The sequence below is a fragment of the Scomber scombrus genome, chromosome 17 (genome assembly GCF_963691925.1).
Source record: "Scomber scombrus chromosome 17, fScoSco1.1, whole genome shotgun sequence".
Classification (NCBI taxonomy): Eukaryota; Metazoa; Chordata; class Actinopteri; order Scombriformes; family Scombridae; genus Scomber; species Scomber scombrus.
The window spans coordinates 8392161-8514056 of NC_084986.1; the positions used below are offsets into that span (position 1 = coordinate 8392161).

Here is a 121896-nt window from a genome sequence, read left to right on the forward strand (position 1 = left end):
AAAAAAGATTTGCTAAATATTGTAGTAATTTTGCTTTCTTGTCTTGTAAATAATTTAGCAGAAAAACAGCAACATGTTTACCAGAAATAGTGTTCCTTACGAGTTTTATAGGGATTATATTTTATGTAGAAAATAGATACGAACCATAGACCTCACTGTTCATAGTGCACAGGGACATGCTACTGTTGTTTATTTATTTATAGGGGGGGTGAAGCAGTAAGGTGTGGTTTTCCCATCTACTTTTAATACAAAATTCACCTCGATTTTTAGAATTTGTCTCCAATTAATGCTCACAAGCGCCGCTCTGGCACATCTGACGTTTCCCTACTAATAGATTCCTTGCAGTATTTGCAAAAATCTGAAGCCTGCAGCCATGACATCTCCCCTCCCCATAGCCTGTACCTGTATCATATCACAGAGCACTACAAAGTGAGCAGAACACGAGGCAGGACGGCTTTAATTTTATATTTACTTTGTGCTCCATCTCTCTCTCTCTCTCTCTCTCTCTCTCTCTCCCTTTCTCTCTCTCTCTCTCTCTCTCTCTCTCTCTCTCTCACTCGTCTCTGCCATACACAAACTCCAGATTTTGCCACACTCAGATGACAAGGCAGATGAAAGCGTGGTGAAGGCTGGAAGAGAGAGAAAGAGAGACAGGGAGTGTATTTTCATGGCGGCCCATCTGAGATGCCCCCCCCCCCCATAATCTATAGGCTGGTTTCACTCAGATTGGGAGCCGACAGCTTCATTAGGTGAGGGGAGGAAGCTGCTTTGATCTAAAAATACACACCATCATCGCCTCTGGAGTGGAAAAAGTTAAAGAGTTTCCCTGTGTCTTAATCAGAAAAAGCTTCATGTTTTTTTCCGAGGAGAGGCGGAATGGAAAATATTGAGCGAGGTGGCATTGAGGATGTATTAATTCTCATTCCTCCGAGTGTTATCTGCCTTGGGAATATGGGAATGTTTGTGCGGCTGATGTTTTTTTTTTTTTTTTTTTTTTTTTTTTTGGGGGGGGGGGAGAGAGAAGGGAGGCAGCAATCTATCAGTGTTTGAGCCAGCACATGCACAGAATGTGGTTTTTCTCAAGGTCTTTCTCTCAGTTGGAATGCAGCATTGCTATGTGTACAGGTGGTTTGGTAAATAAGAATCCAGCACAGGGTCTGGACTTTGAGCTTGTGTTTGGGCTTTGGACTTGTTGGCTCAGGTCAGTGTGCTGTGCTGTGTTTGTGATGTGATTAAAAGGGGCCCAATAGTGCTTCCAATAACATCTTTATCCCCTCCCTCCTTCTTCCTCTCCCTCCTTTCTTACTCTCTATCTCTTTCTTTCTTGCTTTCTATTTTTCAGAGCATAGGCAAAGGCTCTCTGTGGTCTATAGACCCTGAGTATAGGCACAACCTGATCCAGGCCCTGAAGAAGACGCCGTACCATCCCTACTCACCCGGCCTGGCCACACCCTCCACCTCCCCACCCACTCTGCCTCAGACATTTCATCACAGGTAAGGCTGTTTGCTTGATCAATTTTGTAATAGTTCAGTTTTAAAGCACAAACCGGAATTTAAAGTAATGGGCAAAAATTCTGATGATTGGTTAATCGTTCAGTTATAGAGCAAAAATGCCGACCAGTTCTGGCTTCTCTTTTCTCTCATTGGGACTGAGAGAAAAAGAGATTCCTATTGAATGCAGTTTTCACTAAAGTTCATTCTTATCATTCAAAGATCGATCTTTGCATCAAAAATGTGCAAATATGTGTAGTGTCCTGAATTTGGGCTGAATGTCGTGTGTAGGCGCTGGTTATTTCTTATGTATGGGATCATTTTATATACTTGCCTGTTTTGGTCTGCATTTTATAACAGGGAAACAAGTTCACAACTTAGACTATAATTTGCCTTTCAAGCTGTTTTATGCTCAAAAGAAGACAAAAGTGTTGCTAATGTATGTAATAAAAGGAAAGTGAAGTTCCCAGGCTGAATTCTGAGATGCACTTTTAGATTCATGCCATTTTGTTATTAATCTGATTCTCTAATTGGGACTTTGTTCATTGAGTTTTAATCAAAAAAGGATATCAATGCCAATATCCAACCTTTGTTTTGAACCCTGTATTTAGAGGTTTTGCACAGTTGGTCACACAAAAAAATATTTTTCATATCACTTTGTGTTCTACGAGATTGTGTCAAGCATTTTTTGCCATTTTCTGTAATGTTATAGAATCAATTATTAATCAAAAATAATTGATAAATGAATCAATAAAAAAAAGAAATTTTTAGGTGCAGCACTGAGACGTGTACAGTCCTCCACCCCTTTTATTCTCTCTATCCTCTCTCCATCTGTCGCTTCCTCTCCACCCACCTGGCCCCAGGCGTTATATAGCTGACCTGCCTCATCCTTTCCTTAAATCTTCTTTATGCAACAACACTCATGTCCCTCCTCCTATCTTCCTCTCCCTCAGGCACATCACAGGTATAAGCGGTGGTTGCCTTTTTTTTCCTTCTCTCTCTCCACATGTTCACATGTTCACCCTCTACCCGCTTCCTTCTTCCCTTCAGGGCTCTGTCGTCTTTCCTGCTCTCTTTCTCTCGCTCCCCATCTTGCTTTCGAACATTTTTTTTGTGCGCTCCTGATCTCCTAATTCCTCCTCTTGCCCAGATGTCCCCGTTTTGCCTCTCCTCCGGCACCTAACACTCTTTCGTTCCGTTCCGCTCTTCTCACTCTCTTGTCTCCTCTTTTAATATCCCACACACCCTCCTGCTTGTCCTCAGGCATACATTACAACTAGTGGGGCACCCAGTACTTCGTCTTCTTTATTTATCCGCGCTGTGATTTATTCCTTCTCTCTCTGCACTCTTTTCACTGTCTCTCCACCACTTTATCATTCAATTAAATCCTCCTTTGTCTACATTCACTTCATTCTCCGACCCCTCACAGCGCCCTCACACACACAAACACAGACATACACACACATCTCCACAGCGCAGCACATCTACCTGTGCCGTTTCCCCCATATTCCTTTCCTCTCCTCTCCTGACCTCTCGTCTACCTTCAATCCTCACCCTAACTTCTCAGTTTCCGGCTCCTCTGCCCATCCCTGTGGATATGTCAGCGAGAGGTACTATTAGTCGTCTTTTTTCCCTTCCTCTGCTTGTTCTCTCTCTCTCTCTCTCTCTCTCTCTCTCTCTCTCTCTCTCTCTCTCTCTCTCTCTCTCTCTCTCTCTCTCTCTCTCTCTCTCTCTCCCTGTATAAAACCCCACCATAGCCCCCCTCCCGCCCCGCTCCCCAGTTGATCTGTGCAGGTTGGCTTGCAGAGCCAGCGGACTGTGTAAGACAGAATAATTGGTTCACCATAAAATGTAAAAGTGTCATTTTGAACAATGAGGTATGGGGAAGTGGAACAAATTGGAGGCCGGATTCGGAACAAGGAGGGAGGGGGGTGGGGGGAGTGTAGTGAGGAGAGGTCGGAGTATTGGGGGGGGAGTAGTGGGAGAGAGGGGAGGTTGTTCATTTGCATTGTGACACAGAGGGAAATGAGGGAGTAAGTGAGGAGAGTTCATTTGGTGGTTACAGGGGAGCTGGAGGTCCCCAGTGATGCAGCACCTAAAGGGCACGCAGTGTGTGTTTGTGTGTGTGTGTGTGTGTGTGTGTTTGTGTGTGTGTGTGTGTGTGTGTGTGTGTGTGTGTGTGTGTGTGTGTGTGTGTGTGTGTGTGTGTGTGTGTGTGTGTGTGTGTGTGTGTGTGTGTGTGTGTGTGTGTGTGTGTGTGTGTGTGTGTGCATGATCCTTCGAGCACTTTTTGTATTAAGGTTAGAGGAACTATATCAGTGGTTTTGCATGTTTTAGTCATGACCTACAAATTGTGTATATTTTACATAACTGATCATTTTCCAAGGCATTTTTAGATTTTGTTTGTTTCAATTAAAGCTGGAACTAACTATTTTATATTCATCTTTTCTCAATTAGTTGTCTATAAATTGTCATAACATTGTGAAAAATGTACATCACTGTTTGCCTGTCTCGAAGGCAACTTCTTTGAATGTCTTTTCTTCTACAACAAGCAATTTAAAACTCAAGATATTCAGTTCACAAGGGTATAAAACAAAGAAAACAGACACTTTTGGTTAAAACCAAAACAATTAATCAATCATCAAAAAGTTGCACGCTGCCAATTGATCGACTAATCGTTGCAGCATTTCTATTCATTTCTTCACAATATGACAATCAACAGACATGCAGAGAGAGTAATTATGTCTTTCTTGCTTTTATGCCAAAGTTATATCACAATTGTTTTCATTTAATGTTTAAATTAATCATTCTTTAAGCAGAAAAGGTGCATTGAAGCACACTCCAACATCAGACATCTGAGAGACACATCCTGAATAACACATTTTTTAATGCAAGAAATGACCCAATTTACACAAGCCTTTTAATAAACTCCATTTTTACTCTTTATTTGCCTTTCATTCAGACAAAAGCAGTGCGTTTTAACTATCAAACATCCTAAAATCCTTGAAAACTAGAGCTTTCAATACATCACTACTGCAACTATAAGTGAAGGAAAACACATTATAGGCTTCTACATGTTACCTGTGATTAAATAACCATTACAAGCAAGTCGCTGGACATTTTCTTTATATCGTGTCTAGATTAATGAAAACCAGTAGCTGCATGGAAGGTAGGAAATCAATCTAAGAATTTATGGTGTTCTTTATAAATTGGCCAGCACCAATGTAAAGCCCATGCACAGCATGTACAATATGCACAATTTGTTGCTAATGGGCTAAAACATGAAAACCACTTGTACAGTTCTTCAGCCTCTCCAGTTAACATTGTGCTGCTGGGCCATGTTAACGCTGCTTATTCCACATGTCAAAGTTTCCAAAGATAACAAACATGTCAGACTGAATTAGTAAAATATAGAAGATTATGCACAAGACAGCCATGTAATATTTCCATTTGAGCTAATAATGCAGCCATAAAAAACATTCATCTTGAGTTTATTATAGCCTTTGTAATACTATCTTGGGATTTTAATACTTCACTTAATGTGAGTGGTGTGGAAGGAATGTACAGTGTTTTCTAACTTTACAGCCACTTAGTGGAGAATTAAAGGGTAAAAACTGGGTTCATGAGGTTATGGCTAATTAATATTACCCTTAGAGCTCCATGTGATAACTTGGCACAATAGGGGCACTCTGGGCAGAAGGTCAGAGTCTGCAACTGCACTGTGTCACACTTTTTATGACATTAGACAATAAACAAGCAAATGCTGGCTGGAGCTTGCAGATCACAGTGAATCAACGTGGTGCAAAAGTTCATTCTTGACTTTAGACGAAAACAGTCCTAACTCAAGATCCACATACTTGTTTTTTCTGGAGCTCTCAAATATGTTACACAGTCTATCATCAGCAGCTGGAGTGATTTGTATCTTATTTGTATGGAGATGGATGTTGTGACTTCTTCCAAATTTTTATGAATGAAAAAAGGAAAACTCCATTGGCTGATGATGATCAAGTGAAATAGTTGAAAGCTTCAGGTTATGCGTGTAGTAGTGAGTCTTGGGTTTGTATTAGAGGATTTGGGAATACATCTAGTCAGAGGATTGTCTAAAACAGATTTACAGTCTATGTTAGAACATGGAAAAGGTTTCTCTTTATATGCATCTTCAAACTCAGTAGGTCTAATCAATATAACACTATCTTTCTCAAGAGCTCTCACTCTCAAGAATATTATATTATGAAGTGTAATGACTGTGAATAGTTGCACATCATGTCTAAAATGTTAAGGTCAAGGACTGTCTCAAGCAGTTTGACACAACCCAGAAGTGGAAAATGAACAGAGGAGAGAATAAGATAGAGAAAGAGATAGCAAGGAAGTGGCGGAGTGAAGACATAAAAAAAGAGGGACTAGCTGAGAAAAAAGGAGGAGGGAGGGTGAAAGATGGAGAGCGCTGATGCTTCTTTGTCCTCTACTCTTTGTCGCTCACACCTCTCTCGGTTTTTCATGGACCATAATAACTCACGCCGCACCAGTCACCCCCCACCTGCAGTGTGCTCCAGTGTGTGTGTGTGTGTGTGTATTTGCTTGTGTGTGTGAGTGTGCATGTGCAATTATTTATTTAAGTTTAGTGTATGTATCTTGTGCATGCATTTCCTAATGGGTGTATGTAGATGTGTCACACATATGCACATATGAGTGTGTGTGTGTGTGTGTGTGTGTGTGTGTGTGTGTGTGTGTGTGTGTGTGTGTGTGTGTGTGTGTGTGTGTGTGTGTGTGTGTGTGTGTGTGTGTGTGTGTGTGTGTGTGTGTGTGTGTTAAAGGAAAGGAGAGTGAGAGAGCATGCTGGGTAGGAGGTCAGCTCCATGGTGCATTCCTTCACACCCCATCAGCATCTGGATGAGAGAGGAGGAGGGGAGGGAAGAATGGATGGAAGGGTGTCTCAAGGGGGTTGGAGAGGAGCTCTCTTCTCTCTCTCTCTCTCTCTCTCTCTCTCTCTCTCTCTCTCTCTCTCTCTCTCTCTCTCTCTCTCTTTCTTTCTCTCCCTCCCTCTTCCTTCCCTCGGAGGAAAAAGATGAGGGGAGATGTTGGGTGGAAGAGGGAGGGGGGGCGTTGCAGAAGGAGCCACGAGTTTAGCCCCTCGCCCACTACATTAAATGCACAGGGTCGCCTTGGCAACGGGAACGCCGCCATGGCAACACATGTAGTATAAGGCAGGTGCTGTCGCACTGTGAAGCCATTTGTTGAGAGAGGGAGAGACAGACAGCGCAGGGATGGGAGGAGAGACGGAAAGAAGGAGTGAGAGAGCGGGGTAGAGAGGGGGGGGGGGGGGTGAGATGGGCGGGGGGTGGTCGGGAAAACAGACAGGCTGTTAGCGCAGGAAAAATATGTTATCGCCGTGGCAACGCAATGTGGCAACTCTCCATGGCAACAGCAGGTGGCTCAGGGCTGAAATTTGCGTTCGCTGCTTTTGCTTTTTGTATTACTGTGTGTGTGTGTGTGTGTGTGTGTGTGTGTGTGTGTGTGTGTGTGTGTGTGTGTGTGTGTGTGTGTGTGTGTGTGTGTGTGTGTGTGTGTGTGTGTGTGTGTGTGTGTGTGTGTGTGTGTAGTACACGTGTGTGCGTGCATGCGTGCAAGCGTGTGTGTGCCTGCCTCCAGTCCATCTTTCCCCTACATCTGGTGAGGTGAGAGCCACATCACAAGTGCAGACGTCCAAATCCTCTCATTCAGCAGCTTAGCAGAACATAAAACAGGACTCATATTACAAAGGAAACTCTCCTGATGAGTGGAAACGAGTGGGTTGTTTTTTCTGAGTTCACAGTATCTCCAGGTGTTTTCTGTCTGTACTGTCCTGTTTTTGTGTGTGTGTATGTGTGTGTATGTGTGTGTGTTTGTGTGTGTTTGTGTGTGTTTGTTGTTTGTGTGTGTGTGTGTGTGTGTGTGTGTGTGTGTGTGTGTGTGTGTGTGTGTGTGTGTGTGTGTGTGTGTGTGTGTGTGTGTGTGTGTGTGTGTGTGTGTGTGTGTGTGTGTGTACATATGACCAAATCTATGCTGTCAGGCACACACTGACTGTGTTTGGTCTGTGAAACGGTAGAGAAACAGCCCAGAGAAAAAAGAAAGGAGCAGTCAGACGTGTTGCCAAATGGGGAGCTAAAGACCACTCAACCTGGAAAAGCTCTTACAGCCTCCCTCTCTCTCTCATTCTCTTTCTCTCTCTCTCTCTCTCTCTCTCTCTTTCTCTTCCTCTATGCCTATCCCTCTATCCCTCTCCTTTTGTCTTAAAATTATAGATTTACCAGCAGAACTGTACCTTTTGTCTTCTTGTGTGTATATGTGTGAGTGAAGATGTCTCCGTCTATGTGAGAAATGCCGTCATTACCTTCTTCATTAGTGGTGCAATGATCACCTTAACCGAGTCGCCGGCTTTGTGTGTGTGTGTGTGTGTGTGTGTGTGTGTGCAGCAAGTACATGACTGTAAGCCTGTGTTTCAATGTGTCATACTGTACACACGTCTGTTTTAAACATGCCTGTGTGACATGAGCTTGTGTTAAATGTGTGTGCGTTGATAGTTTTTTTTTTTTTTTTTTGAATGTGTGTGAATGGACCAGTGGCGGGCGGTGGGGGGTTGTCATGAGAAATTACCCCCATGGACTACAGCGGCGAGGCTGTAATTCTCCGAGGTAATCACAGGGAATAATGGCAACAGTGGGACACCCGGGAATCTAATCACTATAATCAGAAGCACTGGCTTATGGGCTCAAATTCCTGCCTTGCTATCTGCCTCGTGATGAAGCCTGCTGGGCTGGTTGGCTGCTGCAACATGATCAAATGATTGACCAGTTTTCTCTTTCTCTTTCTCTCTCTCTCTCCCTCACCCCATCCCTTCTTCTTCTTTTTCTTCTTCTTCTTCTTTTTTATTTTGGCAATCTCTCCATTTGTAGTCCTCCATTGTGGTCGGGGAGTCCCCTCTTCAGAAAGAACGGAGGAGTTCTCCTACAAGGTACCGTCTCACCTCCGCAAGTCTTGTACTGTATGTGTGTGTGTGATCTCCTGCTTCTTTCCTTCTGTCTTTCTTTATTTCTTTCTCTCTTTCTCTCTGTCTCACTCTCTCTCTTCCCACCCCCCCAACCCTCTACGGATGTGCCAACTCCAATCATCTCAATTCCAAATCCTTCTTTTTAGAAGCGCACCTTGAGAAAACCGAGTGCTGAGTTCTGACACTTGGCTCGGCGCCAAAGGAGGAATGCTTTTCTACAGAGGCGTATTTGAAAGTTAAAAAAAAAAAAAAGAAAAGAGGAAGAAGTGATAGAGACACAGCAAGTGAGGGAGGGAAAGAAAGAGAAGGGAGAGAGAAAATCTCAGCTTCCAATCAGAGACTCGGAGACAGGGGAGCAATCCCCTGGCCTCCTTTCCTCATTCCAAGCACACAACATGCACTCTTTTACTCTTATACACCTCCTTTTCCCTGTATTTCCCATTATTCCTCTCCTCTCCTCCATCCCCTCCCATCCCTCCCTGGTGGCTGGACGGCAGTTTAAATGGACATTCAATCCCAATCAGGGAGCACTCCGGGAGCTCGCTGGGCTGCCGAGTCCTAAATGGAGGGGGAAATGGATACATTAGGCGTCTGCGGCGCGCCCTCCATCGCCGCTGATAATGGAGTAGTAATGGTCAAGGAGCCGAGGTTGGAGAGAGTGTCTGAAAACCTGGACTCCCTCTAGACACACACACACAATCACAGAGTGATGTGTCTGAGGGGCTGGTCGATTGGACAGATGGACAGATAGACGGTCGGATAGAGAGGAAGACTTTATGTGACAGGGAGAAATGGGAAAAGGAAACTTTGTAAATGTGTAATGTGTTTTTGAAGGGAGACGATGCAGAATGGTCGAGCGTGATATTTGGAGGCAGCACAGAGTAAGAAAGTTGTGACAGACAGCCAGAGGCAAAGACAAGGAAAAAAGAGATGGGGGTGGAGGGGGGGTGGGTGGAGAGGTGGACTGCCAGAGAGTGAGTTTGGGGCTATTAGTGCCCTCTGTTATTACTTCCATCTCCCATTCCCAGAGCTTTCAGACCTTCTCCACTCTGAGCTGATGTGGGTTGAAATCTGCCTCTCCCTGTGACTCAGGATGAACGCAAGGACAATGCCTGGCAGCCGTGTCCTTAACCCAACCCATCACCCCACCTCTGCAACCCTCAAAATTCATCATTCAATAGCTCTAAATTATAGAGGATCTACTCTAGTCTTCCTATTTTATTTAAGTACTTGTGTTAAGAAGGAACCTTATTTCAGTTGCTTTAATTTGGAACCAGTTCTACGGCTTTATTAACCTGCCAGATGTGAAGATGGTGTATCTGACCAACTGTTAGGTGTTTAATTACAACATAACAGCACAACACAATCATTGTGAAGGTTCAAAAAATGTATAGGGTTTATATCTGCTAGATTGTATGTATTCACCCCACAACTCATTTCACTAATTGCTTGTTTTCGACCAGCAGTCCAAAACTCAAAGATCAAGTTTACTGAGACATTCATACACACACAAGCAAATCCTCACATTTAAGAAGCTGAAAACAAACATTTTTGCTTAAAAAATATCTAAAACAATTTGTCAATTTACTGGAGATCAACTAATCCAGTTAGTAACTAATTATTGCAGCTGTATAGTACACCATTATAAATAAAAGTGTTGTATTCAGTAAAAGTACAAAAGTTTTATCAACAAAATGTACTCAAAGTATCAAAAGCAAAATGACTCGATATGCAGACTGGAGTGAAACTTTTAATGATGGTAAATATTATATAAAAATATGTCATATCCTCTAATCATACTTGACAATATGTGTTTAATCTTTACCTGCAGTAAAGTTCAGTAACTATATATACTTTAATATTTCCATTTGAAATGTTGTGGAAGAGAAGTGAAATGTAGAAGTAAATAATAAATAAAGTACAAGTACCAAAAATGTGCACTGAATACAGTACTTAGGTAAATTAGATATAATATGATATAATATAAATTCCCACATCTTTCAAACTCCACACTCACAGTTTTCAAAGTCTTCAAGCCCAAATTGATAACGCTCATGACATCATCAGGGATATTTTACAGGCTGTTTTTACAGGCTGTGTAGTTTTCCTAATGACAAATAAAGTGAATTTTATGTGTAAAATTGATGGAGCGCTCCTTTAAGTTTCCAAAAGAAAAACAAACTTGAGAATCATAAAAAACTTTGCAAAAACAGAGAAGATGTAAAAGTTACCCAGTTAACCCGATGAATGTGTTCCATACAGATTATATTCTGCTGATTAGCATTCAGCCTAATATGACTCATGCTCTTTGCTGTTTAAATGGGTTATTAAGTTACTCGTAATTAAGTGTTGCCATTATTTTGTCTACCCCCCCTGTAAGTCATAGCACATGTCAGTCAGCCAACCACTTAGACACTCAGCTGGAGTGTCAGATAGACAAGCCAGTTAGCCAACCAGTTAAATTGCCAGCATTTTCAGCCCACCAGCGATCCAGTCAGTCAGTCAGTCAGTCAGACAACATTAGTATGCATCCTGCCCTCAGACTCTGTACTCAGTTTAACACACGGCAGCCAAGCAGGCAGATAGACAGGAGGGGGGGGGAGTGTTTTGACTGAGCGAGAGGCCACTTTCAAACAGTTGCGTTCTCAAGGTCTGCTGTGAGTGACCTTTGAACCTTCGGACTGTGTGTGTGTGTGTGTGTGTTCAGTGAGCGTGTGCGTCTCCACTCCTCTGCTGGCCGTGCAGAGACTGCAGCCTGCAGGGCCATGTGGAACTCATTTAACAGGAGAGCAGAGGAGGCTGAGTGCGTATACGGCACATGAGAGCGGAGAGGGGAGGGAGCTGAGGGCTTTGCTTGCCCTGGAAAACAGGCAGGCAGGCAGGGAGACAGGCGGCAGGCGAAGACGTAGGAAGCAGACAGAAAGCCAAAGCAGCTGACCAGACATAGGAAAAAAGACAGACTAGAGGATATTTTCTCTCCAGGAAAAAGGCAGAGATGCAGACAGACACCTCTTCTCTTCTGTATTTACATTTTTTTTTCTTCAGTGTGACCTGCTTTCTCCTACCAAGCAGAGTGGGGTTTTTTTATGCTTTGAGCTTGTAAAATATATTGCTCAATCTCAGTGAATGAGGACAGGCTTTAGGAGCGCTGCCTGCTCTTTTTCCCAGCTTAGTTTGTCACCTCATCTCCTCAGCATATGTCCCAGGCTTTTTACCTGCAGAGACGGCGTGCACGCTCAGTCAGAGATATGAGTCACCACTATACATAGAATGGCAGCAAGATCGATGGAGAGAGAAAGAAATCAACAAGAGAGGACAGAATTAGAAAGACAAAGAGAAAAGGGTTTGCTGAGAAATTCAAACAGCAAAAGCGAGGAGGTGGAGAAACCAGGACACACACATATAAGTGGAGGAGAACTGTCTATGTCTGTGCTGTAGAGGTGTGTGTGTGTGTGTATCTAGGGTAAACAGTGGTGGTCAGGAGTGTGTCGCTGAGCTATGAGAGGCCATGTCAAACAGCTTGGTTTTTCCTTTCCCCCGTTTCTCTCTCTCTCTCTCTCTCTCTCTCTCTCTCTCTCTCTCTCTCTCTCTCTCTCTCTCTCTCTCTCTCTCTCTCTCTCCAGCGCGCTCTCCTTCCCTCTATCACTTTCTCTGCTGATGCATGATCTACCACTCTGTGGCATGTGGAAGGGGAGCCGTTGCTATGGTAACCCAAAGCCTTACTGGAGCGAGAGGTGGGGAGTTTGAAAAGGGAGGGTGGGGGCCAGGAGGGGTGGGGGGGGTGGGTGTGCATGTCAACCCGGGGAGACCTAATGCACTGCCCACACACACAACCACGCAGTGAGTGATCAAGATTACAAAAGAGACTCTGTGCAGGGACTTACTTATAAGGTTATGGAGAGCAGAGCTGGAGATATCAGGGGCAGAGCCACACTAACTGGAGTCAATAAGATTACTGTGGACATAGCCAGCAAAAGGGAAAGGCTACAAAAACACTCCAACAATGACAAACAGACTATAATTCATCTTTGCATGTTACAACATGATTCAGAACCAAATAAACCATCGTTTTCTGGGAGGCCTCATCAAGCATACATTTAACTTGTATGCTTTAATGAGCTCATAGTTCCTGGGTTGAGTCAGATTTCTCATCATAAAATAGATCATAAATTTACGGTATGGGCAAAGATTGGAGAAAAAAAAGCTGAGATGATGCTGTGGTAAAACATTTTTAGAATCTGTGCCTTATGAATACTTCTCTAACAGACAGAGCAAACAGCAGGTCATCATTTGTGAAATGCAAACTGACCCCAGAGATGAAAATGACAGCTGTTTTAGTGAACTGGGATGTCTGTGGTGAGCAGCCAGCCTTGAGTAATGAGAGTTTTTGGCTCAGATGTACATATGCACTGTTCTTCTCATCTTATCTCTTGTCTTCATTCATATTAATAAAAATATAAATTTACATATGGTATTTCACAGCTGTTTCAGTGTTGAAAGCCTTAAGACCACCTCACAGCACGTTCAGTACTGTATGTGGAAATGTTCAGATCTCTCCACCGTAAGTAGGAAACCAGAGTTAAAAACTGGGACCTTGGTGGAAAAACTGAAGCTCCATCAAAAACAAATAATTACTTACAAGTCCTGCATGTTTGTTTTCGTCCCAGAGTGACTCTTATACTGAGACACTGTTGGTTCTGAACCAAAAAAGTATCTCCAGAATCTCCCAGTGTACACTGAACCGTCTTTTTAAATGAATTCCCTGTCATGTAGGTTAATTGCTTGACAGAAGTTTAACTCTCAAGGTTCTCTCTTAGTTTACAACCTCATTTTAATTGGAAAGTGAAAACAAATTCAGAACTTTTAAAGAAACTGTTTGGCATTTTGGGTATTACGTTTATGCACTTTTTTGCTGAGAGTTTATCTTTTTTTTGTCCATTAAGTATGAAGCAAAGCAAATTAACTTAGCATAATCAGTTTTTACACTCAGGTTTTTGTACAGAACCCGATATAGTGAGCCAGAAAGTAAGCTTTAAAGGTGCTGGTAGTCAGATTACCTTGATGCTAAATTAAGCTAACCGGCTGCTGGCACTACCTTCAAATGCAATCTACAGACATTAAAACAGGTATCGATCTTCTCAAACTATTCCTTTAGTGCAAGAAAACTTTAATTTAAATATGACCACAATAAACAGAGGCAGAGGATGCAATGACAGCGACAACAGCTCTAAGTCTTCAGTTGTCAGATTGGATCAGGAGCGTTGGTAAACTGTGATCTGCTCTCAAATGGTTTGGCGTCCACTTGGTGGGCCACTTGAGGACATTCAAGGGATTTGTTCCAAAGCCAATCTATTATCCTTGCTGAGTGTTTCAGGGTGTTGTATGGCTGGAAAGTGGTGTGCGCTGTGGAGAGGACCTGTCTGTATTTGATTCCATTCGTTTGATGGTGTCAACTCAGTCTTTTCGGTGTAGGGACGACATTAACCAGGTGATAAGCAGCACCTGGTTTTTGCTAGTTGTAAATTCTTGGCTTTCAGGCTCGAGCATTCCATTTCTGTCTCATTAGATCAGATGAAGCACTATTTGGTAAACTCCAGGTGGGCTTGCCATATGCCTGTTTATTCAGTAGAGCAAAATGGCACTTAGATGGAGTGCTGTGGAGATGGTTGTCCTTCTGGTAGGTTCTCCTGTTTCATTGAGACTTGGTTAGCATTGCCATTGGGTTTCTCATCTCCATTCTGACTAATGTCCTCTCTGCCTGGTTACTGACTTTGACCTGATGGACAGTACATGGAAGATAAGTAGTACTTCCAAACTTTTTCAATGAATCAACTGGGAACTTTGGACCCTTCTGCAATGTTTCTGCCCTCTTCCCCAAATCTAAATCTCAGCACAGTCCTATCTCGGAGGTCCACCAAGGGTTCCTTGAATTTGGCACACTGGAGTGTCACTTTCAGAGATTCATGACAGAATTAAAACCCTGTAAGAAGAAGTAAAAGGAAATTATGCATTTAAAAATGTCAGTCTGGTTTTTAAGTTTTAAAGGGGCATTCCACTGATTTTACACATGCAATTTAGTTTGATCATTACAAGTAGTACCATGCAAAGTATTTAAACTGTTGCATGATGTCTTCTATGGCTGTGGAAGCAGTTCTCCCAAGGATCATGTCATCCTGGTTATCTCACTTTGGCTTGAGGTTTAAAAGTTTTAACAGAAAGCCTGCATTACAAACCTGATGTATGGGGTTTGATAGAAGTTGGCATTTAGGAGACAGGAGTGTGGTGTAATGAATGGTGCTCTTGAGTCGCATTATGGAAAATGTAAGATCCAGACTATTTGGAGCTTAAAGACTAAAAGTCTATAGGATATCTCTGCCTTCTCTGCACCAACTTTCACCATTCTTTCTTATCTTTCTGTTCTGAGGCCCCCAACCTACTCAATTGCTGGAGTACCCCTTTAATACATGTATAACAAACTTCTAAAACCTTGTTCATGTTGTCAGTTTGGAGTATTTTGTATAAATACATTTAATTAATTTTAAAGTTCCCCTCCAAACATATTTTAAGATGTATAAACACTCTACTTTTGGATATTGTTCATTTCAGAGGTTTAACTGGTGGGCACAAGATGTCTCCTCACTGTAAAGTAAATTCTCAGGGTAAGTGCACCGGAGGCTTTAAGTTTCCACATCACACTTTTGTAAGTTGAAAATTGGACCAGAATTGGCTTCCAAACTAGTTGTGATGTCATAAATCATGCTCGTAGAAATAAAATTGGATTTTTATTGAGCTGAAAGAAACTTTCCACTTTCAGCCGATGAATATGTAAACAGCCTTCTAGTGTCAAACTCTGCACAGTGAAGCTCTAACATTCAAACTGTAGGAAAAACATTTTTGAGTTTAGGGGGAACTCAAACTTTAAAACCCAAAAGAAGTAAACAAATAGGTAAATAAAAGTATTATTCTTGAATTTTAAAAGCAGTCTCCCTTTAACTTCCCACTGCCTACTGTTCAGCCACAGCTTTAGACAGGCTGGATGTAGCCGAGCCCAGCGGTCGTTGGTAATTGAATGATTCGCAGCGGCCTTAACTCATTTATGACGCTTTCCCGCTCAATTTAACCTTGCCTTGCTCATCAATATTGCCCTGTTGGCCTCCTCAGACGGTCAGTGAATGCTCATCGAGCTGCTCCCGGGTCTTATCGAGGTCCGATCATGTTTGGAGAAGCTTCCTCTGTGTCTCCTTCCATCCACAGGATTAACTTTGAAACGCATTTGAGTGTTGCGTGTGTAGTTGTATCTGTGTGTGTTTCCTCAGGTGTTTGTGTGTATTGTGAGCTAATGTGGCACGGACTTGTGTGTATATCTTGTTTAAATCTGTGTGTTTTCTGCTCTCTCTCTCTTCAGTTCCTCGTGGTGTGATCCAAAATGGCGCCCGTGTCAGGAGCCAGGCACTCTTCCCTGTGATAAGACCCCTACCTGTAAGCCCCGTGGGGAGCAGAACCTCGGCCATAAGGTTGGTAAACTTTACTCCTGTCACTCTCAACCATGTAATTAATGTCAATCAGGGCTTTCCCAGCACAAACACATTCCTTCACAGACGTACACAGACACACCCACATGCGCACATACAGTAGCCTTCAAACAAACACAAAAGCACACATATACAAAACAAACGGCGTACTACCTCGCAACAAAATTTTCCACTGATAGTTTACATAACTACATCTTTATTGTGTTCAGAATTCAGAGGCATTCACACGCTCCTCACCGCTCAGAACATTTTATCCAGGTGTGTTTGTATAACGGTCATGCACACACAAACAGGTTTATTAGAGGGAGAGGCCTCATGATTCAAAGAACATTCGGAGCATGCATGGACATGCACATCCATCATAGGAGCATAAGAGTGTGATGGCCCACACTGCATAATGAATTAAACATACCCAAAGGCTCACTAAAGGTATGCAGTGAATATTTGATCACTGTAAGGGGTGCATGTTTTTCTTATAAGATATTAATATGCTAACCCTCTCATTCTGAAGGGAGAAAATGTCCGGGGGACAGGGCACACTGCTGAAGCATTATTTGATTTATTGGTTGTCAGAATACACCCCTGTCCTTTAATGTCTCACAGAGAAAAGTGTCTTTGTATTAATAGAGCAAAATATGTTTAGCGGTTGTAATGTATAAGCTGGTGGACAGTGGTTAAACAGCTTCGCTGCAGAATTGTCATTCTGTGGTGTTCTGCCTTTAAAGCTTGCAAGGTCCTTTATGTGCTGAGCAAGTTCCTCAACCTTAGGGACCATGAAAGCTGCTCAAAATGCACGGTGTCATTTGAAAAATGCATAGGTGGCAATCTGGAAATGAGTCTGCTCATTTCCTAAAAGGCTACCTCTTTTTGGAGATACAAGGTTTTAATCTGACCTGAGAAATATGCACATTAGTCCTTAGGGGGCTATTTGAGCGTGATAGATTATCACCTGAACATTTTTGCTTTCTAGCCAAATGCAAGGCAAATGGAACAGTCTTCAGTGGAGTGAAGCGTATAGAGGCAGGCCACCTGGCTTGTAGTGTGACAGCAGGAGTAACATTATTCTCTCCCACTCTGTGTCCTTGCTTCATACAGATCATCCCTGGGAGATTATCTAAACCGAGGACAGGACAGCCCATCCCGCTACTCTCCTCCACCCTGCAGTGAGGACCTCCAGGACGACCACACTTACAGCACCGCCAAATCCCCCAGCAGGCTGTGCTCTTCCCAGGACGACGACCCTTCCTGTCCCCTGGACGACGACGACATCATCGCTGTGGAGATCCAGTCAGACGTCAAACCCGAGCCACGGGAGATCCCGCTAGATTCTCACGTCACAACTGCCGGCGCTACCTACATTTCTCAGCAGCCCCTGCGCGGACAGAGACGTAGTTCAGGGGCAGGAGCTGGGACTCTGGCAGGAAGCAGTTTGCCCTGGACCAAAAACCGAGCAAGGGGCATTAGCGACACGCTGCCGCTGAAGAAGCGGCGCGCGGCGGCGGTGGAGAAGCCACCGGAGAGCGACGACGAGGAGATGAAGGAGGCGGCGGGGTCGCTTCTCCACCTGGCGGGTGTCAGAGCCTGCCTCAACAACATCACAAACCGCACCGCCAAGGGCCAGAAGGAGCAGAAAGAGGCCCTGAGAAACTAAGAGACACACATAAAACAAGTACATAGTCATGCAAACACATACAGACGTTATACAAGTCAAAGCACGCACACACACATTAGCACACAGACAAATATACAATACACAAATAGGTCAACAGGTAACTTACTACAGCATTAGTCTCTACGGACACTTCTCATCTCCCTCTATCTATCTGCAGGGCATTAGGTGAATCCTACTTATTTGTGGCAATATCAAAAATCTATGTTTTCCTACATGTTCAGCAACACTAACATCAATGGGTATTTCTCATGTGTCTTTGTTGTTTTTGTTGTTTTGTTGGGGATGAAAGCCATAAAAAAAAGCATGTTTTGTCACTAATTTGGACAAGTTGTACACGACAAAACCGAATCACATTGAGGAGCGTACAGTACATGAACAGAAGATGGCTGTTTGTCTTACCTGTTTGTTTCTATGTGAATCTGTAGCAATCTTGCAGTGATGCCAGCAAAGACGGCGGAGCCGACGAGACAAGCCTATTATAACAAGACTTAGAGCTCTCTTGGCCGCTCACTAGCATCACTCTCCTACATCCACGAGCACAAATGTGAGACTGTGCCAAAGATAAGCGACCAGGTTGCTTCATGTAGCCGATACGACAGCTGACAAAAAAAAAGAGCAGAAACAGAAGGCATAGTAGTAAAGTCGAAGAGCAAGAGAGAAATGACCTTAAGTGTCAAAATAATTGTAAAACCCAATGTGATATGTATTCATGCACTTAAGATTATTTTACGCCACTTATAATAAAAGCATCATGGGTAAAGACATGGTTTATTTCAAGAGCACTCATAGTATTTAAGAATAAAATATATTAAAATAAAAAAAGCTCATGTTTATCACCATAGAGATGGATAGTGTGCCGGGTCTGAGGCAATATCTCCTTCATTTTGTTGTTGTTGTTGCATAATGTAAACGTCCCTAAAACTTCCCCCAGTACTTCTGTCCATAGACGTAGATACCTGGTATAGATATCGTAGCTACCAGTAGCTACCACACCTTCCTATTCATTTTACAATGTCAAAGAACTATATACATAAACTGTGGGTTTAGATTTCTGTTTGTGTCTGTTTACCCTCACTCTACCCTCATGAAGATATAAGCAATTTGTCCCATGTGGACAACTCTGTAAAAAGGTTAGAAAATATTTTATTTTTTTCCTTTCTTAATTGAAGCAATTTGACCTGCAGGACTTTCTCAGTTATATTGCATGGGTGCTTGTAAATAAGATAAAAAGCAAATCTTTTTTATTCAAAGATCATGTAAGATAAACAATGTATTTAGCATGAAGCATGACTTATTTTCATATAAACCTTGATCCTAGAGGAAAGGAAAAAAAAGTTTTGCCGCCAATTCTTATACCCGTGATTATATTGGATTTTTTTTTCTTTTGAATCCTTTGGGTTCTTTTACTGAGCGGGTTTTCAAAGACACGTCTTCAGGGAGGAAACGTGGGAGATCACTCTGCAATTAGAGGCCCGAGGGTGCCACCTCCGGGCTTCGGTTCAGGCTATGTAGGCCAGCTGCATCACCTCTTAGGGGTGGGCTTCCGTCTTCTTCTGCCTGTACAGTGATTTAGGTGTTCAATGTTAACCCCGGTGTTATTTCAGAACACGTCTGTAGAGTGTGTGAGGTTATGTGCCCAGGAACACACACCCTTTAACATTGTGCCTGCCTGCCTGCCTGCCCTCAGTACTTCTGTTGTCATGTCTCTGACATGTTTTGACAGAACGTTACCTGTCTTTATTTATAACAGTATTGTTTTTATTTTCTCCTGTGTGTATATGTACATGTGTCCTTATTTTCCATCGGCATTGTTCAGTGTAAATGTATCGAACAGACGGGAATGGGAAACTTTGTTGGTGTCCTGACAGAACCTCATATCTCCAAAAAAAAAAGGCTACTTGGGAGGAACTGAAAAGAAAGAGGAATGTAGTAGATGGCATGAATCAAAAAAAAGTTTGTTTTCTAATTTACATACAGTATTGTTAATGAACTCTTTTATTAAAGGTATTACATGCCATTGTGGATGTCAAGCTGCCATACAGTCTCACATATTTTTCTCAGTAGCCCATTCTGGAGATCAGAGGCTGTTTTTAAAAAATATATTTTGCTATGAGACCCATTTTACAAGGTGTATCTCACTTTAATGAAAAAACTGACTTGATTGAAATTCACAAGGGCAGTAGTAAGCTTTGCCATTCTTTGCATCAAAAGTGATATAGATATCGCGTTGCCGCTATTTGGCATGCATTTGCTGAAACAGGAATTGCATTAAAGTATTAATTTTCCCTCCCTTAAGGTACTGTGCATATAAAATGCAGCTGGATTTGGTTGAAGCTATGTGCATCGGCGTAGCAGAAGAGTCAGACAAGGTTTTGTTCAAGCTGAATGGATGTTGAGTGACTGTCAGTGAGCCAAGCGTTCAAACAAATGCATGTCCCATCCACTGGTACAGTCTTTTGCCACCTGTAGCATGCATCACTGGCTTTGCATTTTGTATGGTATCCATGCTGACGTATAAAAAAGGCTAAAAGGAGACAGTCAGTCAGTGTCGGTGTTCTTGTTGTGTGCCATCCGTCTCTTGTCTGATATCTGTCTGAGTGCTCCCGCAGCCCAGGTCAAGCATTCTGCTGTATTTGCAGTAACAATCCACTGTTGTGGAGACTAATAACGTGTTCAGTTGGCAAGAGGCATGTCAAGGGGAGGATGTGTTGCTTTAGCAACCACCTTTTTTCCTCTGACTCACTCAGTGACATGCAGCAAGGATGAACTCCTGACCTACGCGTCGTGGAAAAACAGTAACACATATACCCGGGACATTTTAAAGCAAAGCAAATATATTTCACTGCCTGAACAGCCCCCTAAAACAAGTGTTTCTTTCAAACCTGCCAAACACACAGAGTGACGCTCTGAAAAAAAAAAGTAGTTGCCATTTTTTATTTGTTGATGTTTTTATGCGCATTTTTATTTTCTGTTTTGTTTTCTCTCTGACAAAATAATCTACAATACTGCCATTCTTTTTTGGTGACTGTCTGAACTGAATATTGGAAAGCCATAGGTTAGAGATGTCAAAATGCAAAACTGTTATTGATCTGTGAGATGTGATCCAGAGTACACCCAGGTGTTGATTTTTCAGTAAATGTTCAATTCTCTCCTTATTGTGCAATCATATTGCCAAAGAATGATTTCAAGACCTATTTCATCACTACATGTAAATATCAACGTTGTCCAATACCGTGGCAAAAAATATATAAATGTTGTTTTATTTTGTTTTCCATTTTCTGAGAAACTACAATGATGTTTATGTGATGTATTGTCTTCCAGTTGGTTGCAATAATAAAAAATACAAGTTGCAGAAGATTAGTTTGGCTGTTCTTTTGGACTTGAATCAAACCAGGAAAAAAAATCGAAGATACTATTGAAGTCGTTGGCATATACTGTTTTGTGTTAATTGCTGTGATACTTTCAATTACAGCATTACTGGTTAGCAGCTGATTTCTTCAAATTTCACCATTTTCCCCTGAAAATTCCAAGTTAAATATAGCAACGACTTTCAAGAAAGCGTATCACCCTTCTTCATCCCTCTTTCATTTCCCCATGCAACACACACTAACCCCCATTTACTGGTAGAGTGCTAGCTTTGTGAGACTGGAGACTCTTTAATTTGCTCTCAAGACTGACCCCAATCATTAACCTCACATATTCCCATCAACAAGGGTCTTATCATAACCATGCCTCTTCCGCCAGTTAATTATTCATTTACTTCCTCTAATCATTTAAGTTCAATACTTCTGATTAAAGTCAAACTCAGCATTCCCCTTAGGGAAGGAAGTAAAGGAGTTAAGTGTACCCAAAGAGTTTCTCAATGCCTTATCAATCTGAGTGGTGCCATTTTGGAGGCGTGTGGCAGTGGAAACCCATTCATAATTGAAGCCGAGACAGGCTTATTCTCGAGCCAGTGCCTCTCTGTGCAGCGCGCTCCCACCACTAACACAACTGGAGCTAGCAGCTCCTCTGTTGCTATGCAACTACAGCAAAGAAAGAGGGAGGGGGGGGGCAAAAAGTGTGCATTGTCTAGATCTTTAGAGGGCATCATACTACTCAGTTACCAAGAGTGAGACTCAAAGGTGGCGACGACATTTCTCAGATAATCCAGCTTTATGTCTGATTGTTTGATCACATCTCATAGTTTGAGAAGCACCTTCTAGACATACGCTTTCAATCATCTTTTCCACATCACTTCTTTATTTTTTCTTCAAAGAAATAGGTTTGAAGTGAATTCAAAAGCATATTCAGCATAGATGTCAAGCAGGCCTTTAATTCCTCCACAGAGATAAATTAAATGAATTGAGTTGTTGTGACACTGACGAACCGTCTTAAGAGAAGGCAGTAGTGTTAAGTGGATTGATGCACAGAGAGCTACGTGTTCCCCGGTCTATATCATCCATACCCACCGAATGACCAGCGAGGCAAGTTTCCATGGAGACAGAAGTGGAGGTAACGTTCTCTTGTCAGCTCTCATTTATTGCACAGCTTTATTGTTTTTGGAAATCTGCCCCCTAGTAGTCAGGGTAGGTGTGTTTTTGATTAAACAAACAATACCTACAGACAGGGTTCATCCAAAAACTTCACTCATACCCCATTGTATTGAATTACATGGAAAATAGTTGCATGCTATACAAACTGGATTATGTGTGTGTGTGTGTGTGTGTGTTTATGTGTGTGTCATGCAATTGGAAAACCAGACTGTGTATGCTGAGGTTCTGCTATGTAGTGTGATCACACTCTTGTGGCAGCATGGTGTTACTACATGAAAAGGGCTCTTCAAAAGTAAACAAAAGTGCCGAATTATCCGACATAACACAATGTAACATATTTAATTTGAATAGTAATGAATGTAATGGCATTAAAAATATACATGGTGTACTCATGACAACTTCTTCATAAGGCAGGCACCTCCAGCCGGAATCTCATCCCTCCAAGTTTCATCCAAATCAAACCACGCAGCTATTAGATGTTCTCAATGTTTGAAATAAACTTTTAATTAAAGGTGTTTACATCAGGCCAATGAATGCATCATACATCATTTTTTTGTCAAAGTCAGCACTATAGACTATATAGCTTTACCATAATTTAGTTTAATCACCGACATTAATTATAGGCCAGACATTGCTTAAATATTTGACCAGCGATGACATTAAGAAGTAGCAATAACTGTGGTGTTGACAAAAGCAATAAGATTAATTTCATTGAACTGTAAAACAGAATAAAGAAGGTTACATTAATGTATTACTTAAAAATTTGGCACATGCCATGGTCTCATTTGGGTACAGATCACGAGCCATATGCTGACAGCTTCAAGTAAAAGATATCAGGAACAGACACACACACAAGGCCAAAGCTGTATTTCCACCTTGAAGTGCAGTGAGATATATTCCTAATGGAGATCAATGGGATTTCCAACCTGTACTGCAGTGCCCCCTTTCTTTTTTTCTGTCCTCAGACGTGGCATCAATTTGCACTTTTCAAATCAACTGGCTCCCACTGAACACAACCTGAAGTAAAGCTTATGCTGGAATTTGGTTTTACCTTTACATTATATTTTTATCATATATTACTGCATTACTATGGAAGCCCATTTCCGCCATGTGATGAAAAGATCACAAGTTATTATAATGAAAAACGTTCTCAAAATAATGGCTTCATATTTCAAAATGATGAGAAACTCTCAAAATAAAAACTTAGAAGATATCTAAATAATGAGTTAGTGGCATAATGTCTGTAGATGGTGTTGTTCAATGAATGAACTGAAATTCATAACAAATCAGAGCAAGATGAAATTAGAAATGAATCATAGAATGAAATGGTCTTCAATTGATTTAAAATCCAACATTTTGACAATTTTAACTGTACCACTTCCCTTGAAATACTGAGTCATTATTTTGAGAAAGTTTCTCATAATTTTGAGATACTAAGTCATTGTTTTGAGAAGTTTTCTAATTATTTTGAGATAGTAAGCCATTATTTTTAGATGGTTTCTCATTATTTTAGATACTAAGCCATTATTTTTGAAAACTTTTCTCATCATTTCGAGATACTAAGTCATTATTTAGATACACTTTCTTATTGTAATTACTTACAGGATCTTTTTTTCCCATCACATTGGCGGAAATGGGCTTCCATACAATATTATCTCTTTACATAGGCTATTATTATTTACTACTAGGCTATATTATATACTACTGTCTGCAGACATTTTGGCTCATTTAGTATTATAATTTAATCCCCTCTATGCGTCGGCACATTCACAGCAGAGATAATTCAGTAAGCAAGGTCACAGCGCATTACAAAGATAATGCGATCTGTACATCTTTATTTACCACGTTGAATCCATACTACAATTCCCAGCAGCCCCCGCGATGTTTAGTAATCGGTACGAACTCTCGCGAGATCTGTGATATGACCCTGCCCTATGTCTCGCGCACTCGCAGCTCCATCGCTCAGTATATAAAGCAGGACAACGACGGAAGGAGGACGGCTGGGGAGTCGCAGCCCGGGATTGTAAATAAGACCGCAAAAACTGTGTTTTATTTACAAAAGTGATGCCGGCTGTTTTAAAATATCGTTCCCAGTTGTTTTAAACCGTTTTTCGTAAATTTTTGGCTCTATTTCTCGCCTATTTCCGTGTGGTTTTTACACTACGCGTATAATGGCGAGCTCGGCTAACTCGAACCCAGTGGTAAGGATCAATCTCTAAGGATTGTCAGCGGGGGAAAATGTGGGTAAAGTTAATGGAAAGCTGTGGACGAGCTGGTTTTAACTTATGCAGTAAAAAAAAGTCTGCTTTTTTTCCTTCTTTTTTTTACCAACACTTCACTGTTTTATATATATATATATATATATCCAAATAAAAATGCAAACCTAACTTTCATTCAATCGGCCATTTTAATCAGTTTTCGAAACTAACCTAGTTCTTCCAGATGAATCCATCTGGCATGAGCAAATGCTTTTAAAGCTACGTTAAATTAGAGGAGCTGTATTGCCTTTAAAAAATATATATAAATAAGAAGAAAAAAAGGGGAAACTTGTGCATAGGTTAATATTTAGTGATGATAATGCAGGTTTTTCTTATGGGGCTGTTGAAGCTTTTGTGTTGGACTTATTTTTAGTGTCTTGAAAGGCTTCTGACCTGATGTGTGAAGCTTTATTAATTTAACATATTGATTATGCATTTGTGGTGTATTATTTAAGATTGAGTGAGTGGTTGCTTGTGTAACGTTAAGAGACGAGAGGGAGAAATGGTAGCCTTGAAAAAGAAGTAGAATTAATGGCTATTTTTTTGCATACTTTTAAAATACAAAAATGTACGCAAAGCACCTTGCCATCATCCACTGCGAATTAATTTTATAGATGTATATTTATCTTGAAAAATGAAGTTAGTCCGTAGCCAAAAAAAATCGTCTTTCAATTCAAGCCAGCTGCCTCATCATTGTCCACCATTTCCACGCACAGAAAGCAGGATAGCCATCTCTCCCCCCTTAAAAAAAACACCACTTTTTTTTTTTACCCATCTCATTACAGTTATATCCAGCTTTCCTCCCCTCCACCATCGATAAGGCTAAGCTATTTAGTCAACTGTGTGCGATATTAGACCCGAAAAATATCCTCCACATGCGGCCACTAGCTTGCAAAGAGCGAGGCTCGTCCGTAAAATGGCTTCCACGTCTCCTCTCTCTCCGCTTCTGGCCCTCCTCCTTTGCTCTGCCCGGGTTTTATACAGCCATATTGGCTCTCTAATATAGACTGCCCGGGATGGGAAGGTGCTACTCGACGCTACGTCACCGGCTCTACATATAAACACCAGACTGTGCTTTAAATAGTGGAGGAGCAGTGGAGGGGGTAGGGAGGGAAGAAGGAAGGAGAGAGAGAGGCAGAGGTCCGTCCTGTCCTGTCCTGCAGACATTGCGGGGTGGAAGTGCAGTTAGCTACAGCCCCCGCAAGTGTGTGTTTGCGTTTTTTGCTGTTGTTCAAATGTTGTTGTTATTGTTGTTGACCTTTTAAAACATTTTAAAAAAGCAAGGTATGCATTTGGTGTTTGTGTACGTCATGCGTGCCACCATATCCCGAAGAGCATACAGCTTTGTTGGTCGTGATAGGCAATTGTGGGTCAGTGATAAATAAAAGGGTTGGCAACATGAGCAATTCAAAAAATATCTTTAAAAAATAGTTTTTAAAAAGCATGCATCAGGTTTGTTAAACTATACATGTTGTATTCTTGTTGGTTTTTTATGACATTTGCACAATTTTTACCCAATGCTCCTGAAAATGTCAAATGGTGTAACCACAAAATAATGATAAATATTAAATGGTTTTAGCCGCTGCAGTGTATTTAAGTGTACTTGCACAAATAATTACTTGAAATGATTCCTGATTTACATGATTCCCTGATTTAAATTTAATATTAGAACAATTGTATTCCATTACTTTTATTATTTATAAAGTTGTTATAATGTAAACTCAAGCCAAACTAGTTGATATGGTGTTTTATTGAGACTTTAGGATTTTTTAAGCAAGTTTAATTATTTGGTACAACGTTTTAATGGTTACACCACTTTGACATTTTTGCCATAATCCTCTAATATATTCTATCAAAATGGATTAAAAGCAGAAATTGTATGCAGGGTCCACAAAAAAGAATGTGTGCAAGTTGTTCATATGTTGCGCCTGCAGCCCCAAAAGCCACTCCCTAACTCCACCCATGTTATATAGACATAAGGATTAGCATGACAAGTCACACAATGCAGCTCTTACATTGTAGCTAAATCATAGGGATTTTAAAAAAATGCATTGAGCAGTTAGTGTAGCTTGCTATATGTTACAACTATTCGCCAGATGTTACCATAACATTACAATTTATGCTGATTTGGCATGGAAAAATGTAGTATTGTAACATCTGATATGTTTTGTTATAAATGTTGTGTTGCAACTTTGACAGCAGATGTCTAAAGCACTCTATGGAAAAGTAAATACCAGTGGGGAAAAATACTTAACATGCCAGAGATGTGTTTTATATTTATCTACTAAATTTAAGGCTCCTCTGCAGTGCATGCTTACATATTTAAAAATGTATTTCCTTTTTTTGTGCTTGCTTCCTCCCTAGCCTAAACTATACAAGTCTGTGATTGAGGATGTGATCAGTGAGGTGCGAGAGCTGTTCCTGGACGAGGGAGTGGATGAGCAAGTGCTCCTGGAGCTGAAAACGGTAACTGACCTCAGCGGTGTTGTGTGTGTGTGTGTGTGTGTGTGTGTGTGTGTGTGTGTGTGTGTGTGTGTGTGTGTGTGTGTGTGTGTGTGTGTGTGTGTGTGTGTGTGTGTGTGTGTGTGTGTGTGTGTGTGTGTGTGTGTGTGTGTGTGTTGGGCGGGGGAATGTGCGGAAGAGTGTTGACGTGTACTTTATCCACGTCTTGTAGTGGTAGCTGGTTTAAAGCTTTTGTTTGGATTTCCTCACTGTCAGCTACTCATGTGAGAATTTCTTCTTTGTAATAATGAAGTAGAGTATCCTGGGCGGATTTATTGTCTTATTTAAAAATATTATATTATTGAAATGGACAAAAACCATGTAGGAACAATAATAACAATCCAATTCCAGACATACCTAACCAATGGTGTCTTTCTACCCAATGCTTCAGCTATGGGAGAACAAACTGTTGCAGTCCAAGGCAGTGGAGGGCTTCCACACTGAGGAGCAGGCAGCCCTGCAGGCCGCTCAGCAGCAGCAGCAGCAACAGCAGCAGCAGGTTCAGCCAATCCAACAAGTCCAGCAAGTTACCCAGCAAGCGCAGGCCCAGCAAGTCATCCTGCCCCCCCAACAGCAGCAAGGTTGGTTTAATAAAGAACAATTAGGCATAAATACACTAAAAAAAAACATTAAACGTCTGTGAATGCCACAATTACACATCACGGAAATACTCCAAAACAATTTATGTACAGCCTTGAATATGTGTGTCTTAAATAGTTTAATGACAGAAGTTAATATTCAACATTTTTAGAGTCCAGTTTGAGATTAAATCACCCACCAACTCAGTGTTAACAGATCTATTTGCACTGTTAATGTCACATAATTTTCCACTGAGGATATTTGAAGTAAGACTGGAGCATATTATAATATAACCTGAACATGTTTCTCTCCGCAGCTCCCCAGCAGCAAGTCATTGTTCAAGATTCAAAGATTCTGCAGCACATGAGTGCGACGGGGATGGTGAGTGGATACATAACGCACAGCATGAACAGAAGTAGTACAATATTAGTCTGGGATTTTGCAACCTCCACTGTATAAAGACAAGCGCATACAGGCTCCTGTCATTCATTTAAATTACTTTGTGACTTTAGGTACTGATTTACTAAAGTCAGTGACTCCTCTCCCTTAATGAGGTTGGCAGTGTGCTCCAGACTACATCAAATTAGCTGTATGTTCATTTAATGTTCATTATCTCTCATATGTTCATTAAAACAAGTAAAGTAGCACAGTAGCAGTTTTTAAAAAGTAGTATAAATCTACATATGTAAACCTAAAACAGTGGCCCACCACCGGTCATATGACCTATCTTCTTTATATCTTTACCACCAAAGGTTAATAATGAACTGGACACGAGGGAAGTTGCAGTACATGAATTGCCATTTGTTTATTTCACATTATTTGAGCTCGTAGTTAAAGGAATATCTAATCTTTTTTTATCTATTTTTGGTTGAATTTTGAATTGCAAGATATTCAAAACTTACACCCCAGTCCTTCTAAAAACAAAAGAAGAACTTAAAAGATGGATTGTGTTACCTCTATTATTATGGGGTCAAATAGAGGTGATAAAAATGAACATACTAACTAGAATATCTTTCTTATTCTCACTATACGCATTAAGTTAACACCACAGTGGTTTAAAGAGCTCTTAAGTATAATGACATGCTTTATATGTAGGGACAAAAAAATCAAGAATAGATCCCAAAAAGCTAGCTTTGTCTATAAATAAGGGTGGTTTTGGTGTCCCACATATGTTGCAGTACTACAGGACACAGAAGAGTAGAGAGTGGAGGAGCATTAGGACCTTCAGGGAGTTGTTGTAACGGCCTGGATTACAGTGTAGATAAAACCGGGGACATTACATCCTCTTACAAGCTCCCGCTGAGTCTCGTACACGCTGACAAACACACTTTCTCTTTCATCATTTGTGACACATTGGAGTGTCACGTTTTCCTTCCTTTTGTACTACTTCCCCCTCTGAGCGACACTTCTTGTTCAGTAATGTGTTAATATCAAAGCTTGAATCTGTGCTGTTGTAGTAAATCTTCCTCTAACACCTTTTCTTTTTCTTTTTTAAAGCCTAACTTGAAGATTTCTATCCTTTCACTGTCAAATCTGGCAGATAAAATGACGCAATGCAAATACATTAATAATAAATACTGCTACTACAGGAATATGACTATTAAAGCTTTAAATACTAAGAGCTTGTGCCATATTTCATAAACATTGAAATCTCTCTAGAGAAACGCACTTAACGCTGCAGTCTTAAATAGTCATGTATATGTGTTTACTTGAGTTGATGTGTATTTTTAACACTTTTAGAGAGTATTTACACTTTGACAACTATTAAACCTGTTTTCCACATTCTTGAAACCTTACATTTCCTACTTTAGGCTATAATCAGATTCATTATCTTGCCTTAGGACTGTTTGTGTGTTTGCTTATGCGAGTGCACGTCCTTCTCCCCCTTCAATCACTCTTGTCTGTATTATCTCTTTTTCCTCCACTAGAGTGCAGCAGCTACCGCAGCAACCCTCGCTTTGCCTACAGGGGTCTCCCCATACCAACAGCTCATCACCAGCCAAGGTAAAACACAAACACACTCATTTTCTGCACATTTCTGCACAATGAGTTTTATATCTCCATGCCAAAATGCTGCTGAGTAGCCTCATTAAGCTGCAGCTACAGGAAATGCATGCTCGTTAATAACACTCCCCGCCGCCTTCTGTTTTGTGCTCTCTCAGGTCAAATCCTGCAGGTTGTTCGTGCACCCAACGGGGCTCAGTACATCATCCAGCAGCCTCAGCAGCAGATTCTCCTGCAGCAGCAAATGCAGCCTGGTGGCGTTCAGGCCCCGGTCATACAGCAGGTATGTAGGTCAGCCCAGGACACCTAGCTTGGATTAAGGAGTAACAATGTGTTCACTCTGTGTATTTTGGTTTGGAAGATGGACACATTACAACTCATCCTGTATTTGGTCAGTCCATAATCTGTTCTTGATTTATTTAGTTAAATCAAGCTGTTTGGCTGCATAGCTGTTGGTCCTTTGGCATTGAAGCAGTGGAAGAACCACATTTTTGGAAAAATTAGCTTGAAAGATAGGAAATAATATGCCTTGACAAACATGAAGTAATTCTTAAAAGGAGGACACTGACTGCTTGTCTCCAGTGTCACCTTTTCAACTCAAAATCTGTGATAATGACCCTTGTTATCATTGACCTCCTTACACAGGCCCGTAACAATAAAATACAGAGAAATGCATCAATACTACACCAGTTTTCATCTTTCCCTGCTTTTCAACAATATGGCAATACTGCATGAAAGGTGGTCTGAAAGGCAACTGAGTTAATAAAAAACTTTTTGGCATTTTAAGATGTAAATCCATAAAAACCTCCCAACAAAAGACTGTTTACTGCCGTTAATCCCAGAGCTTCTATAAACTGAGTTCCTCTGTTGACTGTGTGTGTGCAGGTCCTGGCTCCTATGCAGGGAGGTCTGCCTCAGCAAACAGGAGTCATCATCCAGCCGCAGCAGATCGTCTTAGCAGGAAACAAAGTCCAAGGCGGTACACAGGTCAGCACTTATGATATTTGTTTTTGCTCTTTTCCTGGAAGTTGGCTGTTAAAGTTTTGAGTTGTATTTAATATATTGTGTGTAGCTAAACAATTGGCAACTAGTTTAAATTATGCCTTTCAGTTATTGTTGGTATTTCTAGGACCTCCAACACTGAACTCCTGAATAAGAGATTCAGTTTTGAGTTTTCTGTACCTTCAAGTTTAAAAGCGGCCTTAATCCATCACCATATTAAACATCATCTTCTCTTTTCTTGTGCTCCTTTTCCTGTTAGGTGATGCAGGCAGCTATGGCGCAGCAGCCCGGTCAGGCAGCGACAGCAGCTCAGGTCCAGCAGGTTCAGCAGGCCCAGGTTGCAGCTGCACCACAGGTCCAACAGCAGGCCCAGGCTCAGGCCCAGCCTCAGGCACAGCAGCCTCCCATGATGCTGCAGGTGGACGGAGCCGGAGACACCTCCTCAGAAGAAGACGAGGATGAGGAGGAGGAGTATGATGATGAAGAGGAGGAAGAGAAAGACAAGGACGGGGGAGAGGACGGTCAGGTGGAGGAGGTGAGACATGGGAGGAGGTCAGACAGAAACAGAACAGTGTTTTATAGCAGCTGTTGTGCAAATAAAGAATTAGAAATGGCCTTCATGGATAAATGTGTTCTCCTTGGATAATAATTAAATATCCTTCTCTCGTGTATTTCCCTGAGTCAAGAGGATGGGTCAACTCTGCACAGACAGCCATTGTGTGTCCATCATGTCATAAAAACCAGATTTCAGAACATTTATTAATTGTTTAATTGCTCAACTTTCATGTGTTTCCTTGCCAGGAGCCTCTGAACAGCGGAGATGATGTCAGCGATGAGGAGGACCAGGAGCTGTTTGATACAGAGAATGTAGTGGTGTGTCAGTATGACAAGGTAGGAAATGATCGACTCTTGTGAGATAATACACAGAAACTGAACTTAATCAGCCTGCATGTATAAATATTCAAGTGCCAAATTTCTAATTCCCTTCTATCTGTTGATCAAGAGTTTTCCTTTAAAGCATGTTGGCTTTTTTATACATCTAACTCATTTATTATATAACATCAGCTGGGCAGTTTGGACTAGCAGAGAATTAGAGATGCACTGATCAGACTTTTTCTCTCCCAGTGCTGATACCTGGGCTTTGGGTATCAACCAATACCGAGTACAGATCTGATCATGCACAGAATCATGCTTGACTGAAACATTGCTTCCCTTACTTTGTAAAACAAAATAACAAATGAATATAGAAAAATGTACTTGTCATTTCTTAAAATTATTTCTTAAAATTATAGTATCCTATCATCACTAGTACCTGATCCAGCTTTTTGGATCAATATTGGTCCATTTCTACCAAAAATTAGTTGTTTTATTCAAAATCATCATCATCATAAAGTAACACTTAAGTATTTGTGGGGAAAACCAGGGAGAAAATGTGACTATAAAAGCAGACTTACTATAGAAGAGTTAAATAAAACATTACTGTGATTTCAGCTTAGCTTCAACTTCACTTTAAGTACTTATTTCATTGCTGTTACATCTCTTCTTTTTTCTTCTTATTTTTGCAAAAGCAGCAAAAAAAAAAGCAAAAGCCTTTTACTATCAGATTAGCACTGTTACTCGCTCTGAGTGCAGTGTTTGATGATTAATGTATTACAACTCTGTTTGATGCTAATTCAGTGCTAATAAAGGACTGTAGGTCGACACTGCTTTGATACTGCAGCGCTTTACAGTGTGTGTGTGTGTGTGCGTGTGCGTGTGTGCATGGGCTAAAGACATTAGTGACTGTGTCCACAGTAAGCTGAAACAGTGTCCATCTGTCCTTGACGCCCACAGCACACTCATTTCCTTCTCTCTTACTCCTCAGATTCACAGAAGTAAGAACAAATGGAAATTCCACCTGAAGGACGGGATCATGAATCTGAACGGGAGAGACTATGTCTTCTCCAAAGCCATTGGGGATGCCGAATGGTGAAGTAGAAAAAAAACAAACAAACAAAGCAACAGGAGCAGGAACTCTGTAACTCCTTCTATCCAGTTAACAGACTGTTCAATATCCTTCCATATCCTGTGACTGGATTCATTTCAGGAAACTTCTTCTGAGTCTTTGAGAACTCTTGACAAAACCCAAAGGACTGTGAGGTACCGTACAAACCTGGGGTGTCGTCAAAAACACTCGACTAGCCTTGCACGATGAGAAACCTACAGGGGAAGGGAAAGCCTGCGAGTAGAGCGCTCTCTCTGTTTTTTGTTTCTCTGCCTATTTCCTGAGAGAATTCACACACATTGGAAAGTAAGCATTTCACATCGTACAGGTGTAGTGGACCAGGGTGACCTGACCTGCCCCGCCACAGGAGGTCCGAGGTCATTCATTATACCCCCACCCTTTTAGATGAAAAAACACCTTCAAAATGCACTGTAGTCGGTTGACTGGATTGACTCGTGTCTACATTGAAGTCCAAACTTAGTGCCACCAGTCAAGATTGCTGCCTTTAGAACGGCCATAATCAACTTTTGGCTTCTAATTTTTGTTCTTGGATCCTGTCTCAATTCATGTTTATGAAAAATGGTGCTCCAGAGTGTTTTATGTAGTTAACCTGTTATTATTTTAAACATTTTTTTTAAGAATGTGTTTGATGAAGGGTTTAAACAAAGAAGGCAAAATTGCATTAATCTTAAGATAACTAATAATTGTGTAAAGGCATTTTTTTAATCTTCTGAGTGCTGAATCCAAAAAAATATTATTCTTTTTCCCCCTCAATCAGCTTCTCTGGAGCTTCATTCCAACAAAAAAAAAAAAGAAAAAAGAAAGAAAAGGAGATCCAACACTGAATTCATTTAAGAACTGTACAAAATGTCTGAAAGTTTGTCCTGTCGGTGTTGCTCTTAATTTTTAGTTTTCTGCAGCCGTCTAAAAATTTGCACTGTCAGTTTATCGGTGTGTCGTGAAAAACAGTCAAGTTAATCAGTTTAACTCAGTTTGTGTGTGTGTGTGTGTGTGTGTGTGTGTGTGTGTGTGTGTGTGTGTGTGTGTGTGTGTGTGTGTGTGTGTGTGTGTGTGTGTGTGTGTGTGTGTGTGTGTGTGTGTGTGTGTGTGTGTGTGTGTGTGTGTGTGTGTGTGTGTGTGTGTCTCTCTCTCTCTACAGGCGTGTGGTGAGTGTTCACGTGTGCTTATGCTGATTCATGTGTGTGTCGTCACCATTTTTCTCTGGAAATCTATTTGTTGTTTTTTTTCTTTTCTTGCACACCCCATAATCTCAAAATGTCACAGTTGAAACTGTATAATAGAGATTTTAATGTTGTTTTTTCTCTTTTTTAAACACTTTTTTTTTTGTTATTTGGTGAGGGCAGGGCGGTGTCCTTTTTTTTTTCTTTCTTATTTATTCCTGAAAGTTCATGAAATGTTCTATTTTTTGAAAGGTTGGAAAGCCGCACCAAACTGTGCTCTTATAATCTAATAAGTGTTCCTTTTTTCTCTCTGTTGGCTGGAAAAAGCTACATAACGTTGTGTTCCAAAAAAAAAAAAAATCATTTCGTCCACCGTAAGTTCTTTTTGTGCTTTCATTTTATTCATGACTTTTAAATGAGAATATTTTCTATCGAATGAGTTCAACTCCGGGGGAGGGCGGGATGGGGCGGGGCGGGGCGGGGCGGGGCGGGGCGGGCGGGATGTGTGTTTCTCTGCAGATTGTTTTTAGTGCCCCTGTTGCAGCAATTTGAAATAAAGTACTCATTTTTTTTGGCTGTTGTGTCAATTTGGTTGTTGGTTTGCTCTGTAGAGTAGTAGGCTTTTAAAGATGCATCATACACCAAGGAAGCACTGAAACGATGCCCAACATAGAAGCAAGAATTGATAAAAGCATCACATAAATATTATTGGAATAAGAAGCTTTTTCCCTGACTAATTAAAATAATATTTTTCTGCTTATCTTTTGTTTCATGGACATTTAAAACAAAAGTGTTCAAAGGCTGTCACTTTAAATGAATCCTATTAATAAACAGCCCCTCACCATCCTCATAAAACAGATAAAAATAAGTAATGGGTTTCCAACCCAACTAGAGCGTTAAGAAAAAAGAGAAAACCTTTTTATAATCTCTTGATCTGTAGACACAGCATCCAGTAGCTCTCCGTGGATATTAGTCACTGAAATCAAACTGGTCGCTTCTTTTATGTTCATCTCCATGTTGTCGGATGTTGTGTGTGCCTTTTGAGTTTTATTTCAGTTTTCTGGTATTCACAAAAGATAGGTGAAGCTACAGTATGAAGAGGATGTCTATCAGAAATCTGTTCTCTGCTTTCTAATTATACTGTTGTGTGTTCTGACTGCTGTTCAGATGATTAAGGAAATGTGTTGTTCATTTAACTTTTTTAAAAATTAAATCAAGTTTGGAAAAAATCTGAGGCTTTTGCTGTGAATGTGTTAAGTTTTCTTCTGCAAAAGAAAACGCTCACCTTTGCTTTAATTTAAAAGGTGAATAAATGAAATTGGCTTTAGTCTTTTCTTTTACATTTAAAGTGTTAAAACAGTATGTGTTACCCTACTACAGTTATTCCCAACATTTTTTTTGTGGTGTACTCATCTTACTAACGATTGGAATGGATTTGAAGATGAATGTTATGAAATAATGTTAATTCAGTGATTATTGTTACTATCATATTTTCACACACTTGAACATCCACTGTTTAAGTTGGTATGGTCGAGTTTACATGGTCCTATTACTTATACATCAAACATTTATCCCTTACTTGAGCTATGTAATGTATAATGTATTTCAACCTTTTATCCATTATTACTTTTATCTATCATTTTCATTTATCCATGACGGGTATCTCAACTGTTTATGCATTACTTTTACCTATTTATCCCTATCTTAATCCTACCAACTGGCGCACCCTCAGACCCCAGACATATGCATTGTGCTATATCTCACAGGTGCTTTATTCTATAGTTCAATTTTTTAATGACTGGATCAATGTGTTCCTAATGAGTTCATATCACTTTTTTCTGTTTATATTTTAATGAGTGCCTTTTAAAAATATTGGGGTCCTGGGGGACCCCAGTCAAAAGCACCCAATTCTGCCTGTGTAGTTTTAATAGATGGAATTATTTATTGAGGTCATGTTTGCTCTGGGTCTTAATTTAAAGTATCACACACTATCAGGGGAGGATACCGTGTGGAGGGAGACTGACACATATTTCCATGTGTTCTGTCGCCAACCCTAAATTTTCATTTGAAACAATATGCAAGTCAACTTACTTTCCTATTATTATAATAATAATCATTTTTTCATATGACATTAATTACATACCAAATAATATTTTGATAAGAAATCAAATTTGAATTTAATTTTGCTATGTCAACTTTTTCTTACAGTAGTTTATTATTGGGATCCCTAGAGACCTCAATCGGAAGTCCTTGTATATTAAATGTGTTGGCAGGATGAGGGTGAAGCTATTTATTCAATCTCAATTGCATAGTGGTGTATGTTATTTTAATCAAACTGCCAATTTGTCAAACTAAATGAGTTACTCTATGATCTGCATAACTCATGATAACTGCAGAAGTACAAGTAACCCTGATTGGGAATCACTGCTTTACTACATCTGATGCAACATGACCCAGACCCAGAATCTGCCCCAGCCTGTCTTCAATTCCACTTTCTGGCTGCATAATCCAGCATCTGGATGGCTGTCAGGATCTGCACAGTTTGGGCGTTCTCCCTGCCTTTCCCCTAATTCCTACCCAAACTGATACAATCCCTGTGTATTTCCTTTTGGGTAATTATGAGATGAAGGTGTGGTGCTGTCTGGGATTAAAGCCGAATCAGAAACTATAGGGAGAGTTTTGCCCTTCATTGTAAATGGATTTGAGGCAGGCTGTCATTATTACAGTATATCATGCTTCACAAAGACGTATTCAGTCCTGCACAGACCTGGCGGAGGAAGAATGTATCGCTGGCTGGCTCTGATGAAGTGGGCCCTCTTGCTACTCCTGGGCACTCAGACATGAGAGTCTGAGCTGCTGGCGAATGAGGCTTATAATGAGGCCCTGGAGATGTCAAGCTTAGACTCTAAAGCTTTCTCTGCTTACCAACTAACTGGCGGTGACTGCCAATCAGCTGCATGGCAAAGTAGAGTTTGTAGGCTTCTGTTGAATGTAGTAGGCAGGTCTGTCTGCTGTGGCACATCAGGTTTTTCTTTAGCCTGACAAGATTACTTTGGGACAAAGGGCCTCTATCCATTTTTAATGGAGATTCCTCCTTTCCTGATTTCCCTCCATCCTCTTATGCCTTTGAAGTGTCCCATACTAATGTATCCAGTAGGCAGAGGTGGGACAAACTTGTTTTTCAAGTCTCAAAAGTCTTGAGTCCAGTCCCAAGTCACTTCTGGTATTGCTCAATGGATGCCAGTGATGGTCGGTCAATCCACAACCTCGGTCCACATTGAAAACGTCTGTTGGATGGGGGACATTTTGTACAGACATTCGTGGTTCCCAGAAGACAAATCCCACTAACTTTCTTGAGCCCCTGACTTTACTTCTATAGCAATGAGGTTGACATTTTTGGTTTTGGAACTATTGGATGGATTGCCATAAAATTTGGTACAGATAAAAATGGTGTCTGGAGGATTAACCACCCTGACTTTGGTGATCCCCTGACTTTTCATCTAGCATCACCAGCAAATCGAAAATGTTTATTTATTTTGTAATAATCTCAAGATGTGGAGGCTGGATCGACACAAAATCTAATACAACCAATCATGATTCCCAGAGGATGTGTCCTACTGATCCGCACGCATGAGGTTGACATTCATGGTTTTCAGTGAAAGGTGGTACTAACTATTCCCTTGATTGCCATGAACTTTGGTACACATGTTCATGTCCCCATCAAATTAATGGCAATAACTTTTGCTCATACCCAATCTAGCACCACCATCATGTTGAATTTAATTTATTCATTTTGGTTTATAATCATAAACTTGCCATACTAATGACATTCCTCTTGGCCTCAGCTGTACTTTGTGTTTTGAGATAAGTGACAAATGTTATAATGCTATTGTGCTAAACATCAGCATGTTAACATTGTCATTGTGCTTGTTATCATGTTGGTGTTGGCAAATTTGCATTCTTAGTACAACTCAGGCCCCACAGGTTTTTGTCTATTAGAAAATCTTTTTAAAAATGAATTTGTGCCACAAGCAGTTCCTTGCAAGGATCATTGCACAAGCAATTAGTGCCATTAACCACTTTAGCTGGCACACCCAGTAATAAAAATGCTGATTTTTTTTTTTTTTTTTTTTACAAAGACCAGGATTAACCGGGATTTCCTCCAGTGCACATTTAGTGAGCAATAACACTCTGATTTTAGTGGCAAACCATTCACTGCACCTGTCCAATCTGGGCCTGAGTTTATTATGTCACACTTTCATAGATAAAATACATATTGGGAGTCTTTGTACTGCAAGGATGTGTATGGTTAATGGATCAACTGTATCATTATGGTGAGATGTAGGGTGAGTTCAGTAAACATAAAACTGTTGTCATGGGTGAATGAAGACACAACGCAAGAAAAAATGTTTTCACTGACGTCCACTTTGTAACTCGCTGTAGTGGTCCCTCTTTTCTGAGAGAGGTACTTGACCCTTTAAGAGTACCGTCCATGCCTGCTTGCCTGTTGAATAACTGACAATGACGTCATAAATACAGGGATTTTATGTTCCCAAGAACAAGAGCTGGATGGATACTTGAAGACTTTGACCTCATCAAAGCGACCAAGGCTATTTCTAAATCTCCTGACAGATTTTTAAAACAGTTTCAGACACCTCAGTCTCTCTATTCAGTTCTTCTCATGACTCTTTTCCCACTGTATTTGAGTTTAGCAACCTAATCTGGTTGTAGAGAGGTGCATTGCCGGGTCCTGCCCTGATTATTTGAGGAACGGCTTGGAGATGGGTTTATTTGAAATACTGAGAGAGGAATGATCAGGCAGTCTTGAGAACCAGCTAGAGGAAGAATGTCAAAATAAATTCAATCCAAGTCCGGATCGGTTTATTCAGCCTCGTCTGTCTATTGGATGATTTTGTGAATCATAAGTGGAGGAATAAAGTTGTCAGAGGTCTGAATGTACAGTCAGTCACTCACACTTTGATTTTTATCAACCTCGACATGCACACACTCATGAAACAAGTATGAACTGTGAGTTAACATTAACTGGCAGTGAAGGGGGAGGAGGCCCTCGCAAACGCAGCCAGGCACATCACGGTCCAGCTCTGTGTACTTAGCATTTGAAGGGTCACGTTGGATTGTTGTTAATGGGTGATTGGAAGAGATGGACATAAAGCTGGGGAAAACATTGAGCTGAAAATGATGTCCTGTTGGTCTGTAAGGAATTTACAGTCTGGAACATCGTGGGCAGATGCCACTCTTAATTTTTTCAACTTTAAAAGTCCTTCCACTTCTGTGGTTTTAACCAACTCAATTCACTGATGCTTTGAGAGTAAATTAGAGTGATATACAGTTGGGAGTGTTGCACTTTATTTTCCACACTGAAACCAACTGCCCAGCAGTCTGGTCAAATATCCTCAAGACGTCTTCGCAAGCAAAATTAAAAAAGGTCTGAAATTATCCTTCTTTCCAGGAAAGCTCCCCCTGTTCATCTGAATATTTCCTTGAAAAAAATGTCACCCAGCAGATGAAATGCTAACCAGATGTTAAACTGCCACTGGCAGAGGGTGTCCTTTAACTCATAATAGCTCAATATCACACAAGTTTCAGCGGTGCAGCACACACGTGTCTCAGCTGTATTTGTTTTAAGCGCTCCCAGTGAAGGCAAAACTATCTTCACTGATTGTATAAGTCACTTGTTTCCATAAGAGGATGGAAAAATATCAAGATCACGCTAAAAAAACAACCATGACATTCCAACGGAGAGAGACAAGGCTTTAACAGTAGATATTTGTGATTATCATACCTGTCTGTAATTTGTAGAAAATTGCTAGTAATCAAATTATGCCTGGTGTTTACTTTTGTAATTGGATCACATGCTCTCGAGAGATGAAGACTTACCTCTTCTTACCTCTGTGTTTTTTCTGGATCAATGTGCAATAAGTGAGAGTAACAATATTTGGTAACATTAACAAAAGTGATGATAACATGACAACCAAAAGTAGACAAATATGAATCTAAAAAAGTGATACATTATTTTTGGTGCAGGTATAAGTCACATAAAAAGTACAATTTCAAATATTCTGTTTTCAATTTAATTATATGTACTTTACAAAAATCAAAGAAAGTCAAATGTGACCTTTCTAATCCACAAATCACTCAAACACTATCATGTATTTACATTATATACAGAGGTATTGATAAGACAATAGGATAGTAATTGTTATTAAAGTTTAATAAACTGCATACAGTTTTTACTGTGAACGGCACTGAGCCAGCAGGCTGTTCTACAATAACCAAGTATAAATAGAACGTTGGCTTCTTATCACTGGAAAAAAGAAGTGCTTGGGAAAACCTGTTATATTTCCTTGTATCTCGATGCCAGACTGTAAAATAACTCCAATAGAATTATAATTAATATACTGAAAAAATAGATTTATTTATAGGGTTATATATGTTTATATCTTTACATTTTCCCCTCAAAATAATCTCTGTTCGACACTAGCCACAATCCCACTGAATACAAAGGACTAAAAGTGAGATGAAGTCAAGCTCATATTTCGGTGACACTTGATATTCTCAAACAACTGGAACCATAAAATCATCACAGCCGAAATTGTGAAAACAGCTGAACTTGGCCTGAAAATTGAAGCAGATACAGAATATTGGAGCTTTCTGTTAAATATCCAAACAGATCTGTCCACAAACACTTCAAGGCCTCTTCTTTCCCACCTGAATCTGTCTTGCTTTAACACCTCGAGCTTGTGGCTCACGTGTCCAGATTCTGGTTCTCTTCAGGGCTTGTCTGCTGGCTGACTGGCTGTTGGTAGGTATGTCCAGAGCATTTCTTCAGGTGGATGGGCACCTCCTCCTGGCCTGCACCTCCTCCTTTTCTAATCTTATCCTTGTCTTTACGGATCTGGGATGTCCCACTGCTGCATTTTGACGAAACTGTCTGGCCTCTGAACAGTTGTGCTCGCTGCTGACATAGGCCCACCTTACTGAGGAGGATGAATACGTCCCCTCTGAAAGCCTTGGTGAAGATGGCGTAAAGGAACGGGTTAGCACAGGAATTGAGTGGGTAGAAGAGCACCAATAAAATTTTGGAGTTGGAGACGGTGATGAGCGGCCGATCCAGCACGGCTGACATGGCGTAGAAGGAGATTGGTGCCATGCACAAGAAGTCAGTAAAGATCAGGACAGCCATGCGCTTGGCAATGTTGGTATCCTTGGATCCAGAATGGTAGTGAGGGTTGTGCACTGCACAGTAGATCTTGACGTAGCAGGCACAGATAACCAGAAAGGCCAGGATGTTGAGGACCAGCACTGAGATGACATAGACCTGTGCCATTTTGGACTGGGTGTCCATTGGGAGACAGATGCTGACCTTTTGGTAACTGCTTACCCCAACCAGTGGGAGCAGCGCCAGGATGAGGCAGAAGATCCAGCCACCTAGCATCACCACTGCTGCATGGTGCAGGTGCAGTTTACGATCCAGCCTCATAGCGAAAGTGATTGCGTACCACCTCTCGAGAGTGATCACTGTCAAGGTGTACACAGACAGCTCGCTGGCAAAGACTGTAAAAAACCCTGCAAGTCCACAGCCGGGGCCCGTCTGCCAGTCTATGGCATGGTTAAAGTACTCGGCTCTAGTGTGGAGGTCTACAGAAGCAATAAGCAGCAGATAAATCCCCATGCAAAGATCTGCAAATGCCAGGTGGCACATGAGGAAGCGGGAGACAGAGAGCTTGTAGTGGCTGGTAAGCAGCACCAGGAGTACCACCACATTTCCCAGAACAGCCAGCAGACTCACAAACCACACAGACACTCGCAGGAATCCAAAACCCATTATGTCCTCACAAGGATTGAACTCATCAGGCACTGGTGCACACGCCACCTCCTCTCCCTCCTCGCACACCACATAGTCATAACGACTGTCAAAGTCTTGGCTTGTGTCTTCCTGGGGGTTCTTGAGGGTCTCGCCGAAACCCACATCCTCATCTGGCTGGCCCCCAAAGTAGGCGTGGTAGTGCAGGCTACCATGGAAGTCACCTCTCCTCCAGTCTTGTTGGGATTCTCTTTGGCCTCCGTCGTTCAGCTCCTCGTCTGGGACTGTCTCCACCTCGCTCTCCTCTTGGAGGGAAGGTATGCGAAGAGGCCCCACAGAGCGCTTGTGATGCTGGTCGTAGAAAGCAGTCAGGTTACAGATGATGTACTCCAAAAAGCTGAAAACATACACAAATAGACTTAAGATTGAGTCTACAGAATAATACACTAGCACCAAATTAGACACAAAAAAAACCAGACAGACCTGGCTGGAATCTTCTCTAGGACTAAGTGATTCCTGTTTTGAGAGTTTTGAGAGCCATTACTTGTCTGGCTCAACCTTCTTCCTACAATAACAGCATTGAGTGACACTAATTATGGCAGCAGTGTAAGAGGTTATAGGTAAACACGTCAGAGAGTTGATTTAATTCCTGCCAAGATCCACACAATACAAGTGCAGCTGCCCTACACACTGCCTCATGCGGTAAATCATCCAAACACAAAAAAAATATACAGACTACAAGTAACAGCTTTCTGTTGGACGCTAATTGTCTTTTATCCACACTTGCTGTGATGCCTCAGCTTGACTTTTCTGATTCCCTTAAGTACATGTGACGAATACACTCAAGAACTGATGAGGCTCACCCTCGTTTCTTCTTGAGGTTTTTGAAACCGCAGCAGTGACTGGGGTAGGTAAGGTTGGCATTAGTGAGGTGCTTGAAGGTTTTGATGGGTGGCAGTTTCTTGAGGGCAAAGGCATTACGCGCCTTCAGCTCACGGACAGAATCCATACCTGCTGTAGGCAGGGAGGTGATCCCCGTCTGGGATACGTCTCTGAAAGACAGGGAGGGAAAGAAAGAGCTCAAGAAAATATATCACATATCTTAACCTTTGTTAAAGAGGCACCCAGATACCTCTAATGCATAGGCCCAATTATTCTTAGCTATGTCTTGTCCCCCATTTTTGAACTTAACATTCAATCATATTGCATTCCCTGTGTAAACCTTAGGGACCAAGTCAAATCATTATTTATTTTCCTGTTGAGTTGTGTCTTTAAAGGAATTTCATTAATCTCACAAACACATTGCCTGCTAAATTTTACCTTTGCAACATCTTGGCCCAAAGTGAAACCATTGCTCATATTTAATATTTTCACAGATGAAGCTGGTCTTCTTTGGTTTGTGTTTTGACTTTTCCCTCAAGGCTTATCTAGGAAATGGTACGTGGCCAGATTACAGAGCCCTGAGGTCACAAATGGGGTCACAAATGACTAAATGAAAGAGCAGCAAGCAGTCACCAGAACTTTTGCAAGTGCAGACTTTAGAACAAATGTAGTATTGGCAAATCTACAGAGGAGCTAGACACGATGTGTTGTTTAATCCATCTATGGAGCTCTCTGGAGCTCCATAGATGGATTAAACAACACCCTCCATCTGTTTCCTTGAACGAGCTCCTCAACTCCTTCATCATCTTTAAGCAATTACATGTGGTATTTCTTGCACTCGGCCATCATGCCAAAGCCAGCTCAACCTCATTGGGACAAAGACATGCAGGGGATTGACAATCTCACCAACATCCTGTGCGATCCTATTATCAGGACATTCCACCGTACAGCACCGGACACTCCCCCCTTCCAGGGGCCAACTAGAGGCCAACTTCTCTTTTGCTTTCTTTAGTTTCCTAAACTGTTCTATCTCCAAGTCATTGTATCTGCTGATTAATCTGATTAAGTAAAAGAAACACAACCCACACAATTAAATATTTGCTAAGAGCTCCGTTTTTTTGTTTTAGTCCCATTTGCTCTCCCCACTTCTCTGTCCTCTGCTCTCTTTTCCTCTCATGGGGAACATTGTGTAAGCCTGTAAAAAAAAGCAGCACAGACCCTGTGAGTGTCGGTCTGATTTTGTCATTCCCAGATGTTTAGCTCATGACCTCATGGAGGTGACCTCACTCAGGACATGTTCCTCAGTGGAACAGAGGAAGAAGACCTGCGCACGGACCCCATTTATCTAACCAGACATTTAAGGGCTAGATCAGAGCCACAACGGCAACTAGATAGCTGTGGTAACGGGTGTTGGCATCAAACTCCTCAAAAACGAAGACTCTGCTTTAAGAGAACTTGAGAACTGCAAAAAGACAACAGTATCAGAGAAATGGCCTTGCACACAATGTGTGTCAGATTTCCTGGTCAAAGACACAGCTGTGGAGGAATGATTTTTACGCTTTGATGATATGCTATCCCATTTCGTAGACATGTCTCATCCAGTCTGCACTTTATAAATGTGGAAATTTCTGAAATCTAACTTGACATGGTGTGGATAATTTAATTACCACACTCGGCCTATTATTTGTTGATATATACACTCCCGAAAGGGTTTTCTTGTATGCACATTTGGCATCATTGAATAATATCCTGGAATAATATAATTAGCACATTATATCTTGTGTATTTATCGATCCTGGTATTGAGCTCATCATCTAACTTTAGTCAAAAAAGCTAATATCTATCTATTCCCTTAAAGCAAAGCTGTGTAACAAGGGGCCACAGTAGCCACAAGTGTAAATGCTAAAACATAGTGTAACAGTAGCAGAAAAGTAGAGCAGAGTTGTATTATCAGTGAAAACACTCTGCAATTTAAACTAATGGAACAATATCTATCTAAAGTTTGCTGACATCAACTCACATTGGCCACCATTAAGCTATTGGTCAAACTAGACCAAGTGATGCTGTAACAGCAAGACCCCCGAGTGCATTGACTTGATCTTTCAAAATCTGCTTAAAAACTGGCTTCAGGTTGCAAACTACAAGTGTTGTAAGGCATTAACCAAGTCCAAAAATAAGAAATTCTTAACTTTATCAAGTTTATTTAGGCATCAGAACTAGCTTTGTGAAACTCAGGACCATTTTGATACATATGTTTTCATGTAGTAGTAATAATAGAACAGATTTTCAAGAAAAGCATCACACAAATAGATATAATCAAATTTAAAGCACAGTGACTCAACTTTTTTGATATGTCTAAGTTCAAGATTTGAAATTACTGTATGTGTGGTAAGAATTGTGTGTGATTAGTCAAAAAAAAGTGTCTCAAATCATCATCCTGTCAGATACTTACAGAAGCATGGGGCCGCTGATGGTTCCCACAAAAGCCCTTTCATCCATCTTGGTCAAATACTTGTTCCTGTGAAGGTCGCTGGACAGGTAAGCACAAATTTAAGTTTATTAAGGGAAAAGTGATCCTTCACATTTCAATCAGACTGACATAGACGAGGCATGGCATAATATTTTCCCAAACCTCATCACTGCACATTCCTGTATTTATTTTCTCTCATTTCAGGGGTGAAACATAAAAGTAAAAGGTCTCACTCATGTTACTAAATCAAATAAGACAGTATAACATGGGACGGCGTACTCCTTAAACATACTGCACCCTCACTACACATTTCCCTGAATCCCTCAAATCTAATAAGGATAATAGACCTGTGAGGGGCGTGTTTATCTTGGTCGGGCTATGCAGGGATCAGTTCTCCCCTCTGAGCAGATCAGGCGCCAACACAAACATCCATGTGGTAAGACTCACTAGTCACTCAGCAATGGCTTAATTAGGCTCTTATACGGTGTGTGTAGGTGTTGTAAAAGAGGATAGGGGGCTTGAATTAATATCATTAATACCTCATATCCTGAATATGCAGGATTCTGGACCAGGAGGTGACAAAAAGAGAGGAAAACATGTTGCGGCAAAAGAAGAGAAGGAAGTGATGCTTACCTGTTCTCCTTTCACTGCCACATCATTTATCCAAGTGAAACTATTGAATATACAAGTGTGAAATTGATTTCTACAAGTCTGACACAACTCGAGGCTTCAGTGTCACTGAGTGTATGGGAGAGGGGAACTCTTTAATGCAGACTTCCTGATACCCACTTTTGGAAACATATTTCCCATGAGAACTTCAGCTTGCTAATCAAGCGCTGGGCTTAGGCCCTTTTGGAGTACATATGAGAAGGCCCGCAGAGACCCGACTGTGAGCCCGCTTCTTTTGTAGTTTAACGTTGGGTAAGGAAATACACATGCCAGATGTCAGAAAAGGTTTAATCCAGGCAAAATCCTGAGTAACCTAATTTTTGGAGAAACTTAAGACCTCTAAATCGACAGTGTTTCAGTGACAGATAGTGCTTAGCTGTTAAAGCGGCGAAAACTCATCAAGAGAATAAAAAAATAACCCTTAAAGCTATTATAAAACTCACTTAACTATCAATTGTTAAAGGAATAGTTTGACATTTTAGGACATATATCTGTTCACTCTCCTGTTGAGAGACGGATGCCACTAAAATATTTTAATATTCTCATTTAACTCTCAGCAATAAAGTGAATAGGCACATTTCCCAGGATGTCAAAACGTTTCCTTTAACTTCTATCAAATTGATTAAACAAGGTTGGCATAACAGAAATAATATTAACCTACACTTGATCTAGTTTGGTCCCATTAAAGGCGTGATGCTGGATTACTCTGAAGCCGTTTCCATACAGCATCCTGGAAAAGGAGAATGATACATTTATACAATGATACCAAGAATGCAGCATTAATTACAATTCCTTTTTTTAGCTTTAATATTCAATCTGAAAGAAAATATGTTCCATGTGTTGATTCATCATCTGTGTTTGTGCAGCAGTGGCAGACATATGTGGGATCTACTTATTTCATATTTTATGGTGAGGTTTTGTCTGTCTGTGCAATTTTGTGGTTTTAACCCACGATTTTTTTTTTTGAATCACACTGTTCTGTGTGATAAAATTGCAATCCCTCTTCCCGTTCTCCCGAACCTAACCACATGTACATACGACTGCCTTTTGTGTGTGAGTGTCGTGTACTTGTTTTCTGTTATCTTTGTTAGATTCAAAGGGAGTTCAGAGGGAGGACATGTTTTCAAAGTGAGGTCATTTTGGCCAGTCCCCACTTTTTCTGGTGGCTATTTTAGTCTTTGGATCACATTTAGGAATAGGGGGCAAAACCAGAGTTGTAGCACTTTTTTTTTCTACTACAGACCTCATTACATTTTCCTTATTCATTTTATGAAGGATGCCTTATGTAATTACATTTTAAGCTACCCTAGCAGCATGGCTCTTACAATGGTGACGTTGGTCAGCTAGTCCACCACTTTGGTCCAGACTTAAATATCTCAACAATTATTGGATGTATTGAGATGAAATTGGATTAAGACATTCATGGTCACCACAGGATTAATTCTAATAACTTTAGTGATCCCTTATCTTCTTCTCTGGTGTTGTTTTGTTTTTGCATGTCTGTGTGTGTGTGGGTATGCGAGTGTTATATCTCACACTGTAAGCACTTCACTGGTAATGCCACAGAATGAGTTGGCCGGGATCTCGGTCATGTAGGGATGATCAACGATTTCCCTGCAAAGGAAAATCGGGAGGAAATGAAGTGGTATTGCAAACATAGACCTTGACTGAAAAGTGGCATCGAGAGGAATGTAGTGTTGATGTATTCTCAAGTATTATGTCTGGGTAGGAAAATTGAATTAAATAGAGCAGCAGATGTGTGAAGATGTGACCATGGAGCTCATTTCGTGTGAATATGCAGAGGGTATAGATGGAGAAGCAGACATTTATAGCAAATACATACACACATGCACATATACAGCTCAATTAAATATACTTACATATTAAAGTGCTTATGCAGTATAATATCACATTCATGAGGGAAGTCTACTGTATGTCCTGCTAGTGGCATTGATAGTGTTAACATTTCTCAAAATCAAGACCACATTGCCTGCAATTCCTTCTGTTTGCTGCAAACAAACAACTATATAAGGATGATAAACATGTTTGATTGGGGCTTTTTCATTGTTTTTTCATTCCCTCTGATTTCTCTCCTTGCAAAAAAAAAAAAAAAAACCTAAGTGGAATTTTTTTTAAAGGAAAACAGAAAACCAACTTGCAGTAGAAGAAAATCATCAAAATCCTTCAAGTAACATAAAATACCAAGCAGGAAAAGGCAGCTAATGGTTAATCTTCTCATTGTTTGATTAAGGCAAAGCAGCTTTATTTGTAGAGCACATTTAATTACAAAGACTCAATGTGCTTTACATTTAAAATGAAGCAAAAGCATATGCAACATGGTGGTATAACAATAATAATAATAATGATTATGACAATAATAAAGAAGCAACATGCCCATAATACCTACAAATACACACATGCCTGAACACCTTTACCAGCTCCTGTTTGATTAAGGTAGTTACTAATGATAAAATGAATGTGCCAAAGTCTTGCTGAATTTAAAAATACTAGAAGAAGCATACATATTAATTAGTAGTATAATTGGAGTATATAATTGGTGGCTTAAAAGTTGTGAAGTTACAACAACTTACAGTATGAAGTTCATGTCATTAGAGTGGATGTTGCTCAAGTCAGGGAAGAAAGTAAGGCCAGTATTGAAAATCCCCCTGAATGGCATAAAGAGAGGAAAAAGTCAGGGTACAGTAAACACACAGACAACACAGGTTCCTTTAAAGATGCTTGTTGTCTTATTGTTAATAATCTGGAGTTATATGGGATATATGTGATGTAATAATATAACAAGCATTGCTGAAAACAGACCCAAAGATTTGGTATTTTTATCACACCGGCTGTTCAGAGTAGACGCATCATCATTAATAATAACTAGTCGAATTCATTTTAATTAGTAAGTTGAAGAGTCACTGCTACATTCTGGTTTGTGACATGCTGTAACTTCTATAAAAAGAGCTGAAATAAAGGTGACCTCATGCTAAACTACTCAGTTTTGACCTACTAGATGGAAACAACAGCCTTTTCCTATGAGTTAATAATTTATATAAGATGTTGGATTTGTCTTTTCCACCCTGACACACACACACACACACACACACACAAAAACTATGAATAGAAGTTTAAATAATTGCCAGACTCAAGTATTTTAAAATGCATATGAATCATCTTTTGGGTTACAATGATGTTGTCAATATGTATAATTTAATGTCAAAACTGTATGAGTTCATAAAAAGAACATGCAATGAAAAATACTCACAGGTATTTGAGGTTTGGGAGATTCTTAAAGGCTTCTGGGTCAATGTAGGTCAGACTCTTTGCATTTCGTATCTCTCTGAAGGAACAGACATACAAGAAATAGTTAGAAATACATATTGACTGGCAGATACACAACCTTGAATCACCTTTTATGTTTGTTAAAGGAAACAAGTGTGACATAAGCAAGTTGTATGTGATTGATAGACTATAAAAAAGGGTTAGGACTAAAAAATTCCTTCATTTTTTCCTGCGCTCTTTTCCAACATTGAATGATTATTATTTATGTTGTATAACTAGAGTTTGCAGTTATTTCTATTTGTTTTGTTTCATTGCCTATGTATTTTAGTTTGTTATTTTAACATGTTCGAAATAAATAAATAAAACTAAACTAAAGTGTGTGTTGTGGCCCCTATGACAGATATTTGCACACACATTTATAAACACAAACTGAGCTGTCTTATAACCTGCTGACAAAGCAGGACGAGGAGCTTGTCGGTACAAGAGAAGGGAAACTTGGTGCAGACAGCCAGGGGCGGAAGTGGAGTCCAATTAGTGTTTCATTAGTGTGTTTACTCTGGTCCACCCTGGGCTGGATCCAACACCTCTCTCTGGTGTCTGAGGCCATGTGGTACTCTGGAACGTGTGTCCTGGCCTTTCTTCACACACCTGGCAAAACTCAGTGCACCCAGCAGACAGACATGCTCAGACCAATGGAAGTCATTAAGTGGGAGAGATTTGTCTTCCTAATGCTGCTGTGTATAAACTGAAACCAGAACAATATATTGGAGGGCAGTTTTATCAGTTAATATAACCACTGCTTAGTCTGTCCAGCAGACTATAAAAAGAGTGGTAGCATCCAAGTTGGTAAAGCCATACAGATGGTGGGGAATGGTTTGATGACCAAATTTGTAGGCTATGACATGTTTGCGCTGGAAGATAAGCAAATCTTTGGATGCAAAAGCAAGTTTATTTCATATTCAAAAGGTGATACAGTGTCACAAAAGTGTGAAAACTGCTGACAACAGTCCAAAGAGTTCATGTTTATTTTGCGTTTCAAAGCCACTCTATTAAAAGAATGGCAATGCTGGTTTGTAGATTCTCATTTTGGCAGGTAATTTTGGTCCACACTGAATTATCTCAGCAACTACTGGATGGATTACCATGAATTTGAAATGTATGGTCCCCAGAAGATGAATCTGTGACTTTAACAATCCCTGACTTTTCTTCTAGCATCATATACAGAGACATTGGCATTTGTGGCTTTGAGTGAAATGCCTCAGCATCTATTGAATGGCCTCTTAGGATAAACTGTGACAATTTTGGTGATCCTTAACTTTTTACCTAGTGCCATCATCACATCAACATTTAAATTTCTTTAATGCTTTAATTTATGTACTTTTTGTACTTTTGTTTAGTGCTAATTAGCAAATGTTAGTGTGCTAATGTATTAAGTAAGATGGTACATATGGATAACCTCATACCTACTACCTGGTAGCTTTAACTCAGCACTGCACCTAGAATCAGCTTCACAGAGCTGCTAGCAGCTGTAGACTTCAGTTTTATTAGCCATGCCAGCTCTGTGTCTCTAGGGACAGCAATGTTGGTCTGTCCACCACTTTGGTCCAGAGTGAGACAGAAATATTAAAACGTTTAATGGATTGCCATGTACTTTATATGATCCCCTGAGGATGAATCCTAATGACTTGAGTGAAACATTCACTTTTCATCTCACAGCACCAGCAGGTCAAAGTTTTAATTGGCACAAAATGTGGTACAGACATTCATTTCACACACATGACGTATTTTAATGAGTTTTTGTGATGGAGTTTCATCTCACGCCACCTTACAGTTGACAGTTTGAGTTCAGAGTAAAACCACTGGATGGATTGGCTTGAAATGTTACATATTGGTCTAATCTACACTCCCAGGGGTCTTGCATGTTAATGTGTGAAATAAAATAACTGTGTTAAACATGAACTGATAAATATAAACTTTTTCATTGTGAGCATGTTAATATTCTGATGTTTTATTCATGTTTTTCACTATAAATATATGAAATAAATTGAGTCTTTATTTGAGGAGACACCTTTAGTTATTTGTCACTGTGGAGGCCTGTTTTCTATTTGGCCATGTTAACTACCCAATTTATTTGTCACACATTGTTATATAGTTTTTTCCCTCCACAATAAACAAAGGTTGAAATATTTATGGCATCATTTGCCAAAAGAGTACCAAAACAGAGACTTTTATTTAGGAGAAAACCTTCCAGTAAAAATTGAAGAAGTTTGTAAATTGGTGGTTTCTCTTGATGGGGGCATGATACGACCAATTCTGAATTCTCAGCTCCGACTGCAGCCCTAGATCCACAGCTGCTGTCGGCCTCAAGCAGCCAACAGGAAGCAGAGCATTAATTTGTGTCTGACCCTGAAGGAAACCTGAGATAGATGCCATTATCTGATGTATGGCACTACACTGCACCAATCAGTGGCAAATAGGCCCCGGAGATCCAAAATACACCCCCAACAAAAAAGATACAAACCTCAGCTAGTCATTTGAATGATTGTTTCTGTATGTACTTTGATATCTGGAATTAAGCAGCTAATAAGGACAGACAATAAAAGGAAGAATAATTAAGATAAAACTGACAGTCAAATGGTACCTTCACACACATTAAGTCATAGCTGTTAATCATAGTTACTGTCTCGAACGATGACACATGCCCACATTTTATACAGTAATTGGACAGTGGAAACAAATTGTGTACACACAAAACGCTGTGTTGCAAGATGCTGTAACTTGGAACAAATCATTCACATAGCCAGGAAGTTTTGCAGTAATACATGAAGTGCTAGGAGGTGTTCTGCTGGAAAGTGTGTGGTCCGCCCAGAGACTCCAGCCATAAATCTCTATCCCATAATTGAGAATAGAGTGCACCTTGCTAGAGTTTTTCCCCTGAGCTGCTTCAGCAAGAGCTGGAGCATGAGGAAGACGAGGAGAGAAGCCAAATGCTGGCTGCTGTTTAGCCTCTGCTCTAACACTTTTATTCCGACTGTCTGTTTAAACTAGACACTGTAATAATGTGCCAAATCCATATAATAAGTTATTTCATTCAATTTAAGTGCCTTTATCTAATCTGCATGTAGTGATCCCATCATAAGGTTATTTTAATCTCATAAATTGCTAGAGAGCACTCTGTACCTCTTTGATGAGGAGCAGTAAGTGGAGCAGGAGAGTTTCTAATGTCTTTCTTTCTTACCTCCATTTGCCGCCGGCAAGGTTCAGAATTAAGCATTTTGTCTCTCCAGAGAGCAAATGCAGCAGCTTAATCAATACAAATCAATAAAGAGCGTGCCCTTCTCTTTAGTTACTCACATGTGGGTGATTTTCCTCAGGCTGTAGAATGAGTGCCTCTCCAGCCTCTGCAGCGTCACATCCACTGATATATATCTAAAGAGAAATGAACAAAGCTCATGTACAATGTGTAAGCTGTCTTTATTATATCAAAATACAGACTTTTCTTAACTCTATGTCTGACTTGCACTGTGTCAGTTTGAAAGGGAAATATAAGACCTGTTTTCATAAACGAGTTTAAGTGTATGGGTCTAAAACTCTCTTTCCTGAATTTATCGGCCCACCTTGTCTAGAGCCTCCAAAGTCACGGGTAATTTTACAGGCATGCACCTCACATATACATTGACTAATCATCAGTCACTCTGCTCCCATTTGTTATTACTTGGTAACAAGTATGCTCTTTAAATAAACCATGAACTTTGCAGTGGATCAGAGTTGAAAATGAGCTTCTTATTGGAGAGAAAAAAAAAACATAACACATTCTGTTTACTTACAGTTATTACAAGCCACTAAATAAAACACACCATCATGTTCTCAATCTGACTGACATTTTATTGGTTTTCTATCTTGTTATGCAGCGCTGTATCATTTCATCTGGATGGAGAACAAGGAGACAATAGAAATGTGCGACTGTGTGCACTTGTGACTGTTTGAGGCTCGCATAAAGCTTCTCATCCACCTCTGTCTCTCTTCATGCATGACTTGGACGTAGGGGCTCGAGTGTATATTTTACCTCTACAGAAACTCCACCTCGAATGGGAGTCTAAAATCACCACACGCCCAAAACGCTCTGCTGAAATACCTAGCCAATGTCCAAACCCTGCTGCGGTAGAAGGACCAACATTCCTATTGAAGGAACGCATTAGCGCTTCCAGCTGTGATTAGGAGCCAGTGGTGATACTAAACAGAGAGCATATCATCTGCTTGGGTGGGAGACAAAAAGGAAAGGGGGTGGGCTGTTTGGAGCTAAGATAGATTCACATTTTTTAGGTAAAACAGTTGAAAGACAACAGGTGGATGAGAACAGCTTTGGAGGGTTTGTGTTTGAATAGCCGTTAATGGAAAGTGTACAAGGCTCGAATGGAATAATCCCACTGAATAAATTGCCACTCACATCCTAGAGATGTTGACCATGTTGGCAAAAGCATCTGCTGGCACGGATGAAAGACGGGTCTCAAAAAGCCATCTGCTTAAAAAAAAGAGACATTATAGTTATTACAAACACATTTTACTGCCTGCATTTTCTATTTGTGGTAGGTGTTCTACCACATTATTAGAAGAATAATTGAACATTTTGGGAAATAACATCATGCAAGAAAACAAATAAGTGCTTTTATAACAAACAGTGAATCACAACTAATTCTTGGCAAGAAAGTGAATAAGCGTATTTCCCAAAATGTCAAACTATTTCTTTAATTGATGAGTTTAAAACCTTGAATGTGGGGATTATCTGAGGATATTCTGTATTTCCTAAAGTAAATTGCACATATCAATAATTTTAAACAAAGGGAGCTCTGAAGGGGAAGAGAGTCTGTGCAGGTAAGAGAGGAGAACAAGTCAAACAGATGAAACATTGATAAATTCTTGAATCAGATGAAAGGTTTCTTTGAAGTAAATGGTGAAATACCCCACTCCCCCATTCTAGAAACATTGGGGGGGGGGGGGGGGGGGGGGGGGGGACAAAGACTTGGATCTGACTTGACCTGAGCTGGCCGCCAAATCAAACAATGTCTGGGTCTGTTTAGGACAATGTTTCAAAAAGTTAGGTCGAAGTTGGACATTCATGATGTTCTGGAGAAATTGGTACCCAATGTTACAGATGCAGTGTTAAACTGAGTGTTAAATCAGATATTTAACCTACAACACAAACCATAGTTTGCTGTAGGTTTTTGAATAAAAAAGAAGATAAATTGTTCGTGTGTTAAAAGTATTAATGTAAATGTTAATGTACCAGGTTAATGTTGAATGTTAAAATCAATTATATTAAGTTGAAAGATGCAAAATGCAATTTTGATTTAAGTAAACAACCCAGAATTAAAGAAATTGTATGAGAATTTTTCATTTTTTGACATAAGATAAGAAGTTCAATACCAGTTTAATGACTATATAGGTCAAATATGATGCTATACAGAGAGCTTAGCTTAATATTAAGACTAATACAGGGTAACAGCTGGCCTGGCTCTGTGCAAAGGTAACAAAATCCACATACCGGCATGTCTTCTAAGCTCATGTATTAGCATGCTATATCTTTTTTGCTCAATCCGTTCAAAACTGGCTTCATGGTGGGTCATGTGTTGTACTATTTTTTGGCAGGATGCAGCAGCTGCATATACAGATTTAATGTGTTAATTACTAAGCTTCAGAGGTGCTGGTATGGATTTTGTTATGAACAGAGCCAGGCTAGCTGTTTCTGTTGTTTCTGTAGTGTAAAATGGTTTAGCGAATGTCAAACTATACCCTTAAGAGTACATTGTGGGCACTTTTACTTCTACTTTGCAAGTGAAAATGTGTTGTTTCTTTCGTGTGAATTTGCTGCAGACTTTGTTGTGGTGGATTTGGGAATACCAACACAGTAATAGAGGAGAGGGATTACGATGGTACCCATATGTGTTGATGACATGTTGTACTCAAAGCCCACCCTGAAATAGGATGCACATTCAGAATTTGTTCGACCGCATCCTGTGTCCACTGGCAGCTTTGCGTGTGCCTATTTTAGAGACTTTGAAGTTTTGAAAAAGGTATGAAAAAAATGAGTCATGCAAAGCCGCCATCTTTGTTCACCTTTGGCTCATTAAGAGAACAATAGACTAATTCAGAAGCTGAGATCTGGCTTGCGAGTCTGAATCACACATTACATGGGGGGGTTAGTCAGTCAGTAGACACGGGAGCACGGTACCCTGCAAACGCTTTGACAAACCCAAACAAACAGTGGGACACAGAGCAGACCCTGACACCAAACACCCCCGTCAGAACCTCGCTGTTTCGCCACGCTCAAAACCCAAATAACCAGCATGCATTTTCCCCCAGGAGCGCGGTGGGAACACCAACGAACCCATCTCGCTGGTTTAAGGAGAAAATGACTCCCTCAATTTGTCTTTTTGGATAGAAACCCGAGAAAACAAACAGGTTGGGAACTGAGTTTGAAGTGGGGAGTAGCCACATAATTTATAATAGTGTCAGCATTGGATTGACAACATAGCTGTGTTTACGAAAGGCTCTGTTTCATTTTGATGTGCGGCCTGAGGTGACTGCAGGGTGGGTCAGTTACATATGCTGTTGTTAGATTTCAACCTGCACTTTCTCCAGTGTGATTCAGTGTAAGCTCCTCTCATGTAGAAGCGCTGTCTCCCTTAAAATCTCCACTGCCCTCTCGGTCAGAGCACTTGGATGCCAACTACAGTTACTCTATATTTCACTTTAAAAAAGAAGATCTCTATTCCCATGAGTGAGGTAATGACTGGTGTTGGTGCGCTATGATTTTCAAAAAAGTATTTTTTTTTTAAAAATATTTGTTTTATCATAAACACATGAAGTTGTTACTGTAAAAGTTATAGTAACAATTTCCATGACATTATCCATCTGTACAAATTAATAGCTGGGAAACTGTCAGTATTTCCAGTAATCACAGCTCATATATCCCACTTCTTACTTTAAAATTAATCCCTGTACTCATCTGTTATCATTCAAGAACTAGCATTAGGATTTCACTCATCTGTCCATTTTATTAGATGAATAGGATAACAAATATCACGAGTTATCACATGTTTAAACTCCAATCCAAAAATCCTGAGGTTTTTGAAAGACTGGAACTGCCGTGTTTTTCCCCCCTTTCCCTTGAAGTCTTTTTTTCCCTCCTAATTATTCTCAAATGGAACTCTCTGGGTGTTTGAGAAATGTGCTGTAAAAGGTAAATATTGTATTTGAATGCATCGTCCAGACGCAGTCAGGAGTCACGCTACGCAGGCTTTTAAGAGTGTCTGTGCTTTCCTTTCCACCTCTCTGACTCCTAGTGACACATGGAGTAACCTCCACAAGTGCACACACAAAGGACTCCAAACTCTAAGTATCCACATATGCTGACTCTCTCTCTCTCTCTCTCTCTATCTCTCTCTCTCTCTCTCTCTCTCTCTCTCTCTCTCTCTCTCTCTCTCTCTCTCTCTCTCTCACACACACACACACACACACACACGCACACACACACACACACACACACACACACACACACACACACACACACACACACACACACACACACACACACACACACACACACATATGTCTGCTTTGCATTCACATTTTTATTTTTTGTGAAGAGCAACTTTTATATATTATCCTCCACATTAGAGTTTTTAACCAAACTCTTGTGACAAAATCAGTGCATAAAGTTTCATATCATAAAATTATAATAAAAGGAACTTTGAAGCACACATCTCTAATGATACCGAGGAGATTTAAGCATACTATTTAGCCCCCATATCAATGTACACTACAGGGTACATTTTGAAATCATATTTGATATGTGTTTTCTTAGTCCAATAATTCAAAATATATAATGAAGTTGTAGACATACTTTGTTGTGACTGTCTACAAGATGCATGGCCAATAGCATGAATAACTGACAAACCCCAATGGCAGCAGGGTCATCCATCCATCGTGTGTGTGTACAACAAAATCAACCTTCCTTAAGCCTCATCTGCTAGAACATCCCGCTCAATACACAATCTATTTCTGGCTTATTTGGCAGATATTTTTATCAGGATGGGGTGACAGTCCAGACAGTTGGTGGCATGCTTTCATGTCTTTCTATCTTTCTGGAAGGCTCTGGATAAACTTTGGACAGGAATGTGAGGAAATCGTAGGGGACATCGAGGCACATGGGCATGTGAATTGGAGCAGTGATCGGGAGATAATTTCATGTGATGGGTGCTGTTGGAGGCGATGCAAAGTGAGGGTGGGGATTGAATAATGGAGAGATGTTCCAATAAACTGTAAGAAAGGAATGAGGATTATCACAACATAGCACAGAACCTTTTACTTAGCCTAAATGATCATTTGTGAGCCCCACATTAGTGCTTTTGAGGTATTTTGTGTAAAAGCAACACATTAAAGTGTCTGAATCATTATGCTTGTGTTAATCTGGGAATCTCGCCTGTTTGTTTACACACATTTGAAGCGTGTATCTTCCATGTTTATATATCTTAAAACAAGACAAAGTGTCTACAGATGTGCAAGTGTCTCTCAGGCAATACAGTGGTGCTTTTAGCTGAAGTTAAAGGCTAAATTTGGGGCTGATGTGATCCGTTTGATTGGTTTTTGGTAATAAACCAAGGTCTTCAACAAATTACATTTTTTTGATCTGATGATGGAAAGGTTAAAGGAGCACCAAAGGTATTCAAATTCATCCTGAGGGGAACGATTAATGTTTGTACAAAGTTTTATGGCAGTCACTGCTGTTGGCACATTTCATTTAGAAGTACAAATGTCAACCTCTTGGAGGAGCTAGAGGAAAAGTCAGGGGGTCACTGAGTTCAGCAATCTTCATCCTCTGGGGGCCATGAATAAAACTGAATAGGAATCCATCCAATAGTTAAGATATTTCCATTTTGGACATAATTGGTGGATCCTGTTGTAAACTAGGAGGAACAAAAAGGACACCATCAAGAATTTGATGGATCAGTTTGTACAAGATGTCACCCCTCACTCATTTTGTATAGGTGCTTTTCACTTATCACATATCTATCAGCACAGAGTGCATTTATCAGTATTGTTTCTCAATTGAACTTAACCTGTAGGACCTATAAGCCCCAACTCTTCTTCTATATAATTTATTTCAATTCAAAGCTACGAAACTTATCATTATACATATTTCAAATAGTGCTTGAAATATTACGAAATGTCCCACCTTGGTTATTTACACTACACCTTAACCAAAAGTCCAGTTTGTACAATGTAATGCTGCCGTGTAATTTATCTTTCAAAAAGGCTGATTTAAATGGAAGTAGCCTTTCTAACTCTTCCCACATCTGCCAGAGAGTCTCTCTGAAGGGCATGTGTTTCCATCATTCAAGGCCATGGCAAACTGGTCGCTCTCTCTTGCATAATTTTTGCCCAGTACTTGAGCAATTTAGAAAGCGTAAAAGCCCCGCTACATTTTTCAGGGGTGACCCTGACATATTACATCATGTCGGCTCTCAGCATTCTTGACAGACTCTTTGGGGTCTTGTTTAAAGAGAAAACAGATCAACCACATATCAGATCTTGGTTGGGTCAATTTTTTGGGTCATGGACACCACAACCTTTGCTACTCCAAGAGGTAACATATTATATATAGAAAACATTTCTTTTTTATTCTTTATATGTAGTAATTGCTGAAAATAGCTGTTAAGCCTTGCATATGACCAACAGCGTAGGACTAATTATTCTCTTTGATTTATGTTGCTGGCAATACTGTTTGCTGTTGGATATAATGCAGTGGGATCACATTACATACAATGTATTGATACTGGCTGGCAGTTTAGATGAATCCATCATCTAAATAGTGGTCATGTTATTGGTGCATGTTGTTTAATTTGCACCAGATAAACATTTGTGTGTGTGTGTGTGTGTGTGTGTGTGTGTGTGTGTGTGTGTGTGTGTGTGTGTGTGTGTGTGTGTGTGTGTGTGTGTGTGTGTGTGTGTGTGTGTGTGTGTGTGTGTAACAAAGGAAAACATTGAAATTAAATGAATAAATATGAGCAGGTAGTCTTGTTCTAACATTTCCTTATGTGCATGGAGGGTGTGTTAAACATGAAGTTTTAATTATGGACCAAAGAGAATTCCCATTTGTTTTCCAGACTGTCTAGAGTACACTTCTGCAAAATACCCAGCAGCCCTCTGATACTTTTAGGTGCAGGTAGTATAAAATTGTCATGGTAATTTAAAAGGTGAATAAAAATAACCCTAATGCAGTTGGTAACTAGTGTTCACAATCAAGCATAAATATTAAGAAAGTGAACAATATATGCTGGAAATGTATGAGGTCTTCTTCACTTGTTCAATTACATTAGTGCTTAATTGTTAACAATTTCAGGTTATAAAGGTGGTTCAATAAATAGTTTAAATAGAACCTGATGCAGATTTATTAGCCATTAGTAATCCCAAACATATTATTCTAATATTCAACAATTTATAAATAAATCCTGATTTAGTGTGTTAAGATTTATTGTCTATTTCACAGCAAATCAAAAGCAGAAGTAAGATGGATAACATTGGAGCACACAGGTTGTTAGTAATAATAGCTACAATAGACAAAAATAATACTTTAAAGTGGAAAAAAACGACTTGAAATCACAGACAGCCTTAAAGTACCTGTGGGAACGCTTTGAGGGAATATTCATGACAATAATGATTTTTCCGTGGGGTTATAAGAGCACTTTACATGCAAAATGCATGAAAAAAAAAAAAGCATCGGGAATACTTTCACAGATGCGTCTTTTTTTTGCACGCCTACTTACAGTGTCTCCGTGCTCGCAGGAAACCTGGGGAGAATATCAATGTCAAAGCAGGAGATGGTGTGAGTCTTCCACTCTGAGCACTCGCAGACAGCAGGGCAGGAGTCCTCTTCCGACGCAGCGCTGACAGGCAGAGCAACCAGCGTAAACAAGGCGCATGCTATCACCTGCATGCTGGAGAGCTGCTCGCTTCAACCAAAAAATATCCCCAAGTTGACTTCAGTTTTCCCCCTGTATAGTCCTCTTGATGTCCACAACAACTAATAGTTAGAACAATATAAGTAAACTAGTCTTTCGTGGCATATGGTGTCTGGTTAATTAATGGTGTAATCCTCAGGTAGACACAGTGGAGCTGTACATGAATAGTTCTCAGTTTTTCTCGTTACAGGGCCTCAAGAGTTTCTGAGAGGTTGTGAAGGTGGAGATGCTGTAGGACGGACAGCTGCAGCTCTCTGGTGGGATTTGGAGGTGGTCTGCAACTTGAGGGGAGGGTGGACTTCTGAGGCACTCTTGTGTTAGACTGGAGAATAGTCTTTCCTTTCTTCTTTTTCTCCCCCCCTCTTGTTTTAGTTGCATGCTGTTCTTTTAATACTTTGGTCGTTGACTGTTTGTTCCAGCAGGCTATATTATTTCCAAAGTGTCTTAAAATGTGTGTTCAATATTAACCTGTTGATTTATTTTATGTTTTTGAGCGATGTGTTTTATTCTAGTCGATTATTCTATTTAGGAGGTATGGTCATATTCAGTGGGTTGACATAAAACTGCCCTTTCCAATATTTCATAAACAGAAACGGTATGTTTCTGGATATTTCGAGAAGTCTATTATATGCCCAATATTGATTTGATCTCTCTTCTATTATAGTCATTGAAATACATTCTTTAGTTTTCTTCTCTTTTTAAAATTGCACACATACAGACTATACAGCTCAAAAGTCAGTTACACATATGAGGAAATAAAAAATATGGCACAACAAATTACATATAGATATAATAAAAGTTTTAAAAAATAAAATAAAATTAAAAAAAACCCCTCATAAATAAGTTTGGGGTTCATATATATATATTTAGTCAGAGGTTTCAGGGAATAGTTTTTCGTAGTGGCTTATTAATTTATTGGTTTATTTGCACATTTGTAAAATAGGCTAAAAGTCAGAGGAAAATAGTACCCACTGTGTGTTTACCTTAAAACTTCACCTATAAGAGATAAAACACAATAACAATGCAAAGTAAAATATTAAAATATAATAAATGTACCTAATTAATATTAAATACAGACATTGCTAAATAACATAAAGCAAAAGAGCAGAAATCATAAGAAACAAAAAGTTTAAGCTGGATTTTGTACTATTATTAGTATCATTACAACTTGTTTTTAATTATTTACTAGCTTGAGTGATTACAAAATAAAGAGTTCAATTCAGGGAGGAAAGGTGCTTTTCTTTCTTTCTTTCTTTCTTTTTTCTTTTTTTCTTTTATTATTTCTTTTTTTCGCCTTTCTTTTCTTTTGAGGAGAGCGGCAGCACTGGCGCAAACGGACACATTTGGACAATGTAGTTCACACATCATAAATTCCCACTCTACGCCAATTGTTGGCAGACTACATTTCCCGGCGTGCTTTGCGACCGCGGTACTCTGTTGTTGTTCCTGCTCAGACGCGGCTAGTTCAAGTTGCCATAGCAGGGTGAAGCGGTGGGTTGCTCTTCTGTTAGCTTTTCACCTGCAAAGCGACAAACCAACAGCTCTCATTGTAACGCACTTACAGCGGTGGCATGTTTTTCCGTTGTTGCTACCGGACTTATGCGGTGTTTAGTAGTTTTTACGGTATTATCACTCAAAATTAGTTAGCTAGCGTCGGGTTAGCCACCTGTTGCTAACCTGGAGGATCATCACCCAGGACGGTGATTTATTGGGAAGAGGACACTTTGATTTGTAGTGTTTTACTAGTCGGATAGCTTTCTTTCTCCACCGGTTGTCAGGGCAACGATGACCAAACTCATTCATGTGGTTGCTATGACAAAATTATCCATTTATTTGTTCGTTAATCTGATTACCTCCACAGTTTATAGTTAGCGTTTTCCCCACCAGACGAAGCTAGTGCTTGTCACTAATCATAAGATTTGCTTCGTCAGTCAGTTTTAGTAGTTTTGTAGCCCCCCCTCGCCCCCCTACCCAATGTCACTAAGTATGGACACATCCAGTGAGTCGGATTCTTACGACAGGGTGCGGGGTCATAGGCCTAGGGGGGGTCGTGAAGCCCACCGTAGACCTGGACGGGACAGGGGCAGAGGAGGCAGTGGAGGAGGTGATGGCCGAGCAGCAGCAGCAGGAGGAGCAGACATGTCCGAGAAGATCAGCACACTGGCGAGCACTTTGCAGGTACTTTACTCTGCTATACCTCCCACTCCAAGTAAAACAAATTATGCTGTCCTAACTATGGAAATACATTGCACTAATTTATTAGTTTGGAATTAGGTGAATGTTTTGGAAAAGTTTGGAATTAGGGATGACCTGATCTGATATCAAAGATAACAGATATAAGACAGGCTGAATGAACTTGGACCCCCCACTTTTACCATGTCAAAAATCAGTAGATTCATTTGATATGAATATACAAATTTCTATACTTTTAGCTTTTTAATATCTTCTAATATGTGATCTGGGGCCAAACGCTTCCTCTGGATGTAATTATGTAATGTACCCATCATTTAGTGAGTTCAAAGTGTCAAAACACCTGTTAAAAGGCACCAGAATACAGGAAATGACCTATACTCTGTTAAAAAATTTCTGGGGGAGGACCCTTTGTAAAACTACTTAAATTAAGTAATGGAAATGAGGAAAAATATTATGCAATAGTTATGGAAAAGTTTTGAAAATTAATTGGTAAAAATGTGTGGGAACCCTGGCTATCAGACTGCACAACACCACAGCTCCCAGTCCCATTAAAAAAGAAAGATGCTGTCCGTACTATGGGTAAACATTGCACTCATGTATGTCATCTCAGGAACTTCTGCATATTGTACATGTATATATTGTAGATTTATTTACACAGATTTTTTTTTACTGTATATAGTATTTTATTTTATATTTTATTTTATCATTTTCAGCCTTATGCTGCTACTTTTTCCCCCCACTGTACTGCTGTGTCAATTTGAGTTTCTCCCAAAGGGGATCAATAACAAATGCTTCTTATCTTATCTGCATGTTCAGATGTCCTCCAGCTGTCATTACTAAATGTGTTGTTGTATATACTTACTAGAGTCAGATAATCCAGACATTGGCTTATCCCAGATATCGGTATCTGCATATATGTTGTCCGATATGCACCAATATTTAAAAAAAAAAAAGAAGATATATAGGCAGCATTATGTATTTGATCCTTAATTCCAGTTTAATATATACTTTATAAAAAAGTGTGAAAAGTGAAATGAACACTGAAGTTTACAGTTTTAGTACACTGTGTTTATAGTTAAACTGTAAAATATCATGCCTGCATTATATATCTTTATCACAAGGGTTTGATAACCACGTTGCAAAACATTTGCGTTTTACATACGTATTCTGTAAGATAATTGGCTGATATATCGATATCCACATTTTTAAAATTCCCTAATATCGGCATCAGCATCGGCCCCAAAAATCCAGTATCGGTCAGGCACTAATACTTACTTCATATTCAAGTGTTCAGTGAGCTCAGAGTCCTTTATTTATTATCTACTACAATTATAAAGGTGTGTTTCTTTCTGAAGATATTTTATTAACTTGTCTTTGGCAGGACACCAGTAAGAACTTGACCAAAGTGGACCGGATGCTGGGTCAGTACAGGGATCATACAGATGATCAGGCTGATGCCATGGCGTTGGTGAGACACCTGTTCAATTAATTATCATTGAATTAGATTAGATCTTAAAGGTTCGTATGGTTTGAGATTTGTTTCATGTGTATGTCATTGACCCAAACTCTAACCGTGTATTGATTCCTGATATTGAGCAGTATAGACTGAAATCAGATCAGTAAGAGCTTTAAATTGCAGGAAAAATGAGGCAAATAATGCCACTCCTGCTAATATTCATTGTTGTAATTCTGTGTTGACACTCCAGAGGGAATAGATGGAAAAATTCTTGTCAATTTTGTCAATCCCACGTGTGCTTTTTCCTTTACCAGCTTAGAGATAACCTGGAGCAGTCGATCAGTCAGCTGCAGTCGCACAGGCTGGGCAGAGTCAATGGCGCTCGAAGTGCCTCAGCCTCCACCCTTCACACCAGTGACCTGGAAGGCGGCTCGGGATCAGGTACGGAGAAAAAGAAAGGATTTTGTTGACAGCTGAATTCTAATGGCAGTTTTAGTTTTGGAGAATTTGCAAAGAGATAAAACGTACAGGCTGATAACACAGAGATGAAATAAGTAGATGTAAATAAATACAAAGAAGTGCACCATAAGTAGTCATGTTTATGCTGCTAACTTTAATTTAATCATTCATTTTGAGGCAAAATTATCTTTTTGGCACTTTTAGCAATGCACTTGTCTTTTGATCTATGTTAGTAACCAATTTTCTAAAGCTGTGTCTCCTGCTTCATCATTTGGGCATTAACACTTAATCAGTATTTACAATATGTGTACACCTGTGATTTCAGATGGCCAGCGTTTCTACCCTACTTCTCCACTGAGGGACTATGCAGACACTCCAGCAAGGCGAAGAAGGTCACAGTCTGCCGGGGTTCGCTTCAAGGATGCCAGCCTGACAGGAGAGGAAGTAAGGAAAGCAGAAATATCAACCACATATCTGTGCAGCGTTCATTGTCATGTAGTTTCACAAAGTTGCCACAAGAGGGCACACTGAATCAGCAACAGATATTTGGCATTTGTTATGTTTATTTTTTAAGGGTCTTTTTTCATTTCATTCAAATCAGATATTTTTTATGTTAGTAGAGAGGCTTACAGTATGTTCATGAAGTGCAGTTGATTTTTTATTCATGCTTTCCACAGTCAGTGTTTACAACAACTGTACATCTCTGTAAAGGCAGTGATAGCCAGCTCTTTGCTTTTCTTGTGTCTAATGATTTGTATTCAGTATCTGTCTGTGGCCGTTCCATGTAGATTCACACTATGCACCGGTCCTTGAGGGATCTGCATTGTGACCAGCAGAGACTTTCAGGTGACCTGGATAGAGAAATCCTCAGGAGGAACAGGTATATTGATGAGAAGGGCAAAGTGTAAACCAATTTTTTGTTTTGTTTTCACACAACTGAATAGGAGCTTCAACCCTCAAATGATGTTTTTCTGTGTATCATAGTAGCAAATATTATAACCAGTCTCCTTACCCACAGCAAAAGAAGACCAATTAGACAGGTGTCAGGTAGTGTCAGTCTGTTACTACCTGTGGGGTTTGAAATGGTAGTAAAAAGATACAAAATTTAAATGCTGGAATCTGAGTTGGAGGTTACAGACACTCACACACAGTAAAACATTTTTTACCTAAACATTGTAGTTTAATTGACTTGAAATCTCAAATGAAAATTCATTAAAACTGACAAAAAAAGTTGCTTTATAACCAGATAAATCAGTGTTTAATGGCTACTCCTTTCTTACCGTGTATTAAAGTGGAAAATAAATTTAACTTGGTCTCCAAAGTGTAGATGTCATTAATTTAATATTAGAAGTGTGATTTGCTTGAATAACAGTTTGTATTTTTGGATAAGGCTTTACTAATTTAGTCTTCAGTAATCCAAACAAACCGCAGGGGGCTCTTGTGCCATCTCTTCTTCAGGTCTGCCCGCTGTTTTTTTTCTATTACACTATTTTCTACACTAACTGATGTCTAGGCCAGTGCAGATATTGATGTTTTACTCATATCCACTGTGTATAAAAAGTTTTGATCCATTCTGAAAAGCTTTGAAAATGAATACCAGTTTTCAAGTCTTTGAAATCTCCTTGATGGGAAAGTGATATTGTCCTCCTGGGAAACTTTTCGAGACATTACTGGAAAGTCAAAAAGCAGCAGATCCTTTTCTCGACACGCATTAAAATTTGACATTTTGAAGTTGATAAAAAAAAAAAAATCCCTCGTCTCTGTTGCTGCTGATCAGACTAAATTGATCCACCACCATATTTCAGCATTTGAAGCTGTATAATTGTTTAAGTGGTCAATGTACCTTACATTATGCATTCACATTTTGATATTCTGGAATAGGATTTTTCAAATCTGAGAACTCTGCTGTATAAATATTTTCAGGCTGCTGAATTTGTCTTTTTTTCCCTTTATTTTATAGGTCGGATATTGACACCAGGAAAGCGATGGAGAGCCTCACTGAGCACATGACAACTTTCCCGAGACAGGACCCAGTGAGTTGCGGCAGTGCATTTCACTCTCAATACATCAAATATGCTTTCTGACTCTGTGAATTTCAGAAGAAAAATGAAGGCATTGTGAATTTAGGGGACATCACATCACAGTTACTGATGGATGAAAGCTGCTGTATAAAGCATGCAAATAATTTTTGTTGTCTGAATAGAAATCAGCTATGGACGAATGGTTTCCTCTTTGTAAAATGTAACTTCAGTGAAGTATAACTTTAGCAAATATTTCTGTGTCATTTCCAGACGCAGGGCTCCTCACTGCACCGTCAATACTGTCAAAAATATGCTGCTTCAAATGACAGCCAACATGTGTAATATTTTTTATCTTGTCATGTCTGTTGACGTGACAAGATAAAGGTATTAACTGTCTTACGCACATGGATGTGATGCTTCCTGATTAAACGGGGAACTCTTGCATCTTGAACACGAGATATTTTCGTCACCCACGCTTTTAATTTCCTGTTTTCTCATTTATCATATCCGCACGCCACTCCTACGTCTGTGATGTCTGCGTGACCTGAGGCGTCCTCTTGTTTTGCCGTCTTGCAGGTGTCATCTCGTGTGGAGCGGCGTCTGCAGGAGCTGGAGAGAGAGATGCACACTGAGGAAAGGAGCACGGAGAGAGAGAGAAGGCCTGATCAGCGGGTGGCCATGTCTGACGAGCTGCAGGAGGTGACACTCCTCCCCACCACTCATCTGCTGTGATCCCTCCATCCCACACCTCCCTGTTGACACTCTTATGTTCTTTCACATTCAAAGAGAACTCCAAGAAAGATGCAACATGAAGGCACACAAACTCACTGAGAGGATTTGGACAGGGAAACATGAAACATTACTCCAACTTAGTTTTACTTTATTCATTTATTTGTCAGGGACTAGGATGTAAATGTGTCAAATTTAGCCAGATTTAGCTAATTTTGTGTCAGATTTAGCTAATTTCCTTCTGCAATCCCTGAGCAGTTTAAAGTCATGCATTTAAAAGACAGACAAAACAACATCAAACCAGATACAGGAGGACACAGAATAAATGAAATGAAACAGCAAAAAACATCACAGAGCAGACACTTATGACAACTATCAGACATTACAGATGGCATACAGACTTCAATACACTAGATAGACAGTGATGGACAGATCACGATGAAATTCAGCTCTCTAACAAAGCCACCATAGATTATCTAGCCTCTCAAACAGCTGGATGTGCATCACTATAAAAGAAGTGTAGTTGGTATGATGCTGTCATCTCCGTGACGTCTTCTTGTAGTTTTCTTCATGAATTCAGTCAAATGCAAAAAGCAAGACAGATGAGTATTGACGTCTGTGTATTTTTAAAACCTAGGATATCATCTGAATATTGATCTAAACTGTACCAGCTTAAAAGTTCAAATTTCAGTTGGATGTAACAATGATAGTGACAAGAGCATGAAATGAGTACTAGCCACCAGCCAAATACTGGTAAAATATGCAAGTGCTTGGTGAAATTGCTTCATTTACCAGCCAAAAAAATAATCATTGTCTATTGAGGGGCTGGTAAAGCCTCAACATTCACTCTCCCTTTGGCCAGTGGACAAAAAGTGAATGTTGCACCTGCCAGTGGTGACCATTCAATGCCTGATTTTAATATATTCATATTTTATATATCTTAATTGACTTTAGCGTTGTTTGACATGTCAGCAGTAGAGAATCATCACATTCATTAATAATCTTAATTACACTTCCTACTATGAAAGTGTTCATTTAAATAGGATTTATTTTAAACATAAGAAAAAAATTGTCTAATGCGATAAAGAAAAAAACATCTGCAGTAGTTTCTTCCCACATAGGACGTGTGGCAGGAAAAATGCTTATTGGTTATTCCTGAGTAATCATACGAACCAGTGACATGAACACAATTTACCAGTGCTCAGTTTTTTAAAAAGAAGAAAAAGAAAAGTCATAAGCCATGCTAGCTGCCATCTCTGGTACAAGAAGACTAAAATACAAGTTTGATGGCGTCAAAAAATGAATGCTGAAAAAATGTTAAGTGATCTGTGATGAGTCATTATTCCTCACCTATTAAAAGAGACGTCACAAAAGATGACAGCCAAAACCACTACCTATAATTGATGAGACCAATAAGCCTCTTCACAATTAGATACAGAAAATGATTTGTATTTATTTTTCTCTGCAGTGACAGGTGTATTAAAAAAAAACCTCACTTGCGTGCAATCACTGAACATGCTAATAAATCACCATGCCTCGGTAACCGTTATTCCTCCTATTGTCAATCAAGTTTATTTGTCACATGTAATCATATAAGGTACAATCACAGTGAAATGTAATTCTACCACTTCCTTCTATCTGTGGATTAAGAAGAACATCCAGTCTTGGTTGTTAAAGCAGCTTTCCCACTCTGTCACGCAGCCCTCTTGCTCTGCTTTATGAGACTATAAAGCACACCTCAGCAATTACTTTGATGCAGTGCAAATGGTCGCTAAGCAAGCAATTGCTACTTTCCCGTATTTCATGCTAATGATTAAAAAAACATCTTTTATTTTTTATTTTTTTTGGGGGGCACGCATTTGTCTAAAAGCATTAATAGCTGTGAGAGCTATGTCATTAGGATGCTTTTAGTGATGTAGATTTTATTCATAGCCAGATACATTCAATAGATGCTCACAGTCACAGTAAAGAACACATTATTTTGTGGTATTGCTCTGTTACCTTGCTACTTTACATTTAGACGTACAAATCATTCACATTATATAGTCGTCAGCGTGATGTTTGTTCATTTTTAAAATAGCTGAACCATTTCTTTCTCGGTTTCTGGTTTGGAGGACAGTGTTTTGTGTGAGCTAATCAGAATCTTGGCATCGATCCTTTTTTTTTTTTTTTCTCCTGCCTTATTGCAGTTAAGTAGTTGACCACAGAGGGGCGCTGTGTTGCTATATCCGGACTGATAGCCTTCACCAGCAAGAGTTTTCAACACACTGTGTAATGATAGCAACTACCAATTCATTTGCATCCCTCTCCACCGTAGTGCCCTAATGGGACACCAGCAGGGCCCGGGGCGATACAAAATAATGCATTTGTCCAAAAATTAAGGGTAAATAAACAAGCATGATGAAATGAAGAGGAAAATAATCTCTTTTACTACTAAAGAGCAGGAGAGGAGGAAGAGCAGAGGGCACATTTATTCCCCACCGATGGGCCCGCTGTGATGTGAATCAAATAGATGATGAGTCACTTGGGTAGATGTTATTGCTTGCAGCTGGTAATTCATCACCACAGCCTGCTCCGAATGAGTGGGATCTAAGCTCTTGTACAAATCCACCATGATGCCAGTATCTTGTTCCAAGGAGACGATATGGGGGGATGCTGTGATGCAATGGCACCACTGTTGTTGCGTTCTTATTCTATAGTACTCTTATATGTATGTGTACTCCTATTATTGTGGGTGAACATGTGCGTGACTGTGTTTGTGTCTCTTAGACTTCAGGGAGACGCAGAGTCCAACACCATGAGACAGAGGAGGCCACAACTACCAGACTACTGAAAGCAGACAGAGAGAAGTCCAAGGTGAGTGAATTTATCTTCTTGTTGTGACATGTTTTAATAAAACAAGTGTTGTGCAATATGTGTGTTATGGAAGTTTTTATATATTCTTGTCTCATTTTTCCTGCAATATTTTATTAAAATTGTCTGCAGAGGTAGTCAGCTTTCCAATTTTTACCAAGTCGGATGGTAAATCAAAGAGCACTAACACTTTCCTCATTGTGCCTCAACCCAAATAAAATACTTTCCAATGTTAGATGCTGCAAACTTTAAGTGATAATCTTGAACACATACATTTCCAAACCACCTGTTCACCATATATTGTCCCGACATTGTTATTGCTGTGCAGATGGAGCAGGAGCTGGAAAGAGCTAGGAGACTACTAGAACAGTCAGAGGACAACAGACAAGCCCTCTTTCATCAGGTTTGTTTGGGTTTGGGCTGCACTTCATCTTATTGTACATACAGGACATCTCGAGAGGCAAAACCGTAAACAGTGTGAAGTCATTTATGGAAACTCCAGTGTTTTCGTGCCAACTGTCAAGACAGTCGAATGTCTTTTTTCTTCCACGGGTGACGATCCGCAGGTGGAGGACATGCGCGATGAGCTGCTGAGGATGAGGAAGGAGAAGACTGAGCTTCAGAGGGCCCGGCTGGAGACTTCGCAGCCCGCTGCTCAGCCACATGGCAACCACACCGACAGGGAGGAGAGAAGAAATGGACTGCGAGGGCCAGGTACTGAATATAGTTTTGGACTATAGTGGTGAAGGAAAAGAGAGTTAACTGGATGACTGAGAGGATTTTAATGCAGCTTAAACGGACAGAAAGATTACTATACCAGATCTGTTACCATAGATACTGTTGGCAATATGTTATGTGTTTCTTTTATTTTTATGTATCAGTATCTCTCTTCAGACACATGCATTGCCAACTTTATTTGATCAAAATACTCTTGAGGGTGATAGGATATATGAATAATGGTCTGTGAAAAGGCACAGGTCTGAGATCAGATGCAGGAGCAGCGAGAGGGAAGGCACTGAAAGGGCAAGTGGAGTGTTCGCGAGAGAGCAGAGAATTGATTGAATAGCACAAAAAGAGAGAAGAGAAAAATAATGTCAAAGATACAATCTTATACAGAAAGACAATGAAGAGTAGATTAGAGGAAAGTATTGACAATCTTGACCTTCAGTTTGACTTCTGTCTTTTTTTATGGTATTGATTTTAGGGCATCAAACAGCTTTTAAAGGCAGCAAAAGCTTGAAAATAATACAAGAATGAGTATAAGAGTTTTTCACATTCAGTGGAAGTTCAATATGCAGCTGATTTAGATTTTTTTTTGCTTAAATTTGAATTTAATTTAGACTGATTAACAGATGGTGCAGTAGGTTATGATGACGTAATCAAATCAACATCAACTATTTGTTTTTATAACAGCATCTTTGTGTATAGATATCATTCATGAGCAATCCTGCTTCAATCACCCCGTCAATTCATTTATATTCTGTTCACGTCTATCAACACTCGGTCTGCCTCAAGTGGCCAAGTGAAGTGATTGACAGTGAGCCAAGCAGCCAGAATAGTAGGTAAAGAGATTAACATTTTCCACAGTCAGGTTAGAAAATATTTATCTCACTTATCTCACTTACAAAATGTTGTCTAGGCTTGTTTGCTTTTCTTTAGAAGGCACCATTTATTTTTCATCAGTCTCCTGTAGTACCTCGTCACTGTTTTAGTTTTCTTGTCTCGCCTTGCAGTAATCAATTCTAACCACAGTTTGATTATGTGCCTGCACGTGTGTCTGTCTGCATCCATGTGCACAGATCGTTCAGACCTGGAAAGAGAGGTGGCGGAGCTGCGAGTTCAGCTGTGTAAGGCCTCAGTCCAAAGTGAGGTGGAAGAACTGAAGAGCACTCTGGACCGCAAGGAGAAGGAGAGAGTCCAACTCAGCTTACAGGTGGAGGTGTGTGTGTTTATCAGATCGGGTATAAGTATAAAAACTGCACATGAACATGGTGAGCAGCACACTGTAGTTCACAACAAGAGCTAATAGCACCGTGGATTCAGATTTATCCAGGCTGGCTGTCTGTGTAGTGCACTCTAAAGAAAATGGGAAACACTGAGGATTACTCAGCTGGAGTGCAAACGAACACAACACACGGATGCTTTTGACTTTGCCCATGCCGGCGCCTCCACCCTGAGCGGGGTTATTTCAGTTTGTCGGGTGCCTCTCATCCATGGTCGTATCCTCCGACAACTCCATGCCACTTGATCCTCTTAAAATCGTCAGATGAAGTGACAGTTGGAATAGGAGATCAGAAGTCAACCAGCAGTCATTCATCCTTCTCAGACTGGTGCGATATGTCACTTCCATCACTGTAACAAGACACCAAATAATAAAAAATCTAGAGAAGAAAACACATCCTTTTTCCAAGCAGAGGTATTCAAGGCTATGGTTGATTTCAATAAAATGTCAGTAGAAATAGCTGCACTTTAAACATTTCCCCCCTTATCTCAGATGTTTCTTTCACTGTGTTAAAACTCCCATGCTTCCCTCTTTGCAGAGTATTTGTTAAAAAGATGAAGTGGGTGTTAGCATGTATCACCTAGGGCATCTCTTATGGTTTTTATATCTAGATCAAAATAGTCGTACAAAATGTTTCGTTTTAAAAGGTAAATGAGCAAAAATGAGGAATAATGAAGAGAAAAGGGTGGAAGAGTCAGTTTCTCAGTGACTGAATTTATATACGGGCTAATAGGTGTATGAATAATCAGTCTGACTAATTACACCTGACAGTCGTGTTCTGGAAAATACCTAAACTGTACCAGGGTAACCTTTCTTGCCCTTACTTTAGACTTCAATCAAACTTGAATCTTCAAAGTGATTGCAATGTTTTTACTACGTTACAGACCAGCCTTGCAGATAATCCAATTGTAAGCCTCATGTAAACACATTCTCAACCTTCGCTGACCTTTCTGTGGTTGTCTTCAGTCCTCTTCTTTTACTCTTTATAACCCCCTTTACTGCTTATCCTTTCTTACAGTATCATCCCTCCTTCTCCTATCTTTTTTTTTTTCATTTTCTTTTTTCATTTTTTTTTCTTCACACCTCCGGTGTTCTTTTTTTTCTCCCTTTTCCTTTCTCTCATTCCTACGCCACACTGAGTTTCCTCCCCTGCTTTCTGTCTTTTTCCACCCACTGGCACACACACACACACACACACACACATATATACAATCCTTTACCCTTTATTTTTTCTTCAAACCGCAGGAATTGTCATCAGATCTGGCACGGCGGGAGCAGCAGCAGCTACGAATGCTGGAACAGTTGAGGGAGATACAGGTATTTTGATCGGTTACTGCTTCACGCTGTAATTCATAATAGGATAACTAATTCAGCTTAAGGACTCTAAACAAGGGGGTGCTTTTTTACTGGTAATTAACATTAGAAACATACTGTGTTTAGTTCTTGCTCTTTTCTTCACGTTCATAAAATTATCAATCAAACATTTTTTAGATTGAAGTTGCAGTAACAAGATCCTTCAGATTTTATCCACCCTTTATTTAAAACAAGAGTAGGAGTTTACAGCCATGCTTAGGCACAGCCATGCTTTGAGTAAAATGCTAACTTTACCCTGCTAACATGTTCACATTGCCAACTCCCTGAAAAATAAATAAGGGACTCCTAGTTGGCAGTGCTGGCCGATGCAATTGCGTTCACCCCTCCCGGCTTGGGGAAATGTTTTGCCTTTTTTTGTGTGTGTGAGAAACGATTTTTAAATGATTTGACTCAAACCTGAATTTAATTCGATGCATGTTTTACCCTGTAACCCTAACCCTACGAATACATGGAAAACAAATTATTATTCAACAATTTATTTTTTAGTGCAAAATAACAAATCTTTTTAACAGAAATCTGTCCTGCTTAACTTAACATAATAAAATAAATATCTTTCTTCTAACAGAACTCAGTCCTGCTTAACTTAACAGAATAAAATAAATCTTTCTTCTAACAGAACTCAGTCCTGCTTAACTTAACAGAATAAAATAAATCTTTCTTTAACAGAACAAAAATTCCCACAAATATGAACCTCATGGTGGCCCCAGAGGAAAAGTCATTAAGATTCATTGTCAGGAAAACCATGATTCTGCCATGAAACTTAGTGGCAAGCCATCAAGTAGATGTTGAGATATTTCACAGTATAAGTGAAAACTCTGACCTGCTGCTGGTGCTGGAACCAGACTGGGAATTATCAAAGTCAGTAGGATTCATCGTCTGGGGACCATGAATATCTAAACCAGATTTCATGGAAATCAATTGAATAGTTGATGAGGTGTGTCACTCTGGACCAAAGTAGTGCACAGGCTGACATTATCCTCCTTGGCTAAAACACTGATTTAGATGATAAAGAACGAAAATACACTGTTACACTATTCATAAATTCATACATCCTTTCAGAGCCGAGGGCAGGCAGAGAGGAGAGAGACGGAGGCGTTACTCCAAGAGAGCAAGAGGAGCAGAGATGAATTGAAGACCAGGGCCCAGGAGGCTGTGCGCCAGTGGAGGGCAAAGTGCAAGAGACTGCAGAAGGAGCTGGAGGAAGAGAGAGCCCAGGCTCACTTCCATACTGACAAGGCCTCGCAGGTCGGTTGAGGCAGATGCATCCATTACATGACTTTTGACACCACAGCCATTATTAGCAGCTGCGCCTAAGTAACTGCTGATCTTTATAATTTCAGCCATCTTTCTACAGTGAAAAAAAAAAAAAATCCATTTTAAAAAGTAATTGAGTCTCTTATTAAGACAGTATATTTTTATCATATTCTTTGCCTTACTGGGAAATAACACATAAATTGTCTTGAATCATCAAGTCACTTAATGTTAGTGGAGAGATCTGCCTCATCTCAAGATAATTGCCAGTAGAGGGAGTGAAATTGTGAAACTACGTTGGAGATGTGCGAAATTATCTCACCTCATTTGCTTTAATGGAGCATTCCACTAATTTTACTCCTCTTACTAAGCTCAACTTACTCGTCATAATGAGTACTAGTCAGTCTGTATTACGTCTTTGGCAGCTCTGGATGAAGCTTTCTAAAGATTGGAAAAATAATGTCATCAGGGTTTTCTCAGCTTAGGCTTGGGACTTAAAATTGAAACTTTAATAGTGACATGATGAACTGGTAGTGTGGGGTTCAAAAGGAGTGGGCATTTGGAATGCAGGGCATTGATTTAAGGAAAGATATTGTTGGTGGTGTTGTAGGAAATGTGGGATCCAGTGTTTTTGGAGCTTGACTCATACTAGATACTAGAGTACTTGAGTACTACTATAGTATTTTGGCTTCTGCTGCTTTGACTTTAACTTTATTTTTTTTTTTAAATCTTCTATTGTCAGTCTTTTAACTTCATGGAAATGCAGTACTAAGTCACTGGAGTGCCCCTTTTAAAGCAACATTTTTCTTCTAATTCTTTGGATGTTCAGTCTGTTTATAAGTAAGCATAGTCCATTTAAACTAAAACCACTTTGGCACCAATCAAATTGACTAAAAATGGCATTTTCCTGCTTATGGTGTCTGTCAGACGGTGCCTGAAAGTTCCAGTATTTAGTGAATTTTCTGTGAGCTTCTGAGCAGGTTGCATGAAAAATGTACAAACACAATATACACTGGACATTCCACTGAGGTCAAGATACCAACCAGAAACGCTTTATAGTCAATTGCTGTTGCTTCCCGTTGAACTTTTCCTTTCAGTTTTTTAAAAATGAAATAAAGGCTCTTATTTGTTACAAACACTGGCAGCACAATCCAGCAAAACATACCACAGTAGATCTCACAGCAGCACATTGACCACAAATACCAGTAAACTCTACCAATCCATTTATGGCAGTTCAGTCTCTAATCCTCCAGCTAGTGCTGCTGCTGTTGGCTGGACTAGCGGCTAGCCAGCTGGCAGTATTGTTACCAACAACTGTTTGTCTTTGCTGCATTTTGTTTGCAGCGAACTCTGGCCCGTGCATACCTGCTTTGACTTTGACAGCATGTTCAAAAAAAAAAGTGAAGCAATCAATAACGTCTGCACTGAAATGTATTTCTCAACTCCAGTAGTAGATTGATTTGTAGGGACGCCCGAGGCGACGAGGAGAAAACTTATCTCAGCCAAACTCTCCCTGTAGTTTTGCAAACCTCCAACGCCAGAATGCATCAGTGGATGATGACGGAAAACTGGGTTGCAACACCTACTTACAGTGATGCACAACATACTGGCAAGCTTTGTGGACATTACAGGCACAGCACAACAGACACATCTAACCTGTTACTCCGATGACATACTTTGTTTCTAAGCAACAGTCGTCCCTCCTTTATTTCATTTACAGTTTGGAGGATATTGAAGTTCAGATCTTGATGTTCCAGAGAAAATGCATCAACTCCCTCCCATTACTGGTACAATACAGATGTTGAAATATTTATGAGTTTTTCTGGTCCAATTCCCCCGTGGCCTTTCACAGTAGAAATGCACTGGAAAAACCGACCAAACAACACCATCTGTACCCTTAAGTATAGTGATTGGAAAGGGGAGATATAAATGAATAGCTGCTGCAATCCGTATTGTCACATACATTTTTCTCTTATGAAGAAGAAGGGGGGAAAACATCTCAGCTTTACAGAAAAGAATAAAAGAAATGCTAAGAAAAATGCTACTAGAAAAAAAAACAATGCAGCTAATTAGAGCCACTTAAAATTCACCAATACAAGTAATACGTGATAGAAAATGATCCGGAGGTTTTTATTAATATTGCTATTCAACACAAACAAAGCAAGATAGTTGAATACTTATTAAAGCCCCTATTTATATTCATTTTAATTCATACTTTGTTTTATCGTTATCAAATAAAGGGCTTTGTGTCAAAGTCAGATAAAATCTTCTGAATTATATATTTTGAATGAACTTAATAATAATATAACTAAATATGCATTAGCGTGGTATGTTACAGTGATTGTGCTTAGTTGTAAAATGAACAGCTGACTATTATTATTAGATGTAAAGTCACCTCCCAATGATTTCGGTTCCATTTGAACTGAGTGAGTCACCTCCAAACTCATAGTCAGCAGCCCTGCGCCTCACAGACAGACAGACTCCCACCTGGCATGCTCGACGTGACGCGAATTAATTACAAAATCATTTCTGCCCCCTTAATGAATTAGGGGAGAGAATCAAGTGCTCAATTAAATGATTAGGTTCTGAGCCACAGCAAAGTCTTTGCAAATTCCAGTCAAAGCCAGAGTATTAGAGGCAATCTGCCTTGAACAGACCTGACCATTGTCCCTTATCAGGGAGCTGAGTGCTAGCATTTTCCTATCAGTGCAATAGCTGGTACTGCATATGTTTCTCTCCCCCTTTCTCTCTGTCACTCTTTCTCCCGCTCTCATCATTATTGTTAGAGCTCCTCTTTGTACACCATCTTCCTCCTCCTCTTCATGTGTCATTCTTCATTTCCTTTTTCCTCTCCCTCTCATACCCCCTCCCTCCCGCTCACTCACTCACTCACTCTCTCTCTCTCTCGTTCTCCCTCGTTCTCTCTCCAGGCAGCCAGGGAAAAAGAGAGCTCTCAGGCCCAGCTGAAGGCGCTGAGCCAGCAGACTGAGGCAGCCCGCAGGGAGCTCGCTGAAATCCTAGCCCGTTTTGCCCAGCGCGAAGAAGAGCTCCACCGCAAGGACGTGGAGCTGTCCGAGACCCGCCAACGCCAGTTGTCACTGGAGCAGGAAATCCGGGAGGTGTGGGACAGGGTTTAACATTGATAAATAGACTTTAATTCAAATCACAAGGAACACAAAAAAAAAGTATTAATAATTTAAGAATAAGTAATACGACCTAACAACCGTAGACAATGGATCTGCTTTTCATTTTAACAATCTGAATCTAGAAATCTTTGAAGTCTTTATTATTATTCATTAAATTTGAGCCCTTTAGGCTATCTGCAAGTAAACTGATTCAAAACATGTTTATTTAATCCACCTTTCAAAAGCGACAGCAGTCAGCGCTGAGGTTGAATCAAACACTGTCACGTAGCCACCATGATTATTTGGGTGTCATGTAAAGATGACAGCATTTTTTAAAATGTTTTTTTGAAAGTAGTCAGGCAGCACTGAAGTTTTGCCAAAGTACATATATCAATTATCTTTTCTCAAATGCTTGTTTAGTGGTTAAGCACATTAGCATTCTTCCCAGTTTAACCACAGGCATGGTTGAATTTTTGATTTAGCTCTGTTGGCAGATCAATTTGTCTTTTTCAATTTGAAGTGTGGTTAAACTTAAATATTAATGTGTAACAAAGTCCTTCTCTAAAGAATCATTAAAAAAGCTTTGATCAGATCCTAACGCCGGTCCTGAACCTAGGTGAGGGAGGCCTCAGCTACCCTGGAGGAGGAAAATCGACGTCAGGTAGCCATCAAGGCAAGACTGAAGGAAGACAATCAGAGGCTGGAGGAACAAGCTGACACCCAAGCCCGTCGCTGTCAGAGAGAGCAGAACACGCAGACTGAGGTTCAAGCCACCCTGAAGCAGATGACCTCAGCCCACGCCCAGCTAACCCAGCAGTTGGCTGAGGAGGAGAAGTCTAAAAAGGAGCTCAAGAGGAGCTCCTCTGAACTACAGACCAAGCTTACAGTGGTTCAGGAGGAGCGGGCCTCGCTGGGGAAACAGCTGCAGCTCGAGAGAGAGGTGCATCAGAAGGAACTGGTCAACATGAAGGCAATGATGGAGGACAGTAGGACTAAGAAGGACCGCGAAATGCAGGGCATGCTCAAGCTCTGCTGTCAGGAACGGGATGAAATCCAGGCACACCTGAAGCAGGTTAAAGTAAGTCCTTTTTATAAATAGTGTACACTCCCGAAAATATTTGTTATTCCCCCCCCCCCCCCCCCCCCAAAAAAAAAAAACAACAACACAAAATCAAAATTTTGTATCAGATGTGACACACTTTACTAATTTCTCAAATCTGCCACACTAATTGACATTTAGAATATCATTGGCATGCACTTCAAATCCAGCGCTAGGGTAAAATTCCTCAGCCACTAAACATCTGGCATATTTCCGACTCAGTGAGACAGACAAAACTCTCATTTGGAGTAATTTTCCTCGTTGGCCACAGTTCTTGTCCTCTTGAGTGTGGGTGAGTCGAGGATAGCTGAGCTCTTAATGGTGTGTGGTGCCCCATGGATCCTCATGGCCATTCCGTGAATATTTAACAACCCTGATATCAGACCTCAGAAGTCTCATCAAGGCAGTGCCGGAGATAGGGGACTCCACTCGATTTGCTCCCCGGAGCACCTACACCTCCCTCCCCTCCTCCTCCGCCCCCCTCAGTATCTCCAATGATGAGCCCTCATGGGTATGTGGTTTCTTAAGGGGCATGGTCCTCCCTGATATGGTTGAGTTTAGCCCATTAGCTGTGCTGAATGGCATTAATATCTGACATAGCTCATTGTAATGGTGTCATTTCAGAGTGCGGTGAGGACAAGGGCGTTTGCTGAAATGTTTTTAAGTACTCGCCTAAGGGTGCTGCAGATATCCCTAAGAAGCCCACCCAATATTCATATAGCATAGCCAGAAGCCTATATTACGATTTTGATACAGTCAACCATCAGAAATAGCTTAATATATTCCTTATTACCTTGTCCTTGTCCTCTCACTCTTGATTTCTCCTCCACTCTATCTTCCCGCTCGCTGTCTCTCTCTCTGTCTTAATCCTTCTCTTACAGCCTCCCTCCAGTTCTAATTTTGCATTTTCCATCTGTTTTTCTCTCCCTCCCACCTCCTGTTTTTTCCATTTTTTTCTTTGTTTGTGTCGTTCTCATCACTCCCAGTCCTCAGTCATTGTTGTTCATTCCACTTTATATACTTCAGCTGTGGGTGATGATGTGATCACTCTATATACAGAAACCCTAATGTCTAAGGCCGCCTTTGACTTTGCAAGCTCGATCTGGACTTAGATACGCATTAGGGGCTCAGACCGTGATTTTCAGAGTCTTGGTGGTGACATTTAGCCGTTCTCTTGACCCATTTCATGATGTTCTCTGTTTATGCTGTAGAGATTATTGTGTCAGTTCACTCTGTTACTACCAAATAGGCCTTTTAGAAATGATTAGGGTCCACTGGTACATTTCACATATGGGTCAATGACGTGATGTAACCCAGTAATTATTTGTATAAGTGCGCTTAAATACACTGTAGGTGGATAAAATATTTAATATTTATCATTCTTTTGTGGTTATACCATTTGACATTTTCAGTAGTATTCAGTCTTACTTTTGGTAAAAGATGGTGCAAATGTCATTTCAAATGACATAAAACCAACAAAAATACATTAACATATTTTTGAATTGGTCATCTTGCCAACCTTTATTTGTCACTGACCCTTACATATTATCCACCAGGCACCCTTTATGTAAATGAAGCTGTAACTCCAAGAACCAAGACACATTTTTATACTCAAAATTCAGTGCATTTCATGGCTAGATGTAAACCACCATTCTTTTTTAAAATCTTAAATTATTGCTTGTGTATCATGTCTTCTCTCTACCAGGCAGATGCAGCGTCAGACAAGGAGCTGTGTGGGGCTCTGCGCATCAAGTTGGACAGAATGAAAGATGAGTGTGATAAGCTAGCAGCACAGCTGAGCACAAAAGAGGAGGCACATGCAGTTCTCCACAGAAAGTACCAGCTACTCAAACAGGAACTGGATGACAAAGTAAGCCCTGCCTACTTCGCCATGCTTTTCAAACAAAGTGACTAATATTAAATAAAGGGAAACCTTCATTAAATGCAGCACATCCATTGTCATTAGAGAACTACGTCTGTCCTCAGCAGATGTATTTTGCTGATATTTGAGCTGATTCTAATTAATTTTGTTAGATCCAAGGACATTAAAGGACTTTTTAAATGGTAAGACGAACTGTACATGCAAGAAGTTTACAAAAGCGCGCACATATGAACGATTATTAATAGGTGCTGCACAAAAAGACATGTAAAAAACCGAAAAATCTGGTCTGCACACTAGATAATGCTCCCATGAATATGTATTGGTGTACCAGCACCAATAAATGTTCATGGGAGCATTATCTAGTTTTTGGACTTAAAACCAACCATGAGATCCATCCGTACTTTACTTATTGTGCAGGTTTCACATTTTAAAATTGAAAGCTTTTATGTAGAACATGGAAATGCAACAGAAATGTACATATAATCATCATCCATATCAATCAATCAATCAATCAATCAATCAAACTTTATTTATATAGCACCTTTCATAGTTGATTGACGAGCTGATAATGAGACAGAACAAGTTACAACTTAAAGAAAATAATATAAAAAAACAACAAATTAAAAGACAAAAATTAAGACTAATGCATGCAAGAGAAAACAAGGATAAAATGTTTAGAACATTTAAATAAAAGAACTAAAAAATACGTAAAGTAAAATAATTAAGAGAGAAAAGTTTTGTTTTTTTAAGTTACAGTAAAAATGGTTAAAATAGATTACAAATAAAAAAAATAAAAGATTAAGTTTAATAAAAGCTGAACTAAAACTAGGTTAAAAAAGACAAAAGAAACAGAAAAGTAAAATAAGATAAGATAAAACTATAGAATGATAATAATAGAATAATGTAAAAAATGTAAAACTTACAATAAAATAGAATAGAAACCCTTTAAAACAATTCAGTTCTTAATCAAAAGCCAGGCTGAACAGGTAGGTTTTGTGTTTCCTTTTAAAAGAGGACTGCCTTGATACAGTATTTGCATCTGGAAGCTTACCTACTTTAGATATTTGTTCAAACATTTCGACAAATCATGAGAACAGTATCTTCTTCCGCTGGATCCAAGTGTCTGCAAATGTGAGTAAACAATTATGAAAACGTTAACCTACAAGCACGTCACTTTTCCTTTCTTCCTTCCAGCACAGATCTAGGACATCTGGTAAGGTCATGTGATCATGCAAACCTAACAACGTTTCGAAAGGTTAAGTGGTGCCAAATCAGCACTATTTTAAAAGTGGCTCCATCAATATGTCCGTAGGTGTTTTACAACAGCAGATGAAGTATTGAACCTCCACATTCACCTCTATGACAGACCCCCTGATAAGTAGTAGGGGCTCTTTGGGTGGCGATCCATGTATTGATTTGCAATTGGGGGTGCATGGAGAAAAAGGTGCTCTTATTAATGTAACATGGGTGGTTTATTATCCCAGGGACATTGATAATGATCCACAGTCCCTGGGCTGCACTGATCATTTGGTTCCTGTGCCTTGGACTTATTGATTAACTCTGTCCTGGTAGAGACCCTGAAACTATTGACAGTGCAGGCCAGAGAAGGAAACTTAACTAGGTCTGTTTGTGTGAGAGGAAACTGAATGTCTGTCTGATGCCCAAGGCTGTCTGTCTGTCTTTCTGTTTTTGTTATTGAGTAAGCAACTATAACAACTACTGGAATTGATCTTGTAATAAGCAAACTTGGCTCTCAGAAAAAAAAATCTTGTTTCTCTTGTCACCCAAAAAAAAAAAAAAAAACTGCTTTAATTAATGCATTTGTACTGTCTTGTAAGGTCGAAATGACACAACTGAGATAGCTCTACTCTCTACTCTGCCATCCTCCACAGGTCAGGTCAGGTGAGCGGAGACGTGCTTCGGAGTCAGAGCTCGTTAAGCTGGAGGACAAGGTGTTGCGGATGGAGGCAGAACAAGAGGCAGTTCTTACCTCCATGGGTGAGGAACTCGATGCAGCCTGCCGCAGCTTGGCTAGGAACGGTGAAGACAAATTACAGGTATATTATTTAATTAAATTATATTTTAAACATATTTAGTTATATTATACATGATATCTTTTTTTAAGCCGTTTATTGTGTGTTTTTAAAGGTATATGAAGCTATTTTGACCCTAATGAGGTGACGAGTCTACAAAACAAACTCACAGAAACATAGTGCTGATACACCAACTGTTTATTTAATGACTAACATTTCCTATTTAACCCCCTTCGAGTGTCACATAGGAGTTATCCGATGTTGACTTGCCATTTAGTTCTGATGGTTCAGAAACGCCTGTGCAAAATATTTCATTCTTTAGTTTCCTAGTTTCTACACTTTCTTAACTAGTTCCTTGTTGATTTCGGCTCTGTGATGGTACATGTAAGACAGGTACTGTCTGGTGAGAACATTAAGATTTAGTATATGTGTGGACCAAAGAACCAAATGAGTGAGCTAAAAGCTGCTCGGAGCTGCAGTTTGGTGTTAAATCTAAGTAGGTTTCTAATTCTTTGAAACTGGAGTGTTTATCAGACCTTATGACAAGTAATTTAAAAATTAATTAAATAACACTTTGCATATATATGATTTTTATTTTGTATCATATTTGATACACCTCAAGTTTTTACAGTTTATTTTTCAAAGCATGTTTTTTTTTTTTTGAAGATACAAAAACATGAATGTTTCTGGTCCTGCATAAAGCTCATATCACCACCTACAAAACCTAATGTAGGATGACGATCCATAATGTAAAAAAAAAAGACAATTGACAGATGGACAAATAAATGAGCTTCTATACCTGCTATATCTCATTTGACACAACATTTTCAATGAATATAATACAATAAACTACAAAATATTTAGTTATTCAACACTGCATTAGTTTATCTGTGCACTATGTATCTGATCTTATACATCAGGTTTCTCAGGAAAAAAATGATCACACTGATGATTTAGAGCTATCTAAAACTCATGTATCAAATATGATTCACTTGGCATTATAGGGTTAAATCTCAGCGGGTTTGGCAGTACTAACAACTCTCTCACATTAAGCAGTCATTTGATTGCCAAGCGTGTAGGAAGCTCACGTAATCCCCCCAACCAGTCTTGGTTAAAGTGCTGAAAGGTAAAACATTACCCCTAAGAAGAACATAACATACTTTCTGTCTATGCACCTTTCATCAAAGCGCATACATGCACCCTCATCAAAGCCTGTTTATGACCCGTGCTGTGATGAAGGCTCCATCGACTGGATACTTGTACAAAAATCTTTTTTTGATCTTAGATGGTGAAAGACTTTTAATCTTCTAATACAATATTGGATACGTTAGAAAACAGGTAGATACGATCGCCTCCCACACTACAGAAACATGTTCTTGTAGTAAGATATGATTATGTGTGTGTTTTGTAGCTTTCTGTGTACAAAAAGGTGAAATTACAGAGAGCATGTTTGCATACAGTGAAAGTTGTGAGTTATGAGAATGTTAAACTATTCTGTGGTGTTAAAAAAAATCCTGTAAATGTAAATCCTATTAGAGTTTATTCACTCACAGCGTTTACAGAATATTTTAAAAACCATGTTCTGGGCGAGTTGAGATAATCACATTTTGTTCTTTTTGCTGTTTGACATGATGACAAAATGTCCCACAGAACGTTTCACATCATTTGCTGCTCTTCCTCCTCCTGTCCTCCGCAGTGGCTTCTGAATGGGACAAAGTTTTCTGTTAATGCATTCAACTCACACAAACAAAAAAAGACAAATAATGACAGATAATACACAGTACAATACTACAAAAAATAATATGACTACATAGAACGAAGCAAATTATTACAAATATATATAATAACAATACAAAATTAAAACAGGAAAAATGAGAGTAAGTGTGTGTGTGAGGGGGACATTGGCCTCAGCATCTGTACATCGAACATCATGTGGCATCATTTCAGTATTTAGTAATTTTGTTAAGGTAGAAAAACTCTGCATGTACCTACATACTATATAATCACTCACACAGGTCTAGTGGGTGTCAGATTAAATACACTATACAATCATTTAATACCTGTTATGCACAGCGTGTTTCTACAGTACTACTGACAAATGCTAATGTTTTATACATATTACATTCCTTCTGATATTACCGGCAACCTTATACACTAATCAACATATAGCACAACTCCCACACACATGCTTGAAGTTGGTTTTCCCTCTGCTGCTTAAAGGTTAATGAACCCAGCCGGCTCTTATCTGCTCATATAGATTTCCCAATCTGGTCTAGCTGTGCTGCAGCCAGACATGCGAGCCAACGCTTCGCCTCATCTGTAATCTGTCATGTTGAAAAGAAGTCAAATTCGCTAGTGATTGGCTTAATGAAGGGAATCATTAACAGTTAAGGGGTGTATTAGTTTCCAGTTACCTCATGATACCCTTCTTCCGTACTTCTCTTTAGAGGCGCTAATGCAAGAAGTTGTAAGACAGTGTAACGCTACACTGAAAGTTAAAGAAAAACTTAACAGGTGCAGGCTAAACTACTTCGATAGGAACAAAATGCTACTTCAGGGTAACTGCACATTTTCTAAGTACAAATTGAATGACTTTTAAGACCTTTTTAAAACCTTTTTAAGGAAAAAATAAAACCGTTGCTTCTTGTATTAAAATTGCTCAGCAAACAGTGGTGGAGGAAGCATTTAGATCCTTTACTCGTGTGAAAAATACTAATGTCACTTCAGTAAAAGTATGCATTAATCAAGTAAGTACTCAATGCAGAAAAGTGTCACATGTGACTGTTTTACTCATACGTAATATATTATGAAACGTATAATAATGCAAAAGCAGGATTTTACTGTTGTAGTGGGTTGAAATGGAGCTCATTTTGACTAATGATTAGTTTCATTATAGTTCCAACTGCTGATTATGTTTTACTTTAATTGATAAGTTGATTGGTTGGTTTAGTAAAATAATGATAATAGATTAAAAAATAACATGAATTTAACAAATATAATTACGCTCAGATCAAATTTAATCCATAATTCCAGACATTTTAAGAGATTTTAGACCTTATATATCAAAAACTAAATTTAAGACATTTTAAGACTTTTTAGGGATCCGTGGGGACCCTGCTTCTTGTTAGTAGACAAGTGTTCTAATATACATTACATACATTTTAAGACCTCACATGATGCCACAACTTTTTATACATGCATTGTTTCGACTTTGTAATCTAAACCTTGTGGGATACTCTTAGGTTACTCTTCTTTACCCCTCTGTCTTCTCTCACTTGATACCAATCTACATCCTTCCTCTCTCCTGGGCTCAGCTGGCTCAAGTGCAAAGTTCTGCGTTTAAATCCAGCCTGAAACATTTGTCATATTTTTCCCCAATCTTTTCAGGTCTCGTTTCACTTTGAAGAGAAATGCCACAGCGGTAATCTCCATGAAAACATCTACCTGTGTCCTTTCCACTTGCTGTTAGTCTCAACATCAATCCCCTTTTGCTTCTCTCTAAACTTTGCCACCTTTTTACAATTTTCTCACTGGGAGGTGAAACAAAAAAAGAAAAACTGTGACCAAAGGCACACAGTCACACATTTACTCGCATACTGAAAGAGATGTATAAACCACGCAGTCACATTTAAATTAGCGCTGGCAGACACTCGGATTCGCTGGCAGTGCTGCTGAGAAAATAGTGGCATTTCTTTCACTTCAACCCCACAGACAGCACTTTCAACTCCCAGCCTACTAGTTCGGTTTTTCAACAGTTTCACCTCCTTTTTGTCTGCCACTGTGCAGCGCTGCCTTTGATGGTTCGGGAAAGAGTAAAGAGAGCAAGAGAGAGGCATAGAAGCATGTTTTATCCTCCCACGCAGTCGTACGCTCTGCCATGTGGTTGTACACTCCCTGAGACGGGGACCTCTGCACAGCGGTACTCCATTGCCGTACTTTGAGCTGCCGTGGCAACAACTTGGGGAAATTCATTTGACTTGGATCTGGTTTTGAGTGACAGCTATAAAAAGTTGTCTGACACCTGTGCAGTGATGATGATGTTTGCCAAGGCACGGGACATTAAAGGTCCCCAAAAAAATCCTGCTGTGTGCTTTCAACGTCTGTTGATCATGTGTAAACACCTTGCCACAAGGGGGTACTAGAAAAAAAACGGTTGCACCTTTTTGTCGACTTTGTTCACGTGGGTGTACATATGTGTGTGTGTACATGCGAATTCACGTTTGTTATGTATTTTGGCTTTACTGTTCAGGGTCAAATTTGACCCATTTTTACATTTGAAAGCAGTAAATACACTATAAATACTTCTTAATTTTAGCCTAAAACCTGATGACTTCTTAAAACATTTGAGTGCAGCTAATAAAAAACATATTTTTGGACCCATATTTATTCAAAAATTCAAAAAAAATACTTTTGCATTCTTCACATGTAATATAGTTCAAATAATTTCTCCATAAATGAGAATAATTAACTCTCAACTCTCATAAAGCTTCATCAAGGATTAATTTTGCGTATTATCTTTGACTGATGACGTATTAATGAATCATTTGTTGTGCAGGAATTTGGTAGAGACTAATTATGAGCTGTGAAGAGTCTGAATATGAACAGTATGTAAGGGTTAACTTATAGCATTACCTTTGCTTAAGGGACTAGTGTGTATGATTTAGTGGCCTGTAGTGGCAAAGTTGCAGATTGCAACCAACTGAATACCCCTCCTCTAAAACCCTCCCTTCAAAGGGTGTAGGAGAACCTACTGTGGCTGCGAAACCTGCGCAAAACACAAAAGGACTTTTCTAGAGGCAGTATTTGGTTTGTACATTCTGGGCTACTGTAGTAACATGGCAGTACAACATGGCGGCCTCCATAAAAGAGGATCCGCTCCCTATTTAGATATAAAGGGCTTACTCTAAAGTAACAAAAACACAGCCATTCTTATTTTCAGGTGATTATACACTTATGAAAACATACTTGAATGAAATAATTTTATATTCCATTTCCACCAATAGACCCCTCTAAATCTCACACACTCATCATTTAAGTGCAGTCTTACATGCATATGCATATATATAATGCAACTAGCATTGCTGTAGACTCGTAGTACCTTGGTAAGACATCATTAAACATAAAAAAAAGACAAATCCTCCCTTATTGGCCAAAGCAGAGAAGTACAGTAACCTGGGAAAACTTTTTTCCAGCTAAACCTGCTACCTCGCTGTGTCCTGGATGCCTAGTTGTTTATCTGTAACGCCGTTTGTTAGATGATATACAGTTTGTTTGTTTTTTTCACCATGTTTCCTATCTGTATGTACTTTGTCAGTATCTAATAAAAGCAGAAAAAAAGATAACCTGCCACACCAGTTTTTCTAACTGTGGAGATACGGTGGCTAAAGTGCAACCCTAATGGACACTGAACAGATAGACACCTTATTGGCTACATGAGGTAACAATAATCAACTAAAACACAACTAAACGTGGCTCGGAGTAGAACAAGCATATATCTGATGTTCCATTTCAGGTGCTGGCATGCACATGTGTTCATCTCCTCGTCTGAATCAAGCAGGTAATTAAGCATAAAAGGGACTATTAACCTTTGCTGAAAATTCCAGATGTGGAACCGATACATCTCAACAGTTGCGTAGCATTTGCGGAGGTGTGCGCTCAACCGAGTGCCATCTAGTTATGTGACTGTTTATCTGTTTATCTGAGTGTCTGTTTGTTTTGGGAGTGTGTGCGTGTGTGCGTGTGTGCGTGTGTGCGTGTGTGCGTGTGTGTGTGTGTGTGTGTCAGCAATCATTAAAAGCTGGCAGGCAGTCAGTTTGTATTGCTGATGCTGACAAGCTTGTCTGGGAAGGATAGAGCATACTCCCAGAGCTCATTTTTATGACACAACCTCTGTGCTGGTGTGTGTGTGTGCATGCAGAAGTGTGTGTAGTGTCTTAGGCTGTTTAACAAACACACACACAATGGCAGAAGCCATTCTTCACAAAAGTTAAGGGTTTGACACAATGCTGTGCTTCTGATTTTTATCCCACTGTTTGTCATTTTCTATTGCTGTTACTGTTTTTTCCTTTTTATATTCTATAACTCCTACGATGCCTCTTCATATATTTATAGACAACTGGCACCCACAAAATCCCAATTATAAAATCTCTTGCATTTTCATTCTTTTTCATTTTAGACTTTTTATTAACAGAATTTTTGTAATGTATGCCAGCAAAGGCGAGAAAGCTCACATTTGCATTCCTCTATGGTTTGTTTTTAACAGGCGATCTCCCAGAAACCCGGATTAGTAAAAGACCCCCACCGCTGGCTAGCTGAGACAAAGGTATGATTACTGCATGCAGAAGTGCTGCCATCCTTACAGGGATTTTACTGAATAATCAATTATATAACACAAGATTAAGCATTATAGCAGGAACATGGTGCTTCATCCTGGGCCTATACCTCCTAAAATTAATGAAAGATAATAGCACAGAATAGACAGTATGCAGTAAATGATTTGGTCTTTGCAAACTTGAAATTATTTTACTGACTACATATCACTGTGTGTTTTCTCTTGTTTAAAACAAACATGCTACTGAGGAGTCACCTCTCAGAAAAACATAATTTATTATTTAAGAAACCACGTTCCACAGCTGAGCACTGATGTGTGGTGAGAGTAAACAGTGATCATGATGAAACTGTGGTTCAGGGTTGGGGTTAGTCTACACAATGTGTTTCCATAGTAATTATTATGGCAATGACACATATTACACTATTCTCAGAAGTTCGCTATGCTTTAGTGAGGTTATTTGAATTGATAAAATTATGAGATGCAGTTTTGTTTTTTTTTTTAATTTTATTTAATGAAATGTTTCCTTGACATCCTTTTCCTCTCTTTTGCAATTATAGTTTTCACCTGGCTTCTTTCCAAAACCTATCAGTTCCCAATTAATACTGCAGTGATGTACTGTACAAAAGAATGTGCATTATGTCTCCGGCGTTGATGCATGATACTGTGTTAAAATGTATTTGCACAATTCAGTATTTATCACCATAATGTATATCTCCTGTCAGAAATGCTTATGCAGTGCTGTGCATTTACAAGAATAACACACTGGAGAACAAGAGAGATAATTAGCTCCCTAGTTAGCAGTTTTTATGTTTGTAAAACCGAAGTATGATTTACAAGCTTATAGAGAGCATGGTTAGAATACCTATTTAACTATTTGTTTTTCTAGGCTGTATAACCCTGTTTCTACAAAATACTGTACATTAATTTACATTCCCTGTTGCATTGACCTGTCCATTGTATTTCCTCTGAACTACTCTCACACTCATTTAGTCTGTACTCTGCTCTTAAGTGAGAAATGCCAGCTGAAAGTCTAAATGACGTTATAATTTGTTAGGTATTTTTTGGTTTTTTTACAGAGACATACACTTTCAGCCTTGATGGTGCTAGAGCAGAAAGAGGAGACCACTTTGCATATGATTCCCTTGTGATATTCTTTTATCAGGCGTTTTAGAGACTTATAAGATTCATATTTGATCTCCTTGGCATCGATCAGTGTGCAGACAGAAACCTAATGAGAGCTCTATATGTAAGGTGGTTAAGATTAGAACTGAAATGTTTAATATAAAAACCCTACTAGCTCTTCCTCCACTACTATCAAAATACAGCATCTGTGTGTTTATGTGTTAATTTTTTAACCAATCAGACCAAACTACGCTGGCTGTGCGAGGAGGTGCGGGAGCGCGACACGAGAGAACAGAGCCTGAGGAAGCAACATCAGCAGACCAGAGATCAGTTGAAGGCCCTCAGGCAGAGCCGGGACACAGAACAGGCGGCTCTCCTGCGGCGCCTGGACCAACAGGAGAAGCTGCTGCACTCCCTCAGCACTGAAAAGAAAGGTACACAAAGAATATTCAAGTGTGAAGAAGAAGAAAAGAAAAAAAATTGATGTTGCTCACACTCACACTTGTGAGGCAAGTGAGATTACAGGAAGCTAGTGGGGGTGTGGATGCACATAAACAGTCACACAACACACCGTTGGATACATAAAGCAGCACATAATACCATTTGTTACGAACAGGATACATAAAAAGGAAATCACACATGATAAAGTGTCTAAAATAATAATAATTATGAACTTAACCCAGACAGGAGTGGAAATTGAGATGTGAATTTTTTTTTAAATTTGATGTTACTAGTTGTCTCATTTGCACCTAAGTAAACATTTCCACAAATCATTTTAAGAATATTTTGTATATTTTGGATTTTATGAGTTTATGAGTCCACCAGGATACGTTGCTCCTATTAAGGTGTAAAACATGTATATACATGTATCCCCTGGTGCACGTTGCCTGTTTTCCCTCACATAAACAGTCGCACTATTGTCGTCAGAGTTTGCCAGTGAGAATATTCAAGTGTGAAGAAGAAGGAAAAAAAAAACTGATGTTGCTCACAGTCACACTTGTGAGGCAAGAGAGAGTACAGGAAGCATTTTGGGGGTGTGGATGCACATAAACAGTCACACACCCTTGATACATAAAGCAGCACATAATACCATTTGTTACGAACCAGCTCAGAGTCCGCAACAAAAAAGGGAATAACGCATGATAAAGAGTCTTAATAATATTTATTATGAACTTAAGTTAAAATAAAATAATGTTAGTCAGTTAAATCAGTAATGAATGCAATGTGTGGATAATTGAAATGTGTGGTCTAAACTCCAAAAAATACAGATATTAGTCATATTAACCATTTTACATACATCTATAATGTCATTTTACCATTAATTGCATTTCTAGCTTCATTTCCATCATCAATATGTGCACATATGTAAACAAAACCAACTCAACCAAGTACTATTGACATCTTCCATGCACCAACCTGTCACCTGGTCCCACCTCAGCAGCCTTATATCCCTAGGAGCAAATTAATAGGCAGATTGAATGGAAAAAGCAAAAGGGAAGTGAGGACAATAATAATATCCCTTCAGTCACAAGTTTGCCAGTGAGTCACATTTCCTCGACACATAAAGCAGCACAACATAACGTTGGACTAATCAGGTTCTGTGTTCTTTATTAGGCAGCTAACACCTAATAATAAGAGCATCGGATAAGAAATCCTTCAGTTGTCCACGTCTTGTTGAATTCACGATGACAGAGCGCTCTTAATGAAATCGTTGTTTGCTATTCATACTATTGATTGATACTGACAAGACGCTGACTCTCTGTTTTCTCTTTCTCTCATTTACATTTAATCACACCGAGAGTAATAACTAATTCAATGCCTTCATATCACTGAAGAGTTTCTGTGTGGTTGTATCGTAATGAACGCTTGTGGATATAGCCACGTGTGTGTGTGTGTGTGTGTGTGTGTCAGTGCCAGTATCTTGATGCGTTGTTGTAGTTGTTTTTTCAGATTTTTTTGTGCACGGGTCTGTCTGTTTATGATAACAAATATTTGAGGATGAACATTGAGACTTGTATGGAAAATAAGACTTGTTTTTCCATGTCCGCAGTCCCGTTTTTGACTGAATTCCTACTAATGAGCTGTAACTGCCCGAGGAAGAACAACTTGTTTTCAGCGATTCTTCTTAACAATACAGGGGAAATGGGTCTAATTTGTGCCCCATTAAAAAGGACCAAAAAATAGTTAAAATACGCAGAGACAGCGAGCAGAAAGGGAAGGTGGAGGACCTGTATTAAGACAATCAACTCTGTGTCATTTATTGTGTGTTTCTTGGTTATGCTGGTAGTCGCACTATTCAGATAAGCAGTCCGATGATACAGGCTCATCTCCAGACCCCCCTTTTTGGACACAAATGGCTCTCTAGTCGGCCCTTTGATTGAAGTCGCCTTCTCTGTCTTAACTGCAGGCAGAAGCACTGATACGGCCTCTTTAGTAATTAGACCTAAGAGTAATCTGTGTGTCTATTAATGTGCCGCAACAGCTACAAGATCTGCTTATTTGAATTGAAGCCATTGGGGAATTAAGATGTTATCGGCTCTGCTTTGAATTTGGCTTGTCAGTGATTCTCTTGGTGTGTTTGTTGCAGATTAAGACAAAAAACGTACAGTATTATGTAAAGTTAGATAAATGAATGTTTTATTCTGAGATTGAAGTTTGCTGTCTGTCATTATCTTCTATCTGACCGTTCATCTCTTGTCAAGTGATGTGATTTAGTCTCTCCTCTTTTAAGGCAGGATTTCACTTGTAAGAGTACCTTCAGTAGCTCTTGTATTACAGGACCTACTCCAGCTTTTTAAATGAGATGTGACATTGAGTGCGAGTCAGCGAGAAGCATTTTTCACTTTATTCTGCTGACTTTAAACTAGATTTTTTTTCCTGGGTAGCCAGAGGAGGATTGGAGACACTGGAGGTCTGTTGTTAAAGTCAGAAATGGTGTTTGGCTTTTCTCAAGTGTTCCCATCCAGCAGGCTGGCGAGGGTTGGTTTTTTTGTTGTTGTTTTTTTACATGTGTGTGTGAAGAGGTATTTCGACGCTATTATGAGCTTTCAGAAAAGCTTAATGAGACATTTTTTGATCTGCATACTCTAATCCAAAAACTTCACGTTGATATATTAAGTGTATTAGTTATTGGAAGAATAATGTTTTTCTGATTATATTTCATAATAATTAATTATTCAGTAAGTACAAGGTTTACTCTGCTCGCCATCGTGTCAAGCAGAGTAAAAGTGTTAATATTGTGGCATTTTCTTAAAGATCCCCTCCAGGCATGTTTTAAGATTTATAAAATGACTCTGAGTGATAATGTTTGTCCATTACATTTTATTTCAATAATATAAGTTCAATTACCTCATTAAAATCCTTAAAATGACATTGCCTCCCTCTCTCTCAATGAAAAATTAAGATTGTATCATAGGCTACATATTTTTCAATTGCAAAGTTTTAAGGTGGACACAAGTTGTCTCTTATGTTCATTCTTAGTGTTTATGCATTTGAGGCCTCCGGTTTCCACATCACACTCGTGTAAGTTGCGTACCGCTCAATGATCCAAAGTAGTCGTGATGTCAGAAATCATGCTCGTGTGTAGATGTGTAAACTCTTATTAAAAAGTTAAGCCCAACCGATACTGAATTTTTGTGATAGGTCAATATCAGCTGAGTGATATATCGGTATATAGACTATATATATATATATAGACTCTATTAAAAAGTGAGAACAAAGAAACTTTCCCCCCAGAGCCGATGAATATAAAAACATCTATTATCAAATTCTGCATAGTGAAGCTCAAACATTTAAAAGAGGAAAGGAAAAAACACATTTTTGAATTGAGGGGGACTTTAGTAAAACTCTGCGGCTAAATAAAATCACTTATTCCTCTAAATCAATCAGCGATTGTAATTAAAACAATTTGGTGCTGCAATCAAGAACAAACAGAAGCAGAGTTTGTCTTTCCTCGGCTTATTTGGGTTAAAATAATCGACAAGCAGCAAATTGTTTTAAACCATTTAACATATTGGAATGAGTAGAATTCATCACATAAAACACTGAGTTAATAAACTAACTTAACTTTAAGTCATTTACAAGTTTTCAAACATATGTATTTTCCTACAAAATACAACTGCATGGTGACCAAATTAATGTAAAATATGCTTAAGTTAAATATTTAAATAGCTCTTATATTCTTCTTTAAGAAAAAGAAAGTCCTGCATTACATCTTTCCCTTAATAGTTCATTTTTCCCTATAAATTAAACATATAAGAGAAGGGGCCTCAAGTCTTGATTTACTTTAGTTTAAATACTTTGACATAAGTTTGGGATAATCCTCACACAATCCCAACTCAATTCTTACACATCTCCTTTTTTCAGAGCTGCTGGAGAGGACTCGCAGGAAGGAGGAAGAAATGAGGAGCCTTCAGGTGATCATTATACATCTTCATTAAACTTAGTAACTTTTTTTTCCTGTTCATTTGTAATTGGCTAAGAACATTTGTAACATAATATTTGTAATATCCAGCTGGCCTAATTTCAAGTGCATCTGACCAAGAAGAGACAGCTGGTATTATTTTTATGAATACGCCACATTGCCTTCATTTATTTATTTATTTTTTTTCTTGGCTTATCTTGTCGAATTGTTTTTGAGTAACTGCTGCTTGGCTTTATTCATCTGGGTCCTGTGATGCAATGCTGCACACATTAGTACACAGCCTTGAGCCTGACAGAGTCCTTGCAGCCTTGCTTGGACAAGTAGCTAATTACTGCAGACACGAGGCCTTGAAGTTTAAAAGCCACCAGAGGCCTTGTCTCTGTCTTTCAATACCGCAGCAGCTATGCTTTGGCAGGCCACCAACTCACCTAGTCTGGAGTAGACTGGCCCTCAGCGACTCACTGGCCCTTGACTTACTATTAAACAGCGAAACAAACACTCACGCTAAAGTGTCTGCTAAGCAATCGTTCTTTCCAAACTTTTCTGTGCCTTTCTCAACACGCATGTATATGTGTGTGTGTTTGTGTGTGTGTTTTGGATACCGGGGGTCCCATCTGTGGCTGCATGATGGAACCTGCCAGAGCTCGTGCACAATTAATCAACCCTCTCAGACCCAGCCGAGGTTTTAATTATGAAGGATGAGGAGAGAGAGATGTAGAGAGGAAAGACAGATAGAGTGAGGCATGTTGATGAGTAAAAGGAAGAAAAAAAATTAAGAAAAAAAAAAGGAGTTGGGTGGGGGGTGGGCTGAGGAAAAGATAGTACCCCTTGTTAAAAACCATCAACACATTACAGCTAGAGAGAGAGAGAGAGAGTGGAGGGGGGAAGCCGGTTGGGAGGGAAGCAGGTGTGTGTTTGAGTGGCAGATAAGAGGCATAGCATCACTTATGCATCGTTAGAGAGGGAACATCAGTCAGGAGCTGGATGAGCAGCGAGAGCGATTTGTCTTTGTGTGTGTGTGTGTGTGTGTGTGTGTGTATTTGTGTGTGTGTGTGTATTTGTGTGTGTGTGTATGTGACAGTGTGTGTGTGATAAGAAGCCTGTTGTCTGCTAGAAACTCTCCTTAGCCCCTGAATTTCCTTCCCTTGTTACCCATTTGTTGGAACACTCTGCTCCTCTCTGCTCTTGTCATGTTTCTCATGCACACACACACACGCATGCACACACACACACACCGGTTTTCTCTCCACTAATCTACTACTTTTTAGCAGTTATCTGGACTCGCTGTCTCGTAAACTCTGCTGCATTTTCTGCCTCATTTCGTGAGTTTAAGCCTTGCTTTGGCACTTTTTTTTTTTGAAAGTAAAATCAACTTTGCTTTTGCTTGTGTTTGTGTGTCTTTACAGGACCGCGTTTTGGATCTGGAGATGGTAAGGTCTGATTGCTTTAATCAAAGTTAATGAACACTTGATGTGTATATATTCTGAGTTATGAAGTTATGACGGGCCCTAGAGTTGTTAAATTGGATGTCATGTTGACTTTCCAGCGTGATTTGATGTAGCTGCGCAGGCAGGTTCACCTCAGGTTATGTTTGTTTAGCAACCCATAGAGGCTAACACAAATGATTGCTTTAGTCAAGGCTCAGAGCTCTGTTAATCATCATAAGTCTTGCTGATGGGGGTTAAGAAGCGAGTTGTACTGACAATACAGCATTGACCTCACCATCCAAACTGTTAACGTCCACCGCTAACATCCTTAATCAGCAATTAGACGTCAGCCTGAAATTACTTAGCACTGCTGAAAGGTTATATTGACCCAAGCGCTTTTTACTTGCCTAGAAAAATAAATAAATGAAGCTGTCTAATGCACGCTGTCCATCCATCACAATTATGCAGCACGCTTGACCACTTCAACCCTCAATTAGCTGTCGTGAGATAGAAGAGGAAATACCTCTGACCGCCATCAAGCCAAATCATTTCTGCCTACGGCAACAGCAGCAGCAGGATGCATCGACCCACTTTCCACTCAGCCTGGCTGGTGGGGATCATCCGGCGAGTCTTACTTATATGTCAGTGTGCCATTCAGAGTAGCAATCAGCGTGATGCCTTTTGATGCTTTAAATACTTCATCTGAATGGAGACGGGAAGGCTATTGACACATACAGTGGGAGGAAAGAGTAGATTGGAGTAGTTACTTAATCAAACTCTTGAGTGTTTCCTAACAAAAGTCCTCAATTAGCTCCTGAATAGAACCAATCACAAAGTTTGTAAACAATAACTTTTGGGTAGAAAATCTCATACAGTACATACAATTAATAGAGTTGCGCAAAAATAAATGGTAGTTTAACCATTACATAGTTGTTGTTTTTAACATGTGAGAGCTGTAAATACTCCTTATACACATTTCTGTGTCTGACTTTTCCTAATGGGACCCACAGTATACAAAAAATGGGAATAAAGTGCATCTTTTTTTTATTTTTGTGCAGCTGATACACATTTATACATATTCAAATGTACAAATTTGACCTGTGTTTATTGAAAAAAAAATCTGCATTCAAACATGTTTTATTCATCATATTCTATAAAATGTTCTCCTGGACCATAAAATAGTGATTGTGAATCAAACAGAAGGATTAATTAAACATTTATTAATGAATTGGTGTGAGACTAATTATGAGTCAGAATATGAACAGTATGTAAGTGTTAAGCAAGTAAATGAGTAAAGAAAGAAGCATATGTAAATAAGTATAAGTAGTAAAGCAATGGTAAGGCGACTTACCACTATCATATTATTAAAGATGCTAGTTAAGCAACATGATACATAAAAATGTTACAGTAACGACTAAAAATGACAAAAGATATAAACAAGTTTGTCGATCTCACGTATCTTCTTCGTATTTATGAGGAGGGATGCATTTCCTATTTTCCTATTTTAATGATGCAGTGTTCATCTTTGCTAGTCTTCTTCTGCCTTTGTAGGCATGTTGCTACATTTCTTAGGGCGTTACCAACAAAGTCTGTCAATCACCTAAATTAGAGTGACACCAGTGGCAGGAACGTGTACTGTGTAACCCATCTGGTCACACAGGAACCCGCTCATAGACACATCGCTCCATAGAGGTAACACAGAATAACCATTAAGCAATGTTGTGGAGCCACTGACAGTTTGTTGATGTTTATTAATGAGTTTCAGGCACTGGGTTCATAATGTTGTAGATTTTGTGTTTGAACATTAAAATATGTTAACAAAATTACTTTTACTGATCTGCACACACTAAAAAAACAGGCTTGCGGTCCGTATAGGTGAATGCTTATTATACAGTTAGTTTTAAGGGACATTAGATATTCTATATGCATAGTGTAATATTTCACATTCTGTCCCTTCATGTGGGAGGATGTTAATAAAACATAATAGTACCAACAGTTTCAGCCGTGCACTTTTGTTATTTGGGCAGCACATCCTGTTATCTGTGGAAATGTAACGGCATCAGTAGACGCTACAGAGCCGTTAAAGCCCACGGACAGCTGATCCAGCCGTCATCAGTAATCATCACTTCAGATGACCCTTTGACTGGGAATAATGTCCCATTTCACTAAATGCACGTCTCATCGATTCCTCCTTCCTCGCATCTCTTCCTTTTCATCTTTTCTTCAGTCTTAAGTGGGATGTGCTGCGGAACGAGGGAAAGACATGTGAGGGAAAGAGACCGCTAATTGAGATGTATCCCCAGTATTTACCCATGTATCCATATGTTATTGAGATGTAGCGCCTTATGTTTGTCCCTAACATGGTAACATATGGGCTTTATAGTACTTACTTTAATTAATCAATTTTAAAATGATAACGTAAGATATAAACTACAGCAGTAGATTGTTGTTCAGGACTTGAAACTGTGTTTAGACTGATTACAGTCTATAGATGGAAAATGATTTATTGACTTATCAGTTAAGTGCCTTTAGTAGTAGTTTTGTTTGTAGATGTCACAGAATTAAATGACAAGAGTTAAATGGCTGAATTTAGTATCAAAAACATGAATCTAGACACTAATATTGTTAGATTGATAGATAAATGAACTGATTTTGTGTGTATATGTATGTTTGTGGTCACTAGAACACCAGAGTAGCCTTGGACCACTTGGAGTCAATCCCAGAGAAACAGTGTCTTATGGAGAACTTCAAAGATTTGGAGGTGGGTTCCACTTGTCGCCTACATAAATTTGTTGTTGTTTGATAATACATTGGCAAAGGATGCTCTTTGTTCAACTTAATTTTCTTTTCCCAAAATGACAGCCCTGAATGCGTTAAACATAAAACATGGAGACAGACTTATTATTTACATGGCCAGGGACAGCAGAAGAAAACTAGCCTTTGGGCTAATTCTGGCATATTTACAGAATTTATGTTTATTAATATGCAATATCCCTGATAAATGTACTTATAAATTGAGACATGAACAAATGAAATGCAGAAAACCACAATAGTCTGTGCTATTTAATACATAATAAAATATAGTCAGTTAATCAATGTGAATAATACATATATTTCTGTGCTGTTCTACTATCTTACTGTATGTGAGGGCAGACCTTTTCCCTTCGGTCCTGGTTAATGACCGTTTGTGTCTCATTCCCGGTCAGGTTTTGACACAGCCTCCATTTTGTGCCCTCAGGACTCACAGCGGCAGAAGGAGTTGGTCGAGCAGCGCTACAGCAAATACAAAGAAATCGTCTGGGGCCTGCAGCACCAGCTGGATGAGTCCAAATGCAAAATTCAAGAGTACAGAGTACGACACACACAGACAGACTGTAGCAATTCTGTACTCTCACAAAATGAGCTTTATAATGCCTTAAAAGAGCCTGTGCTCCAAAACAACAACCCACCCCTTTTTCTATTTCAGTCTCTAATTGCACTGCTTTGTTCAAACAGCAGCCGTTTGGATAAGGATAGCCTGACTTTGAGAGCCATTTATGAGTCTAGCTCGCCCACATCGGTGCCAGTGTGTGCACTACACCTCATTTGCAACTTGTATGAATAAATGAATAATTTCACATGCTGGTAATGCATCATGGATGGACAGAGTGGGACAAGCTCGAGCAACGGGCACAAATGTACACTCTAACAAAACCTGAAATTTACCAGTCACATTTAATTGCTACAGTCATTTTCTCTCCTATAAAGCAGCCGAGGGAGTCATCAAGACATCATTGTTGACAGCTGATTGCTATCAGCAGTTTGCAAGCTCCCCTAAACAGCCATACAGTCACTTTTTTAATGGTTTTAATCTGCCAGATTACCCCGTTGGTTTGCCAAATGACTCCCTTGCTGAGTGATAAGTAGTAATTGCATTAGCTTAATAACAGCTGCCCACCCGGGGTTTGTTTAAGGAAAAAGGATTCATGGGGAGACTTCAAAAGACTTCTATCTTGACCAAAGTTTGCACCAACAAACAGCTTCTACGTCAAATGTAAAAGGGAAACAGCGGTTATTAAAGCTCTGCTCAGCCAACGTTAATTTTAGGGTCGGTGCTGACTTGGCGGTGCTTGCAACTGAATCACAAAATATATGGAGATATCTGATCAGCATGGGACACTTTAGCCTGCATGTTTACAGGGAAATAAATGTGTTTAAGAGCAGCTCAAATCACTCACTTCCCAAACGGAGGATTGTATAATTTTGTAAAACCGTCGGGATCCAACACTTGTCCATACAAGCACTTTGGGGACAGCCAATTTTTGACCCTTCTTATTACTGTAAGATATATCCTATACAGAGCTGTTCACACTCGGGTGCACCGCAGGATGGAAATTATATACAGTGGAATTAAAACATGCCAGGACTACAGTCTCATTCTCAGATGTCGGTTACACTTTGGACTAAGAGACTAATGTAATATCCCATCAACTAGTGAATGGATTGATGTGAAATTTGATTCTGAATTTTTCCATCTTGAGTTCAACTGTTATCAAACAGCTGAAGATGGAATCTGTCATTGTTACTAATGAGTAGGGCTGGGTATCAGTACTCAAAACCATTAAAGGTATCGACAGAAATAAATCTAGACCAAGTAGTATCGGAACATCTCCCGTCAAACGATACCTGCAATCAATTGTTTTTGCACTCAGAGCTAGAAAATATGACTATTTGTACGGTCCTGCTCACAGTCAATCAATGCAAACGTTCTTCGATGTAATGCGACATGTGATCGCAGCTACAACCTGTCCGTGGTGGTGAAGTCGCGGTGAATTAAGTTAGCGTGCTTAGTAGTTCAGCAGCCAAGATGCCACCTAAACGCTCTAAAGTGTGGCTACACTACACACCTGTTACACCGGATAAAAGCAAGTGTACTAAATGTGTAAATGAGTATCAAATGAAGTACCAAATTGGTATCAGTATCACTTTATGGGTACCTGAATTGGTGCTAGTATCATAATTTGTTAAACAATACCCGGCCCTACTAATGAGTCTAGTTTACTCACTGTGTGAATCATCATCTTTACAATTTAAGCTTTTAGTTTGAGCATTTCCATTTTACATTTTAAACTTCACATTTTTCATTACCACTTTACATTTTCAAATTATTATTTTACATTAAATTTACTTTTTCAATTTCTTTTTTTAGTTTAATTATGACCTGATTATTCCTAGTAGAGTAGTAAAATAGTCATCTTTTTTAAATCATGTCAGTATCTCTTTTAATTTTCTATTTGGACTTTTTCAATTTTAATTGTGACTAAAAATATCCTCCATACTTTACAGCCTCACACAGAGTTGCTAGCCCGGCTGTAGGCTTTTAGTGGTGTCAGTTAGTATATGTCCTCCTGTCTTCCAGGATGAGAAGTTGGACGCTACTTCCAGGAGCCTGAGACTGGCTGCTCTTTCTTCTTCCATCAAAGGGCCCGGCACACTCCTCAGCAGCTCGCGGAGATCTGACACACTGTGTGAGTATTTGTATAATCAAGCTCCAAAAAAAGTCTCCCCTGGCAGCTTATCAAACAGATGGTTTGATGGTAGTCATGTTTTTCTATATTGCTCGATAATTTGAAAATGTACTCGTATGAATTCACTTCTTTTTTAAAACTTTTTTATTACACTTCCACCATCTTATGATATTTTCTTGATCATTTTGAGTTAGAGCAGAGCGGTTATTCTTATGGAAATTACTATATTTAGCTGAGTGTTTGTCTACATTACAGTATAATAATAAAGCTAAAATGCATGCCATACAGGATTATATATGATAATTTTCACTGTGTTAGAGAGCTGTCACATTCCCATTTAGTATTTCAACATGGCACCCAGAGCTCAACTTCACTAAAGTTTCCATCGATGCTCTGAAAGTGTGTCTGTCTGTATTACTGCCAGTGGCTCACAGCCAAAATCACTTGTGGTTTCTTAAGCTGCTTACAGATATTTGGCACAGTGTGAGAGGACTGTACTTTCTGTCACACTGTGTCTCCAAGATTTGTGGTGGCCGAAACATGCCTATGGCTATTTAAACACTAGTGTTAAAATACAATGCAGTTATCACATGAACTGTATTCATGCCTTTAACGGTAACAGGTAGCGCTACTAAAATTTGGTACTACTAGTTAATGGAGAATAGATTTTTATAGATTAATAAAATAGAAACAAGTGTAATATTCCAACATTTGTGACAATGATAAGTAGTATAATCATCATTTCTTCTTCCTTTTTCCTCTCTCACAGCGCCAAACAAACGCCTGACCACTTCAGACTTGGGAGAGTCCTCGGTCAACAGGGACAAACTGTTCACAGATTAGCTCAACCTCAAGTGAACCTTTTATCTGTATCTCTACAAAACCCCAAAACACACGGTGCTTCTACCTGCCTGCTGCTCAACCAGAACAACAAAAAAAAAAGCAACTTGACTGTTGCAGGAAGGCCTTGCACTCAACACTAATCCTCCTACACTACCTCAACCGAGCAATCGCTGAAGGTGCTCAAGAGCTAATAAAAAAAAAAGGATAAGACTGAGATTTTATAGCTAACTTTAAGAGATGGTTTTGAAGGAGGAAATACACGTTTTGACACTGTAAAAAAGAAGGATATACTGTAAAGTGATTGAAATGTTATTTATAGAAGCCTGAATTGAATGTTGTTTTTACCAAAATTGTTTTTATTTGTTACATTTCTTGCCATTGTTACAGCTTTCACCTGCTCAGAAAGATGTTTCAGATATTGTTTACCTTATGATTCATCTGTAACTTTATTATCATGCCAATGTGTGCTGAAATGAAAATGAGTTGGGTGAAACTTTATGCAAACAAAACTCAGTGAGAGCTCTGGTGCCTTTTGAATAATATGCATCTTTTAACTAACATTTGTTGTCTTTATCATGAAAACGTGACGTCTTCTTCCGTGTTTTACCACCACTTTTAATGTATTGACCAATTTTCTTTAATACTTTATACTTTTGTTTTATGCAGTATATATATGTATTTGTAAAAAACCCACATATAAGCACACATACATGACTATTTTTTATCAAATGTGAAGGAAGTATTTGCACTACAAATAAAATCCCCATGCAGCTAAATGTCTGGTTTTCTAAGCACACTTCCTCCCTTTCAGAGTTCACCGTCTGCTCTGCAGCAGCCGAGTCTCCAGCTACTCCCACTGGCATATCTTTTGCTTTTTCCTAAAATCCTTCATTGTAAAGAACAACCTAAAGCCACGGGAGACAGAAATGCCTTATTTTAATTTACTGCTAGACTTCAAAGGCTCTAACACGGTACCTGCTGTGTAAACATTTCCCAAAAGTTGTACATAATCTTGTTTGAGCCACATGTCTCCAGACTTTGTGCAGTACTTTAAGAAGGTACGGTAGTGCAAGTGTAAACCTGACCAAAACTAACAAAATGTAGTAAAAGGTTCCCAGTTAAACCAAAAAAACAACCAAATTCATCAATAAATAACACTGTTAGAGAAATAATTAAAACAGCTGAAAAGAAAAGCTTTAACCTACGATCCATTCATAAAACACATTAAAATTTTACTTTTTCTAGCTCATTATATTTAAAATATATCTTACTGCTTGTTTTGGTTTTGCCACACATTTGATCATTTACCTACTCTCTATTTTTTCGGCACATTTCCGATTTTCCTAACGTGGCACAATTAAGAGAGTTATGTGGCTAGTTTACCTAAGTTTACCCGACTATTAAGACTGATTATAATAATAGTTATAATACGCTATAACTAAGTGCAGGTGTTTTTCATGGATACTGACATGATTTATAAGGGAGATCATTCCTTAACAGCAAGATTTATGTCTTAATGTATTCATTAGTTTATGTAGATTTTTGAAAGATATTTTATGAAAAAAAGTCAAAAGTCTGGCAGGGGATTAATTGGTACTGTGAGACCATTTGTGTTTCAAATAAGCCTACATCATGATTTATTTACAAAATATAGAAAAAATTGATTTCAAAGAATTAAAAACAGCGATATACGTGTTCTGTGACATGAATATATTACAAATTGAAAAAAACCTCCTCCTGAGAAAAATCTTAATCTTAAACACTGACTGGTGGTTTTAAGTGAAGACTAAAGCCAAATACTGTGCCTACACTTTTCTCCCACAATGAGTCTAATGTTAATCATCCATGTATATCCTATAGAAGTATAAACTCTCGTAACAGTAGTTGAAGTCTTTTAACTGCAAGCTAACATAATGACTGAACAACATGTCAGCATTATTATATTTTAATAAAACATGAAGCTGTGCAGACATTACTTTGATGGGGTGTCTTGTTTATGGATGAACTCAATTGTATTTGTCTTGTCTGATAACTCGGCACATTTTGTAAGTTTGAAGCTTTACAGCAGACAGCAAAATCAAAATGTAATTGAAATTTTAAAAAAATAAGTATGAATTGAATATGAAAAGCTTTCAAGAGAATCTGGTCCTCTTGATCATATACAACACTGCATTAGGAAAATTGGAAAAGTGATGAGGACACTCCTTTTATAGCACTAACTATGCTTAATTACGCTCCCCAAAAAGTAAAATTAATTACAGCACTTTATAATAATTTCAGCGTTACTCACTGGAGCCAGGGCCCTCTTGAGAAGCATGGTGCTTTCATATCTGAAATGAGACATACAAGATGAATTTATCAAGGTAAAAGAAATATGCTTTACTTGTGGGGGTTTTAGCCATTATGGTAATGTTGATCAGTCCACTGCTTCAATGAAAAGGTGCAGAAATAATGTGCTTTTTTTCAATAAAATAATCACTGTTTCATTTTGCTATATTTCAGTAGACTATATCTGCTGGTTGTAAAGCTTCTGCATTAACTTTTAATTAAATAGCTTAGTTTGTGCATGTTTATGTTATTGAAAAACATGAAATTCAATTACAAAACCCTATATTTATTTAGTATTTGGAATTTTGAAATACATTAAAATGATATCATATTGATTTTAATGGTATTAATTCATTATTTTGAAACCAAGACCAACTCAACTGAAAAAGCAGACAATGTAAATACTGTCAGTTTAGGAACATTGTTACCATTTCAAGCTGAATGAGGTTGCACAGATGTGTGTGTGATATTAACAACATGCTTTCCCTTTATAGATACAATCTGGTATTTTTGAAGAAAACTGTAAAAATATATCTGAAAATAAAATGATCATCTATTCACATATAATGTACCCCCAACTGTAGAATGACTTGACTTTTCTGCCACAAGGTTGACATTTTTTGGCCTCTTGTATATCTCAATGGATTACAAGGACTTCCTTTACAATGTCTAGATGAATCCACCAAATTCTATACATGTAAGTTTCAAGACAATCAACTGCAAAGAATTTGGTGATCTCCTGAGTTTTTACCTATTTTCAATATCTTAGGACAAAAATGTGATTTGAGGAACCAGTTTCTATAGTGAGGAATCCCAAAACTTCTTACAGGCACCTTGAGGACATACAAGTTCTTGAAGGAGCCACTAAGTCTTTGGAGTAACCTGGAGGTTCTTTAAGGAATTACTCTTTTTTTAAAAATGGTGTAGCACTGGAGTTTGACATACAGAACAGACGTCTCCTCCTTGCTGGGCTCACTTCAGCTAAAAGGATGGTGTTCCGCCACTGAGAAGCTCCACTCTCGTTATCGATAAAAGAATGGCTCTTGTCATACAGACAGGTTAGTCATGTAGAGTTCTCCTGTGCAAGGTTAAAAGCATCAAAACCCCAAAATATCACTTGCCAGGCAGAGTTGGTGGAAAAAATCAGACACTTCCTTGAAGCTGCATAAATTTCCCTCGAACCTTGACCTCTTGCTTTTCTTCCTTAGCAGGAAATAAGACCACCATGATACAACTTCAAAGTATGATGGGTGGAAGGATTAGTATTTTAATTTCTCTCTGTTTTGTGTTGTTTTCTTTGCTTGTTTGTGGGTGGGACTGGGAGGAGAAGGAGGTGTAGGGGGATGGGGAGTTGGGGTTTATACTGTCACCCTGTACTGGTTTGTATCTGTCTAATTTTGTGTCTTTTTATTCATATGATAAATAATTGATCACAAAGAAAAAAAGTTCAAGGCACTGCTGTGCTGAAGTTCAGGCTCACAGAGCCACTAGCATGGCTGTCAACTCTGTGGTCTTGTTGCTTTGTGTATGCCAGCTGTACAACACAAATCCTAGTTAAAAACTTCTGCTCTGTTTCTTTTGTACAGCAGCCTGTAATATATAAAAAGACAAAAAAAAACAAAAAAGCCTAATTGACAGCCTTAATTGACAGTCTTCCCCCTCTCTCTAAAAATCAAAGCTTATGTGAGTTTTGGCATTTTTAACTGCACTTCAAGACTAATGTACTGCCTCTCATCCTCTGAAGACACATAACTGTTATTCCTTTCACAACATTTTCAAAAAGGAAATGTTAAAAGAGGCAAAGTTTTTGTTCGACATAATAACAAAAGCAAAAATATGTTCTACATAGTCCAAGCGATTACGGGTCCAGTCTGACAAAATGTGTCTGTCTTTTATGGAGCAGAATCCAGAGGAAAGCAAGGCTCAACCAAGCTTAGAGCAAAAATGAGCTGTGAAGCTGTACTAAGCCTTTGCTCAATCCCTGTTTCCCCTCTTAAGTTCTAAGTACATTTGGAAAGCCGAGGTCCAGAGAAAATACTGAACATTTCTGCAAGCACATATTCCAGAGCGGATATCTTGCAGTTGTGTGATGACACCTTAAACATAATATAAATTGTACATTTATCTATTGATATGTGGTAGCTGATTCAAGGTGGAGCACTAAATATAAATGAATGGTGAGGCCTCAATAATTCCTGAAAGGTCTTACATATCACGGAGATTGTAAAACTGAAAATTTTGTGTGTCTCACTGTTGGATGAGAGTTGAGTGAAGATAAGCAATATTATTTGTTTCCCATAAGCGATCAAACTGAGACTTAAATTTGAAGATGATGAGCAATCTCTGAATTTTGCTTTTACCCCCCTCTTTCATCATAGTATTGATAGTTTCACATTTATCTAAATAAACCACGAGCTTGTTGCTTATGACACACACACACACACATACACACACACACACACACACACACACACACACACACACACACACACACACACACACACACACACACACACACACACACACACACACACACAGAGACAACCTGGCTCCCTAATGTGCTTCTTCATACTGTAACTATGTCCCTAGGAGAACATCTGCTTAAGCCGTATTAGGCTGCAAAACACATGCAAACTCATAGATCAGTCCTGCTGCTCCCAGCAGACTAGTTTCCCCATTTACATTCTGCCTCATCATTAGTCCAGCTTTACTCCACTTTGTCAGGTTGAGAGATGGTAATGAATAAATTCAGAGCTTTCCACTGGTTTGTGTTGATTTGGGTTTTCCAGCAGAGAAAAATACAGTCTCTACATAAAAAAAAAGAGTTTGTAATCTGCATTTGCACATGCATGAGAAACGTAACACATCTGTCTGAGCTTGTCAAAATAAATTGCAGCATGACAGTCAAAGTTATTTAAAATGTGCCAGTAGTATTCAGATCTGTTCAGAAACACTCACGAATTCTTCCTTTCCTGCATGTATGAATATAAAGAGGCTGAAAAATCAGGTCATTAGCAGGGTGATGCATGTTCAGAGCTGACAATCAACACACACAAACATGGGCCAAAACATCCAGACACACAGGCATTCCTGCTCAGCACTCAGACGCTTGTATTGCTACACCACTAATCTCAGGTCACTGCAGGAGATGTGAAAATATCCTCAGTGTGGCTCACCTCACCTCTCCACCTTTTCTACACCTTTCCAGTCTCTCCCTACACATGCCCAGATCTTCCAGACTAGAAGATTTATCATAAAATAATGCACCTGCAAAACAATATAATGTTAAATATTGAGACTGAAAGGGCCAGTTCATATATTTTCCTTACATCTATCTCAGTATAATGGAGGTGAATGGATTTTGATTTGTGGAGCTCACAATCCACAATTATATTTTCAAACGTGTCCCTGCTAGTTTGAATAATACATATAATGCAACAGTTTGTGTCAGAGCTGCTTTTTCTGTATAAAGTAATCCTAAGGAAAAGTGTTCATAAGATGTCCATAGTCTAGGTCCTATTAACCAAGGTCTGAGTTTGGGTGGGTACAAAATTTTATTCAGACCATCTGGATTGGGTAATGTTGTACTGTGACAGTTTTTGGGTGTCAAAATGTCTAAATGGATTGGAGTAGGCTCACAAACAGCTCTGATCACATGGTGCATCGCAATCAGGAAATGTTAGATGCTTGCCATCTATTTTGTCCTCCAGTTAATTTGGATTCTGTTTGACTGTCCCTGCTTCCCTTTCAAATTGTTGTTTTTTTTTGTTTGTTTTTGTATGCACCTCTGGTTGAAGTAATTTTTGGCACAAAGTTTGGACCTCAAATCTTGAGATTCTCCAGAGTAAAAAGGAAATTATTTTATAAAAAAAACATGTTGCTGTTGAATTCCTTCAATATAAGTTTTCAATGCTGCAAACACCACACATGAAATTCTCCATTGTATTCACAGAGCAGCAGAAATCTCAGAGGCAGGTATTTTAAAACTTGGGCAAATAAAACCCAAACTATCTGCACAGCTTCTGGAGGTAAGTTTGAGAATGTCTTTGTAATTTGGGTGAACTGACCCTTAAATCCTCTCTAATTGTGAACCCCTACATAGAGGCATAGAGGTGCAACTGTGAGAGTCTTATTATTATTGTTGTTCCTCTGGTCAGATTCAATAACGATAAGGATAATTGAACTTTAGACTATATTTGCAAATACTCCACTGGCAATTCAGATGAAAGCCCTTTTAGTTGGCCGGGATCTGGTCAGTGATATGCTCAAGGGCATTATGGGAGGAGGTTTAATTCTCAAGCCCTTTCATGGTGGAGTCGCTTCAAATCTCATAAAGATGTAAGGACACCAGGCAAACACAGCCTGTCCTACAACATACTTACGCATAGTACATAAACCCCTCCTCACAAAATACTGTTATTCCTAAAGTTAAGGCTCATTGAAAATTACCTCAGTAAAACGGCCATTAGTAAACACAGCAACCCCTTAGTGTTGCCTCTGCCTCTCAGAGCCAATCCAACAGCAATGGGGTGTTTGCCACCACTGCTTACTGCTGTTATGGTGCTGGCGTAAGCCTCTGCAGCCATCACCGAGGCTGATTCCCATTAGAACAAACCTATTTGGCTTGCATTACAAACCCATTCAATCAGGCAGCAGTGTTCTGCTTTTTCGTTTAAGCCCGGAGGCTGAGAGTGTATCCAGCCGCTGTCGTTCAATAAGTGAATGGGTTATTGCAGCTGAGTCTCCGTATCAACCTCATTTTCTCCCGAGCTTAGAAAAAAAAATATGTTTTTGTTCAATTGTTGTGCAACAATTTGTATTTATAACCCATTGCAAAATAAGATGAAGTGTTGTTCAATGTGTTTGCTCATCGAATATGCAACAGTCACGGGTGAGTGGGGTGATTTCCATGTTTGATGGCAGACAGGTGTGGTGGAGTAGCCATTCAGCCTGCCAATTGTGATGCCACATTGACCTCTCTTGGCACTGTGAGCGGGAGGTTCATCATGTCTGTTATGCCACGCTCGAGTGTCATCATTTGTGATGACACATGGAGCATCCCTGCATAGACTCACAGCAACCAGACAGTGAGTGTTACAACCCACTTGTGAGTTGACTTGAGTGACATGACTGTAATAGTTACAGATTCTTTGTCATTAGTTTGTCACTCACTGCATCACATGGATATGTGATTTACTTGCGGGTCGGGGGGGTATGGGGGGGGGCTACCTTGGACCCAAGGCAGAGTGATCCTCCAGCGTATATTTGTAATTAGCTTGTTATATTTTTATTTCATACTGCTCTGGTTTTGAAACAGAGTTTGGATTAAATCTACAAAACAAATGATGAAACCTGCTCCGTGCAGCTGTTGTAATATCAGTGACCAACTGGAGCGAGCAGGAAAAAAATTTGGCTAGCTTAGACAGATTTGAACAGCTGTGCGAAAATTATAGTAAAAAGTGGTGCAGTGCAGAGTTAAACATTACTGAGGCCGACTCCAAAACACCAAATTTCAATTAGACTAGGCTGGCAATTGATGGAGATATTAATGCTGGATGTTGATTTAAGTTGTGAATGGGAAAAAAATGACATGATGCTCGTATAGGATGGATGAGTCTGAAAGGAAACTGCCTCTCCCTCTGGGTGGTTGCACCAGTTCTGTCAAGGCTGTGTTCAGACTGAAAACTGCCATGTGAACCATAAGATATTTTACCAAGGTATCTTTACCATAGTAGAACTATACTAAAATGTTCTGTGTGGACATGAACATTTTACTATAGCATTTCACTGGCAAGACAATAAACTATGATCTGGAAAGTCCAGTTGGATACATTTGAAGGCTTATTAGACACCAAAATGCTGCACAACAGTTTGTTATACTCACACACAAGATTGTCTGAAAACTTATCAGAGTGGCAACTATATGACCAGCTTAGAAGAGGTAATATGGAATATGCTCGACACATCTGACCAGACACTTGATAAAATGCTGCCTCGTTAAAACATGAACGGCAAAGTTTAAATGACATTTCACAAAAATGACACAGCATACCTGAAATTACAAAAGCACCAATTAGCTAAATGAACATATACCATCAGCTAGGTTAGCAAAGTTGGATATTTACTGCTCATTCTAAATTGCATACTGACTTTAAATACAGATTTCATACATTTACAATTCGAAGTTAAGTGTTAATACATTTTTTATCCCTTAAAACTTAGTTTTTCGGAGGTTGTGCTATAGCTTATGATGCTTCAGTGATTTCCTACTTACACAGCTGATTGATTGGATGGTGCTGCAGATGTTTCACACATAGTCTTTAATGGCATTTCTGATTTTTTTATGTGCAACACAATTCAGTTAACCACTAGTTTCTAAGCAAATAGGGGTTACTATGATTTTTTAATTTTTTTTATTTACGAAAGATTTTCATCATCAGGCAAGTCAATTACAGATAGGTATTTGCTATGACTGACTGGCTAGAGGCAAAGGGCCTCATGTGGAGCTCAGTATTGAACTTGGAGTGTGTTACCTGGAGGAGATTGCCTGATATCAAACAGAACTGTCATCTTGATTCAGTGACGTGGGTGGATTCAAAGGTCTGGGCCCAGGCAAAGTAGGAGTCATCTTTTCTTGCATGATCTTTTAGTTTTAAAACAGTTTTTGACACATCTTGGTGGAAATGTCTCACATGGAATATTTGTCAATCCTCATCACTTAACATATCCAAACCACCTCAAATCCACCACGTGATTTTATGAATTCAAACAGGGCACATCTGATTCAAGCAGCATACAGAACTCCCATCAGACAGCATCAACAATTATCTGCCACCCTCGTTTGTGATCAGACCATATTTTACTGCTGATTTTGCCGCAGTCACCTTCACAGCAGCTGAAATGGTTTGAAGTTCACTTGCTTTTTTCCTGTCCCAGATCCCATCCTGTCTGCTTTCCATCTGTTCTGAGCAGGCAGGACTGGCGCCGGCCTGTGGGCTGCACTGGGGCCTCAGGGAACGGAGCTGCCGCTGAGATACTCATTGCTTCATTGGGATTCTCACTGGATCCAATCACGCTGTCAAGCTTGGATAGGAGGCATGTCTCCCTAGGTAGCAGATACTACTGCGCACACACATACACACACACACACACACAGTTTTGAACATCAACCCCTGACACATACAGATGGAGACAGACACATACAGTACAAATCTGTACCCACATACTCATGCACCCTTCACCGGCATCATAACGCGCTCCGACTTTATCATCACAAGCCTGTTGATGCTCAAGACTGCAGAGCAACAGTGAAGCAGTGTTTTGGTGTGCTGCTCAGGCTCTCTCTTCCCCTCCACTCCTATATGGGGTAGCTGATCAGGGGGAACTAACCCGCTTGAATTTTCCCAATTTTGTTCCACTTCAGTGATAATCCATTCAAAGTTATGGTAATCTTACTCTAATGTCAGTGAAATTAAACACACTTTATGCAGGATGTGTTAGTAGATGCACTTTGCCAAATAGCTCAAAATTACAGTAGATTGTGTGATTTTTTTTCTTTCTCCACGAGCAAAACTTTGGCTTCACATGCACTGACATTACATGAATTATGTATGCATGGCAATAAATACCCTCAAGTCTAAAAATCCTGAGCTGCCAGACCTGGTCCCTAGATGGCACTGTGTCCACTGGGCGAGAGAGCAGCCCTGCTGTTTATCATGCAGCTGTGACAGCCTGTAAAAGCTTTTGTCAGTGGAACTGAAGATTTAGAGCCCAGATTAGCACATTCATATCTTAGCAGTTAATTAGGGCTGAGAAGCTAACTGAAAGCTTTGGTTGCTGAGTGATGGAGCGGAGAATAAGAGGAGGTTTGCTCCTCACAGGGAGACACAAAAGTGAATTAAGTGCACATATACACACACAGCTGACTCTCCTGCTAATGTATCACTGTGTGCAACCACCGAGACATAAGAATATCAATGCTTAAGCCACACGTGTAACCACTAAACCATTTTTTCTCTGACAGTGTGTGTGTGTGTGTGTGTGTGTGTGAACTTTGATGTGGCTTACGCACATCTAATGCACACACACGCCTACACACAGACACACACACACACGCCTCTTTCTAAGGTATTACGCATGTGTTTGTATGTTTGTGCCCTTCATAATGCTGGAGTTAAGGTCAGTGGACTCATATTTTACCTGTCAGGACTGATCACCATCGCCTTCACAGCTGCTTTGCTTCGGTCCGTGGAGGATACCGCATCTCTCCTGAATCTTTATTGGGAAAAAGAAAAGCTGCATGTCTACAATCTATAGAAGGGAGCCATAAAATGCTACAGCTACAGATGTTCCCGGTGCTCAAGGTGTTTTACAGCATCTTGCCTCAGTGTAGGAGGCAACAAAAACAGATTTCATCTGTAATCAGTGACAGAGTTGATGTATCGGTCTTACAAAGCTGCTGTTTATTTGAATGGAAAAACATGCTATAAAGAATTTAAGTGGAATTAACCAGTTCATTAGCTGAAGTAAAAATGTATGACAGGTCAACTGTCAGCCTCCAAATGAATGAAGGGGAGCTGAGCTGCTCCCTTGTTGGCATTCCAGAGACCCTATACAGGGTGAAGGCAGAGCTAATGTAGTCAAACGCACACAGAAATCCATTTGGAAAAGCCATTAGCAAATGGAAATTGTTTTTCTGTCAATTAAGATATGAATTATCCAGCCGACATCAGCGGGATCTACTTCTACTAATTTGACTAAAAGGAAAAGTAGTTGCTACACATAAAATCCAATCAATAAACTTTGTCAGCCAACAACTGTGTAAGCAAATGGGTTTTGAATATCAAATGCGTACGATTCCTATACTCACACCCTGCTGGTATAAATCTGAAAGTGAGTAATGGTTGTGAAAACAGCAATACCTTCAGGGTTAGTGCCAGTTGGTTTTATAGGAGTGGAATGTAGACTTTCCTTCCTTTTTATTTTATTAAAACAGTTCTTATCTGGGGACTTGACTACATTATGATATAATCATATACTGTAATTATTTGTTATTAGGAGAAATATTTGACAAAACTAAATACTACTATGCAAATGTTTGTTTCTTTCTGTGGTGGCGTATGCTGTAATTTTCCTCCCTGGTGCTTATTTTTGTATCTCTTTTCTCTTATTGTTATTGTTCAGTGAATGCTTCATAGAATTTGTTTTGTTTTGTTCTTTGCCATCTGCACTGCTGAAAATCTCTTTTTTTCTTTTTTACCACAATGTAATAAACAGTATTTTGGTTTTAAAAGCATTCAAAAAGCCCCATCAAGCTTTAAAAGCCCCGTCACATTTCTGGATGTTGAGATTTTCTGGTTGTTGGCTGCCGTCTAACCAGCTTCTTCACCTCACATACAAATTCACCGTTAAACTGAAATTTATATTCCAGTGTAATGTTGTGAATGAAGCTAAGTGTCTTGGACGGACGCTCCTGATTGCAAATCAGCTCTGACAGTTGAGCGATAAAGGTAGAGAAGATCTTCCACTGATGCACAGTGCACTGCGGTGTGAGGCTCAATTTACAAAAGACCAGATAAATATTGAACGAATTCAAAAAGGGCAGCCAGCTTAGAAAGAAACTAATCAGGGATGGCAAACATCTTCACATTCCTCAGACTTCTAAAATACCTTAAAATGAAAGAGCGTGACATCAGTATTCTTCTCTGGAGAGGCAAAACTCAGTAGTAGAACCATATTTGGTCAAAAAAAGACCTGAGTCTGATGTTTTGACATCTGTTTTACTACATAAAAAAAAAAAATGTTTGTATGATTCAGTGAAAACAGCTTTTTAAATTTTCAATAACTACAAAACATAGCTAAAAACCAAGCTAACGAGATGAAGCAAGTGAATAAAGTAGTAGCTAAATCCAATTAAGATAAAACTGAGAAAATTGTTAAGGCTTAGCAGATCTCAGTCGCTGCCATCTTTTCTTTTAGTTAAGCACAAAAAATGCAGAAATGCGTCGTAAACCTGTGGAACTGCAGAGTCTGGTGGTAATTCTCTGCGTGTCCGTCACTACAAGCAACCCCTTACACATATACAGGCCAGCTGACAGTCTTGCCTGGGCCCGGGAAGAGATAATCTTAGATGGGCCCCCACGCACCCGGATTTCTCATTTTCCCTTGCTCTTCCTCTCCTCTTCTCTCCTCTGCTCTTCCTCTCCTCAGTGTTGGGGAAGCTACTTTGCAAGCATACCTTGTAAAACTACATGTAGTTCAGCCTGACAGTAGTTTGAACAAACTACCCCTGGAGAAATGTAGTTTGTAAAACTACAGCTAAAAAAAGTAGCTTTAGCAACTACTTATACTCATTATACTCATTAACTCAGCGTTAAATAAATCAACATGTGTTCTATATGAAACTAAATATAATAGCCTACAAAAAATTCACATGCCAGCAGAAATATGCCTGACATGTTGGTCAACATACTGTAGGTTCACCATAGACATGTTGGGTAATATAAAGAGAAAATGAAAATCCTACCCAAATACCCACATGTAAATCAGAAATGTAAATCAGTCTACAAAAAATGTAATAAAAAACCCAAAGAGGCAGACATATTCTAGATCGGTGTGTCTTGAACAACAATGTTGGCATGTCATGACATGATTCATGCCTTTTTTTATTTTTTTTTATTTAAAATAACATTTATATTATATAGGTCTTTTTTTTATAAAAAATATTTCATGTGCAGGTGGTCAAGTGGTTAGAGCACATGCCATATACGCTGCTAAATAAAGGCGTCCATGCCAACAAAAATATTTCATGTTATTGACCAAAATTGTAGTTTGTAAATTGAGTAGTTAAACTACAAAAAATGACCCAAAAAGTAGTTGAAATACTTGACGCAGCACAACATATGAATGTAGTTTAACTACCAGCAAGTTACAGCAAATTGTAGTTAAGCTATGTAGTTCAACTACATGTAGTTTAAGTCTAACCAACACTGCCTCTCCTCTGCTCTTCCTACTCCTACTCTATCAGACTCGGTCATTTTAGTGGGCCATAGTGCAGGATCGCTGAAATACTTAAAAAAGTTAAAGTTAGAAAGAGATTGGCAGATTCGAACTTCAGCGATCAATAGCTCACAAACGAAACATTGTTAAAACATAAAAAATGTCTCTTTCCTATCGTAGTAAGGTAGACTATTTACTACAAACTCATTTTCGCCAAAACGAGTCGTCCTCCAGGCTGCAGGAAATATATTGCTCTCTAAGCGTTGCGGGCGGAGAGGCGAGCGCTTAGGGACCGTCTACAAAGTGCAGTACCAAAGCGAAAAATATTCAATATCTCCACTTTTATTCACTGTAGTCTCACCAAATTCACTCCACACACCAACAGTCACCTGATAATCACACTACAACAGTTATTTTTATAAAATGTGCTTGTGTATAATACTTCAATATCATCACTGTCATGTGCTGTCGTTCCATTGATTTCCTTTCAATAGCTTCAATATTATACACAGTAGTCTTCACTATATTCACTCCACACAACAAGGGTCACCTGATAATCAAACTACAACAGTTATTTCAGAAAAAAAATCTTTTTGCATATTTTTGGGGAATTTTATTGTGAAAAATCGTCAATAGCGTTAATATTATACACTGTATACTCACCAAAATCATGCTACACAACAAGGGTCACCTGATAATCATACTACAACAGTTATTTCAGAAAATTTTGTTTTTATTTATTTTTGGGTAATTTTATTGTGAAAAATCGCCAATAGCGTTAATATTATACACTGTATACCCCATCCTGAGGAGGGCGGAAAGGGCGCAGCTCAAGAGATTGGTTGGCGTGGGACTCAGACCAGACCTTAGGATGGAATGCAGGATTAGGGCGCAGCAGCACTCCAGCATTCCCAGGCAAGAAGCGGCAGCACTCTTCATGCACGGAAAGGGCATGTAGCTCACCCACCCTTCTTGTCGACACAATAGCCAACAAGAATGTAGTCTTGAGCGAAAGCCATTTCAGCTCAACCGTTTCCAGAGGCTCGAACGGCCCATGCCGCAAGGCTGACAAAACCATCTCCAAATCCCATGGGGGGACACCCGGCCTCCTGGGAGAGGGAGCAACCCTACAAGCCCCCCTAAAGAACTGAGCAATAAGGTCACAACAACCCTGTGCCAGTTTACGAGGCCCAACATGGGCCGCCTTTATGGCTGCCACCGTCCCCCTCAACGTCGAGGGAGACTTGCCTGCCTCTAACAGCTCCTGAAGGAACTGAAGGATACCAGGGGCCATATAGGAGAGGGGATCCACGTGTCGTGAGGCACACCATGATTGAAACACCCCCCAACGATAGGAATAAGCAACCCTGGTCGAGGGAGCCCGGGCCCCCTGCAAAGTACCCACTACAGACTGGGGGAATCCCAAGGCTAGAAATTCGGCCCTCTCAGGGTCCATGCCCAAAGCCTGAGGCCTTGGGGAAAAGGATGAAAAAGAGTTCCCTCGGCCTGGGACGGGAGGTCCCGGCGAATGGGTAGCTCCCACGGTTGTCCCTGAAGAAGGGGCGGAATCTCGGCAAACCAAATCATCTGGGGCCAATTGGGGGCCACCAAGATGAGGCTGGACTCTCTGTAGGAGTTGGTGCAGGAGGAGGAACGGAGGGAAGGCATACAGGAGGCCCAGTGGCCACTGATGTGCCATCGCATCCGTCCCTAAGGGAGGATTGTCCCTCCCCATGGAGAAAAAGAGGGGACAATGAGTGTTCTCCCTGGATGCAAAAAGATCTGCCACGGCTGTGCCGTAGCGATCCCATAATCCGCTCACAACCTCTGGATGCAGCTGCCACTCTCCGGGAAGGGGTCCCCCCCTGGAGAGCCGATCTACAGCAAGGTTCTCCCGACCCGGCACGTATGTGGCCCTCAGGGACTTGAACTGGGGATGAGCCCACTCCCATATTGCCCGAGCCAATCTGCACAGGCAAGGGAAACCTAGGCCCCCTTGCCTGTTGATATATGCCGCTGCTACTGTACTGTCTGTTCTCACCAGCACATGGCGGTCCTGTAGCTCTGGCAGGAAGTGCAGAAGAGCCAAATGGATAGCCTGCAGCTCCAAAACATTTATGTGCTGCGCTAACCAGGGTCCGTGCCAAAGGCCGCTGATGCCCTTGCCTTCGTGGACAGCCCCCCAGCCTACCAGGGATGCATCTGATGACACCACCTGGCGACGCAACACAAGCCCCAGTACCGTCCCACGTGCCAAGTTGGTCGGCCGCCGCCACCAACGGAGAGCCACACACAGTCTGCGCATCACCAATACGCTGGCCTGCAGATTCCTCTGTGGGAAAAATCCAAGGTCTAGGAGGCAGCGCTGCAAGGGGCGCATGTTCAGAAGAGCCAGGGGTATGACATGCACTGTGGCTGCCATTAACCCCAAAAGGCGGAGACATAGCCAGGTCACCCTGGCCCCAAGCCGGAACTGGGACAAGCAAGCCCTGAGGGCGGCCTGTCTCACAGGAGTCAAGTAAAGAGTCCCTGCCCTGGCATCCAAACACATGCCTAGGAACTCCGTGGACTGTGAGGGCTGGAGCCTGCTCTTCTTCCTGTTGAGGTGCAGGCCTAGGTACTCTAAGTGCTGCTGGAGACGAGCCACATCTCAGCGGCACTGCCCCTCCGAGCGAGCACACATGTTGGCTGGCCTCCAAAAGGACCCGTAGATCACTGGAAGCAGCAGAACCTAATTGAGGTGGTCTTGGCTGTGGGGCTGGTCCCGGCCCCGCCGGATCATACCAGACATCTCTTGTGTGACCAGCAAACCGGTGTCACAAGCCGCCACGCTTTCACCAGCCCGGGTAGCAAAGACAGTCGCAGCAATCCAGAGAGGGGCCCGTAGACCAGCTCTCCCAAACTCAAAGTAAGTGAATATTGTGCACACAAGCCTTCTAAAACCCCCCCCCCCCCCCCCCCCCCATATGGAATATGTAGAATGGAGAGATAGTCTTGACACGATATAGAACACGTGTTAGAATTTATATCAATAATTTTTCCTCAAGCTATTTTTTTATATTCAAAGTCAAATGTTATCCACCAATAAGAAAATGTAATAGACCTAAGGAGAACACCAATTCCCATGTTGCAAATATTTAAATCACTCCAGTTCTGAAAAAAAAAAAGTTTATTGTTTCAGACATTACTGTCAATACTGTAAAAGGAGCTCACACCTGAATCAGAGTCATTTGAAAAGCTTAATAAATGGTTAGATTGACATCACCTATCAAATAATGAAAAACTATGTACAGATGTTTCAGTTGTGCAAATGTAGCATGATTTTGGTGAGTATACAGTGTATAATATTAACGCTATTGACGATTTGTCACAATAAAATTCCCCAAAAATATGCAAAAAGCTTTTTTTCTGAAATCACTGTTGTAGTATGATTATCAGGTGACCCTTGTTGTGTATAATGCTTTTGGTCGTCCTACAGTGCATAATATTAACGCTATTGACGATTTTTCACAATAATATTCCCCAAAAATATGAACAAAGATTTATTTTTTTAATGAAATGACTGTTGTAGTATGATTATCAGGTGACCATTGTTGTGTAGTATGATTTTGGTGAGTATACAGTGCATAATATTAACGCTATTGACGATTTTTCACAATAAAATTCCCCAAAAATATGCAAAAAGTTTTTTTTCTGAAATGACTGTTGTAGTATGATTGTCAGGTGACCATTGTTGTGTAGCATGATTTTGGTGAGTATACAGTGTATAATATTAACGCTATTGATAATTTTTCACAATAAAATTCCCCAAAAATATGCAAAAAGATATTTTTTTCTGAAATGACTGTTGTAGTATGATTATCAGGTGACCCTTGTTGTGTATCATGATATTGGTCATCCTACAGTGCATAATATTAACGCTATTGACGATTTTTCACAATAAAATTCCCCAAAAATATGCAAACTTTTTTCCCTCTGAAATCACTGTTGTAGTATGATTATCAGGTGACCATTGTTGTGAAGCGTGATTTTGGTGAGTATAGAGTGTATAATATTAACGCTATTGACGATTTTTCACAATACAATTCCCCAAAAATATGCAAACTTTTATTCCCCCTGAAATCACTGTTGTAGTATGATTATCAGGTGACCATTGTTGTGTAGCATGATTTTGGTGAGTATACAGTGTATAATATTAACGCTATTGACGATTTTTCCCAATAATATTCCCCAAAAATATGCAAAAAGATTTATTTTTTTTATGAAATGACTGTTGTAGTATGATTATCAGGTGACCATTGTTGTGAAGCATGATTTTGGTGAGTATACAGTGTATAATATTAACGCTATTGACGATTTTTCACAATAAAATTCCCCAAAAATATGCAAAAAGATTTATTTCTTTTATGAAATGATTGTTGTAGTATGATTATCAGGTGACCATTGTTGTGAAGCATGATTTTGGTGAGTATACAGTGCATAATATTAACGCTATTGACGATTTTTCACAATAATATTCCCCAAAAATATGCAAAAAGTTTTTTTTCTGAAATGACTGTTGTAGTATGATTATCAGGTGACCCTTGTTGTGTATCATGATTTTGGTCATCCTACAGTGCATAATATTAACGCTATTGACGATTTTTCACAATAAAATTCCCCAAAAATATGCAAACTTTTTTTCCCCCTGAAATAACTGTTGTAGTATGATTAGCAGGTGACCATTGTTGTGTAGCATGATTTTGGTGAGTATACAGTGTATAATATTAACGCTATTGACGATTTTTCACAATAAAATTCCCCAAAAATATGCAAAAAGATATTTTTTTCTGAAATGACTGTTGTAGTATGATTATCAGGTGACCATTGTTGTGAAGCATGATTTTGGTGAGTATAGAGTGTATAATATTAACGCTATTGACGATTTTTCACAATACAATTCCCCAAAAATATGCAAACTTTTATTCCCCCTGAAATCACTGTTGTAGTATGATTATCAGGTGACCATTGTTGTGTAGCATGATTTTGGTGAGTATACAGTGTATAATATTAACGCTATTGACGATTTTTCACAATAATATTCCCCAAAAATATGCAAAAAGATTTATTTTTTTAATGAAATGACTGTTGTAGTATGATTATCAGGTGACCATTGTTGTGAAGCATGATTTTGGTGAGTATACAGTGTATAATATTAACGCTATTGACGATTTTTCACAATAAAATTCCCCAAAAATATGCAAAAAGATTTATTTCTTTTATGAAATGACTGTTGTAGTATGATTATCAGGTGACCATTGTTGTGAAGCATGATTTTGGTGAGTATACAGTGCATAATATTAACGCTATTGACGATTTTTCACAATAATATTCCCCAAAAATATGCAAAAAGTTTTTTTTCTGAAATGACTGTTGTAGTATGATTATCAGGTGACCCTTGTTGTGTATCATGATTTTGGTCATCCTACAGTGCATAATATTAACGCTATTGACGATTTTTCACAATAAAATTCCCCAAAAATATGCAAACTTTTTTTCCCCCTGAAATAACTGTTGTAGTATGATTAGCAGGTGACCATTGTTGTGTAGCATGATTTTGGTGAGTATACAGTGTATAATATTAACGCTATTGACGATTTTTCACAATAAAATTCCCCAAAAATATGCAAAAAGATATTTTTTTCTGAAATGACTGTTGTAGTATGATTATCAGGTGACCCTTGTTGTGTATCATGATTTTGGTGAGTATACAGGTTATAATATTAACGCTATTGATGATTTTTCACAATAAAATTCCCCAAAAATATGCAAACTTTTTTCCCTCTGAAATAACTGTTGTAGTATGATTATCAGGTGACCATTGTTGTGTAGCATGATTTTGATGAGTATACAGTGTATAATATTGACGATATTGAAGATTTTTCAGAATAAAATTCCCCAAAAATATTTTTTATGAAATAACTATTGTAGTGTGATTATCAGGTGACCGTTGATGTGTGGAGTGAATTTGGTGAGACTACAGTGAATAAAAGTGGAGATATTGAATATTTTTTGCTATGGTACTGCAATTTGTAAACGGTCCCTAAGCGCTCGCCTCTCCGCCCGCAGTGCATAGAGAGCAATATATGTCCTGCAGCCTGGAGGACGACTCGTTTTGGCGAAAATGAGTTTGTAGTCAATAGTCTACCTTACTACGATAGGAAAGAGACATTTTTTTATGTTTTAACAATGTTTCGTTTGTGAGCTATTGATCGCTGAAGTTCGAATCTGCCAATCTCTTTCTAACTTATTAATGCTATTGATGATTTTTCACAATAAAATTCCCCAAAAATATGAAAAAAGTTTTTTTTCTGAAATGACTGTTGTAGTATGATTATCAGGTGACCCTTGTTGTGTTTCATGATTTTGGTGAGTATACAGTGTATAATATTAACGCTATTGACGATTTTTCACAATAAAATTCCCCAAAAATATGCAAAACGTTTTTTTTCTGAAATAACTGTTGTAGTATGATTATCAGG

General features: G+C 39.5%; 4 protein-coding genes across 8 annotated transcripts in view; 3 read left to right on the top strand and 1 right to left on the bottom strand.

Moving 5' to 3' along the window:
* Window positions 1–21071, top strand: part of ches1 (checkpoint suppressor 1) — a 59704-nt gene extending 38633 nt beyond the window's left edge. For all 3 annotated transcript variants that reach the window (XM_062436796.1, XM_062436798.1, XM_062436797.1), the window contains exons 3-6: window positions 1343–1494; window positions 8424–8482; window positions 15924–16032; window positions 17146–21071. In XM_062436796.1, coding sequence (XP_062292780.1) covers window positions 1343–1494; window positions 8424–8482; window positions 15924–16032; window positions 17146–17701 — 876 coding nt within the window. In that variant the 3' untranslated portion in view covers window positions 17702–21071. The remainder of the gene's footprint in view (window positions 1–1342; window positions 1495–8423; window positions 8483–15923; window positions 16033–17145) is intronic.
* Window positions 21072–24178: 3107 nt separating this feature from the next.
* Window positions 24179–34213, top strand: gtf2a1 (general transcription factor IIA, 1). Of its 2 annotated transcripts, none has more exons than XM_062437659.1 (10): window positions 24179–24280; window positions 26880–26981; window positions 27409–27598; window positions 27913–27977; window positions 29525–29600; window positions 29759–29883; window positions 30486–30587; window positions 30862–31137; window positions 31404–31493; window positions 32467–34213. In XM_062437659.1, exons 1-10 carry the CDS (start codon window positions 24179–24181, stop codon window positions 32572–32574), a joined length of 1236 nt encoding a protein of 411 aa, XP_062293643.1. In that variant the 3' UTR covers window positions 32575–34213. The 2 variants fall into 2 exon arrangements, with proteins under 2 accessions (XP_062293643.1, XP_062293642.1); XM_062437658.1 differs by having other exon boundaries at window positions 24279–24458.
* A 6320-nt stretch (window positions 34214–40533) lies between these two features.
* Window positions 40534–59894, bottom strand: tshr (thyroid stimulating hormone receptor). Its single transcript, XM_062437350.1, has 10 exons — window positions 59725–59894; window positions 53346–53417; window positions 52253–52327; window positions 48882–48956; window positions 48205–48279; window positions 47150–47227; window positions 46275–46343; window positions 44927–45004; window positions 42456–42644; window positions 40534–41989 (listed from the first exon to the last, which is right to left on the bottom strand). Exons 1-10 carry the CDS (start codon window positions 59892–59894, stop codon window positions 40534–40536), a joined length of 2337 nt encoding a protein of 778 aa, XP_062293334.1.
* Window positions 59895–61413: 1519 nt separating this feature from the next.
* On the top strand, window positions 61414–102818 carry LOC133997866 (centrosomal protein of 128 kDa-like). 2 transcript variants are annotated; one of them, XM_062437585.1, is made up of 25 exons: window positions 61414–62097; window positions 63494–63580; window positions 63883–64009; window positions 64353–64471; window positions 64816–64907; window positions 65988–66060; window positions 66625–66747; window positions 69547–69633; window positions 69959–70033; window positions 70197–70344; window positions 71430–71569; window positions 72878–72949; window positions 74066–74251; window positions 77188–77376; window positions 77999–78460; window positions 80187–80351; window positions 82256–82420; window positions 88659–88718; window positions 90091–90283; window positions 94215–94264; window positions 95679–95702; window positions 98383–98460; window positions 98938–99051; window positions 101098–101206; window positions 101976–102818. In XM_062437585.1, exons 1-25 carry the CDS (start codon window positions 61894–61896, stop codon window positions 102047–102049), a joined length of 3216 nt encoding a protein of 1071 aa, XP_062293569.1. In that variant the 5' UTR covers window positions 61414–61893; the 3' UTR covers window positions 102050–102818. The 2 variants fall into 2 exon arrangements, with proteins under 2 accessions (XP_062293569.1, XP_062293568.1); XM_062437584.1 differs by lacking the exons at window positions 101098–101206; window positions 101976–102818 and having other exon boundaries at window positions 98938–101066.
* Window positions 102819–121896: the final 19078 nt, after the last annotated feature.

Bases quoted from the DNA above. Each gene is read 5' to 3' on its own strand.
- tshr (XM_062437350.1), bottom strand. From the start codon at position 59,894: ATGCAGGTGATAGCATGCGCCTTGTTTACGCTGGTTGCTCTGCCTGTC. The intron at 48,280-48,881 runs GTGAGTATTTTT...TATGCCATTCAG, and splicing joins CTCCCAAACCTCAAATACCT to GGGGATTTTCAATACTGGCC. The intron at 41,990-42,455 runs GTGAGCCTCATC...GTATGTTTTCAG, and splicing joins AACCTCAAGAAGAAACGAGG to CTTTTTGGAGTACATCATCT.
- LOC133997866 (XM_062437584.1), top strand. From the start codon at position 61,894: ATGTCACTAAGTATGGACACATCCAGTGAGTCGGATTCTTACGACAGG. The intron at 88,719-90,090 runs GTATGATTACTG...TTAACCAATCAG, and splicing joins GCTGGCTAGCTGAGACAAAG to ACCAAACTACGCTGGCTGTG. The intron at 95,703-98,382 runs GTAAGGTCTGAT...TGTGGTCACTAG, and splicing joins GCGTTTTGGATCTGGAGATG to AACACCAGAGTAGCCTTGGA.
- gtf2a1 (XM_062437659.1), top strand. From the start codon at position 24,179: ATGACCCTGCCCTATGTCTCGCGCACTCGCAGCTCCATCGCTCAGTAT. The intron at 27,599-27,912 runs GTTGGTTTAATA...TTCTCTCCGCAG, and splicing joins GCCCCCCCAACAGCAGCAAG to CTCCCCAGCAGCAAGTCATT. The intron at 29,601-29,758 runs GTAAAACACAAA...GTGCTCTCTCAG, and splicing joins ACAGCTCATCACCAGCCAAG to GTCAAATCCTGCAGGTTGTT.